The sequence below is a fragment of the Indicator indicator genome, chromosome 11 (assembly GCF_027791375.1).
Source record: "Indicator indicator isolate 239-I01 chromosome 11, UM_Iind_1.1, whole genome shotgun sequence".
In the NCBI taxonomy this organism is placed as follows: domain Eukaryota; kingdom Metazoa; phylum Chordata; class Aves; order Piciformes; family Indicatoridae; genus Indicator; species Indicator indicator.
Genome location: NC_072020.1, coordinates 17839227 through 17963310, shown reverse-complemented (window position 1 = coordinate 17963310; position 124084 = coordinate 17839227). Strand labels below are relative to the sequence as shown.

At 44.0% G+C, this 124084-nt stretch overlaps 2 protein-coding genes across 4 annotated transcripts; one reads left to right on the top strand and one right to left on the bottom strand.

Moving 5' to 3' along the window:
- Nucleotides 1-8565: 8565 nt before the first annotated feature.
- Nucleotides 8566-61968, bottom strand: VPS50 (VPS50 subunit of EARP/GARPII complex). Of its 3 annotated transcripts, XM_054384747.1 has the most exons (29): nucleotides 61936-61968; nucleotides 59739-59807; nucleotides 54529-54651; nucleotides 53497-53568; nucleotides 52602-52655; nucleotides 51582-51652; nucleotides 50575-50692; nucleotides 50456-50491; nucleotides 48419-48501; nucleotides 47892-47934; nucleotides 46562-46660; nucleotides 43947-44087; nucleotides 42353-42488; nucleotides 39532-39626; nucleotides 38433-38527; nucleotides 37642-37740; nucleotides 35270-35360; nucleotides 34093-34269; nucleotides 32703-32821; nucleotides 30730-30836; nucleotides 27405-27526; nucleotides 26369-26425; nucleotides 24417-24497; nucleotides 18969-19117; nucleotides 16971-17067; nucleotides 16673-16831; nucleotides 15555-15676; nucleotides 10323-10512; nucleotides 8566-8951 (listed from the first exon to the last, which is right to left on the bottom strand). In XM_054384747.1, the coding sequence occupies exons 1-29, from the start codon at nucleotides 61966-61968 to the stop codon at nucleotides 8832-8834; spliced, it is 2958 nt and encodes a 985-aa protein (XP_054240722.1). In that variant the 3' UTR covers nucleotides 8566-8831. The 3 variants fall into 3 exon arrangements, with proteins under 3 accessions (XP_054240722.1, XP_054240723.1, XP_054240725.1); XM_054384748.1 differs by lacking the exon at nucleotides 26369-26425; XM_054384750.1 differs by lacking the exon at nucleotides 26369-26425 and having other exon boundaries at nucleotides 39532-39620.
- Nucleotides 61969-66838: 4870 nt separating this feature from the next.
- HEPACAM2 (HEPACAM family member 2) lies at nucleotides 66839-80160 on the top strand. The gene is made up of 9 exons (XM_054384978.1): nucleotides 66839-66908; nucleotides 70991-71341; nucleotides 72073-72357; nucleotides 75782-76078; nucleotides 77223-77348; nucleotides 77435-77459; nucleotides 77581-77618; nucleotides 78999-79072; nucleotides 80044-80160. Exons 1-9 carry the CDS (start codon nucleotides 66839-66841, stop codon nucleotides 80158-80160), a joined length of 1383 nt encoding a protein of 460 aa, XP_054240953.1.
- Nucleotides 80161-124084: the final 43924 nt, after the last annotated feature.

The following is a 124084-nucleotide window of genomic DNA, read 5'->3' as shown; positions in this document are numbered from 1 at the left end:
ATGGGCCTGCCCACCAGGCTGTGTTATCTCCATACCTCCTGATACCAACTGTGTGAAGGGACCACAGTGCCAGGAAGCAAACAGCAAAGGAAGAACCAGGAAGTGGCAACTGGAAACTTCCAGCAAGTTTTGCTTTTGGTTCTTTTCTTCAACAGTAGATTTTTGACCTATCAGCTTTCAGAAGATGTAACTGGCTTGGAGTCCTTACTTGTCCCCTTTTAATGAGCTTGGTAACACCTCAAAAGATTTTGCACACTGCAAGACAAATCAAAGAGGAAAGTCACTCCTAAGTACTCAAATCTTGATGGTCTCCAAAGGACAGAACAAAAATTTACTATCCCCAAAGGATATCCCAAAACATTGCAGTCCCCAAAGGATATCACAAAACATTGCAACCCCCAAAGGATATCCCAAAATGTTGCCATCCCATTAGCAAGCACATAAAGAAATCAAGGTGAAGAGGTCATTGCATACCAAGATCACAGCACCCCCAGAGAAACAAGTTGGATCTTTAGGCTGTTTCACACAAGTCCTGAAGGCATCTCAGAAGAGTTTTTAACAATATTGGTGGCTCCAGAACATTTGTAGGGAAAATTGTCACCCTGTTGCTCTACCCAGAAGCTCATCATCAAGGCACAATTCTTTCACTCTGAATGAACTGGGATATTAGTTTGGAAATGGTGATTTTTCATTCCTGGCCATTCTGAGATGGATGCTGGGATAAAATTATGATCAAGGCAGTAAAGAATCCCAGGTAAGAAGTGAGAAGCTGATGTCTGAGCACAGGAAGCAGCTATCTTTAGAGTCTGATTGCTGCTCTCAGTCCCTGGTTTTTGAAGGTGATGATCTCATGTGTGAGGTTGCCATCAGCAAAACATGATGCAGAGTTTTGTGAGTAATAAGCACCTTAGAGCACACATTCAACGCATCATTAGAGTCTGTGATTACTGAGGGATAAATCAGGTCAGAGAGAAGCTAATCTGCAGTGAGAAGTTACAAAGCTGTCCCTGCAGAGGTTCTGCAGATCACAGAAGAAATAGAATATCTGGCTTGGCCCACAGGAAGCTAAACGCAAAAACCTGCAACACCAAGGAGGCTTTGGAAGGGCTGTGACTCCTATGGAGTTTGATGCATAAGCTGCCTGATGAAGTAAAGGCCATTCCTGCCTGCGTCCCTTTAAATAAAATCCCTGCAGCTTTCCCACTCCAGCCCTTGGCTGAGATGTGTGTTGACCATTTCAAGTGCTAACAGCTTCAAGATCCTCATCACAGTCTTTCACTTTGAAGGAAGCTGGAAAGTTATCAGTCCCCATGTGGTTTTCCTGCCCCTGATCACAGAATCAGGGAAAGACAGGGGTTGGAAAGGACCTCTGGAAATGAGGGACAGTTGTAAACCCAGCTTTACAAGAGGGGATTGAATTCCCAGCATCTGTCCACGCAGCCAAGGCTAAGCTGCTGGTGCTGCAACTGTAGAAGAAGAAGGGATCTGAGGAACAAGAACTAACTGTCCCCAACAGCACAGATCACAGCATGGTTACTCCAGTGGAACACTGCTAAGAAGACAGGATGCTGTGCATTTGTTGAAGCCACCCAGCTGTTTTTCAGCCTCCAAGGAACACAGGCAGGTATTTTTTCAGACAACAGCACTACTTATCCCTTATCTGCACTATCCTATTTCTGCTTTTGCCAGCGAACAATGGGCAGAGGAATATTCAATCACTGGTGGCTCTGCTGTGAATGCTGTGTTGTGAAGAGCTTTGGGGCACACCACACTTCCCTGAAGAGCTCCAGAAGGCATTCTAAGTGTCTAAAGACACAAATGAGCTGATCGTAGAAGAAGGGGGCACAGTAGAGACAGTTCCATAAGGAACATGTTGATTTAACATCTACATGGTTACAACATGTCAGTCCAAGCTCCTTTCCAGTCTGTTCTATTAATGTGGATGTACCAAATGGAAATGCTTTGCCCTTCCAGTGGTGGTTTGCTTTTTTCACTGAGGAGATTTTCTAGCTCTGGTCAGTAGAATTCTTCTGAAAAGCCACATTTGGATGTGGGATTTAGGATCTTGCTTTGAACTAAAGGTGGTGGTAATGCTGTCACTGCATCAGTCCTGCTAGCAGCTTTGGCTTCAGGACAGTGGTGGTGGTTTGTGGCCATGAAAAATTTGGTTTAACACACATGGAATCACAGAATGGTGGCAGTTGGAAGTGACCTCTGGAGATCATCGAGTCCAACCCCCCCTGCTAAAGCAGGGTCATCCAGGGCAGGCTGCACAGGAATGTGTCCAGGCAGATTTTGAAAGTCTTCAGAGAAGGAGACTCCACAACCTCTCTGTGCAGCCTGCTCCAGGGCTCTGTCACTGTCAAGAAGATTTTCCTTAAGTTCAAGTGAAACCTCCTGTGTTCCAGTTTGTCCCCACTGCCCCTTGTCCTATCTTTGAGCACAACTGCAAAGAGCCCAGTTCCATCCTCATGGCCTCCACCCTTTAGATATTGGTAAGAATTCAGAAGATCCCCTCTTACGCTGCTCTTTTGCAGGCTAAACAGCCCCAGGGCTCTCAGCTGCTTCTCACCAGACCTATTCTCCAGACCCCTCACCAGCTTCATTGCCTCCTCTAGTAAGGTCTAGAAGCCCTTTGTGCCACCTAGCCAAATGCTTAAATCTGAGGTTTCAAGAAATAACTGAATTAATTGAGTCAACTAAAAAGAACAGTTAACTCTTTCCAGTCCTGTCCTGCTGTTGCAGTTCTTTGTAGCTGTGTTCAAGATGCCAAACACATACCAGGTGGCATCTGACAGCAGATAAGAGACATCTGAGAGCTGTAGGGTCCCCATGGGATCCCAGTGCTTTCACTTGAAGGCTCCAGAGACCTCTTGGATACCTCTTGAACAAATATCTTCTCATAAGCCTGACAGGGCTTTTGGAGTCAGCCACACAGAAGGTGCTCGATGCAGCAGCAGGAGCAGACAACCAGATGGATGAGATGATCACACTGTCAGCACCAGTTTCTGTTTTAGACATGGCAAGAACATCCCCACATGGATGCTGCTGTGGAGCAGGTGCTGCCCTGCCTGCAGCAGAACAGCTTTAAAGCTGATTGCAGAAACACAGAATTGGTTCAGTTGGAAAAGCCCTCCAAGATCATTGAGTCCAACCATCAACCCACCACCACCACAGCCATTAAACCATGTCCCCAAGTGCCATGGCCACACATTTCTGGAACACCTCCAGGGATGTGACTCCACCACCTCCCTGGGCAGCCTGTTCCAATGCCTGACCACTCTTGAAACAAAGAACTTCTTCCTGATATCCAACCTACCCTCCCCTGGCACAATTTCAGGCCACTTCCTCTTGTTCCATCACCTGATACTAGGGAGAAGAGCCCAACCCCCACCTCACCTGATCTCATCGAAGAGAAACCCCACATCTGCACCAGTACAGTAATCTTCTGAGGCTACCTAAGGTTGCTGCAGGAGCTCACTTAGCCTTTTCCCCCCTGCTTTCAAGAGCAATGAACAAGTAAAGGAACAAGCTGCTCTCCAGCAGGCTTACCCCTAACCTGTACTGGTGCAGGGGGTTGTTCTTCCCCATGTCCAGGACTTTGCACTTGCCCTTGTTGATCTTCATGAGGTTACTCTCTGCCCAGCTCTCCAGACTGCCCAGGTCATGCTGGATGGGAGCACAGCCTGGTAGGATGTCAGCCACTGCTCCCAGTTCTATGCCATCAGCAAACTGGCTGAGTGTCCTCTCTGTCCCTTCAATAAGCAAATGAAGGAAGCCAGAAGGGCATTTTAGGACAAGTTCTGGTTTTCTCTGAAGCTTTGCAAATTTGAGGCACTGCAGAGAAGTTACAAAGAGCAGAGTAAGTTTAGCTGTCTTAGATCATTTGTAGATAAACTCAGTGGCAAGATGTAGGAAAAATGTTTTGGTTTTCTGACTCTGCTGTCAGCCAGGTGGACAAACCCTTAGGACTCAAACACTGCAAGAGCAGCATCACGTTGCTTCTGGATCTAACACCTCCTTAGGCCAAAATCAGCTGTCCATGTTCCCACTGCCTTCAAAGGACATCTCAACAGGCAGAATGTGGCAGTTCTAATTAATGAGGTGAGGAGAAGAAACCGTTGGGTTCGTCTCCAAGTGATGTTCCCAAATGGCTCCATTACTCAATCAGTGAAGAAATTCAGTGGTGCAAAGGCCTGGTGTCTTTGCCAGCTCAGATCGAGAGCGATGGCTCTTCCAGCAAACTGGAAAAGCAGACACCTTCCAGCTTCTTGAGCTCTTCACACAAAAATAGAATCATTTTGGTCAGAAAAGCCCTTTAAGGTCATCCAGTCCAACCCAGGTCCACAGCAATAAGAAGCAGAGGACAAGAGAGGCTGGCCCTTGGGTTTACCATCTGAGTCCAGCCCTTTTCCAGGACATTTCCCTCCTGCTCGGCCAAGCCCTGTGGGCTTCTGAGGCATCCTGTGTGTGCCATGTGGCATTCAAATCCACAGAGCAGGACTGGTGAAGCAGCTTTGCCCAGCAGTGCCCATGACATTCAGCCATTGGAACAGGCTGCCCAGGGAGGTGGTGGAATCACAACCCATGGAGGTGTTCAAGAAGGTGTGGACATGGCATTTTGGGACACAGTTTAATGGCCATGATGGTGTTGGGTTGATGGTTGAACTCAATGATCTTAGAGGTCTCTTCCAACTGAAACAATTCCATGATTCTATGACCTGGGCCACCACTGCTGTCCTTGCTCAGTTTTGCCTTCTGCCTCAGCATCGACAGATTTTTGCAATGAAGCCTTCTGAAGACCAATCACTAGGTAACTTTTCCTCACTTAAACCATACCCTGTTTCAGCCAAGTCCCTGAACAAACACCTGTAGTCAATTGCTTACATCTTTAATGGTCCCATGTCTTTCATCATAATGCCAAAAGATCTGAAGCAGGAGCTCCAGCACTCCCCAGCAAGGTGCAAATGAATTTCACATGTGCTCTTTCTCAGCTGGTGGACGTTGGAGCTGCTCCTTTCCACACCAAACATTTTTCTTCTCATCAGATGGAAAGAAAGAGAGGAGAAAGTATACTCCTCTAATAGCATAACGAGGGAAGCTATAATGTGGCTTGAGGACACTGGAGCAAGAACACTTACCAAAGAGCATGGAACATTCTTCTCTTCCACAGTGATGGTTGCAGGGCTCTGTGAGTTCCTCATGACCCCTCCTTAGGTTCATACGCTGACTCTTGGCCTGCCACCTAGAGGAGCATTGCAAGGGGGACATAACAAACCTAGCAGTAAGGGGATTTTCTTTTAGAATGGTTTAGACTTTATTGTCAAGGATTTCCTGTATTCATTTGTATTAAACATATGGAACATTGATAGAGAATCACAGAATCATTAAGGCATTGTTGCAAAAGGTCCAGAGGAGGCCTTAAAAATGATCAGAGGGCTGGAGCACCTCTGCTGTAGGAACAGCAGAGAGTTGGAGTGGTTCAGCCTGGAGAAGAGAAGGCTCCAGGCAGACCTAACAGCAGCCTGCCAGTACCTGAAGGGGCTACAAGAAGGCTGCAGAGGGACTGTTTGCAAAGGCCTGCAGGAATAGGATGAGGGGCAATGGCTTTAAACTGAATAATCTTTAAAGTCCCTCCCCAACCCCAACCACTATCATAACTGAGTCTAGTCATTAGCCTAACATTGTTAAGTCCTTAAGTAAACCAAATCCAGCAGAGAAGGACTCTGGATTCTGCTTTCAGTCCTGATCCATGAGTTCCTGAATCCAGCTCCTGAATCCAATTCCCATCTGTTGCTTAGTGCAGTCTGGGACTTCTGCCACAGCATCAGTGGTGACAGTGACTAACTGCCATCAGGGTCCAGTATTGAGTTTGTATCTACTCATATTTAGTTCATAGAATCACAGAATGGTTTGGGTTGGAAGAGGCCTTCAACCTCTCCAGTTCCAATGCCCCTGCCATGGGCAGGGATACCTCCCACCAGCACAGCTTGCTCAAGGCCCCATCCAGCCTGGGCTTGAACACTATCTCCCTGGGCAACCTGTTCCATTGTGTCACCACCCTCACTGTAAAGCATTTCTTCCTAATCTCCAGTCTCAATCTTCCCTCCTTAAGCTTCAATCCATTGCCTCTGATTCTATCACTCCATGCCCATGTCAAAAGACCCTTCCTGGCTTTCTTGTAGGCCTTTTCATTTTCAATAAAGCTGGTTTAGTCTTTTTGCCCATCCCATCAGCCTCTCTCCCTTAGTCCCTTTCTCTTCCCTTTGGAAAGGCAGAGGGGTTCTTGGAGAGCCTCTACCACTTATTTAGTGGCCAGCCCAGCCCTGAGCCTTGACAACAATGACATTGCCACTTCAGTCATCTGGGGGCTGGGGGAAGGCAGCTGAGTCAGAAATGAGAATTCTGTGACACAGTGGATGGAAAACCCAATCTGGCTTCTGTCCTGAGTTACTGCAGGAAGTGAAATAACAGGGATTTGCCAATCCCAATCAAATGCCTTGATTATTTCCCCAAAACACTTTTTCCTTTACCTAGAAATCATGTTGAACATCACACTAAAGATGAGATCTCATCTGCAAGTGTCTTGCCTCCTTACAGCTTGTGGCTCTTCAGAAGTCTGTCTCCCAATAAAGCATCTCTCATTTTCTAAACTATCGTAGATAGCATCACCTCTTCTATAGCTGGGGAGTGAAGCACCGGAAAATCCCTACAGAGATGTTTTTCCCTATAAGAAGATCCTGTCTAACCCAAACCATGCTGTGATTCTATGATTTTCCCCATTGTTTTACCTCAGTGTTTACATGTTTCCTTCTGAAAGCTCAGTGAGCACTAGCAAAAGGGGAATAAAAAATCAAACATACTGAAAAACAAAGGAAGCCTGAAGGCTTCAGGGGAGTGAGAGATGCTCTGTCAAACCCACTTCTAGGACAAACAGGCAGGCAAGCAATTCTGCTTTGCTCAGCATCATTCCATGCTCAGGTACATTCCATGGACCAGTATAGGTTAGGGACTGCCCTCTTGGACAGCAGCTCTGGGGAGAGGGGCCTGGGGATCCTGATATAGAGAATGATGACCAAGAGCCAACAATGTGCCCTTGTGGCCAAGAAGGTCAAGGGCATCCTGGGGTGTATGAGAAGGGGTGTAGTTAGTAGGTCAGAGAGGTGCTCCCTCTCTACTTTGCTCTGGTGATGCCAAATCTGGAGTATTTGGTCCAGTTCTGGGCCCCTCAGTTCAAGAAGGACCTCGGGGAACTGCTTGAGAGAGTCCAGCACAGCGCCACAAAGATGCTGAAGGCAGTGGAACATCTTCCTGTGAGGACAGGCTGAGGGAGCTGAGGCTCTCTAGCTTGGAGCAGAGGAGCCTGAGGGGTGACCTCATTAATGTTGATAAAGATGTGCAGGGCAGGAGTCAGGCTCTGCTCAGTGATGTCAAGGGATAGAACAAAGGGCAATGGGGGCAAGCTGGAGCAGAGGAGGTTCCATGGGAACAAAAGGGGAAACCTTTTCACTGTGAGGGTCCTGGAGCCCTGGAGCAGGCTGACCAGAGAGATTGTGGAGTCTTCTTCTCTGGAGACATTCAAAACCCACCTGGATGCCTTCCTTTATGACCTTCTTCAGGTGATCCTGCTCTGGCAGGGGAGTTGGACTGGATGATCTTTGGAGGTCCCTTCTAACCCTTACCATCCTATAAATAGTAAAATGATCTTAGTATCAGTTCAAAACTTCAGCCCAAACCCATTATTCCTGTTCCGTGGCATTATTGCTTGAGAAGAGGGAAGACTTGGCAGAGGAACCAAAGGGAAGTGATACTAGAGGACCAGGACTAATTTCTCTTGTTAATGACATTTTTGCATTGGTGAATTAGTAAAATAAAGTCTCACCAAGAAACTACATTAGTGTACAATATTTATTACCTTCTATTCATCTGAAGTTGATGAGTTTTGATATGACGGAATTAATTCTGAAATAGACATTTTTAAATACAGATGGAGGGGCTTTAAGATGAGCTGGTCTGCACTCTTGACCAGATGAAGATGAGAGGCTTTAAGATAAGTTGGCCTGCACTCTTAAACCACATGCAAAGCAGACATTGATCGAAGACTGGACATTGACTTCTGGCTCACACAGGTCCATCATAAAGCACAATTTCTGAGGGTGGAAGCCAGGAGGCAAGAAATCAACTAGCCCTCTTAATTTAAAAAAAAGAGCATCAACTGTATATTGAGCCAATGTGTTTCTGCTTTGGATTTTACTTACAGGATACAGCTTTGCAAAATATACAGCTCATCACCCACACACGGAGCATCCCTCTGCTGAGGGCAAGGGGAAAATGGAAGAAGAAGAAGAAATACAATGGACAAGAATTAGAAAAGTCATGGTTTAGAACATCATGCCCATATGGTAGAACATTATGCCCACATTTTACAACATGATGCCCATGTTTTAGAACATTTTGTCTATGCTTTAGAACATGATGCCCATATTTATGAACATGATGCCCGTGTTTCAGAACATTTTGCCTATGTTTATGAACATTTTGCCCATATTCCAGAGCATTTTCCCCATATTTTAGAACAGTATGCTCATATAGAACATTTTACCCATATTTCAGAACATTTTGCCCATATTTATGAACATTATGCCATGTTTTAGAACATTTTGCCCATGTTTTAGAACATTACACCATTTCAGAGTGTCTCCAATACTGGTAAGAAAGGTCATGCACAATGTTTTCGAAGAGAGTATTGTCATTAGTCTATGAGAGATCCATCTGCATGCTTCACATCAACAGAAGAAGGTACAAGTCACAAGGAAAGCAGCTGTCTCCAGTTATCTTTTAGGTCTGTCTATGTCATCAATAGCAGCCAGCAGCTTCTGTCTTGACTTTTTGTTGATGTGGGAACCCAGACAAACATTCACCAGGTTGGTCAACTGCTTAGTGGAATATTCCTGGCAAATGAAAGCAGATCATGTTATGCTAGAACAAAACAGCAAGCAAAGATAGAAAATGATTCAGCCCAGAAAGGTCCACACTGGGGACTTTTCAACTGACAGAAGCAGTCAGCACACCAGGGAGATTTAAAGTGGTACTGAAGTCAGGTCTGGAGAGTTTCCATAGTTGAAGCAGAGGACAAAAGTGTGTTTTGCTACATGGCAGATCCAAATGGAAAATGTTTGTGACTTAAGGAGTGTTGGACTCAGTTGACAGAAAGTAATTCTGGGAATATCTGGGAATATAAATCAATTTTTAATGCATTTTCCATTCTTGGGAAGGTGTGATGGGAAATACAAATGCAAATGGGATAAGCCTTTAACAGAGAGCCTTTTCCTAAATGCTAGGTCAGATGACGATGAGCTTTTTTAGTTTGACTTCTCATTCCCAATAAGCTACAAGATGCTTCTGAATACAGGGTCTCCAAACAAAGGGAGCTGAACACATGGTCTCTAAACAAAGGGAGATAAAGTATGATAAAGAAGGAGAAAATGGCAAAAACGTTAAGAATTCTTAACACCTGTCAAAACACCACGTTTGCCAGTACTACCTTTAGACCTAACACCAGCCAAACACAAATGAAGACTTCTGCTGGAGGACAAGGTTGATCATGATTCACTACTGTGAAATGAAGGAAGAAAAAGTAATGGATCTTATCCATGGAGCGTTAAAACTTAGCTTAAGCTACTCCTAAAGGCACAGTAAAACTTCATGGTGTGATTTCAAAATGTACTTCTTGATGTTGTAATAGAAAAAAGGTAGCAGTGAGGTGGGGGCTGGTCTCTTCTCCCTAGTATCAGGTGATAGAATGAGAGGCAATGGCCTGAAATTGTGCCATGGGAGGTTTAGGTTGGAGATCAGGAAAAACTTCTTTGCTGCAAGAGTGGTCAGGGGTTGGAAGAGGCTGCCCAGGCAGGTGGTGGAGTCACCATCGCTGGAGGTGTTCAAGAACTGTGAGGACATGGCATGTGGGGACATGATTTAGTGGCCATGGTGGTATTGGGTTGATGGTTGGACTCTGATCCTAGAGGTCTTTCCAACCAAAACAATTCTCTTGAGACTTTCAAGACCCATCTGGTTGTGTTCCTGTGTGACCTGTGCTAGATTCTATGGTCCTGCTCTGGCAAGGGGGTTGGACTTGATGATCTTTGAAGGTCCTTTCCATCCCCTAACATCCTACAATCCTATGATCAGGAACATTTTCTTCACTGAAAGGGTTCTCAAAGCTTGGCAGAGACTGTGCAGGGGAAGTGGTTGCATGGCCATCCCTGGAGGTGTTTAAGAGATGTGCAGACGTGGTGCTTTGGGCCATGGTTTAGGACTCTTACCCTGTGCTCTTTGATCCAGCATTCCATGTCATTCTCTGTCAGGTAGTAAGCTTTAATGTAGGTCTCCACAAATTCCTTATCTGGAATTGGCCTGATATCTGTTAACTTCTCCAGTTTCATCAGGAATTGTTGGAAGTCCAGCTGCATCAAGGCACGTCCTTCATTGCTGCACTTTTTCACATTGGCATAACTGCAAAGGGAAAGTAAAAATGAGAAGGGAATAAAAATTCATCTGCTCACAGTTGTTTCACTTCAGCCCTTCACACCTTAAGGAGGAATGTGATTATGGTTTTAAGTTAAAAACAGACAAGAACTCCTCTTAGGATATCAGAGGCAGAATTTTATTTGCATTAGTATAATGAGTTTTAGCCCCACTCACAGAAGAGAATCACAGAATGGTAGGGGTTGGAAGGGATCCCTGGAGATCAAGTCCAACCCCACTGCCAAGGCAGGGTCACCTAGAGAAGGTCACACAGGAACATGTCCAGGTGGGTTTGGAGTGTCTCCAGAGATGGAGACTCCACCACCTCTCTGGGCAGCCTGTTCCAGTGCTCTGTCACCCTTGAAGTAAAGAAGCTCCTCCTAATCTTTAGATGTAACTTCTTATGTTTAAGTTTCTGCCCATTACCTCTTGTCCTGTCACTGGGCACCACTGAACAAAGCCTGATCCTTTCTCCTGACACCCACCCTTTAAGTATTGCTCAGCATCGATGAAATCTCCCCTCAGTCTTCTCCAAGCTAAAAAGCCCAAAATTCTCTCAGACTTTGCTCATAAGAGATGTTCCAGTCCCCTCAGCATCCTTGTAGCTCTTTGCCATACCATCTCCTGTCCTTCTTGAACTGCACAGCCCAGAACTGGACACAGAACTCCAGATGTGGCCTCACCAGGGCAGAGTAGAGGGGGAGGAGAAACTTTGTTGACCTGCTGGCCACAGACTTCATGATGCACCTCAGGAGGCCATCTGCCTTCTTGGCCACAAGGGCATATTCCCAGCTTATGATCATCCTGTTGTCCACCAGGACTCCCAGATCCTTTTCCCTGCAGCTGCTCTCCAACACATCATCCCCATGGATCAGTACAGGTTGGGGGCTGTTCTTCCCCAGATGCAGCACAGAACCTCATTTTACCCAGTAATACTTAAAACCCCACTATGCCCCTGCCAAAAAAAACCACTAAATGTCATACACTGAATAGCTTAATAGAAGTGGGCTAAAGGCAATTCAGTCAGTGCTGACCAGCACATTAGACAATGGCTTTTGTCAAGTGATGATGACCACTGAGGTCTGAAAGGAAACCTGGCAGCTTTAGGAATGGTCAGCAGGAGCTCAGCCAACAGTGGAAGGCACAAAGCCGTTTGTTATAAACAGCCAGATGACAAAGGGTGGCAGCTCTGGTTAATCCCTGTGAGAGGTTAATGTTTTAATGAGAGGGCTTTGACAGAAATCTAGTGTGAAGCTTGAGTTCAAAGAAGAAAAGACAGGATGAGCTTAGGGCAGGGTAATACCAGGAAGGCTTGCAGCAGGGTGATAGATCACAAATGAGGACAATGATCTGTGGAGTTTTTCAAATAGGTAAGAAATTGCATTTGTCAAGATCCAAAGGAAAGGATACTGCAGTGCCCCTCACAGTGCCAACTCCAGCTGTGTACAGGGAATAAAAAAGCTTTGGTCTGGGACACAGTGTCTATCAGTGATAGACTCAATTCAGCCCACCCACAGGCTGCTGCCACAAGCAACAATCCTGTCCCACTGTTTCCACTCTTGCTCCAAATTTAAAGCAAGCTTGGTCTGCCACTGGCTCATGATGATGTTGATCCTAATTATTATACATGCCCCAGATCACTGAAGGTCCCTTCCAACTCAAACCATTCAACGACTCTATGTTGCAGGTAGTGTGCAGAAAGAATGCGTAGAATGCAGGAAAAAACACAGAGGGAGGGGCCCAAGGCATGAGCACTCTGGAGCTGAGTTGAATCATAGAATGGTTTGGGTTGGAAGGGGCTTTAAAGGATTGGGTGGTGATTCTCAATAGGATCTACTGAAGTTCTCCAAGAAGTCAGATAGGAAACAGGAAAGAACATGGAACTAGGGCAAAATGTAAAGAAAGATACAACTGACTGCACTGGAGATGAGTCTTCACTCAAAAAAGAGCCTGATGAGAGCAATTTCTGGCTAACTGGAGGAGAAACACCTCCTTCATGGCTTTTAACTCCATACCTTCATAGAATTCAGAGATCCAAGAAGTTATGAAGGTATGCTGGTTTGAGGCCAGCCAGAACATCTCTTGCCCCGAAAGGGACAAAAGAATGACACACGCAAACGGATTGGAGAGTGATGGAAAAGTTTAAATGGAAAAACGAATTGGTGAAGCTACAGAACACTACAAACTACAAAGCATAGTGGAAAAGAACATCCTAAAGCATACAGAATCCCCTCACAGGATTCCCAAAAGCTTCCCAGTCCTCCCTTCCTCCCACCTGAGGGTGTACCCAACCCCTCAGGGCTCTTCCTTCCCCCCCCTCCTACTGCTAGGCAAGTCTCAGGCTGGCCAGGTCTGAGACTGCCTCCCCCTCCATTCTCCTCCTGGCATTAGGCCTAGTCAGGCCTAAGAGGCCTTGAGGATACTCCCCCGGCATTACCCGATAAGAGAGGACATCTCCCATGGGAGCAGAGAGGGAAGAAAGAGGAAGAGAATGACTCTGCAGATGGCCTTATAGGGCGCAGGATTTATGGGTAGAAATACGCCATTTCCTGTGTCCACCCCTCTGGGTGGGCACCCAGGACACCAGAGGTGTATCTCATGTAGCAGTGGCAGGGGGCACCCAGCCTAAACTGCCACAGAAGGGATTCAGAGTCAGCTGTTCAGAACACCTTCACAGAATCATAGAATGGTAGGGGTTGGAAGGGACCTCTAGAGATCATCCAGTCCAACCCCCCTGCCAAAGCAGGATCACCTAGGGGAGGTCACACAGGAAGGCATCAAGGCAGGTCTTGAAAGTCTCTAGAGAAGGAGACTCTACCACTTCTCTGGGCAGCCTGCTCCAGTGCCCCATCACCCTCACGGTAAGTAAGTTTCTCCTCATGTTGAGGTGCAACTTCCTTCCCTTTCCCTGGTGGAAAAAGAAATTACAAGAAAAATAAAAGAATTGAGCAAGAATGAGAAATTACTTGGCAGATACTTGGAAGGAGATGATAATGAGCACTCTTTACATGCTTAAGAAAGGGCACAGGACACATCATAAGGGCAATGTATTCCCAGTCCATTCTGACCAGTCAGTGAAATGCTTAGGTCCAAGTAATGGTGAAGGTTTATGGTAAGTCACAAGTGGAAACCAAAACTGCAGCAGGGAGCAAGGCAGATAAATGATGATCTTCAGTGCTAGGAGTTAAGTGTTTCATGAACACTGAAGTCACCAAAGATGGAAAATGAAACAAGTCCAGAAGAGGCACAAGGACTGAGGCAGAGAAGGATGACAGTGTTATCCATTTGAACGGAAAAGGGGACAGGGGGAGAAGAAAAATGCTTTTGTTCCACTTCTTTTGAACTGAGCTATGATAAGGGGAAAATAAACTTTCAGAAAGAAGAGACAACTGTATAGGTCATGTGTCCTATGAAGGAATTGGGAAGCCACAGGGAGATCATAGCTGGTTTTAGCCTCCCTAAAGATGAAATTGATCCCTCAGGAGACTGTAAAGATGGCACAGAAAGAAATGGGCATGAGTTTTAAAATGAGGACTTGAGGGAAGCAGTGGAAGCTGATGATCCTCAAGAGACAGCTAACACTTAAAGAAGAAGGATATTGTTGAGGTCCTAAATTAGAGCAGACAGCAGGAGAGTGGGATGGGAAGGAGTAAAATAGGTAGTAGGGAGTACATAGTAAATATAACCAGGAAATAAATATGGAAACATAAGCAGAAGGAGTGGGAGACAGTACATATTCTGTGATGCAGAAAAAGTTGTGATGAGACCCCAGAGACATATCAAAGGGACAAGAACAGAAGAAGAAATGCAGTAGAAGAAAAGCCTACAACAGGCTACATACAATACTGCCTCTGAAACCACTGTGACACAGAGAGAGGGTGAAGGATGAGTAAGGTTTAGCAGCTCCTGACTCAGGTGCTTGAGCCTCTTTTGACTAAGCCAACTAAGAAATGTCTGTTTCTGAGCAGCTGGGAAAAATCCTGCTTCATGGCTCCTCTAACAGGAGGAGGTTGACAACCCCATCTTTCTGTCTTGTAAAGACAAATGCATCACCATAGAGATGCTGACAATTACACTGCAGCTTGCTGCTTTACTCTGACAGGAAATGATCCTTTTCAGACGGAAGGTGCTTTGAAAGAGAACAACTTTGATTTGAATGCTTCAATAAAACAATGTCATTTTAGGGATGTGGTTTGGTGGCAGTGGCTTAGCACCAGTGGTGGGTTTGTGAGCTCTAGGTCAGCAGTTGGACTTGGTGATCTCAAAGGTCTCTTCCAACCTCTACAGTTCTATGAATCTTCAGCAGTATCTTGGGTACAAGACCATCCCCTTTAGGTTTAATGCTGTACCTGACTCTGTGAAACAACTGCTAAGGACTGCTACTCTCATGAGATGCCACCTGGAGCACTGCATCCAGTTCCAGTGCCCCCAACACAAGAAGGACATGGAACTGCTGGAACATCTCCAGAAGAGGTCATGAAGATGATCAGAGGGCTGGAGAACCTCCTCTATGGGGACAGGCTGAGAGAGTTGGGGTTGTTCAATCTGGAGAAGAGCAGCCTCCCAGTATCCAAAGACAGCTGGGGAGGGACATTTGACAAGGGCTTGTAGTGATAGGATGAGAGGGAGTGGATTGAAGCTTGAGGAGGACAGATTTAGATTGGAGATTAGGAAGAAATTCTTGACACTGAGGGTAGGAAGACACTGCAGCAGGTTGCCCAGGGAGGTTGTGGATGCCCCCTCCCTGGAATGTTCAAGACCAGGTTGGATGAGGCCTTTAGCAAGCTGGGCTGGTGGGAGGTGTCCCTGCCCATGGCAGGAGGTTGGAACTGGATGATCGTTAAGGTCCTTTCCAACCCAAATCATTCTGTGTATCTATGAATCTCTGTTAAGTCTTAGTATTTTTTAAGCTCCTCAAACACATAAGACCTTACCAGTGCACTACAAAATTAGAACTTTCAGCTCCACAAAATCAACATTCTCCTTATAGAGGTATTTACCCCAAAGCAAAGCTTTCCTGAACTCCTTACCCTTCCACAAGAGTTCTGTTGGCCAAACGTATGCAGTGTTCCCAAAGGATGTTGGAGACTGGCAGTGGAATGCGGACTCGCTTGGACACCTCGGTCAACCTTCTGTTAAATTCTTCAAATTCCTGAGGAAACACAAAGGATCATCATTCCCTTTGCACAAAAGGGATCATTCTCTACACATCTCTGGCAACAACAGGAAATTAGAAGTGGGCATGAAAGAGAATAATGAAATATAAGAGCCAAGTAGAGAAGCCTAATAGGCACAGACTGTAGAGAGAAGCTTAAAGTGTAAATCAGAAAGCATTTCACTGCCTTGTGTGTAGAACCACAGAATCACTTTGGTTGGAAAAGACCTTTATGATCAAGTTCAACCATTCTCTAGCTCTACTTACTCTACTTACTATATGTTTAGCTACCATTCAAGGTTTAGACATGAAATTCACTAAAATTGTATGGTATCTTCCATCACCTCCATGTAGACAAAAAATCCTCACTGAAAACAATCTGATGGCAGCAAGAATAGTGAAACTTGGGGCAGAGCTTCTTGTAAGAACTCAGCATTTGTCAGGATGTTGCACTGCTCTGACCATGCTACTGCAACAGCTTTAGTCAAATATTATAGGAACTTAATCATAGAATGGTTTGGGTTGGAAGGGAACTACAAGATCACCTACTTCCAACTCCCTTGCCATGGGCAGGGACACCTTCTACTAGTCCAGGTAGCTCAAGGTCCTGTCCCTCCTGGTCTTAAAAGACCTCTAGGGAGGGGTCATCCATGGCTTCCCTGGGCAACCTGTTCCTGTCACTACAAGCTCTTGTAAAATGTTTATATAAAACTTGTAATGTTTGTAGCACACCATTTCCCAGAAAATACCTGAAGGGAGCCCACAGAAAGGCTGCAGAGGAACTTTTCACAAAGGCGTCTAGCAACAGGACTAGGAGGAATGGTTTTAAGCTGAGGGAGAGTAGGTTTAGACTGGATCTTAGGAAGAAATTCTTCAGTATGAGGGTGCTGAGACTCTGGAATAGGTTTCCCAAAGTGGTTGTGGATGTCCCCTCCCTGAAAGTGTTCAAGGCCAGACTGGATGATGTCTAGTTGAGAGGCTTACTGCCCTCACCTTTAAAAGAGCATCTACATAGATGTTGTGTTGTGACATGATTTCCTTCACATCCCATTTCACATTAGCCATGAGCAGCAGCATTTGTTCATAGTCAATGGCTTTAGCAGCAACAATCCAATAAACTGGCTTACGAAGTTCGCTGGCAGTTGACACGGTCTGAAACAGAACAGAAATAAAACTGAGCTCAGTAGATGTCTGGCTAATAAGAGCAATATCTAACTGTGCTGTACAGGTATGGGCACCATATTGTACAAGTTTCTGTTTGAAAATCAGCTGGGAATGATGCAATCCTGACCTGAGAGTAGAACTGTTGAAGAAAAGGCTTCTTAGCAGCTGGCATCACTGCATCGAGATGAGGCTGAAGAAACTCAAACTGCTCAGCCAGAAATACCCTTTGAAAGCAAAAAATCTGAGTGTGAACCAAATGCAACATTTGGCAGATCTCTGTACAACTTTTACACTTTGGCAATAACAATATGGAACCTTGGAAAATTCAGTTGAGAAGGACCAAGAACCCTATCAAGTTCTGTGCCAGAACATCAATAAGTGGTCTGCATTCTGACAATTTTAAAATATGACTGCAAACAAGAAAATGCTTGAATAAAGAGACTTGATTATCAACAATGAGTCTTGAACATCCACAATTCTTATTCCTGTTTTACTCAGGAAGCACTGCAAAAGTCTGAGCCCATGGCTAGTAAAAATCAGTGGAGAAGTGTGCACTTATTTCCATACTGCTGAGCAGTCAGCACTGATATTAATAAACCCATGGCAGAATTCCAAACTAAAATTCCTGATTACTTATATAGAAGTGAATCTTTGAAAGACGTCATAGAATGGTTTGGGTCGGAAAGGACCTCCAAAGGTCATCCAGTTCAACCTCCTCGCAGTCAGCAGGGACAACCTTCATTCAGAGTGTTGGCCAGCCTCACCTTGAATATCTCCAGGGATGGTGCCTCAACTCTCCCTGGGCAACCTGTTGCAGTGTTCCAGCACCCTCATGGTGCAGAACTTGTTCCTCACATCCAATTTAAATCTGCTCTGCTCTCATTTCAAACCATTGCCCCTCATCCTGTCCCTGCAGGCCTTTGCAAACAGTCCCTCTGCAGCCTTCTTGTAGCCCCTTTCAGGCACTGTCAGGCTGCTGTTAGGTGTTCCTGGAGCCTTCTCTTCTGCAGGCTGAACACCCCCAGCTCCCTCAGCTTGTCCTCTCAGCAGAGCTGCTCCAGCCTCCTGATCATTTTCTTGACCTCCTCTGGACTCACTCCATCAGGTCCATGTCCTTCCTGTGTTGAGGGCTCCAGAGCTGGACACAGCACTGCAGGTGAGGTCTCCCCAGAGCAGAGGGGCAGGATCCCCTCTCTCCATCTCTGGCCATGCTGCTTTTGATGCAGCCCAGGCTGCCATTTGCCATTGCTGGCTCATGTCCAGCTTCTCATCCACCAGCACCGCCAAGTTCTTTTCTGCAGGGCTGCTCTCAATCTCATCACCCCTCAGCCTGTTTTGATATCTAGGATTGCCCTGATCTAGGTGCAGGACCTTGCACTTTGCTTTGTTGAACCTCATGAGATTCTCCTCAGCCCACCTCTCCAGCCTGACCAGCTCCCTCTGGATGACGTTCCAGCCTTCATATGAGATCAATTTTTTTCCCATTGGTAGGATTTGTTAATAACAATTTTACAAGTAAATAAATTTCTAACTAAGCATATGTGAAGGCAAAAAAAAAAAAAGCTCCTTTCAGATAAATTTTTATTGACACTTGAATCTCTAAGTGCCAACTTATGTGGACAAAAAGCCCATCTCCTACTATTATTTAGACCAGTAAAACCACTTTGTAAATTTGGGGTTATTGTCTTGGTACAATCTCTTCTTCACAGGTACACAAAGAACATCACAACCCAAGCCATCCCAACATGAACTAAGCTGTTTTGAGTCTCAGCCATCACCCTTTGAGTGCTTAATAGAAGGTTTAAATGAACCATACAGATTAAATACTCCCAGCAGCCCCTTTAAAATTAAACTTTTTTTCCTGTTAGATTTGGCCTTGTCCTGCTACAAATTACTGGGCCAGCTGCAGTCAATTTTCACTGCTTGTGCTTGCAGGTGCTTTGACCAGATGGTTAAGCTCCACTACCTTTAATTAAGAAATTATTTCTTATATTCCTATTTAAAATCACATTGAGAATTAGAATTATTTGATCTCTCAAGAAGGTCTTTGGCTTGTAAACACAATCTCTTAAACAATCCATAGCTTGCAGTGACCACAAAATGCAGTGTACAGCAAATAACCTACAACGATTCTGTGGCTACCACTCTCTCAGCCAAACCATAGAGTGAGTTGCCAGACGTCAAGACTACGAGATGACTGAGATGTGGGCTTGGCACCTTCTCCTTTCTCTCTTCAGCAGCTGTGAGAGTTCCTGTGGGATCAGCAGAGACCTCCTGAAACAAAGAATGAAACAAGTGAAAAACCACAGCAAGAGCAAGAACGGCTCCAGCTGAGCAGTTTCTGGTGGCAAATAAGATGAAAGAATGTTTCTAATTCTGAAGTGTAATTTAAATCAAGCCTGAATCAAAAGAGAACCACAGAGTTTTCTGTTTGAACAGGGTAGTGGTCAAATAGGTGAAAAAGAAAATAGATCACATCATGTAAGATCAGTATCTACCTCAGGAAAGCCAAAATGTCAGAGAACAGACTTCTTACTACACGTTGACAACAAACTGCCTACTGGGAGACCAAGTTCTCACCCTGGGAATATTATCTGCAACCTGGCAGCAACCAAATAAGGAGGCAAGGCAAGGGAATATTATTTGTGCATGGGGTTTACGGCTTCTGTGAGCTGTGACTGACTGAAGTAAAATACAAATTATGTTTTTAAATGAGTTATCATTCCAGTTGCAAAAATGAAATGAGAAAGAAAGAAAAGAGAACAACCAAGAAAACCCAAAAAACCAAAATCAAACCAACCAAACAACAAAAAAGCCACAGAAAACCCAAACCAAACCAACAACAATAAAATAACAAACAAAAAACCCCCCCAACGAACCAAAAAAGTTAAAAAACACCGAACAACAAAAACCTGAGCAAAATGGGAAAAAAAAGAAAAAGAAAACAAGAGGAAAACGGGGAAAAAAGAGGGGAAAAAGTTAAAAAATAAAAATGGAGAGAGGATCTCTCCACCTCTACACTCAAGTAATGCAAATGCAAGTTCCAGCTAGAAGAGGAGTACCAGAAAGAAGACACTCCCAAAGCTATCATACTGGACTAAGCAGGTACATGAGTGGACAGCCTCTGAAGGTTACTTAGGTGGCTGTCAGAACCACATCAGGATGTGAAAACATCACAGAATCATAGAATGGGTTGGGTTGGAAGTTCCAACCCCTCTGCCATGGGCAGGAACACCTCCTACCAGCCCAGCTTCCTCAAGACCCCAGCCAACCTGCCTTTGAACACTGCCAGGCTTGCAGCTTCCACGACTCCTCTGGTCAACCTGTTCCAGTGCCTTACCACCCTCATGGGCAGGAATTGCTTCCTGTCTCATCTCAATCAAGCTTCTTCCAGTTTGAAGCCATCACCCCTCATCCTGCCACTCCATGCTTTTGTCAAAAGTCCCTCTCCAGGTCTCCTGCAGGCCTCTTTCAAATCCTAGAAGGCTGCTCTAAGGTCTCCCCAGAGCCTTCTCTTCTCCAGGCTGAACAGCCCCGACTCTCTCAGCCTGGAGGTGCACCAGCCCTCTGATCATCTTCATGGCCTTCTCTGAACCCACTCTAGCAGTTCCATGTCCTTCTTGTGTTGGGGACTCCAGAGCTGGCCCCAGCACTGCAGGTGGGGTCTCAGCAGAGCAGAGGGGCAGAATCACCTCCCTCTACCTGCTGCCCACACTGCTTTGGATGCAGTCCTCTTGTCCTTTCACTGGGCACCACTTAAACATGCTTAATGCTTAAACATGACATCTGTGGCTGGACTCAAAAAAGAAATTGGCATAATTTTCAGGCTGTTGTAAATTTGGGCGAAGATGAAGCTAAAAACATGATAATAAATAAAGCAGCTTTGCCGTTTGCAGGGATTTTGTTGGGGTTTTTTCCCCAAGTTAAGAAAAGGCACTGCAGGGATGGATCAGGTGAAAAAGAAGACAGACAGGGAGGTTTATTCTGATAGGAAACCATCTGACAGGGCCAGCGTGGAGATAATGCAGCAATTAAAGGCAGGACAGGTGAAAATGGTTTATGTCCAAATGTGTGAGGTCTTGGTGAGAATTTAAGTGACACAGAATGATCAAAACTTCCCTGCTACAGGCAGAGCAGCACCAGAATGTTTTCACTGCTTGGCTGAAAGCCAAGACTAAAGTGACACTAAGAATACAAGACAACTGGGAAGGTAATAGTGTCCAAGCTGTTAAAAATGGTGTGAGGTGTGGAGGAATAAAAAGATCACAAGTTCCACTTTAACTATTTTGGATTTTAGTTGACAGTTGCCTCCTGTGATGTGACAGCCCAAGGCAACAGGGAGGTGGAATTGTTAAATCAGAAAGGCTCACTAAGTTCTGCAGCTCCCAAAGACATCAAACACGAACAGAAAAATTGGTTACAGCAGATGGAATGAAGTGAAGTCTAAGAAAGAGAAGTTCTTACTACCAAGAGTGAGGGAATCTTCAGCCTTCTGGAAAAAAAAATGTAATAGGTTACAGATTAGAAAGTGGATTGAGTAGGGAGCCTTGAAGGATCCTCAGGGAGCCTTGAAAGATCCTCAGTGTGCGAGAGTTGGGGCTGTTCACCCTGGAGAAAAGAAGGCTCTGGGGAGACTTTGGAGTGGCCTTCCAGTACCTGGAGGGGGCTACAAGAAAGCCAGGAAGGGACTTTTTACAAGGGCTTGTAGTGAGAGGACCAGGGGGGGATAGATTGAGACTTGAAGAGGGCAGTTTTAGACTGGAGATTTGGAAGAAATTATTTCCAGTGAGGGTGGTGAGACACTGCAACAGGTTGCACAGGGAGGTTGTGGATGTCCCCTCTCTGGAGGTGTTCAAGGCCAGGATGGATGAGACCTTGAGCAACCTGGTCTAGTGGAAAGGTGTCCCTGTCCATGGCAGGTGGGTTGCAAGCAGTTGATCTTTAAGGTCCCTTCCAACCCAAACCATTCTATGAATGGGATTTTCAGCAAGACCTGCTGTTGCTTCCCAGGTGCTCAGTTGTGACCCTGTGGACACTTGCACACCTCTGGGATTACAAATCAGCCCAACTGTTGAGTGCCCAGCAAGAAGAGCCTGAAGTGAGTAAAAGGAGATGGCTCAGTGACTGCCAAAGAGAGGCAAAGCAATTGCCAAAGCCCAGTAAATGTTTCAACTAAATAAGCCAGAAAACATCAGGAAATCATACCAATCTCCTGGGGTCATACAGTCAAACAACAAAAAAAAAAGAAATGGTGTGAAGAGCTCCACATGAATAATGGAAGGAAAACAGCTGCAGAAGTCCTAGCAGGTTTTCAAAGTGTTTGTCATATCCCAAGTTTCTTTTGCATACCCGAAGTTCTCTTCCACCACCAAGCAGTTCACACAACACTGCAAACATCACTGCTATGGATGTTGTACAAAGTTTGCAGAGAGAGGAAGAAAAAAACCGACAAATTCTTTTTTTTTTTTTTTTTGAGGATTTTTTTTCCCCTGAACAAGTATTCCCAAGGTTATTTGCTCCAAAAATCTCATTTTTGGAAGAAGCAGCAGCATCACTTAAGGCAGCTATTTGCCTACATTTCTTCCTCCTTTCAAATCTTAGCTGGAACACAGCTATTAATTTCAACTGATGCTAACATTATCTATAACAGCATTGTTAAATAACGGAGGAAGGAATTCCAATTTACTCCTAGAAATTACTTTTTGAATATTATTTTGACTGATTAAAAAAAAAAAAAATCAAGGCTACGAAGCACTGCCAGGAACTGTGAGTACAGAGTAAAGTTTAAAAAAAATCAATTCCATCACTTACCATTTTTCCATAACCTTTAACTGATTCATTTGTAAGATCTTCCTGGAATTAATATTTATTTCTGAGTACCCTGCTTTTGAGATGAATATCAATATGACTGTTTTCTCTGCTTCCCAGAGGCCTGGGGTTATTAGTTATATCATGCTCCCTCTACTGACTTTATAAGAAATGTCCCCAAAACCCTTCAAGAAGCTCCTCTGAAAGTTTAGGATTCCATATAATACCTGAAGGAATTAAAAAGGCATTAAAATACAATTCTGTGGAAGGCCAAACCCTTATGAAAGTCAGAGTAAAGGTTATGTCTTCTAATTCTAAGGGAGAAGTCTTTAAAACAAATTCTGCCTGCAACATCCATGGGGAATTAATTATTACACAAGCCATTTATGATACTCTGAAACTGAAGCAGGGGAGATGTAGGTTGGACACCAGGAGGAGGTTCTTCACAATGGGAGTGGGGAACTACTGGAACAGGTTCCCCAGGGATATGTTTGAGGCCTCATGCCTGGAGACATTCAAGATCAGACTGTGTGGCTCTGGGCAGCCTGATCTAGTTGGAGGTGTCCCTGCTGACTGCAAGGGGGTTGGACAAGATGAACTTTGAGGGTCCCTTCCAACCCAATGCAATCTGTGACTCTGGAAATTTCTTCAAAATGTTTCAAGGGGTTTATATTTAAGTGGGAAAAAAAAAAAAAACAGGCATTGCCATTTTAGCACAGTTCTTAGGAATCTTTCTTTATAAGCTCTCCTGCTCAGTTGAACCCACAAAATCTATCAATGATGTGATATGAAGGACAGTTATCTACTAGTAGTGTGGCACAAGCACCGTATTTACTTTTCACAGTTTGAAAATAACTCAAGAAGTGGTCAACAGAATATAAGTTATCATGTAAGTGAAGGAATGTTCCCCATAGTTCAGAAATGACTTAGCAAAGGACTTGGTAAATTACTTCTATTACCTTGTAAGACCTACATGATCAAGGCTCCCTGCAACCTGCCTTTCAACGCTTCCAGGCTTGGAGCCTCCACAACTTCTCTGGGCAACCTGTTTCAGTGCCTCACCACCCTCATGAGGAAGAATTGCTTCCTAATGTCTCACCTCAGTAGAGCTTCTTCCAGTTTGAAGCCATTACCCCTCCTCCTATCACTCCATACCTTTGTCAAAGGTCCCTCCCCCTCTCCTGGTGGTCCCCTTCCAATGCTGGAAGGCTGCTGTATTGTTTTGCTTTGGGTTACTTTAACAAAACACCTTCTTTAATAAGGACAATATTGGATAACAAAATGGCCCTATTACATGAACCAGATTCACAGATTGCATTGGGTTGGAAAGGACCCTCAAAGGTCATGTCCAACCCCCTTGCAGTCAGCAGGGACACCTCCAACTAGATCAGGCTGCCCAGAGCCACATTGAGTCTGATCCTGAATGTCTCCAGGGACAGGGCCTCAACCACATCCCTGGGCAACCTGTTCCAGTATTTCACCACCCTCATTGTGAAGAAATTCCTCCTGGTGTCCAACCTAAATCTGATTTAAACGCATCATTCTGTTGTCACATCTAGCAAAACCCAATGAAGCAGTTTTGTTGTACGCTAGAAACTACTGATTTCCAACAGTAATATCTATGTCATGATGCACTATGAAGCTAAACCTTTGTCCTTCTGCTGTATATAAAGATAAAAATCAGAAAGCCGTGATGAAATACAATTCCTGGATGTCCTCCCCAGAACTCTGTCCCACTGAGCATTAACAATATCCAGGTACTCACCAGATCAATCAGACTCTCCTGGATTCTGTTCAGTGTGGTACGTAATCTGCTGCTACTGAGGCCCAGACCTGTTGATTCAAACTGGAAGAAAGAGGTTCTATTTGGGAAGGGAAAACCCATTGGTTTAAAACTTTACAGTGATGCAGCAACACCTTGAGTTTGTAAACATGAGCTACATTTTCCTTACATTAAAATTTTAGCAGATAAACACAACCATACAAAATCAACAGTGGTCACGGCACTCAACACTGCACTGGTGTGAACAATGACCCATGTACCTTGCATGAAGATGACAGCTTACCATTCACACCAATAAACAACCAGTATCCAGGGTTTTCAAACACTGGAGGCGGTTGAATCCCTGTCTCTGGAGGTGTTTCCAAGAGGCAGAGATGTGGTGCTGAGGGACATGGTTTAGCACCAGCCCTGGTAGTTCGAGGTTGGACTCTTAAAGGTCTTGATCTTAAAGGTCTCTTCCAACCAAAATCAGTCTATGATTGTTATAAAACTGTATTTGGGTGTAGGACTCCAGAAGTTCTCATCTGGGTGATGAGCCCAGAGTGGTGTACCACGATGTCCCCACCAGGGCTTGCATGCACACCACAAGCAAGCCAAATGGTCTTGACTCCTCTCTCAAGCTGTACTAGTCTTTATTAACTAACTTGAATAAGCAAAGTTATATCCATTGATCTTTACAAAACAGTCATTTTTAGTACTGCTTAGAAAGATCTCCTTGAGAAATGTGTCATCATCATGTTCACAGCAGAAAGTATTATGGGGTGGATGCTCAGCTAGAATAAATCAATACAGCTCCACTGATGTCCTGGTAAATGCAATGAATTATACCAGCTGAGGGGCGGATTCCACATGCATCATTATTGTGGCTACTTACCTTCCACTTTCAGTTTTAAGAAAAGCACAGAACAAGTAAGACAAAAAAAGCAGTGGAAATGGGACAGCTAAAAAACACACATTTATGTCAAGAATCTGAGAGTGTTTGAACAGAGTTCTGGTATGTGATTCACACCAAAAGGCAATTTACTGAAGAATATTTAGAGTATTGTTGCGCACTGTCTCTCTGGACTTCCTTCAGTGCACTAAATCAGGGAGGCCATGTCATCTCCTCCACTCCTTTTCAATATGAAGTGGTTATCATTTAAATTCCCATTTACTGCAACTAACCTTTCTGACTTTAGATGTCCATCTCCCCAGTCCTCCTACAAATTCAATGAAAATTTTCATCTGAGCTGAATTCCCACTGGATGTACACTCACTGGATCCAAGTGTTGGTGATAGCATTTTCCTCTTACTCCTTAACTCTCCCTCTCTCTCTCTGTTTTTCCCACTCCTTTTTCTTCCCTTTTTCCCTCTGCTCTGGTTCATTATCAAGAGTTTTCATTGGCTCCAAAAAACCAAACTCATCAGTTGTTTGGTGTCAGTTCACCTTTATTTACTCTAAGGGAATTTTTGAATAGTAACGTGATCTTCCCTGCTGCCCAGGGTTGCCTCAAGACAAGTTGCTCCATAATTTGAGAGGAGGAAAAGCAGCCTTAACTGAACTGGCAATGAGCTCTTCATAATTAATCACCCTTTTTATGTGTGTCCTAATTTACATATACAACATAAGCACAACATTCATAAAGAATTTTAACCACTTAAGGAAGTTATATTACCAATATATTTTTTCAGGCTCCCATTCGATGTTATTTTGTACATAAAAATCAACCAGAAACACTCTCAGTGGTCTAAATCACATACCATCACCCATCTCTACTTTCTAAAAGTTCAGAACCACTATGGAGAGTGAGGATGTTTCAGCAGCATTACAAGAGGGTGTATTGCATTCATATACCCTTTGTAAGCATCAGTGTTTCCCATGGAAAATCATCTGCTGAAACAAAAATTAGACACAAACATCACAACTTTGACTACCCATCTGCTGTAAAATTTACCTGCCTAGCACTGGGCTGTTCTCTGTTAGAAGCAGAGAGGGAGGAACTCAGGATGGGCTTTAAAAAACACAAAATGGGAGGTGGAAAATAAATAAATAAATGAAGAAATGCAACATGATGTGAATACCAGAGCAGCAAATTAAGCCAATGGAAATCAATTATCTTAAGAAGAAACAAAACAACAAACCCCAAACCTGCCCATCTTCTAAACACAAATTGCAAATACATTTGTTCTGCCAAAGAGGACAGCTCAAACCCATTTAGAACCATGTGTTGAGCCTGAAAATCCATTAAAATTTGCCAACAGATGATGAGGAATTTAGAATCCCACAATATTATTACTTGTGGAGTAATTTCAGGGCCAAGAGAAGAGTAAATTGGTTTCACACACAGCTTTTCCTAAATGCTTTAAGACAATTCTGTTGGAAGCTGATCTATGTACAGACATTGCCAACAAGAATAGATTTCAATTACAAGATCAATCCCAACCCCCTTGTTTTCATTAATGTAATTAGTTGGATAGCAAAATACTAGACCTGAAAAACAGTATTTCAGACCTCTTAAACTTGAGTTACTACTTAGCCTTTGTGCCCTGCCTGTCCTCTTCCTTTCTGCTATTCTTGTCTGAGTTAGAGAAATGCACACAGGAAAATTCAATCACCTCATATTCCCTTGGCTTCAAACCACCACCCTCCTCCTGCAGACTGTTCCTTTGCTCTCCACTTTCTGCCACTACTTCCAGGTATTTCAGGTTGTCTTTCCTCCCTTTCAAAACACTGCCAGAAAGAGAGGACAGAATCTATTCAAGAAAACATGATAGGATTCATGTCCCAATGATAATGATGCTGCCAGTAGTTATTCCCCTTAGAGCTGATTTAATCAGCCTTTTGTTCCTCCTGCATTCAAATCTAACCCATTGCCACTAATTTTTCTGGGGATTACCTATCAGGTAGCAAATTTTAAGTGAAATGATCTCATCTGTGCTCTCATTCTGAGTGTGCAGTGGTATTTGGAAATGGAGAATGTTTCTACCTACCGTGTCATTGCGGCCAAAAAACGTATAGACTGCGTACAGGTAGTAATCAAAGAGCTGGGACATGAAGTGGATCACATCAAATGCAATTGGCTTAAGAATATTCATCATCTGCATGTACTTCCCTGAAAAATCAAATAGACAACATTAGTTTCCTCAGCACAAGTGCTGCAAAGGGAAGAATGAGTCTGACAAACTCCAAACCAGTTTTACAAAGTTTATTCTTTAGTCTGGAATATTGCTTAACAACAACTTTGTAACCTCTCAGAGATGGGGAGGTTTGGAAATAAAGCTAAACGTGATGAAGGGGAATTGAAGGGGACCTACAGTAAGGCTGGGGAGAGACTGTCTAGAAGGGCTTGTAGGGACAGGATGAGGGGCAATGGTTTGAAATTGGAGCAGGGGAGATTTAGGCTGGACATTAGGAGGAAGTTCTGCATAGTGAGGGTGGTGGAACACTGGAACAGGTTGCCCAGGGATGTGCTTGAGGCCTCAGCCCTGGAAACATTCAAGATCAGACTCAATGTGGCCCTAGGCAACCTGATCTTGCTGGAGTTGTCCCTGCTGACTGCAGGGGGGTTGGTCAAGATGACTTTGAGAGTCCCTTCTAACCCAGTGCAATCTGTGAATGACTAAGACACCACAAATGCCTCAAGACTTCTCCCTAATGTGGATGTTAGTCTGTATCAAAGTGTCTTCAATCATTTGCCTTCTGGTATCAAATTAAAAATACACAACTTTCTGGATCCTCTACAGATTTCTGCTTCATTAAAAAAAAAAAAAAAAACAACTCTCCCTGGAGTTGTTCAAGGCCAGCAGCCTGGAATCTATGAACATAGGGCACAGCTCTTTTCACAGGGTCATACCAAAAGTGTACTTCATGCAAACCCTGCTCAAACTTGACACACTGCTGGTGCTATTAGCATCTCTAAAAGCACAAAGAATAGCTAATAGTATCAGCCAGCAATTTTGGAACCAAAATGTAAATGCAGTTCACCCAGCACATAGGAGATACCAGATCATTTAACAAATTGCCATATTCTAGGCATGTTTTGATGTGATAGGTTGGAAAAAAAATGACAGGAGGGTGCTAAAATAATTCCTTTTTCCTGTAGTCAGCAACAGTGTTTTTCAAGTTAATGCTGTGCCCAGCAAAGTCTTTACCTAATCGATACAGAAAATGTTGGTTTAAGCAAAGAAACTGGATGACGAAAGAAACAAAATTAGCTTTTGGTATCAGAGGGAGTTATTTGGATTTTTTTTTTTTAAGCAGTTGTGTAGGTCAGTAAAAATAACTTTAATTTATGAAATAAATGCTACAGCTGCATACCTGGGAAGATGATAGAGCATTATTATGGTAACAATCAAGCAATAACCTGACATTGCTCCTTTCCAGGTTTCCATCTAGCTTAGACTCCCTGCTTGGCTATCATGCATCTGTGCCCCAGTTTCCTGACACACAGAAGCATCTGTTTTATTATTTTGGGAGATTTGACACAGGTTGCAACACTTCATCTTTGTACTTAAGCCCAATTGCTAATTCTAGGCTTAATTATTAATGTTTTGACCCACAGCATTACAAACAAACTGAAAAGCAGGCTTGAAAATTTCAATTTGTCTTCCAAAAAGGGAAAGCCAAATGAAGCCAATTCCAATGCAGCCCAAGGTGGATATTTTCAGATGTTTGGGAAGGGACGGTGCCCAAATCAGAGCAGCTGTCACCTTCCTATGTGCTATCTGAATATTCTCTATTGCCACAAGCTGAATTTTTCCACTTACTTGTGTGGTAAACACATTTTTAAGCTTGCCTGCAACCCATGCATGATACAAGGGTGATCTGTCACATTCTGGACTGCTAGATTTCCAAATATCTGTGCAGCTGGTAGGAATATTCAAGGTAATCCCTCAGGCAGTATTTTATGTTTTTCCAAAGGGCTACATGCTCTACACTGCCCAAGTATTGTCCCTACAAAGATCTTCTGATGCCAAGAACATTTCTCTATTGCTACATCACTCAGCATCTTGACACAACACAACACATGTTCCAAGAACATTTCCTCCTTGTTGCACTAGCAGGATGCCAACTTCTAGCTTCTAAACATTGCTGCCTAGATGCACTAAAGCTCCTATTTTGGGTGAAAAAGGGAGATATGAGAACATTTCCAAACAGCAACAACAGCCCAAATCCACACTGTGCTAGAAACTTTTGAAAACACCACTTAAAAGATTTTCAGCAACTCAAAACAGTTTGACTTGCTAGAAGCTCTTTGTTAATAGCTAAAATTGCTGAAAATTTGCCAGGTTCTTTTTGAGAATTTCCAGCATTTTTTTTGTCCTTAAAGACAGTAAGTTGAGAGCATTCTCTATCAGATTAATCCACATCAAACTTATTCACATAATTAATAAATTACTAATAAATAAGGAATTAATCCACATAAAACAAGCCAGGTAAATAAATACATAACCTGCTGAATAATCTATAGTTGAGTTTTAGTGTCTCTGTGGTCATTAGTAAAACCATTTCCTAAATTCCAAACATACAGCTTCCTACAACAGGCAGTAGGAGCTAAACCACCACTTACAGGGAAAAAGTGAAAAGCTCATTGTAATTAGACCATTTTGAAAGATTTTTGGTTTATTCTTGAAGCCCATAAGGCAGAGGGGTTGGAACTAGATATCTTTAAGGTCCCTTCTAACCCAAACCATTCTATGATTCTGTGCTATGTAACCAATCATTTAATTCAGCTACAAGATTTCTGCTGGGAGATTCGTCATCACCATTATAATTTTTTTTTTTTAAGTTCATGGGGTTGAAAGCAAGCAAAAGCTTAGAAGTTTCTTCCTGCTTTGGCAAGTGGGTCGGACTTGATGAAGGCTCAGGGAAGACCTTATAGCAGCCTTCCAGGACCTGAATGGGACCTACAAGAAAGCTGAGGAGAGACTTGGTACAAGAGTTTGTAGTCACAGAATGAGAGGGAATGGCTTTAAAATGGAAGAGGGGAGATTGAGACTGGAGATTTGGAAGAAATTCTTTACAGTGAGGGTGAGGAGACACTGGAACAGGTTGCCCAGGAAGGTTATGGACAACTCCATCCCTGAGAGTGTTCAAGGGCAGGTTGGATGGAGCCTTGAGCAGCCTGGTCTAGTGGAAGGTGTCCCTGCCCAGGGCAGGGGGGTTGGAACTAGCTGATCTTGAAGGTCCCTTCCAATCCAAAGCACCCTATGAATCTCTGGATTCCAACCCCTACCGTTCTACGATTCTATGATACCCCAAAAAAATCCACAGCAAATTCACTAAAATAAAAGAAAGTGCAACTGTTCTACATACCAACAAGCCTGATTACATTCAGTGTAGTGTTTGTTAAGATGGGCGCATTGACTTTGTTGAGGTTATAATCTGATCTCTTTCTGCTCCTCAGAGTTTCTCGAGAAATACTGAAGAAAACAAAACAAAACACAGCAGAAGTGACAACCTCTCACATTCCAGGACATAAAAATAAAATGTAGCAGCAAAGAAATTCTTCCTCCCCAACTGCTTTCACACAGAAGTATGACTTCCAGCACAGTACTGTACTTATGCCAGAACATAATTAGGTTAGGATTCTAACATTTAAAGAAAGAAGCCTGGACTAATCTACATAAAATTGTGCTAGGGAAAGGAGCTTCTGAGTTGTAGCCTGCAGGCCTCTGTCTGGCTTCAGTAATCACTTTAACCACTCTGACTCAAGTTCATAGTTTAGGAAGTAAAGAAAATTAAACCAGGAGCAGACTCCCAAAATACAGCTGGAAAAGGCTATCTGGAAATGGAAACAACTTAAGGAAGATAAAACTAAAAAGGCATTTGAGTTTTCATTAATTGCAGTCCTGTGAGAAGCAAGGAACTGGACTCAATGATTCTTACAGTTCCGTTCAAAACCTGCCTGGATGTGTTCCTGTGTGACCTTCCTTAGCTGATCCTGCTCTGGCAGGGGGGTGGGACTGGATGATCTTTTGAGGTCCCTTCCAACCCCTAATATTTTGTGATTCTATGATTCCAACCTAAGATAGTCTATAATTCTAGAAGAGAACCTTTCCAGGTGCCACCCTTCCAAATGATACTCTTGCCAAAAATTCAGAATGCTTCCATTTCACAGCACAAAGCTTTGGACAGTGACTGTGGTTTGTTCTGTTAATTTTTGTCACTTGTTTTAAATGAAGTAGTTGCCCAGGGAGGTTGTGGATGTCCCCTCCTTGGAGGTGTTCAAGGCCAGGTTGGATCACACCTCGAGCAAGCTGGGCTAGTGGAAAGTGTCCCTGCCCATGAGGGGCATTGGAACTAGATGATCTTTATGCTCCCTTCCAACCCAAACCATTCAATGAATCTATGTCTTATGAATACATGCTAACAATATTTTATTCCCCCCCCCAAAAGAATTATTTTTAATTCAAAACCATACACAGATCATAGAATTATTTGGGTTGGAAAAGACCTCCAAGATTGCTGAGTCCAACCATTGACCTAACTCCACCATGGCCATTAAACCAGCAGCTCCCTCAGTACCCTTGAGTGTTTGCCTCAGAGACTTGTGTGTAAGTTCCTCTGCTCTGAGGCCAGTGATGGCTTCCTAATCCTCTAGGTGCAAGTAATGCCAACCTGCTTCACAAAATCTGAATGCACATCTAGGCACCACGGTGCCATAGACAGAAATTGGTACTTCAGATCCTTTTACAGGCTACAGAGTTGGCTTTTGTTTACAAAATTATATATAAATAAAATATTTACCTTTGTATTCATCAAAACAGAGCATGTATATTCATGTGAATCTCTCTTTGTGTGTACTGTATGTATACACTAGTAAAGAAAAGAGGATTTAAAATTCAAATAACTGCTTTCAGTCTATGGAATAATTCAATTCTTTGTTAATCTGCAGAAGTTTCCTGTTCTGCTAAAGCTTTTGTCTGCAAACAACTGCATTTGACACAACAGAAATTATGTATGTGCACAACAGCACTTGTAGAAGAACCTTTAGTTACTGTCTAATGCTTGCTGATCATTTTCGCACTACCTGCTTCAGGCAGCCTTCATCCTCCTTCAAATTCATGCTTTCCAAAGTTTCTGTCTGCAGTAATGATGACCAATTTATCCTCCCTCTCTATTCTGGTGGTCTAAGTGCTGAGCATTTCTGACTGTGCAGGTAGCACAAAGACCATTTGGTTATTATCCCATTGTCACAGAGCACAGACTAAGCAGAAAATGAACTAATTAGAATACTGAGATGAAAAGCATGTCAATGAGACCAAGGGCTCACACAGTCTGGGTACCTTTTCACAGGGGCATCTCCTGTCTGCTCATCCACATAATCTCTTTTCAGCTCTTCAGGAACATCACTGTCACTGTCATACTCTTGATAAGCACTTTTTTCTTGTTCATCTGATTCATACTGTTAAAAAGCAAAAAACCAAAAATTCAACAAAAAGAAAATTAAACTAATCCTTACTATGAGAAAAAAAGCTGAAGAAAGAATTATTCATCAAAAGAATAAACAAAAAATATTCTAATACAACTTTTAAGAGAATGGTACAAAGTTTTACATTAAAACATAACTGACCAGTACTAAAGTTTGACAGAATTCTGAAAACAAAAATAAAGTTCTTGTTCACTTTCATTGCAGATCTCACCACAAAGAAAGAGTCCTCAGAATCTAAATTACAATTAAAAGCTGCCTTACAAACATTAGATAATCTAGGTGTGAACAAATACAACAGAATCATAGAATCATAGAATTGTTTGGGATGGAAATGACCTCCAAAAGTCATCTAATCCAACCCCCCTGCACTCAGCAGGGACATCCTCCACTAAAGCAGCTTGCTCAGAGCCTTGGCCACACCTTGAATATCTCCAGGCATGGAACCTCCCTGGGCAACCTGTTGCAGTGTTGCAGCACCCTCATGGTGCAGAACTTGTTCCTCACATCCAATCTAAATCTGCTCTGCTCTCATTTCAAACCATTGCCCTTTGTCCTGTCCCTGCAGGCCTTTGCAAACAGTCCCTCTGCAGCCTTCTTGTAGCCCCCTTCAGGTACTGGCAGGCTGCTGTTAGGTCTGCCTGGAGCCTTCTCTTCTGCAGGCTGAACAGCCCCAGCTCGCTCAGCCTGTCCTCCTAGCAGAGCTGCTCCAGCCCCTGACCATTTTCATGATCAAAGAACCAAAGAATGCACTGGTTTGGAAGGCACCTCTAAAGGTCACCTAGTCTAACCCCCTTGCATAAGCAGGGACATCCCCAGCTATAGATCCACAGGTTTTGTCTGCTCTGTTCTGCTGCTCCAAACACTTCTGCTGTCATTGTGGGGCCATTCTCTGTGGACATGCAACTATTTTGGTTCAGACCTAAAGCCATTTGATTAACAAAATGAGAAATCTAAGGGCTCGTGCTACTGGAGCTGAAGATCTTGGAATGAAAGTTACATTGAGATTTGGGTTATGTTTGCAGATCTGTGTGTCATAGAATCATAGAATGGTCTGGATTAGAAGGGACCTCCAAGGGTCATCTAGTCTTTGAAGGCTGTTATGTGATGATTATGAAACTAGTGAAGGCTGGAAGAAACAACTTGACAATGCAGTCAATGATCTTAGAGGTCTTCTCCTAAGAAAACAATTTTATGATTCAATGATTCTATTTACTGAGAGTAAGATTTCCTGAAGCACTCCATACCCCATTGGATGCCAAGACATCTTCTGTCTCATCATCTTTGCTGTCAGCCTGAATTTCAAAGGGGTTTCCTCCATTACAGTACTGCTCAAACAACGTTACTGTGGTTGAAGCTGCAGAAGCAGGCTGCTTACTAGGTGACACAGAAGGGGAACGTGACTGCTCCATGAATTTAAACTCCTATTAATATGAAGAGAGGACAATTTTAATCACCAACAAGGCAGCTTCAGTGTTATCATAACTCTAGTTACATAATTAACAGAACACAACCACAAACTTGTAGACAACTAACTCCACATGAAAACTTTAGCCAAAGCTTGCTGCTTATTTTCAAGCTTATTTAAAGGTGCTTTTCGTGGTCAGGTTACCCTTCAAATTGGCAATCTCACAGTGCTTATCTTGCTAATATTAGCACAGGCAACACATCTCCTGCATTCTAAGTATTCACTGTCTAAAAGTAGGTGAAAAACAAGTGGGGGTTTTTATTTATAAAAATTAGGAGACAAAACAAGAGCTAAATTCTATCAAAACCTGTTGCTTTGGGTTTTTTCACACAAAGTTGTGTGAAGTAATTTATAAAGCTGAATTTTTTGTCTCCATTTTATTTTTTAAAAGTTCTTTTCAAAATTTATTACTTTCCAAATCCTTTGCACAGGAAGTTTCTGATGACTGGGTGATAGCACAAATTTTTTTGCAAATACATGGTCTAAGTAGGGCACATAAGGGTATGATTTTGGACATTTTTACCTAAAAATATTGACTTATTTCATTTTTATCTATTTAACTCTTGCTATTGCTCTTCAGAAGTAGCTAAATGGCTGTTATTATTAATCTAAAGGTTCGAAGATCAAAATGTATGCAGCTTGTTAGACTTCTATTTGTTTAAACAGTGTTAGACTGCCGCTTGTTTAAATGAATTGGTTACTTTCTGCCTTTTTCTGCTGCTCCAGTTCCCTTGTGCAGTATCTTTGGATTTATAATCCCATTTCTCTACTAAGACTACGATTTCTTTAGCTATGAAATGCTACTGAGGGTTCTCCTCCCTTTTCCCTCTCTGCTATTAGTAGCCCAGTAGCCTCTTGTTAGAGCAGAAGAGTAGTTTATGGATCTTACTACTTTTTCAGAAGACCTGGGCTCCTAAAACATGAATACATCTCTGTGTGTTATTCATAGAACTTACATGAAGCTGCAGAATGCTAAAGCTTGATTTAACAGGACAAAGCTCCCAGGTCTCATTCTCCAGAAACATTCTTAATTCTTCAAGGCGGGTTCTGAAATATAAGCAACAGATCCTCTTAACTGGCAGCAAGAGTAAAGCAAACACAGCCAGTTATTTAACTTAGGCAGTGAAAAACAGCTTGAACAACTGGATCAAAAGTCAGGCTTGAAAGCAGATATTTAACTCAAAGTATCAACTGACAGACCACTTTGAAGTTACTAACAGAATATGTTAGGACACCTCTGCAGTAATTTTCAGAGAATGCCAGTCTCCAAACTTATGAAACAAAGGGTTTTGACAAAATCATTAGAAAATATAGAGGAGTATCTTATGATTCTGCAGCAATCCTGGGTTTTCTTTCCTCTATAATCTATAGAAAAGCTTCCATTCAGCCATAAGCAGAAATATCTCAAAGAAAATCTTTGGCCACTTTAGGAGGAACTCATTGGAAAAGACAGCAGTGAACATTTTTTCCTCACCAGGTTTGTTGTAACTTCCCTTCTTAATCAGACAATCAGAATGGTTTGGGTTGGAAGGGACCTTAAAGATCATCTAGTTCCAAACCCCCAACCACAGGCAGGGACACCTCCTACCAGCCCAGCTTGCTCAAGGCTCCATCCAACCTGCCTTTGAACACTGCCAGCCTTGAAGCCTCCACAATTGCTCGGGGCAACCTGTTCCAGTGCCTCACCACCCTCATGGGGAAGAATTTCCTCCTAATGTCTCATCTCATTCCAGTTTCTTCCAGTGTCAAGCCATCACCCCTCAGCCTGTCACTCCATGCCTTTGTAAAAAGCCCTTCTCCAGCTCTCCTGGAGGCCACCTTCAGATACTGGAAGGCTGCTAGAAGTTCTCCCTGGAGCCTTGTCTTCTCCAGACTCAACAAGCCCAACTCTCTCAGCCTTTCTTCATAGCACATCATCTTTGTGGCCTCCCCTGGATCCACTTTATTAGTTCCACATCCTTCTTGTGTAGGAAGCTCCAGAGGTGGACACAGTACTTCAAGTGGAGTTTCATGAGAGAAAGAATCACTTGCTTTGGCCTGTTGTCCTCAGGAACTGCCATTCATGAAGGAATGAACAGGACAGAGTCATATTACTGCTATTGTTCAATAAAAATCCATGCAGTGTTCTCTCTGGTCCTTCTTGGACAACACACAACAAAGTACAAAAGATCAAGACTGGCAAAGTAAGAACTTCTCAGAGCAAGGAATGTTGTATTTCCTCTCCTATCTTCATAGCTGTTTACACTCAGAAAGATAACTACAGTGAAAGAGTTGTCAATCACCCCAGCTCAAACAGTTAGGAAATAAGACAACTAAAACAAACAGACAAGTCTTGAAGCTGTCATAAGCATGCATCACATCGGAGCCTGCACATGACAGCACATATGATTGGCCTCAGATACAACAGCAGACTGAAATGTAATTATGAATTACCAATGAAAAACCTATGAGAACATGACTCAGAAGTATGAGTTCAGTTCTAAACATCTCATTTGGTACAAGACAAAACTGCATATGAATAAAGCTTTTCATAGCCACAGATAATCAGCTTTTTTATATAATGGCATAGAAAAAGAAGAAACAATTTTGCTACAAGTATGGACTACAAGGCATTTGTCCTCAGGATCCCAGAGGACAGCTTAAGAGGGACCCTGAAAACCCAGTCAAGTTCTATAGCTTGCCTGCTGCAGAACTCTGCACCTCTGCTATGAGAATAGACTGAGGGAGCTGGGGTTGTTCAGTGTGGAGAAAAAAGATTCTGGGGGCACCTTAGAGCTCCCTTCCGATACCTGAAGGGATCCTACAGGAAGGCTGCAGAGGGACTTTTCATAAGGGTGTTGAACAACAGGACAAGGGGGAATGGTTTGAAGCTGAGGGAGAGTACATTTAGATCGGATCTTAGGAAAAAGTTCTTCAGTATGAGGGTGAAGAGACTCTGGAATGGGTTGCCCAGAGTGCTTGTGGCTGCCTCCTCCCTGCAGGTGTTCAAGGCCAGGCTGGATGAAGCCTTGAGCAGCCAAGTCTAGCTGAGAGGTGGCCCTGCCCACAGCAGGGAGGTTGGAGTAGATGATCTCTGAGGTCCCTTCTGACTTCAGCCATTTTGTGAACTAGAGCTTTCCACAACTGCAACAGAAGGAAAAGCTTCTCCACTCCCCTTCTCCAAGGTTCAGAGCCTTGTTCTCACCGCAGAACATACTCCACCCCCTGTTAACCTGAATGCAGGAACAACCTGCAGTGGAATTCCTTTGGAAAGCATCAGAAGTTAAATGCTATTAGAGTCACCCCCTGCACACAGAGCAGTCACCCCCTGCACACAGAGCAATCTCACCTGTGGTATGTTTTGAAGTAGTTAACACTTTGTTTTCTGATGGATTCTTGCAAAACTTCAGACTTACTGCCACAAAATTCCTCTCCAACCTGCATTAGCCTGTAGGAATGAAACATGTATAAATATTGCTTGCTTTATTAACACTGCTGTTCCAACCTGAATGACAAATTCTTTATCATTACCATGAGCATCCATTGTCTCCATAAAAGCAGAGCACCAAAGTTAAGGTGCAAAACTTCACTCACTCCACAATTTCCTTGTCTCAGTTCCCTCCAAATCCTACCATAATGTCCCATACACATAGAGACAACAAGTCATAAGCAAAATAAATGTCTTTTTGAGATCCCTTTGCACAGGGCAAGCTGTATCACAATCAGAATCTGACATTTTATTCCCCAGACAGAAAGACATCATATTGAACAGGTTAGCAGCACTGCAAGGTTTTACTGCTCTGGACTGAGAGTTCCTTTAAAAACTTTTAGAAATATCAAAATTGTGAAATCTGCAGATTTCAAATCTTAATATACACTTAAGTACTACTTATATTACACTTAAGTACTACTTAAGTAGCAAAGCCTCTTATTCCACCTCTCCCACTTGGAGAAGGTAACAAGAAAGAGAGATTGGCACTCACTCAGACTCCCACATAAAGAAGTGCTCTTCAAAGTATAAGTAGATAGGAACAAAGTTGGCATCAGAATGTAAATATGAGCCTTAAATAACTTTGCTGTCTTATCTGAATCCAGGTTTGTGAATATGTATCAAGTGGTCTTATGACCACATCAGCATACCTGCTGGTAACATCAAGTACAAATATGAAGTCATCATATTTGAAGCTAGACAGATCTGTTCCCAGAAGATAGGTTTTCACTTTCAGTTGAACATCCTACAAAACACAAAGAGGTTTTGGGTACTTAACAGACCAAAGACAAAAAGCTTCATTTGTACTTCAGGTTTGTGCCTCTAACTTCATAGAATCACGGACTGATTTGGAGTCCTGGTGGACAACACAATGACCACAAGCCAGCAATGTGCCCTCGTTGCCAAGAAGGCCAGTAGCATCCTGGAGTGCACCAAGAAGAGTGTGGCCAGCAGGTCAAGGGAGGTTCTCCTCCCCCTCTATTCTGCCCTGGTGAGGCCACACCTGGAGTATTGTTTCCAGTTCTGGGCTGCCCAGTTCCAGAATGGCAGGGAACGGCTGGAGAGGGTACAGCAAAGGGTTACAAAGATGCTGAGGGGAGCGAAACATCTCTCTTAGGAGGAAAGACTGAGACAATTGGGGCTTTTTAGCTTGGAGAAGAGAAGACTGAGGGGAGATTTCATCGATGTTGATCAAAACTTAAAGGGTGGGTGTCAGGAGGATGGGACCAGGCTCTTTTCAGTGGTGCTGAGTGACAGGACAAGGGATAATGGGCACAAACTTGAACATAAGAAGTTCCATCTAAAGATGAGGAGGAACTTCTTTAATTTAAGGGTGCTGGAGCACTGGAACACGTTGCCCAGAGAGGTGGTGGAGTCTCCATCTCTGGAGACATTCAAAACCTGCCTGGATATGTTCCTGTGTGATCTCCTCTAGGTGACCCCGCCTTGTCAAGGGGCTTGAACTCTATGATCTCCAGAGGTCCCTTCCAACCCCTACCATTCTGTGATTCTGTGGTAAGCATAGTGACCAAGGAGTAACTGAGGAAGTGAGTAGCAGCTGATGTCTTGATATATTTAGCTTCAAACAAATCACTTCAATTAAAAAAAAGTCTCCAGAGAGACTGTAATGGTTTGACTCAATGATCTTCAAGTTCTTTTCCAACCAAGATGAAACAACTACCAGTAAAACTGTAATTAAAACTGGGCAAAGGGAGAGAAATATTTGGCAAAACCGTTAAAAAACCCTACCTGCCATATCCTTGAAAGCCCATGCTCCAGTTTCTTTTTTACATAGCTGAGGTCAAAACTGTTCTCTTCAGTTCCAATCACATTGCCATCTGAAGCTGAAGGTGAAAAGTATCACAGATTATCTCCAAATGCATCCAAGTTTTCTACCCATAATAATCTCACATTATCCATTCTACAAACTGCAGAAGAGCTCAATAGCTCACAACTTTTGAAAGGAGATAAATAAAACACACATAAACATTAGATGCTAACACAGACCAGGAAGGCTTCTGATTGCCACGATGTAATCAAGGTACCACATTCAATAAAAACTAAAAGATAAAAGTAACAGAGGCAGATATTTCAAATAGAAAAGAAATAAAGAGCACTTCAATGCACAGCAAAGTGCTCTTCTGTGTGGTCTGCTCTTGTCCCTCACTCCAAGGACAGTGAGGTGCTGGAGCATGTCCAGAGAAAGGCAATGAAGATGGTGAAGGGTCTGGAGAACAGGACTGGTGAGGAGCAGCTGAGGGAACTGGGGCTGTTTAGCCTGGAGAAAAGGAGGCTGGGGGAGACCTTGGTGCTCTCTGCAACTCTGTGAAAGGAGGCTGGAGCCAGGTGAGGGTTGGTCTCTTCTCCTTTGGAACAACTGATAGGATGAGAGCCCTGCTCTAACAATTCCATGTCCTTCTTGTGCTGGGGGCTCCAGAGCTGGACATAAGACTCCAGGTGGAGTCTCAGCAGATCAGAGTAGAGGGGGAGAACACCTCTCTCAACCTGCTGCCCTCAGGAGCTGCCACTTATGAAGGAATGGTTGGACAAAGTCATATGGATGCTGTTGTTCAATAGAAATCCATGAAATATTTTCTCTGGCAATCTCCTAGTCCTCCTGGGCTATGGCCAGTCATGCTTAGAGGCCTTGTTTCCAATCTTCTCATGAAGTGTACTGCAGATACTTCCACACATGCAAACAGGATAATTTCCTGGAAAACCAAGGACTGGACAAAGGTCCACAGGAATTTACACTCTTTGCTTTGAAAAATTTGGAACAGGTAGCAGAATACCTAAACATTCAGAATTTCACATAAAAATAGGCATCAGAAGCAGCCAGGAGTTATTCTTCGAGATACCTGATTCAAAGACAATAATTTTCTGGTTTCTCAGTATTTCTCTGAAATTTATAAAGGCAGCTTCTAGGATTGAAAAAAAAGGCTTTTGTTTAATCCTCACTAGGTAGATGAAACAACAACAAAACCTATTAAATCACTGTCCTCTAGCTTCAGTCTTTGAATACCAGGCAGGGCTTGCACCGAATTTGAGCAGAAATAAGAACTGGGGTATTTTGAAAATTCAAATGGTGGAAATCAAATTGACATCTTACAGAGTTTTCTTCTTGCTTTTCATTGAATCTCTTACAGTAGTTACCAGATTTTTGCTACCAGTATTACTGTAGTGAAATCAAGAGTTTAAATGCTGGAGTGATTGTTTTAGTGCCCAGTTTCCTTTGTTCCTCGATTAAATTAGTGCCTCAGGAATACATCCGAATTACAGCAACATCACAGGGGATTTTATGGGATGTGAAAATCCAGCTGAACCAGACAGGGCCTCGCACAAGCCAATGTGACTTTGAAGTTCACTTTGCTTTGAGCAGGGAAGACAAAATGTCCTGCACAAGTCTCTTGAAAACTCATCTCATCTTTGATTCTATGCTACGAACACAAACAATGCTTTGATCATGACCAGCAGTGCATTGGACAATTTTCCAGTAAACAGTTTATTTTCAGGGATGAAAACCTGCATCTCAGCAATTTGCTGTTGCCTACATGAAAAACAAAACCACAGAGTAAGAAGTTCATTAAATGTGACACAGATAGCTTTAGTTCACTCATTTTATCCTCATTATGATTAATCAAGTTCTACATACGAACATTTTATTCTGGCTGCCCAACAGTTCTCTCTAACATCTTTATCAATGATCTGGACGAGGGGATGGAGTGCAACCTCAGTAAGTCTGCAGATGACACTAAGCTGGGAGACTGTTGATCTGCTGGAAGGCTCTAAAGAGGGATTTGGACAGGCTGGACTGATGGGCTGATGCTAACTGTATGAGGTTCAACGAGGCCAAATGTGGGTCCTGCACCTGGGTCACAACAACCCCATGAACAATCTAGGCTTGGGGCAGAGTGGATGGAAGGTGCTCAGCAGAGAAAGACCTGGGGAAGTTGGTCAACAGCCAGCTGATGATGAGCCAGCGTGTGCCCATGTGGCCAAGAAGCCCACCAGCATCCTGGCATGGATCAGCAATGGTGTGACCAGCACAAGTAGGGAACTGATTGTCACCCTGGATTCTGCAATGGTGAGGCCACACCCTGAGTCCTGGGTTTGGGTCCCTCAATCAAGAAAGACATTGAGGGGCTGGAGCAGGTCCAGAGAAGGGCAAGGAAGCTGGGGAAGGGTCTGGAGAATAGGTCTGGTGAGGAGCAGTTGAGGGACCTGGGGTTGTTTAGTCTGGAGAAAAGAAGGAGGAGGGGAGGCCTGGCTCTCTAGAACTCCCTGTCTGCAACCTACCCCAGCCCACTTCCAACACAGCAGTAAGCTCTGTTTAAAATCACACTGCTTCTGTCTAAACTAACAGCACATTCAGATATTCATTACAAAGTGAACTTTATTCTGAAGACTCCAAAAATTCAGTGAGTACTTAAGACCTTACTGCACACTGGCAGCAAATTGCTGAAGGCACTGATCCAGGAGCACAGAGATTCAAAGACACAAATTAACAATTTGAATAGAAGAAAAGGTATTTCCAAATATCAGGAGCTTTGTTCCCAGAATGGTTTCTTACCAGAAGAAACAGCTGCCTTCTCATCTTGGTCGTGATTCTCATGCCACTGCATGGTTCTGTAGTAACTGAGCATGACTTCCCAGAGGGCTTTGCAGAGATCAGCAAGGCATGGAATGTAGCTGTCTGATGTAATATGCTGCAGAAAAAAAAAAAACAACACATTGTGAGACTCAACAGTTGTGTTCATTTTTGGCAGAGGCAAAACAAACCATCCAAACCCCTCCATATTCATGCAGCTCATGGACTTGACATTTATTCCAAGAGGTGACAAATGCCTGATTTTAGTCACCTAAGTATTGCTGTCTTGAAGTGCCAAGTGAGAAATAAACTGAGGGATGTGCTGCAGTATAAAGGAAAAAAAACCCCAACAACCTCAGAAGTAAAAACAACTTCAGAAGTCAATTAGGAACTAAGAAATTAATACAGACCCACTCCTTGAAGACTTAAAGCAGAAAGATGACAAGGGCTGCTGTCTAGAGAACAGAGATCAGGCTTTGCTGGCTTTCTTCAACTCAAATTTGTCTCATTGCAGTGCAAATAGATGGTATTTCATTCTCTTCATTAATCCTTATGTCAATTACTCCCAACAAATTAGTTTCTCACACTCCACTTTCACTCATATAAAGGCTGTTGGGTTATGTCAGCCCTTTAAATCAAAGGGGCCCCTCTTTAAAATGAAGCTGTTTTCAATGCAGATGCTGTTTCCTAGTTGATGCTACATGAGCCCAGGAGATATGAGAAGTGGAAGAGCACAAATGGGTCAGACCACAAACTAGAATCATAGAATTGTTGAGAGTGGAAGAGACCTTTGAGATCATCAAGTCAAACTGCTGGCAGTGAAACTGGTGAAGGGTCTGGAGAGGAGCAGCTGAGGGACCTGGGGTTGTTCAGTCTAAAGAAAAGGAGACAGAGGGGAGACCTCCTGGCTCTCTACAAGTCCCTGAAAAGAGATTGGAGCCAGGTGAGGGTTGGTCTCTTCTCCCTTGGAACAAGTGATAGGATGAGAGGAAATGACCTCAAGTTGCACCAGGGGAGGCTTAAGTTGGACATTAGAAAAAACATCTTGACTGAAAGGGTTCTCAATGCCTGGCACAGGCTGCCCAGGAAGGTGGCTGAATCCCCATCCCTGGAGCCATTTCAAAGAGGCAGAGATGTGGTGCTGAAGAACATTGTTTAGCCCCAGCCTTGGTAGAGTTAGAGAATGCTTGAGCTCGATGATTTTACAAGTTTTTTCCAACCCTAACCATTCAGACTCTATGAAATGTTTGTCTCCTGCTTATATCCTACAAATTCCTTCTTTATGCTTATTTAGATGGTGTATACACTAACCCCACAGTGCTAAAGTTCAGTGCAGTCAGAACCCACATTAAGTTGTGAATAAAACCCAGCGTTAAGTTGTGAATGAATAAACAGCATTAAGTTGTGAATAAAAAGCCAGCATTAAGTTGTAGCTAACCAATCTCTCCATCAGCCTATAAATTAAGAAACCACAGTAGCTGCAGAGTTACTTTGATTATCTTATTTAGATAAGGTACACTTAAAAGAGTGGGAAAGTTCAGTTTCAAATGTAGAGATATAAGCAAGAATTCCATACTGTGCAGAGGTCTTTGTACTGTAACTTCTGAAACTTGGTGTCTGTGTTCCCTGCACACAGCTCCACATATCCCAGCACGACTTGAAACACAGTGTTGTGGATGGCTTGAGTGAAGTGCATATGTAACTGGTCCATTGCTGTCTGAAATAAAAGGAGTAACATAAAATCAAACACTAAATCCAATTTGTCCTATGTCACCTTTTAATCTTAGTTTTATTCAGTACCAGGCACAGGAGACTGTGAGCAAGGCCTCCAATCTTTGACACAAGAATCTCCAGCACAGGAGTTGTCAGTATTACAATATGGTAATGTTAAAGGGTTCAGGTATTACCAGTAAAATCAGCTTCTCTACCATCTTCCTTCTATAACTCACCAGTTTTTTTACATTATCAGAAATAAATATTCATTGCAAATGTTATCATAAAATTACAGGATTTACATTCATTCATTCACCCTCCCAATCATTGATCAAAGTGTCAAAAAGAAATTAGTTGAGGCCAGTGTTGCTCTAAATGGAAACACTTCCATCTAATTTAAAAATAGCTCTTCTGCAATTCATAGAGTCATAGAATGGTTTGGGTTGGAAGGGACCTCCACAGGTCATCCAGTCCAACCCCTCTGTAGTCAGCAGGGACATCCTCCACTACAGCAGCTTGCTCAGAGCCTTAGCCAGCCACACCTTGAATATCTCCAGGCATGGGGCCTCAACCACCTCCCTGGGCAACCTGTTGCAGTGTTGCAGCACCCTCATGGTGCAGAACTTGTTCCTCACATCCAATCTAAATCTGCTCTGCTCTCATTTCAAACCATTGCCCCTTGTCCTGTCCCTGCAGACCTTTGCAAACAGTCCCTCTGCAGCCTTCTTGTAGCTGGCATCAGACACTGGCAGGCTGCTGTTAGGTCTCCCTGGAGCCTTCTCTTCTCCAGGCTGAACACCCCCAGCTCCCTCACCCTGTCTTCCTAGCAGAGCTGCTCCAGCCCCTTGATCATTTTCATAGCCCTCCTCTGGACCTGATCCATCAGGTCCATGTCCTTCCTGTGTTGAGGGCTCCAGATGCAGTAAATTAATAGACTTTAACAGCATTTAATTAATAGAATTCAGTACAATTTAATTAATAGAACTAGACCCACAATTCCAAAGCCTTCATCCACTTTGACACTCTGAGCTCTTCCTTGGAGAATATCAAGTAGGATTCAGTGTCATAGAAAGGCACACACATCACATCAATAAATCTCTTACAAAACCCCTCTGTACAATAAAAACAAAATAGATATTTCTTTAACAAAACTCCCTTTTTCCAGAAAAAAACAAGTATAAGTATGGGTACTAAATGCTAGTGACTATAGAATTTTTTGCCAGAACCATGCCTGAGTTTCAGGCCAGGCTGATTATCCTATTGATCCTTTGTCATTAAACTGTAGATAAGTTCAGTTCATTTCAGAAATTGGATTTTCTCACTGTTTCAAGATATGCTAATGATTGGATTATGTGGTACACAAGAGCTGATAAAAAATTATTTGTTATGCCACAATGAAGTCATCAGATCCTGAGGTGTGATAATGCTCAGTTTCACTGCTTGCTCTTTGACATGCTTAAAGCCTGAGAGCTGAGGACTCTATCAACCCCGTAAGAAATGAACAAAAAATCCTGCTTGAATCCTATCACCCAGAAGCCATCTTCTGCAGCTAACCCTAACTTGGATTAGTCAAAGAAAAGAGAATGACAAGTGGAAATGTGAAAAGTACTGAAGATACTGAAGGATCTTCATATTTTCTTTAATGCAGCCCAGAAGCAAACCATATCCTAGGCTGCATCTAGAGGAGTGTGGCCAGCAGGGCAAGAGAGGGGATTCTGCCCCTTGACTCTGCTCTGCTGAGACCCCACCTCCAACACTGTGGCCAGCTCTGGTGTCCCCAGCATAAGAAGGACACAGAGCTGTTGGAGTGAGTCCAGATGAGGGCCACAAAAATGATCCAAGGGCTGGAGCACCTCTGTTATGAGGATAGGCTGAGGGAGCTGGGGTTGTTCAGCCTGGAAAGGAGAAGACTCTGGGGGGACCTTAGAGTTCAATACCCGAAGGTAACCTGCAGGAAGGCTGCAGAGGGACTTTTCGTAAGGGTGCCTAGCAATAAGACTAGGGAGAATGGTTAAAAGTTGAGGAAGAGTAGAGTTAGACTGGAGCTTAGGAAGAAGTTCTTCAGTACAAAGGTGGTGAAACTCTGGAATAGGCTGCCCAGGGAGACTGTGGACGCCTTCTCCGTGGGGGTCTTCAGGGCCAGGTTGGATGAGGTTTTGGGGAACCAAGTCTAGTTGAGAGGCATTCCTGCCCACAGCAGGGAGGTTAGAGTAGATGATCTCTGAGGTCCTTTCTAACATGAGCCATTCTATGATTCTGCAAAGAAAATGGAAGACATCTCAACAATCACACAGAACCACAGAATGGTTTGGCTTGGAAGGGACATTAAAGATCATCTGGTTCCAAATTCTTGCCTTGGGCAGGGGCACCTGGGGTAAACCACAACAATAAGGAAAAGACATTTCCTTCAGAGCACTCAAAGCTTTTAATCCGTTACCCCACTGTTTGTTGGGACTTCCTCAGAAGATGAGCACCAACCTGTGTTTTCCCAAGCAGCCTGTAAGCCTGCTGAACCTTTGTGTAATGGCTAATATCAAAGTTCTTGCATATTTTGGAGAGCGCCACGTCCAACTGCTCCTAAATAAATGAAGAAAAAAAACATCTTCAACACTAAATAAAAACAGGCTAAGGAACACATTAAACAACAGCAAGTGAGGAGAAGATGTTTATTTAAACAATCTGATAACTATGCTTGTAAAATAGCCAAGAGTGGAAATTACCCAGCTACTCTGAGGTGCTCAAAGCTTACTTCTTGCTGCCTAAAGTACTTGAGCCTAAACTTTTTGTCAGCCAAAGAGTGCCACCATTTCTAAGAACAAGCCCAGTACTTCACTGAGGTTGAATCCAAAGTGATGTTTACTTTGAGAAGCAGCCCAATATTCCCATTCCTAAGAGAAACACAGATCTGGGGGAAGATAAAGATGCTCCACAGCTGTTTCAGCTCAAACAACTCAATTCTAGACTTCTTCATGCTCTGATTGCCATCTATTAACTGGAACTAACATTACCTGACTTAAAGTTCATGCTGAAATAAATCAATAGATAGTAGGAACAATTTCTTCCCTGCAAGAGTGGCCAGGGGTTGGAAGAGGCTCACCAAGGAGGTGATGAAGTCACCATCTCTGGAGGAGTTCAAAAAACAAGTAGATGTGGCACTTCAGGTCATGGAGATGTTTGGTAGAAGGTTGGACTTGATCTTAAAGGGCTTTTCCAACCTTAATGATTCTACAATTCATGAATACTGTACCAGCACAATGATCAGTAATGTAGGAGAAAAAAGAAGAAAGTCTACCTACATCCACAGAATCATTGAATCATTTTGGTTGGAAAAGACCATCAAGTCCAACCATTCTCTAACTCCACCAAGGCTGAGGCTAAACCATGTCCATCAGCACCATATCTCTGCCTCTTGGAAACACCTCCACTTCCCTGGGGAGCCTGCTCCAGGCTCTGAGAGCCCTTTCACTCAAGAAGTTTCTTCTAATATTCAACCTAAAACTCTCCTGGTGCAGGTTGAGGGTATTTCCCTTCTCCTATCACTTGTTCCAAAGTTGAAGAGACCAACCCCCACCTGGCTCCAGCCTCCTTTCAGAAGGTTTTAGAGATCCAGGAGGTTCCCCCTCAGCCTCCTTTCCTCCAGGCTACACAACCCCAGTTCTCTCAGCCTCTCAGTGACTGGAGCGTTGCATAGACAGCATGTGACAGAAATGTGCAGGTTCTGTGATTGCTAATAACACTGTTTTAGAAAGCTCCTGCACCTTGAGGTTAAATACCAACATCTACTAAACATCAACACATTCATTTTTACCTCTATTTGTTCCAAGGTGTCTTGCAGTTTTGAATTCAATTCACTATTAATGAAAGAAAGGAAAAGATTAAAACTAGAGATTGTATTAACATCCCATACCAAGGTGGTTCTTTGCAAAAAAACACATTTTCCTGCTGCAGAAGTACAAACAGGAGAGGTGGGCCCAGGTGAACCTCATGAGCTTCAACACCACCAAGTGCAAGGCCCTGCACCTGGGTTGGAACAATCCTCATTATCAATACAGCCTGGGGGATGAAGGTGATAGAAAGAAGCCCTGAAGAAAAGGACTTGGGAATTCTAGTGGATGAGAAGCTGGACATGAGGCAGTAGCAGGCACTTGCAGCCCAGAAGGCCAATGGCAGCCTGGGCTGCATCAAAAGCAGCATGGCCAGAGATGGAGAAAGGGGATTCTTCTCTTATAAATGCCTCAATTTTACTTTTCTAAGCAGGTAACTAATGTTCTAGTCAAAGCTGCTTTGCGTAAATCGAGACATAGAGAAGCTGAAGTCCCCACAGTGTCACCTTACCTTATACAGCTGTAGTGTTTGAAAGTGCTGGCAGCTTTCTGGCATTCCAAGCACAGCTGAATAGCTCCTGGATAGTCCTCTTCCTTAGGATAAAATACAATGGAAAGCTAGTTTGGCTTTTTTTGAAGCAAACACTGCAACACCCATTTTTGCTTGCACATTCATGGATAAACATTAAGAACCAAAACATTTTGCCTCTTACAGCTATAAAGTTAAAGGAAGTGAGTGAGGGTCTGCTGCAGAATTTAATGTACAAATAGTTTAGAATTAGGAAAGGACACATTAGCAACATCTGAAAACAACAAAGGACTTGCTGGTTTGCATTCTTATGCACTCATACAAAACACACCAGAAAGTTATTACTACAAAACTCACAACTTCCCAATCATCTTTCAAATCTTGGTTAATAACTGCCCTGGTCTGCGTTAGAACAGATCTAATTCTGGTCAATTATTTGATTTTTCAGCTCAGTACAACATGACCTGCTCATGAGCTGGCAATGTGTATTTGGAGCCCACAAAGCCAACCAAATCCTGGGCTGCATCCAAAGCAGTGTGGCCAGCAGGTCAAGGGAAGTGGTTCTGCCCCTCCACACTGCTCTGGTGAGACCCCACCTGGAGTACTGCATCCAGCTCTGGAGCCTCCAACACAAGAAGGGCATGGACCTGATGGAGAGAGTTCAGAGGAGGCCACAAAGATGATCAGAGGGCTGGAGCACCTCTGCTATGGAAACAAGGTGACAGAAGTACATGAGAATGCCAGGACAAAATCAAAACAAAGCATACATACAAAAATGTAAAACCTCAGGACCTTGCCAACAGAAGATGGGCAGTGCCTTTGGTATAATTACTCCTTTTGCATTCTATTAGTTATGAGGTCAGAAATGCTCTTGGAGGAAGGAAAACCCACTCTGAAGCTAAGAGCTTCCCTGTTTTGTCCTAATTACCCCTGCTACATTACATGCTCCAGAGAGCTCAAACACAAAGTTGTTACTGGAATTTCAAAGTCATGGATTGAAGCAAAAATGCCAAGAGCAATTTGTATGCAGCTATTACCACAAAATAGTTTCTGAAATGAAATTGGATTGAAGAGCAGCATTCTAATGCAGATCAAGTTCAGCTAAGAACACAAAAAGCCCCCACATCCATTATCCATTGGATGAAAACAGGACAGTCCATTGCTCTCAAATGATTGCTGCATTTACAGCTCTCTGCATCTTTCATAGACTCATAGATTCATAGAATGGTTTGGGTTGAAAGGGAACTTGAAGATCATCTAGTTCCAACCCCTCTGGCATGGGCAGGGACACCTCCTACTAGACCAGTTTGCTCAAAGCGCCATCCAGGGTTGGAGCCTGGCTTGGAGCTTCCACAACTCTGGGCATCATGTTCCAGTGCCTCACCAGCCTCATGAGGAAGAATTGCTTCTAGTGCCTCATCTTAATTCAGTTTCTTCCATTTTGAAACCACTACCCCACATCCTGTCACTCCATGCCTTTGTCAAAAGTGCTTACCCAGCCTTCCTGGAGGCCCCCTTCAAAACATGGAGACTCCAACCAAGATGGCTTTCAACACTTCCAGACTTGGGGCCTCCACAACTTCTCTGTTGTGGAGGCACTGTTCCAGTGTCTCACCATCCCTGTGGGTAAGAATTGCTTCCTAATGTTTTCCTAATGTCTCATCTCAATTGAGCTTCTTCCAGTTTGAAGCCATCACCCCTCCTCCAATCACTGGAGAGTAGGGAAGGGAGTGAACACCCCATTGCACTCTTACTGAACTAACTCAAGGCTCAGTCCCCAGATCCATGGCAGGACTGAGGTTTTGACAGAAAATACTCCACCCTCCCCCAGCACAGGGACTACTGAATTTGATGTGAATTATTTTTCACAACATTAAAAAAACTAATAAAGATAGCATTTCACCACATGCACACACCCATCGTGTTTGCAAGAGAAAGGAAAGAAGGAACACAATTAAGATGAGCGACAGCAGCTGACATAGAAAAGCTTCAGGTTATAATAGTCTGGTAGGGCCTTACCTCCAACATCTCACTCAAACGCACATCAGTTCTTTGCTAAAAAGGAAAGAAAAACAGTGATAAACTACACAGAAATGAAGAAAAATCTCTTGGCACTGAACAAAGCCAACTGGACATACCAGTGTCTTTATTGTTCTCAGAGACTTCAGCAGCCCAATAAGCAGCTGTCGCTTCCTTTGATTGGCAAGAAGCCCCAAACTCATCTGGGTGAAGCCTTCCTTTGCTATGTTCAGGTGTCTGCAAAAGAGAAAAATGACCACAATCTTCAGTGCTATGAACAATAAAACCTCCTGCTACAACATTCTAACTTGTCCATCAAAACAGAATCACAGAATGTGTTAGCTTGGAAAGGATCTTGAAGATCATCTAGTTCTAAACCCCTGCCATGGGCAGGGACACTTCCCACCAGACCAACTTGCTCAAGGCCCCAGCCAGCCTGCCTTTGACCATGGCCTGGCTTGGAGCCTCCACAACTTCTCTAGGCAACCTGTTCCAGCACCTCATCACTCTCATGAAGAAGAATTGCTTCCTGATGCCTCATCTCAGTTTGAAGCCATCACCTCTCATCTTGTCAGTCCATGCCTTTGTCAAAAGTCCCTCACCAGCTTTCCTGAAGGCCCCCTTCAGATACTGCAAGGCTGCTCTAAGGTCTCCCCACAGCCTTCTCCAGGCTCAACAACCCCAACTCTCTCAGCCTGACTCCATAGCAAAGGTACTCCAGCCCTCTGATCATCTTCATGGCCTCCTCTAGACCTGCTCTAACAGTTCCATGTCCCTCTTGTGCTGAGGGCTCCCAATAAGTTCACGCTAGAAAATAAGGTTGTTAGCATCATTAGGGAAACCCAGAAATTGGGATGACCCCAACAGACTACACTAAGATGTTTTGCCTTCTGCAGCACCTGTCTGTTAATCAGTGATGTATCCCAAGAGGTTCTTGTTTTAAAGAGAATTCCCAAATGACAAAGTGAGAGCTGCAAGACAGAAAGCAGGTGGCATTTGTTTCAGTATCTTTACCTACAATGGCTAATTCCATTCCGCACATCAACAGAAAGTATCAACAGTAAGCAAACTCCTGGGGTTTCTTCTTACACGCTTTCACCCCCCTGCCACTATTTAAGCAAGATACCTTCTTCCATTTGTGCAGATAACAGCTGCCATCTGAAGGCCAGTCTGCAATGATGTCACACGTTCAAGTTCCTACAGAGAGATAACAGGTTACACAAATGTCAGAGATGATGGAATGGGTTAGGTTGGAAGGGACCTTAAAGATCATCCAGCCCCAAGCCCCTCCCGTGGGCAGGGACACCTCCCACCAGCCCAGCTTGCTCAAGGCCTCATCCAACCTGGCCTTGAACACCTCCAGGGAGGGGGCATCCACAACCTCCCCGAGCAGCCTGTTCCAGGGTTTGAGAACCCTTCCAGTGAAGACGTTTCTTCTCCTATCCCACCTAAACCTGCCCTAGTGCAACTTGAAGCCATTTCCTCTCGTCCTATTTCTTGGTACTATGGAGACAAGACCAACACCCCCTGAGCTCCAACCTCCTTTCTGGGAGTTGTAGAGAGCCAGAAGGTCTCCCCTCAGCCTCCTTTTGAGACACATTATTGCAGCTGTTCCAGTGAAAACAAGGAGAGAAGCCATGCCAATGTTCTACTGCAAACAGCTAAAACAGTTCTGCTTTGTTTTGCTCTTGGAGATCTTTGACATGTTGAGGCTCTTCCAGCTTACTCTTCTCTTAGAGCTTTTCTTCTCACAACTGCCTGAGATAAGTGGCAGGTTTCTGATTAAGTGCTCTTAAGAAAGGCCATTGCTGCTTTCTCTTATGGAATGAGATCTGAAACCACTCCTAAAGACAGGCACCAAAGAAACTCCTCTTCAGGTCCATTACAGCTATTAGTCAATCCTGTGAATCCATGTTTTCAGGAAGCCTTCTTAAAACGGTCATATGGCTAAAGGTCTCTAGCTCAATATGCCCTTGGTTCTTTTCATCCTATGGATACAGGCTTAGCATTCAGAGACAGTAAGTTCAAATAAGGCACTAACAAATGACTACATTTAATCCCCATTGAAGCAAGTGGGACAGCACTTGTGCTTAACAGCATGAAATGGACTGGTTTACTCTTAGAAAATGACTGTTAGTTGTCTTACCTGAACATATGCAGGCTGTTTTTCTAGAATCAAATCTGCAACTTTCTTAGATACCTTTAAAAGGAGGATATTCCGTGTGATACAGAGCAATTTCAATTAAGTAGGCCATCCCCATAAAAAATTCTACAGCATGTTTGTGGTTCTGTATCATTTAGTTCTGTAGCTCTCAAATTGATGAATAGACGTTCCACCACTACGTAAAAATTGCTAAAATGACAAGTAGCTTTCACAGGAACAAGGGAAGAGAAATGTTTAGAGTTCTATCTAGGAATTAGTGAGCTTATTGTAATTAATTCCTTACCTCCCTGCTCGTAAGGAACATGTCACAACAGAAAATAGAAATAATCCTAGATTCACAGAATGGTTTAGGTTTGAAAGGACCTTAAAGATCATCCAGTTCCAACCCCCTGCCATGGGCAGGGACACCTTCCACTAGTGCAGCTTGCTCAAGGTCTCATCCAACTTGGCCTTGAACACCTCCAGGGAGCGGGCATCCATAACCTCCCTGGGCAACCTGTTCCAGTGTCTCCCCACCCTCACTGTAAATAATTTCTTCTCAATATCCAGTCTAATTCTCCCCTCTTCCAGCTCAAATCCATTCCCCCTCATCGTATCACTACAAGCCCTTGAAAAAAGTCCCTTCCCAGCTTTCTTTTAGCCCTCTTCAGTTACTGGAAGGCTGCACTAAGGTCTCCCCAGAACCTTCTTTTCTCCAGGCTGAACGGCCCCAGCCACAGCCCTCTGATCATCTTTATGATTGTTCACTATAAAAACACATTACACACAATTAAGAGAAAAAATGCTTCCTATCTCATGTGTCTAAGAGATCAGATCTTTTTCAGTTACATTTCTGACCAGAATTGCTGAAGGGTGAAGAGGAAAGCACTTTACTTACAGCAGCTTGCTGTTGTTTTAATTTGTCTCTGTACTCTTCCAGTTCTTGAAGACTAAGTACTGGAGGGAGCCTCTGCATGTAAACAACAAATTAAATTCAGTGAGAAAAAAGCAGTGTTAACTAACTAATCAACTCCTTCAGAGAAACATTCTTATTGCTTCTGCAATCTAAGCTGCAGAATGAATCCATTCTTTCAAATGGTGGATAGGAAAATCAGTATTAAGATAAACAATGTATTATCATCATCACATCACATCGTATCATCATTACATCCAAGCTGCCTTAATTTTAAGTCATATATATATGCACACAATCCCCCCAATATGTGAAATTATTGTGTCTCATTCCATTTGCTATAAAAATACCTAAAATATAGAAAGGCTTTTTTTGTTTCCAGCTATTTTGGCTTTTTCAATCTAGTTTAAATTATAAACTGCCTGCTAGCAAAACTCATTTTCTTGTTATATTCACAGAAGCACAGAATGTGAGGGGTTGAAGATCGAGTCCAACCCTGCTGCCAGAGCAGGATCACCTAGGGCAGGTCACACAGGAAGGCATCCAGGCAGGTTTTGAATGTCTCCAGAGAAGGAGACTCCTCTCTGGACAGCCTGCTCCAAGGCTCTGGCAATCTCACAGTGAAAAAGTTTTTCCTTTGTTTCTGTGGCACCTCCTCTGCTCCAGCCTGCACCCATTGCTCCTTGTCCTATCACTGGACATCACTGAGCAGAGCCTGGCTCCATCCTCCCAACACTGCTCTGCACATCTTTATCAACCTGAATGAGGGCATCTCTCAGGCTCCTCTGCTCCAAGCTAAAGAGCCTCAGCTCCCTCAGCCTGTCCTCAGCAGGAAGATGTTCCACTGCCTTCAGCATTTTTGTGGCTCTGCACTGGACTCTCTCAAGCAGTTCCCTGAGGTCCTTCGTGAACTGAGGGGCCCAGAACTGGACACAACATTCCAGATGTGGCCTTACCAGGGCAGAGGAGAACCTCTCTTGGTCTACTATTGTCTTTTCTTTTAAGAAGTAAGCTCACCTCTAACTCATACTTCACAATATCAAAGGAATCATTGGAGAAATAGACTTCTTCAATGCTGTTAATTATTGCTTGCTGAGCTTGAGGATCAGTTGGTTCTTCATGTAGTTCTCTCAGCTCCTCCTTCACAAAACAAAACAAAAATTATTTCTATGATGTAGTATCACATTATAATAAGAATGTTTCACCAAAAATATGTATTTTTCAAAAGCCATTTACAACATTAGTTGTAAACAACAAAAACAATGGCAGTGAACAGAAAGATCAGTACATTACAGCTTCTTCTGCCCACTACAAGATATTAAAACCTTTTCCAAGAACCAGAACTGGACCAACACTAATATTTTTGTCCACACACTTCTCACATCATTTTTCCTTCCTGTTCTATGGAACTAGAAGTTTACAGGTCTAGAAGCCTGTGGCAACTCTGAAAGAAATATATTTCAGAAGAGTCATTTCCTTGCAGACTCGTCTGAAATGCAGTTCAGCAAGTCTGCAATGACTTCCCCAGCTACTTCCCAAGTGAGTCACACTCAATGTGTTCTACACTGCCTGTAACACCAACACCAGCACTGCATTCTTGCATGAAGCATTACTACTGGAGAGTTGAAGCAAACACCTTCTGCATTCCAGTCACTATCAAACAAAAGGTTGTAGTGGATGAGTGAGAATGTAGTGACGTGCGGGTTGGTCTCTTCTCCCTAGTACTATGTGATATGAGAGGAAATGGCCTGAAATTGTGCCAGGGAAGGTTTAGGTTGGAGATTAGGAAAAATTTCTTTCCTGAAAGAGCAGTCAGGGATTGGAACAGGCTGCCCAGGGAAGCGGTGAAGGCACCATCCCTGGAGGTGTTCCAGAAACATGTGGCCATGGCACTTTGGGACATGGTTCAATGACCATGGTGGTCTTGGGTTGACAGTTGACTTGAAGCCTTTTCCAACCAAAATAATTCTATGATTCTATGAAAAATCTTGGGAAGCAAAGACATCGCAAAAAGTTAACTGATAGCAGTCAGTCTCTAATCTAATTCAAAGCTGCAGGTCAGCAATACCCTCTGCACCTCTGCCTAGAGAGTGCCAGGGGCCAAGCCTCTGCTGAACATATTTGGACATAGCCTCCTTCTCTTCGTAATGAGCCAAAACACACAAGGGAACACACTGCTAATCTGTGTCCCTCCATTCTGAGCCTGAATAACATCTATGTTAAAAGCTGAGGGCTGAGGGCCCTGCTCAGCAGATTCGATCAGCAGTTCCATTGCAGCATCCTGCCTCCACAAAATGGATTCACAGAATGGTTTGGGTTGTAAGGGTCATCTAGTTCCAACCCCACTGCCATGGGCAGGGACACCATCTATTAGACCAGGTTGTTAAGACCTCATCCAGCCTGGCCTTAAAACACCTCCAGGGAGGGGGCATCCACAACCTCCCTGGGCAACCTGTTCCAGTGTCTCCCCACCACACTGGAAAGAATTTCTTCCTAATCTCCAGTCTAAATCTCCCCTTATTAAACTTATTATTAACTTATTATTTTTTACATCTGCACACACACAATCTTTTCATTTTATCAATATAAAAATATTTCTATGTATAACCACATCTATAATCTCACCTCAACACTTTCTTTTCCTCTTTTCCCCTTCCCCCCCCCTCCCCCCAGTTAATCTATGGCTAGGGAAGACAGCCAATCCCACAGATAACTTTGTGGGATTCCCTTATCTCTCACATGAAACACACAGAACCTTCTTTTGATCTTTCCTCCTTCAGTATGCATACAAAGTGCTTATATAAAAACCCTCATTCTACCAAAACAAACAAGGCACTGGGAAAATAATTCTCCTGGTGGAGAGAACAATAAACTGTGATCCGCGGAAGAAATTACCAGTCACATCCCCTCTTAATGCACTCCTCAAAAGCACTCAGCTATTGTTGGGGAAACAGAAACCCACACAAACTAAGAAAGCCACACAGCTATATCTTTACATTGTATATGATTACCACCACAAGTCACAGTCAACTAATATATCGTGTGCGAACTGACTACCATCAAGATAAACATCATCTAATTTGAGATCAACTCATTATTAATGCCACACACTGGAATTCAAGTATACAAAATTCCTCTCTGGCCCTTTTGTGACAGAATGTACTAAAAACTGTTACCAGCTAGGGAAACAACAAAGCTGGCAACAACAGAATGCTTGAAAAAGGATCACAGTTGCCTAGGGCAATCAGAGCAAGGAGATGAGGTATCACAGTCAAAAAAAAAGACATAAACCCCATCTGCAGACAGCGTCTTCTTTTAGAAAGTCATACAGTCACAGAATGGTTTAGGTTGGAAGGGACTTAAAGGTCATCCAGTTCCAACCTGCTGCCATGGGCTGGAATACCTCCCACCAGCCCAGCTTGCTCAAGGCCTCATCCAACTTGGCCTTGAACACCTCCAGGGAGGGGGCATCCACAACCTCCCTGGGCAACCTGTGTCTCACCACTCTCACTGTAAAGAATTTCTCCCTCATCTCCAGTCTAAATCTGCCCTCCCTGAGCTTAAAGCCACTTCCTCTCATCCTACCACTTGCAGTTCAGATTTGCCTCGTCCAGATTCTATCACAGACTTCAGCTATTCTACACTTTTTTCTCTGTGTGATCAAGTTGGAGGCATGAGTCTGTACTGCAATAGAAAGTTCCAAGAAGTTCACTGCTCATTTGCCTTCATGTGACAAAAGGAAATGGAATTTTTACGTGAGAGTTACAGAATTTATTGGAGTTCTTCTTCATATAAATGCATGCACTTGGAGGTGTTCACCAAAATATTCAGGAACCAAATCATCTCATTGCTTAAAAATCAATAAAATGCAGGAGCACAAGGATATAAACTGGAACCCAGAAGTTCCACCTCAACATGAGTTAAAACTTCTTTGGTGTGAGGGTGCTGGAGCCCTGGAGGAAGCTACCCAAAGAGGTTGTGGAGTCTCCTTCTCTGGAGACTTTCAAAACCTATCTGGACATGTGCAACCTGCTTTAGGTGATCCTGCTTTCGCAGGGGGGTTGAACTTGATTTCTGGAGGTCTCTTCCAACCCCCTACCATTCTATGATTCTATGAAAAACAGTTATGAGAACAGCAGAGAGCAATGTACGCTTCGAAAGAAGAGCTTGTAACAGTCTGATGTTTTTACTCATTACCTTTAAAAACCTGTCCCTTTTCCTTAGTCTTTCCTTTTGTATTCAAAAGTGAATTCCCTTCACAAAGCCAGCCCATCAGTAAATAATTCTTGAGGGGCATTAGCTTATATCCAGCAAAGCTGCTTGATCCTATCATTAGAATGCAATTCTGACTTGTGACATCAGTAGGTTTCCATGGCAGTGAACATAGCTCCAGTTCAAGACAAACACCAATATCCAAGAGCTCAATGACTTCTAACTTCTGTGCAGTACTTAAAACTTTCATTTCCTTCATGGTTTTCATATCACTAACAAACAATCTTTCGCCCTTCCTACTCCAAAACCTTCTGTTTTCAACAAAGATTATCTGAAATCTATGCTTACAGTGTCTCATCTGATATCATGAGGAAAATGCAATCCTACAATTAAGGTTTTAGCAAAGTTAAGGAGGCATGACAGTATAAATCCTTTTTCCAAAATAAAAGGGCTGGAAGTGAAGTTACTGTGACAAATGGCTTGGGACAGGAGCCAAGAGTAAAACTGATCAAAACACAGTAATTTCCCTCAAGATTCTATGATCCCTCAAGATCCCTCAATGATCTAAAGCTTTTATTTAATCACAGTCATGCAACTTGAGAGATTCACTTGATAGATCTGGTTGAAAAAACCACAAGTTAATGTAAGCACCTCATAACTTTGAGAAGTAGCCACCTAAAACATTTTGGAAGGAAAAATCCCCTATTTAAGTTACACTCAGTCTTATCTTATTCTGTGGCTCAGGAGTGAGCAAAACTCTAACTGTATCAGTTTAAAAAAACATAACCAGGTGAGAAGTTCTAATATTAATTCAATCTTTTCAGGCAGAGAATTCTGTGAGTATTCTCACTGAGAACAGCGAGAGTCTGTTTGCAGAGCAGCTGCAGATATTTTTTGCACATTATGAATATTTGGCATAAATGCATGCAAAAGTACAACTTTTTTACAGGGATTTGTTCTCTCACTGTTATTCATACAAGCTGTAGGCCTACCAGACACATAACATCCAACTGTTAAAGAAAGGAAATACAGCCAAGAGACCCTCCATACACATCATAGAATAATGGAATGGCTTGGAAGGGACCTTAAAGATCATCTTGTTCCAAACCCCTGCCACAGTCAGGGACACCTCCTACCAGACCAGCTTGCTCAGGGTCTCAGCCAACCTGCCTTTGAGCACTACCAGGTTTGGAGCCTCCACAACTCCCCTGGGCAACTTGTTCCAGTGCCTCACCACCCTCATGGGCAAGAATTGCTTTCCTGAGGTCTCATCTCAATCAAGCTGCTTCCACTTTGAAGCCATTGCCCCTCACTCTGTAACTCCATGCCTCTGTCAAAGTACCTTTCCCGCTCTCCTGGAGGCCCCTTTGAATCCTGGAAGGCCACTAGAAGTTCTCCCAGAAGCCTTTTCTTCTACAGGCTGAAAAACCCCAGCTTGCTCAGCCTGTCCTCACAGAGATGGTCCCATACCCAGATCATATTCATGGTCTCCTCTGGACCTGCCCTAACAGTTCCACGAGTCATGAAGAACATAAAGACTATTGTATGGTCAAAATATACTCAAGGCACCATAAGCAGAAGTCTAAAAGACTAGAACTATACAGGACACTCATAGAGTATCTCATTTTTAAAGGAAGAAAAAAACCCAAAATCAACAAACCAAACAAACAAAAAAATACCACACACACACAAAAAAAAAAAAAACCACAGCATTTTTTATTTCCTTTTTTAAAATTTTCAGCAGGAAACCCAGATAATATTAAGAACAGCTTCCAGTGGCTACTCAAAATTTGCAAGAAATAAATTTTACTACAAGTTCAGTCTGAGCAGGTGAACTGTTTTGCCTCACAGCTCTTAATTCTTTCATTAAAATATTTCAAAAGATTTTCAGCATGAAATAAAACTGTTGTTAAAAACCTCATGCTAGAAACCCTCAAACACCTAAAACTAAACAACTGAATGTCATGAAAACCTAAGAATGAAGGGGGTGGGAATGTAGGGACTGTGTCTCTTACCTTACAAGGAATCCGAAAGCTTTCAATAGGACTGAGGTCATGAACACTCTCCTGAGGACTTCTTAGACCCTTTAAAAGAATCTTAAGTCAGTTAAGATTGATGCTTTAGCTTGCACTCAAACTGAACAAGTGTTACCTGGTGACCTATAAGTCACAGAATGGTTTTAGTTGGAAGGGACCTTAAAGATCATCCAGTTTCAACCCCTGCCACAGCCAGGGTCACCTCCTCCTAGACTACCTTGCTCAAAGCCACATCCAAACTGCCTTTGAACATTTTCAAGGTTGAAGCCTCCACAGCTTTTCTGGGCGACCTGTTCCAGTGTCTCACCACCCTCATGGGAAGAATTTCCACCTAACATCTAATTTTAATCTAGTTTTTAGAATGAGAAGGAACTCATTCTACTTCAGGTATCAATTTGTGCTGGAAAACTCAGGCATTCCTTGTAAAGTTACAATTCCTTGTGCAATTGAACTTGTCAAAGTTCTGGGTAGTTAAACATCACAGATAAACCACACTCATTCCTTTGAAATCACAGTATCACAGTATATCAGAGGTGGGAAGGGACCTCAAGAGATCATCAAGTCCAACCCCCCTGCCAAAGCTTAGGGTAGCCCACACAGGAATGCATCCAGGTAGGTTTTGAAGGTCTCCAGAGAAGGAGACTCTACAATCCCCCTGGGCAGCCTGTTCCAGTGCTCTGTCACCCTCACTGTAAAGAAGTTTCTCCTCATGTTGAGGTGAAATCTTCTATGTTCAAATTTGAACCCATTGTTCCTTGTCCTATCACTGTGAACCACCCAAAAGAGCCTGGCCCCCTCCACTTGACACCCACCCCTCAGATATTTATACACATTGATAAGATCCCCTCTCAGTCTTCTCAAGACTAAATAGCCCCAGGGATCTCAGTCTCTCTTTATAGGGGAGATGCTCAAGTCCCCTAATCATCGTCCTGGCTCTCCGCTGGATTCTCTCCAGCAGGTCTCCAATGAATGATAGGACACCCTGATATTTGTCTTTTACAGTTTCTAGCATCATGCAGCATTGTACTGAAGTGCAAGCAGAGTTTTTAGCTTCCTGCACTGCTAAGTTAAGTTTCTAGCAATGGGAAATCTATTCTGAAAACATCAGTGAGATGTCACATGCATGCTACCTGATGACAAGGGGCAATGGGTGCACGCTGGAGCAGAGAAGGTGCCACAGAAACAGAAGGAAAAAAATTTCACTGTGAGGGTGACAGAGCCCTGGAGAGCAGGCTGCCCAGAGATATTGTGGAGTCGTCTTCTCTGGAGACTTTCAAAACCCACCTGAATGCCTTCCTGTGTGACCTGCCCTACGTGATCCTGCTCTGACAAGGATGTTGGACTGGATGATCTCTGGATGTCCCTTCCAACCCCTAACATTCTGTAATTCTGTGTATGATTCTAGTTCTCACACTCAGTACTCCGGCAGACATTCACTATGTCCCCACCCAAACACTTCTGATTCAAAGTGCCTACTATCACAGCCCAGCAACCCGAAATTATACATGATAAAATGACACAGACACAGTCCAGTGGTGTCATAGAATCACAGAACGGATTTGGTTGGAAAAGCCCTTTAAGACCATTGAGTCCAACCATTCTCTAACTCTGCCAAGGCTGGGGCTAAGCCATGGCCCTCAGCACCACATTGCTGCCTCTTTGAAACACCTCCAGGGATGGGGATTCAACCACCTCCCTAGGCAGCCTTTGCCAGGCTTTGACAACCCTTTCAGTCAAGAAGTTTCTTCTCATATCCAGTCTAAATCCCCCCTAGCACAATTTCAGGCTATTTCTTTTTGTCCTACCACTTGCTACTAGGGAGAAGAGGCCAACCCCCAGCTGGCTCCAGCCTCCTTTCAGGTAGTTGTAGAAAGCAATGAGCCATCTTTAACTGCAATTCGTCCCTTATCGCACAAGATCTGTGCTGGCATCTCTGCACGCTTCCATTTCTTGACTTAAAGGGAATGCAAAGCCGGATCCATGCGCAGCAAGAACTAAGGTAACGACTTCCCTCTTCCTACACGCAGGTCCGAAGGCGATGCCTAGCCTCAGAGGCCCGACAGTGTGCCCGGGCATTTGCCCCTACTCGCCGACACCACCCTCACCACGGGCCCAGACACAGTGACAGCCAGAGACGTCCCACAGCGGGACTCTTCTCCTGAACCCAGCCGCTCACCTGACGGGTCATCAGCGACTTGATCTTCTGCATGGTGCCGATGCCACCGCCGCCCCGAGAGCATTCAGCAGCCCAGCGCAGCCGCGGGCTCCGGCTGATGCCCCGATCCGCTCGGGGAAGCCATGTTGGACGCCACCTGACAGAGCACTCCCGCTGCTCGCTGGGACCGGTAGTTCTCGGGAGCCGCAGCTCAACTACAACTCCCGGCAGCACGGCCGAGCGGGCGAGCACCCGGTAACGGGGCGTGGAGAGGCGGCTCCTTTAGCCGCGGCCCGGCTGGCGACGGCTGGCAGCTCTCCGCTGCCTCCTCGCTGCGAGTGGCGGCGGCGGCTCGGCCTGAGGAAGCGGGATGTGGGAAGCGGGGGAACTGTGAAGGGAAATGGAGTGCGGGCTGGGGTGCCGTGAGGGGAAGCGGGGTGCGGCCGTGACTGGGGGAGCTGTGAAGGGAAATGGAGTGCGGGCTAGGGGTGCCGTGAGGGGAAGCGGGGTGCGGCCGTGACTGGGGGAGCTGTGAAGGGAAGCGGGGTGCGGGCTGGGGTGCCGTGAGGGGAAGCGGGGTGCGGCCATGAGCGGGGGAGCTGTGAAGGGAAATAGAGTGCGGGCTGGGGGTGCCGTGAGGGGAAGCGGGGTGCGGCCGTGACTGGGGGAGGTGTGAAGGGAAGCGGGGTGCGGGCTGGGGGTGCCGTGAGGGGAAGCGGGGTGCGGTCATGACCGGGGGAGCTGTGAAGGGAACTGGAGTGCGGGCTGGGGTGCCGTGGAGGGAAGCGGGGTGCGGCCATGACCGGGGGAGCTGTGAAGGGAACTGGAGTGCGGGCCGGGGGTGCCGTGAGGGGAAGCGGGGTGCGGCCATGACCGGGGGAGCTGTGAAGGGAAATAGAGTGCGGGCTGGGGGTTCCGTGAGGGGAGGCAGAATGCGGGCAGGATCGGCGGAGCTGTGAAGGGAACTGGAGTGCGGGCTGGGGGTGCCGTGAGGGGAAGCGGGGTGCGGGCTGGGGGTTCCGTGAGGGGAAGAGGGGTGCGGCCGTGACTGGGGAAGCTGTGAAGGGAACTGGAGTGCGGGCTGGGGGTGCCGTGAGGGGAAGCGGGGTGCGGGCTGGGGGTTCCGTGAGGGGAAGCGGGGTGCGGCCGTGACTGGGGGAGCTGTGAAGGGAACTGGAGTGCGGGCTGGGGGTGCCGTGAGGGGAAGCGGGGTGCGGCCGTGACTGGGGGAGCTGTGAAGGGAAGCGGGGTGAGGGCTGGGGGTGCCGTGAGGGGAAGCGGGGTGCGGCCGTGACTGGGGGAGCTGTGAGGGGAACTGGAGTGCGGGCTGGGGGTTCCGTGAGGGGAGGCAGAATGCGGGCAGGATCGGCGGAGCTGTGAAGGGAAGCGGGGTGTGAGCTGGCGCAGCCGTGAGGGGAAGCTGTTGATGTCCACGAAGGCCTCGACTGGCACTGGTGGCCGAGCAGCCCCAGTGCCTCTGGAGTTTGGGAGATGTTTATAGGGTATTGACCATTGAGGTCCCCTTCTTGAGAAGCAATTGTCTGAGGAGACAAAACGAAGCTCTGTCTAAAGAAGATGCATTTAGATAATGACGATTTTCTGTGTGCCTCAGGTTATTTTGGGTGTTAGACGCAAGCAGATGGGGCCGTTCACAGATCACAGAGACAAGCTTGCCTCACCAAAACAGGCTCCTATGTCTCTATTTTGTTTGTTTAGATGTCAAGGAGGGAAAAAAAATCATATTTCCTATAATCTTTGCTTAGCTAGAAATGACAAGATGACATTCAATGATAAAGTCACTAACACAGCCAAAGCAGCATAGTAATACTTCAGAGAGATTGTCTTTCCTTTTGACATTCTTGGAGTCTGCATATAGGTCACCTCAGCACGTTTTCTAATCTAACTCTTCTTTAGCTCCCCATAACTTGTTGGAGTAACTTGTTGCAGGGTATGACAGGTAAAAGTAGGCATGCTGCTCTCTGAACCAACACAGTGATGAAGGGAAGCCAGGATCACACAAGGTACTGGGTTGGAAGGGACCCTTGAAGGTCATCTTGTCCAACCCCCCTGCAGTGAGCAGATACCTCAAACTAAAGCAGGTTGCTCAGGACCCCATCAAGTTTGACCTTGAATGACTCCAGTGTTGGAGCCTCAACCACATCCCTGGGCAACCTGTTCCGGTATTTCACCATTCTCATTGTGAAGAACTTCCTCCTTATGTCCAACCTGAATGTACCCTGCTCCAGTTTGAAACAGTTTCCCCTCATTCTATCACCACAGGTCCTTCTAAAGAGTCCTTCCCCAGCATTCCTTTAGGTCCCATTCAGATACTGAAATGAAGCTCTGGAGTTCAGTCATCACCTCTTTGTATTCTTTAGCAAGAATTCTTTAGCTACCCTTGTCCATAGTTATTTCTGTGGAAAACCTCTAACAAGTTTAGCACATAACAAAGTTCACAGAATCACGGAGTGGTAGGGGTTGGAAAGGACCTCTGGAGATCATCTAGTCCAATCCCCCTGCTAAAGTAGGATTACTCAGAGTAAATCCCACAGGTAACATCCAGGTGGGGTTTGAATACCTCCAGAGATGGAGACTCCACAGCCTCTCTGGGCAGCCTGCTCCAGTGCTCTGCCAGCCTCAAAATGAATCTTTTTTCCCCTTAATGCTCCTATGTTAATTGTTAGTAATAACAAGTATTTACAGAAATAAAGTAATCCAAATATTACTGCTGCAGATAAAGTTGCTTTAATGAACTTGCTTTTATTAAACTAGTGAGGTTTGATTATGTACAAATGCCATTTTACAGCCAGCACAAGCTACAATTCTATAGAAAGACAAACTACCTTTTTAGCATCCGCTTCATAGAATCATAGAATGGTTTTGGTTGGAAAAGATCTTTAAGATCATCAAGTCCAACCATTCTCTAATTCCACCAAGTCTGGTGCTAAACCATATCCTTCAGCACCAGATTTGCACTTTAACTTTCTAAGTTATTCAGTGTAAGAAATTGCAGCATCCAAATGCTGGAAATAACAGGAAGCACTCAAAAAAAAAAAAATGGAGCTTGGCTAACATTATTTTTATTTTCTTTGCTCTCTTCTGGTATTTAAAATACCAAAACAGGCTGATCCCTGTGCGAAAAACTTCTTCATTTCAGTTAGAAATTAATAGGAAGCTGTGACCATGATGTGTTGAAACCAATCTGATGATCATTTCTGTCTCAGACTTTGTCAAAGGTTGCTAGTTGATATATTGGCCCTAACGCTAAGTGGATTAAGCAGGTTATAAAGAGCAGTATTCAGGAGAGTCAGGACAATAAACCCAGAAAGCCTTTGGGAATACACAAAATTCCCTCTTCACCTCCTGGCCTGTGTCAGATGGTGGTATTATTTCTGCTGGGATCACTGTATTGATATTTTTATTCATCTGGAGTCAAACTCATGTTTCTTACATTGGATTGTAAGGAGCTGCTCAGAGTTCTGGAACAATCTGAACATTTTAGGGCTATGAGGATGATGAAGGGACTGGAACATCTGTTTGATGAGGAAAGGCTGAGAGAGCTGGGGCTGTTTAGTCTGGAGAAGAGAAGACTGAGAAGAGATCTTACTAATGTTTATAAATATATGAAAGGTGGATGTCCAGAAGAAGGGGCCAGGCTCTTTTCAGTGGTCTCCTGTGACAGTCAATGGACACAAACTGGAACCCAGGAAGTTCCACCTCAACACGAGGGAAAAATTCATTGTGAGGGTGCTGGAGCCCTGGAGCAGTCTGCCCAGAGAGGGTGTGGAGTCTTCTCTGGAGATTTTCAAAACCTGCCTGGACACGTTCCTGCCCTAGATGATCCTGCCTCTGCAGCGGAGTTGGACTCGATGATCTCCATAGGTCCCTTCCAACCCCTACCATTCTCTGACTTTGTGTTAACCACCCTTAAGTAAAAAATAATGTTCAGCCCTTCTGGTGGTGGTTTAGTAGCTCTCAGGACCCTTGCAGTGATGGGGATGCTACTCATTGCTGCCAGCCCCTCCTGCACAGGGCAGGACACGGTGTAGCCTAATCTTTGTTAATCCATAGTAGTCTGTGGAGTGAAAATTTGGTGTGTTTTTCTCTGGATGCACTGTCCCTGTCTATGCAAATATTTACTGTTGCAAACTGTTAACTGGGAGGTTGCCTGGTTTGCTGATGATGATTAAGTTTGTACAATGAGTGATAGCCTTGGACAGAATCCAAATCATACATTCATGCTAATATTAATTAGATCAATATGAGTTAATGGAAAATAAACTAATCAGCAGCTAACTCAACAACTGCAGTAAGCAGTCTGCTCTAGCCACAGGATTTTTTATTAGAAGCTGTGTGATGGACAATAAATGTTAGATGTTTAGAGAGAGGGAACAAAATCCATGCCTTATGTTAAGGAAAAAAGTAGACAAAAGCTGTGGGCTTGAAAACGCTAGAGAAAAACAAAGCAAGGCTTTTGCTGTTGATATTTTTTATAACAGCAAAGAAGTGGAAAAGATCCAAAAGAAAAATTTTCTGAATATTCCTCTGAAAAAAGCAGCACCACCTAACAGCAGAGGGTTTGCTACAAAAGGGTAACTCAGGCTGTTAACACCTCTGCAACCTGTGCATTTTTATTAATTGATTGTACTTTGTATTCTGCACCTCATTTATTACATTCTGTGTCATATTTGCTGTGGCTGCCGGGGAAGGGTTACAATAAAGTCAGAGGCAATGGAGATGGGTGCTCATCTACCAGGTGCTCCACTCCCTTTGTTCCTTGTATACACATATTCAAATCACACAAGGCAGGGGACAGGATAGAGCCTGGGAACTTAGGGCTGATTTCCCTAGCAAGTAAACCCGCAGCTGCAGGATCCAGCCCTGGCTTTGCACTGAGGAGAAGGCAGGATTGGTGTGGGGAAGGATGTTGTCATGGAGCCCTTTAGCCAACTTCTTTTGGGACTTGCAGTGCAAAATGTATTTTCTGCTTGTAGGTAAGAAATTATATGAGTTCTGTTTGATTGTCATTGTGGAAATGTGAAGTAGTTTTAGAGCTCTAAATGTAAAGATATTTTTGTTGTGCTGTCAGATGTTTTCTCTTCAGGTATCCTGAAAGTTTTAATCAGGTAATATCACCTTGGGTTAGGAGTGGAGCTAGAAACGTGTAGCAACTGGCAAAATTTAGTGCTCTTCATAATTCGTAACTCAACTCTGGGTTGATTGCATATCTAATGTCACATTTTCTGAAGTGATGTACACTTTGAATGTTCTTAAGTAAGGCTGAGCAGATTTTTAACCAAGTTGATTCAGCAGCTGTGACACATCTCTCTAAAAATCCATCAGACAGCCCTGCTGCATTATTTGTCACTTTATTGTGATGCCTGACAATTAACAGACAACATTTATATGTAATATGTACTTGTTATTAAAACTAAGGTAAGCTTTCAATCAACTGCAGAATGTCTTCCCATTAACAGTACATGTGCTTGGCATTATATGCTGTCAGAAATATACATTTGTTAACCATGCAGCTGATAAAAAAAAGATGTTCTGGGTGCATTGGCAGGAATATTCTGTGATCAAGTGTTAGATGAACTTCTGATTCTACAGACTCTGCTTGTTCACTTTTCCTGTATTAATTTGGGTTTGTATCAACAAAGGGAATAGATTTTAATGCTAATGTACTATCTCCTTTTTGAACTTCAGATACTGTCACCTAGTTTCCTTGATGTCAAGCTAAATGCTTTGCCAAGAGTTAGTTTCATCTTCATACCATTTTCAGTTTTATATGAAGTTTATCAGATTACTTCTTTAAAAATGAAATCACTCTTTGATAAAAAAAAAAAAACTTAAACAGTGAATATTCCCTTGATCTAATTTCAGCTTTCATAGAATTGTAGAATGGTTTTGGTTGGAAAAGATCTTTAAGATCAAGTACAACCATTCTCTATCTCTAAACCATGTCCCTCAGCACCACATCTAACTTTGTTCAACATTTTTCATTAAAACCCTGCAGGAGATACTGGTGTGCAAGCAGAGAGTTTTACAGTGCACAGTTGTTCACCAGGAAATCTCCTCACTCTTACTCAGAGACATTTCCTAGTATGGGAAATGTGCAGCTTGAACTTCATATTATGACAAGAATGGGATGCACTGAGGTATAACATGAAGCCCACTGAAGATATTAACCTCAGAGGCAAGAATCAAGTCAAATGACAAAGCTTTGTGACACTTGTTCTTAGGCAAAAATCCCCAAATGGGAAAGAGTATGACACTCCGTGCTGCTTTAACTCCAGGAATTAGGAATCACAGGTTTTCTGGTCCATTATAGATATTTCTTTTTTTCATAATTGAACATATTTGCCAGAAGCGTCAAAACTGTTATCAGTGATCTAAGGACATTTTACTCCAAGTTCAGGGGTTTTAGGGAGCAGAAGAGCTAAATGAACACATGGGTGAAAAGCAGTTGAGAATCCAAACTCACTTTGACAAGGAGATGTGCACGTTAAACCCAGAGGATGACAAAATCTCACTGAACAGGTTTCAGTTTATGCCATAAACTCCAAAGTTATGTCAGAGTTTTTTCTTTAAACTAAAGCTGCAGCCCTTGTTTTATGTCAACAATGACTCTGTTGTTCTTGCTAATACTGGTGATGATAACAAAGTGAGATGGAAGCAAAGCGCAGATCACTGGAGGTCGTTTTGGTGAAACCCTTATGGCCATTATAAAAAAAAAAAATAGTTTGGGGAAATCCATTCTATTGGAGAAGCGTATATTTTATTTAGAAAGGTACAGAGATAAGCTTAAATTACATGGAAGTTGTACCTGGTGAGAATTAAGTAAAAGTCTGGCTCATTGATTTGATTTCACCATTAACAATAATTCAAGGGTTATTCATAACAGTCTTCAGTTTTAATTAAAAAATCAAAATTAGTCTAATAGAAAAGAACAGGACAAGGGCTAATGCCTTCAAACTGGCAGAAGCTGGACTGAGATGAGACATTAGGAAGCAATTCTTGCCCATGAGGGTGGTGAGGCACTGGAAAAAGTTGCCCAGAGCAGTTGTGGAGGCTCCAAACCTGGCAGTGTTCAAAGGCAGGTTGGCTGGGGACTTGAGCAAGCTGGGCTAGTAGGAGGTGTCCTTGCCCATGGTAGGGGGGTTGGAAGCAGATAATGTTGAAGGTCCCTTCCAACCCAAACCACTCAATGATTCTATGATTTAGGGTGGAAAAGATCTTTTAAGATCATCGATTCCAACTGTAAATCCAACACTGCCAAGTCCACCATTAAACCATGTCTCGAAATACCACATCTACCCACCTTTCAAACACCTGCAGTGATGATGACTCGACCAGTTCCTTCAGCAGCCTGTTCCAGGGCATGACAATCCTTTTGGTGAAGAAGATAATCCTTTTGATAAAGAATACATCCTTTGTTGAAGAATATCCCAGACTGCAAAAGATTTGGCCTCTGTTAAAGCCAGAAGTCTCCCAGCATTGCTCCTGTAAAACCCTTGCCTTTGCCAGAGCACCATTATCTAATAATTTCTCCAAGCCTCAGCCTGCTCTGCCTCTTGACCCAGGAGCTCCACATGCTGGCAGCACTCCACAAAATTGCCACAGCAGACCCGGAGAGAACAGTGAGTTGGGTCACTGTCCCTAGAGGCCTTAATGAAACATGTGAACATGGCACTTCAGAATGTGGTTTAATGGCCATGGTTGAAGGTTGGACTCAACAATCTTAGAGGCTTTTTCTATGATTCTAAAAACTGCAGTTGGCCAAATGCACTCCTGAGGGGACTCCAGGAGAAAATGGGAATTCTGCCCTCACCACCTCTGCTCTTTGCTAAAAGAATTTCCTTAACGGCAGATAAAAATGTCTTCCTAAGCTCCTATGTGGAGCTGCTTTTCCTTGTGAATCAAGTAGAACAAAGTCAGTTTACAGTTTCTATTCCCATGTTTTCTAACTAAGAAGAAATTCCATTTTTCAGCCATAATTCTCTTTATCTTATTGTATTGTGGTGGTAGCTTCTCCACTGGTGGTTCCAGTTATCCTAGTGCTCACTAGACTCGCTTGGTTTCTGCTCATTTTCTGTTCAAACAGATCTGTGAGAAACAGTTTTTGTTATCCATATTTTATGGTTACCCTGCAGCTGTCACCAGCTTCTTGTCCTACAGCACAACCACTTATTGACAGCTAAATAAACTGAGATACTGAGTGATGTCATGCCCAAAGAACGAGGAAGGGTAGGAGCACATCTTTTAATTGATCCTTTACAGATCTCCCCAGGGTCTGACAGATGTCTTCGACTTCAGTCAAGGTTGTTTAAAAATTGAGAGCTGGGGCCTGTTCAACCTGGAGAAGAGAAGGCTCCAGGGAGACCTGAAGGGGGCTACAAGAAAGCTGTGGAGGGACTTTTTACAAGGACTTGTAGTGATAGGAGGAAAAGTAATGGATTGAAGCTGAAAGAGGAGGAGTTTAGACTGGAGATGAGGGTGGTGAGACACTGGAACAAGTTGTAGATGCCCCTTCCCTGGAGGTATTCAAAGGCAGATTAGATGAGGACTTCAGAAGCCTGGTCTAGTGGAAGGTGTCCCTGCCCATGGCAGGAAGATCAGAATTGGATGATCTTGAAGGTCTGTTCCGATCCAAACCATTCAGCAGAGTAAGAAATTTCTCCCTTTCTAAACCCAGGAGAAAAACATCTAAAAAACGGAGTTTGCAGTCCAAGACTGTCAGAAATTGGAACTCTTTTAAAGGCAAAATGTAAACATGAAGGTAAAGGCAAACCTTTGACTTTCAACCATATAAGATCCTATGCCCACAAATCTCAAATATCCTTCCTTTGACTCTTGATATATTTTGAAGCTGGAGGTGTATGGCTAGATGTACCACCCCCTGAGGTCAATGAGATTTTGCACCTTTCTCACTTGAAATCTTACTGAAATCTTACTAGTGTCAGGTCTAGCTCAGAGATTTTGTTCTTTGTGAGAATTTCTCACAATTTAATTTTCTTAGTGTTTCCATTTATGGTTTGGTTTTGACAATTTATTTCTTCTTCCATTTTTGCTGCAGGTATTTGTTCTGCCTTAAAGCTGACAGTGCCATCTCATACCATCCATGGTATTGAGGGGCAGCCACTGCATCTTACTGTTGACTATGATTTCAATGCTACAGCATCAGAAATCCAGATAATTTGGCTTTTTGAGAGGCCTCAAAGCAACCCAAAATACCTGCTTGGCTCCGTAAATCAAACAGTAGTTCCAGACTTGGAATATCAGCACAAGTTTGCCCTCATACCTCCGAGTGCATCTCTGACAATCAACCCATTGCATGCCAGCGATGAGGGCAATTACATTGTCAAAGTCAATGTTCGTGGAAATGGAACAATAGCTGCAAGTCAAAAGATTCAAGTTGCTGTTGACGGTGAGTTGGTAAAATGGAGGATCTTTATTTTGAAAACAAAGTGGCAATAGTTTTTAAGAGCTTTCTGCCTTCACACTCTTTTCAGACTGGAAGAAACCAGAGTGAGATGAGACATTTGGAAGCAGTATTCCCCATGAGGGTGGTGAGGCACTGGAACAGGTTGCTCAGAGCAGTTGTGGAGGCTTCAAGCCTGGCAGTGTTCAAAGGCAGGCTGGGGCCTTGAGCAAGCTGGTCTAGTAGGAGGTGTCCTTGCCCATGGTAGGGGGTTGGAAGCAGATGATCTTGAAGGTCCCTTCCAACCCAAACCATTTTAAGATTCTATGATTTCCCTGGCCACAAGGATCTGTTCACAAGGCAGGAGCTGGAAGCCATGGTATACCTGACTGCAGCCTTTGTTGCATTACCAGTCACATTTCAGTACTAGAACCATTCTTAGTCACCAGCTGAGTATGTGGCTTTCCTTTTTTTTTCAACCTTTATCCACATTTAATGAATTAAATTTGCAGTCTGAGTATTTTCTAGAGAGGTTGATCCCTATTTGCATCATTTGGCAATGAACACATCACAGAAATATGGTGCTGAGGCACATGATGTAGCACCAGATTTGGCAGAGTTACAGAATGGTTGGACTTGATAATCTTGAAGGGCTATTACAACCAAAAGCATTCTATGAAGACCGTAATACATTAGTTCATCACTCTTATAACTCTTTGTATCTCCTTATTTTGCAGTTCCTGTCACAAAGCCAGTTGTACATACTGAACCATCTTCAGGGGTGGTGGAGTTTGTAGGCAATATTTCACTAAAATGTACTGTGGAGAAAGGAACGAGGGTAGTTTACCAGTGGATGAAAAATGGGAAGCCTCTCCATGCTGGTCCTAATTACACTTTTTCATCAAACAATGCAACAGTTTTGATTGTTCCTGTGGTAAAAGAAGACATTGGGAACTACAGCTGTCTGGTATCTAACCCTGTCAGTGCAATGGAAAGTGAGATGATTGCACCAACCATATATTGTGAGTATATAAAATATTCATAATGAGCTTTGTATAAAGGGTCTATCTGGAAAGAGTCCCTCTAACAATGACAGGAGGCAGAACTGTTGAGTTAACATTAGATGTGAGCTTGCATTCAAAATGAGCTGGTTTCTAACAGCTCTAACTTACAGCAGTGTAATAAAAAGTTACTCAGAATTATGTAGTTGGGAAGATGAGTCTGAACTGCAGAATTCAGATAGGAACTTCACGTTTTCCATCTTCAGATCTGGAGCCCAGGAGGCCAGCTGCATCCTGGGCTGCATCAAAAGCAGCATGGCCAGCAAATGGAGAGAGGTGATTCTGTCCCTCTGCTCTACTCTGGTGACACCTCACCTGGCGTGCTGTGTGGCAGGCCCTCAACACAGGAAGGGCATGGACCTGATAGAGAGGGTCCAGAGAAGGGCCCCAAAAATGATCACAGGGCTGGAACACCTCTCCTACAAACACAGGCTGAGAGAATTGGGGTTATTCAGCCTGGAGAAGAGAAGGCTCCAGGGAGACATTATAGTGGCCTTACAGTAGCTGAACAGGGCCTTCAAGAAGGTTTGGGAGGCACTACTTACAAGGGGCACTGTTTACTGTGTAACACTGGGACAAGGAACAATGGCTTTAAACTAGAGCAGGGTAGATTTAGATTGGACATTAGGAAGAAGTTCTTTGCTATGAGGGTGGTGAAACACTGGAACAGGTTGCCCAGTGTGGGAGACCACATATCCCAGGAGACATTCAGAGTTAGGCTTGATGGGACTTTGAGCAACCTAATCTAGGTGGGGATGTCCCTGCTTCCTGCAGGTAGATTGGACTAGATGACTTTAGAGCTCCCTTCCAACCCAGTGCATTCTATGACTCTGTATGACTCAAAGAGAAAAAATAATCAAATGGGTATACACGAAAATATTGTTTAAAATGGAGACAGCAAAGAGGTTCAAAAAGCTAAATATAGGAATTAGCAGGCTGGAGGTTGTATTCCTTCATTTTGAGTTCAGTCCTGTTTAATATTTCCATCAATGATATCACCATAAAGACGGGGTGTATGTCACTGGAGTTTACCTGTGGCATTAAACCAAGAAGACAGAACAACTTCAACAAAGTATGGACCTGCACTTGTAGAGAACAAAAACCATCACCTGCTGGTAAGATGGAGATTGGTTTGGAAATAATTGAGGCAGTGAGCCCAGGTGACTGAGATCTCACAAGATGTCTGTAATCTGGAACTGTTATTCAGGCCTGAGAAAGATCTAGGTTGTTCTAGGGTGTGTTGACCAAGTGTTTCCACTAAGGATGTAAGGGGAATGCTAACAGCACACAGAAGATGAGACCATGTGTAGAATACTTGTGCAGTTGCTGTGAGCACCTCCCAGAACCATGATATCAAAACAGAATGGAGAGAAAAGGAGAAGATACCCCAGTCTGGTTTAGGTAAATCAGAAGTGAAAGGAGTCTGCTTTCCACATCAAGTGGGAAACGTGAGGTATCAAGAAGAGTTACACAAAGACCAGCATTGGCAGCAGACCTAAGCAAACTACATAGTTTGACTGGAAATGATAGTGGAAGGAAACTAACTGGGAGCATAGATTGAGTTCATAAATGAAACAAAAGATCAGTTTAGTCAACATTTGACAATTCTACCTTAAATCTTAGAAAGGACATTGTCATTTTGTTCCTTATCCCTCCTGCAACATCAGCTCCCAGTGCCTCTGAAATCTGCAAGCAGAACGTTATATACATGACCTTGACAGGCTCTGATCCTCTTATTCCTGGGGGTAGAAGTGTACTTTTCAGACAGGTTAGGATCTCCTTTGCCACCAGTCCTGTTCAGACATAACCAGTTTACCCAGCAGTGCAGTGCAAGGACTGGAACTGGATTCATGTCCAGCCAAGGGCTGGTACTCACTCTTGCTTTCCTGGGCTCTGTAATCTTGGTAACCAGCCCATGTCCTAGACCTTGTATGATTGCACTACCAGCACGTTCAGAACCTATGTCTTACTTTCCTCCTTCTCCTTCCATCTCTGAGTACAGAATCATAGAGTTGTTCCAGACAGAAAAGACCTTTAAGCTCATCAAGCCAAATCATTGTATAACTGGTGATGAAACACTGGAACAGGTTGCCTTAAAAAGTTGTGGATGCCCCATCCCTGGAGACATTCAAGGTCAGGTTGGATGGTGCTTTGAGCAACCAGATCTAGTTAAACATGTCCCTACTTACTGCAGAGAGGTTGGACTAGATGACCTTAAAAGGTCTCTTACAACCCAAAATATTCTATGATTCTATGATTCCATGATTCCCTGAGCTGTCCAAAGTCACATCATTTGGTCCAACCTGTGCCTGCAGGGATAGTTTGTATCCCAGCTCCCAGTTGCCAACAACAATCCAAAGCAGGTCCCAGGATCTCTGTGTGCCATATGTTAGTGCTGTGGGGGAGTTACTGGAAGTGATAAAGAAAAGGTCACTCAGAGCAAATACCTGCCATCTGCTTGGAAACTGTAACAGCCTCCTGGAGACAGGAGCAATTGGAAATATTCCCACAGAGCAGTAAATTGTTGCTCAGAACAGGTGATTTATTACTTTACAAGTCATTTAGTTAACTGGCTTCACTGAGACGAGTGGCAGGCTTCTGTTTGAGAACGATACTGGAAAGAAGAAGTAGAATGGAGTGATCCATGAAGATTATCATGGTGGGGTTTTTTACTGACAATCAAATGTGTTTTGTTCTTCATTTCTCATTAATATTACCCTGCTTGTCAGTTCCCTGTGATGATAATGCACCCCAGAATGTGGTTGTTGCAGTAGTGTGACCCAGAAACCAATTATTTCAAGACTGGAAGAAGCTGCTGTCATGGAGGCTGCAGCAGAAACTGTTGTGCTGTGGTGATGGAGTTGAATTTAACAGGCTAAGTGGAATCATAGAATCATAGAATGCATTGGGTTGGATGGGTCCTCTAAAGGTCTGCAGTAAGCAGGGACATCCCCAACTAGACCAGGTTGCTCAGAGCCCCATCAAGCCTGACCTTGAATATCTCCAAGGATGGGGCCATTTCCTGCGGCAACCTGTTGCAATATTCCACCACCTACTCCTTCACAGCTTTTCCAGTCATTCCAGTTTTCTTTCTTTTTCTCATACTGGACAATGCACAGAGCTGTGCTTTTTCCCTAAACAGTGATTAGATCAGCATTGGGTGGGGGACAGTCTGAGATAAACTCAGATAAGCCTCCATAAACTTAGCAAACCATTCAACTGAAAGCCTTGTAATTGAAATTACTGACCCAATGCTGGCATTCTAATGGCTAGTCAATCTTCAAAATTCTGAGTTGAGGGATATGCTTCTCTTTCAAGTTTAATTAATCATTTGATTGTAATTTTTCTGCTGGTTTTGATGGTTTTGTTTTTTTTTTCAATGCAGATGGACCTTATGGACTTAGAGTTAAGTCAGATAAAGGTGCGAACATAGGGGCAGTCTTTACCGTGGACATAGGGGAAGTTATACTGTTTGACTGCTCAGCGGATTCAAACCCACCAAACATTTACTCCTGGATTCAAAGGGCTGACAACACCACTCAGTTCATCAAACATGGGCCCCACCTGCAAGTTGTGTGTGATGGAGTGGCCCAGAAGACAATTGATTACGTTTGCTGCGCTTTCAACAACGCGACTGGAAAGCGAGATGAAACTCACTTCACAGTGGTCGTTACCTCTGTAGGTAAGGATGTGAAGTCATTCCTGTATTGACTGAGCAGTTGTCAGCTCTAAGAGAAGAAGTAATTCTTACAAGGAAAATATGTATCGGAAATGAAGTCCTGCTGTTAAAGGGCACTTTGGCCATTCGGTGGAATCCAGGTTTTATTTGCAGTGAGACAAGACTGTGAGACAAGACCCATTAAGAAAAGACACAGAGGTGTGGTACTGAGGAACATGATTTAGCACCAAGCTTGGTAGAGTTAGAGAGGTTGGGGTCAATATTTGAATGTTTGGACCACTGCATCCAGGACATCAAAATGTTGGAGAGCATCCAGAGAAGGCCATGAAGATGATCAGGGGGCTGGAGGACCTGCCTTGTGGGGGCAGGCTGGGAGACTTGGGACTGTTCAGCCTGGAGAAGAGAAGGCTGTGGGGAGACCTTAGAGCAGCCTGCCAGTACCTGAAGGGGGCTACAGGAGAGCTGAGGAGGGACTTTTTACAAGGGCTTACAGTGAATAGGATGAAGGACAATGGCTTTAAGCTACAACAGGGCAGATTGAGACTGGACACTAGGAAGAAATTTTTTCCAGTGTGGGTGGTGAGACACTGGAACAGGTTGCCCAGAGGAGACTCCGCAACCTCTCTGGGTAGCCTGCTCCAGGGCTGTGTCACCCTCACAGCAAAACAGTTTTCCCTCTGCTCCAGCTTGTACCCATTGTCCCTTGTCTTGTCGTTGGACATCACTGAGCAGAGCCTGACTCCTGCCCTTCACATCTTTATAAACATGAACGAGGTCACCCCTCAGGCTCCTCTGTTCCAAGCTAAAGATACGCAGCTCCCTCAGCCTTTCCTCACAAGGGGGATGTTCCACTCTCTCACCTTCATTTAGATCTAGGTACCAATCTGTTCTGGACTCATTTCTGATACAAAGAGCATTGCTCTTCCAGTTCAGGAGATTTGGAGGGGGGAGGAAGGATAAATAAATTACCAGTTATGGGGGAAAAATAAAGTAATCAAATATTACCGATTCTCAAGAACCAAAATTTTGTATCTCTTTTGTATCTCTCTGCTTCAGGTGACTTTCCAAAGATTTATTGTTTAGTATCATAATAGCACAGAATAGAGATCAAGAGGCTAACTTACAATACTCATCTTCTTCGTCACAGGACTGGAAAAGCTGGCCCAGAAGGGAAAATCTTTGTCATCTCTTGCTGTAATAACAGGAATTTCATTATTTCTGATCCTAGCTATGGCATTTTTATTCATATGGAAAAGGTATCAGCCGCATAAAGGTAGGTAAATTTAAGTACATCCCAGCTCTTCTTTTTGACCATCAGAGCAAAAATAATGATTTGTCATTTTTTTAAATTCTTTTCAGTGATACAACAGAAGCTGCAGACCAGGTATAAAAATAAATAATTCTTAAGTCTTGAAGCCCTTCCCATCAAGAGAACTGCATTTTATCATTAATTTTCTTTTCTTGGCTTACAACATCAAAGTGACAGACATGTTTCTGTTTCATAGGCCAGAGGCTGATTACAGGAAGGCACAAACATTTTCAGGTAATGCTAATGAAAGAAATTCAGAAGCTGAAGAAGGTAAGAAATACTTCAGCACAGAGGGTCCTTTACCCCAGCAAGTCGTATCAGAAGAGACAATCTCATCAGGTCCATATCTGTTTCTGAAGACAAACCAAAACTGTAAAAAGAAAGAAGGAAAGGGTGGGAAGAGTGTTGTTCACTTCAGTCACAGACCTACCTCTACGTTAGCTTACTTAAGATAAAGCCAAACTGACAACAGCTCAGCATGGATTTAGCTCATGGTTGGAGTGCCCAGCAGTGTGCACCTTCTTGGCTTGACTTCTGGCTGCTAATTCCAGGTAGCATCACATGCATTCTGCTCTTCTCACCTATATGAAATGAATCAGTGTTATTATGGGATAGCAGTGAGAGGTGACACACCATGGCAGGATCACACTTCTGTATGTCCACAGCACCAATCAGTACCAAAAGTGTGAGATGTTAATAGGACATTACAGACATTTTAACCTCCACCACATTCTGTACTGTCTTTCTCTGTGCCATCAGTACCCAGTGTGCTTTTGCCACTGCCCCTTTTCCCTCCACAATCCTTCCCACATCATCTTGGTCAGAAGAGCCTGGAGAGTGGCCATCCTTTGAAAAGACAGCAGTTTTATTCCCATCTCTTTCTAGCAAAGCACCAGAGCAAGCCATAAGCTGCTACATTTGAGATAACAGATAAGTATATCAAGCTGAAGAATGTAAGAAATTCACTTCAGCACAGAGGGTCCTTCACCCCAGAAAGTGGTATTGGAGCAGAGAATCTCAGCACTGTCTCTTGGGCTGCAGCCTTTGCTGTGGAGTAATGCCCAAAGGACAAGCAAGAGTCTCAGATCTCCTGGACAGTGGGAGAGTAGAGAAACAGACTCACACTCTAACTACAAGTTATATCTCAAGTCCCAGACACAATCTGTCAACTGGTTTACTAACATGGCACCTATTAGTGTTGTGTTCCCTTTCTTTATTCTCAGCAGTATAAAAAAGCCTCAGGTATTGCTGCCTCACTACAGTGCAGGTGTGCTGGGCTTATGCTGGGCTTCCATTTCCTGTGGGAACTGGAAGTCAACCAGTCTGTCTAGCTTTCCAGCAAAGAGAGTCTCCATGGCTCTACCAAAACTGTCACTGAGGATAGCAAGAAACTCTGAACTTGGTGGAAGGTGTTGGAAGTAGCCAAGCACTGAGAAACTTCCCTGCCTCGCTCAATACCAGCTTGGGAGCTTGGCAGGGAAGTGGTTCAAAGCCAATCAACCAAGCAATATTCAGTTGTCTTAAAAACTGGGCCAAACTACTTTGTCAGTCATTATTTTCCATCTTCTAGTTGCACCTCAATACTTTTCTCATGTTTGTCTCTTCTCCCTGTAGGACACGAAAGTGCTCTGGATGATTTTGGGATATATGAATTTGTCACTATTCCTGATCTTGCTGGTGGTCCCAGGGTACGTGATTTCACATTATCAACTGATGATATCTCCTCTATTTCTTCAGGTGCACTAAATATCTGTACTGAGACCCTTCTGTCAGTTTGCTTCTGTTGCTGTTTACAGCTCTCTCTATGACACTGTAACCATGGCTGTTGTTCAGCAGGACTTGTGTCAATATGGAGCAGTAAAGACCTAACCAAGCTCTGAAGACACCAATCTTAGTTCAGCACCCCATATTAAAAGAATATGGGGTAGATGAATAGCACTGAACCACTTGTGTCACACAACCAAATTAATTATTGTGGCCCTTATCCCTAATATTGCCATGCAACACAACTTTGGCAGCACAGACAAGCCTCAGAGAGACACTTAAATTTTTCATTGTAAAAATAATCAAACTAAATCTCATCTCTTTCACAAGAATTATTTTATCTTCATGTGTTGCAAAGGAGGACTTAAGCACAGGAATTCTCTTAGCAGAAAAAATTCTACTATATAGACCAAGTACCAAGTCCCTTCATCACCGTCATAGCCTCCACTGGACACCTAGTTTATCCCTGTCCCTCTTGAACTGGAGCCCGGAACTGGACCTCATACTCCAGATGTGGTTTCACTAAGGCAGGGTAAAAGGAGAGGAGAACCTCCCTTGCTGGTCACACTATTCTAAATACACCTCATGATATCATTGGCCTTGTTGGCACAAGGGCACATTGCTGCCCTGTGAATAAGCAGGACTCCAAGATCCTTCTCCAACCACTCATCTGTACTGGTGCATGGTGTTGTTCCTCCCCAGGTGCAGGACCCTTCACTTACTCTTGTTGAACCTCGTTAGGTTCTCCTTTGCCCAGTTCTCTAATCTGTCCAGAAGATGACCTGTTGCACCCACACACAAATCACTGAGAGGAAGAAGTTACATTCTCAGCTTCATTTCTGTTGAACCCTTTCCCAGTTGCACTTACAGTGGGAATACTCTTTGCATCTTTTAGGTTTCAAGTCAGTCTGCTCCTGGCTCTGACTTTGTCCCAAGCCAGGATGTGCTTACTACAATTTATGAAGTTATTCATCATATCCCTGAGCAACCACAACAAGACCATCAACAGTAAGTCAAAGGCTGTGTATTCTCACATATGAGCTCAAAGACACTTTTGCATCCAGGATAATTTACATTTGGGAACTGATGTTTGATTCCAATGAATCACAGAGCACAGAATTTCCTGGTTGGAAAGAGACCTTAAGATCATGGAGTCCAACCGTAACCTACCATGTCCCTATACACAACTCTCAGACCATGTCCCTAAACCTACTCATCCAAACGTTTTTTTAATACCTCCAGGGATGGTGACTCCACCACTTCCCTGGGCAGCCTGCTCCAATGCCTGATGACCCTTTTGGTGATGAAATTTTTCCTAATATCCAACCTGAAGACCCCCCAGTACAACTTGAGGCCATTTCCTCTCATCCTATCACTTGTTACCTGGGTGAAGAGGTAGTTGTAGAGAGAAAGGAAGAAAAAACAGGGATATGCTGCATCACTTCCTCCACCCATTCCCACCCAATCCCTCACTTTTTCTCAAGACTCCAGCCTGTTGTTCCATCATGCCAGGGTGAAGAGTGAAAAACAAAAGCTAAGATCTTCAAACATGATTTCAATGGAAAATTCCTCAAAGTTTTAAGAAGGTGGTTACTGTTTCATGGCACTGAGACACCAGTACTTTCCACTGAGCAGTCTGGGTGCTCCAAATTACCCATTTTCTAATTAATTTTTCTTCTTTTAAATGAATAGTTTCTTGGAAAATGTGGCGTTTTCCATTCCTTCCACCTTTCCCCTCCCCCCCCGACCCTTATTTATGAATCCAAAAGACAAAGGGGCAGCTTAAAAATGGCATTGTATGTTTTACATGGATGGGAGACTCTCAAGGTTTAGGGCTGGAATGGTCACTAAATAAGTGACAGATACCTTCTATGAACCCCTCTGCCTTCCCAAAGGGAAGAGAAGGGGAATAAGGGAGAGACACTGATGGGTTGGGAAAGAAAACTGCTTTAGTTAAAATAATAATAACAAAATGGAATAGATACAAAGCAATGATGGCAGTTGGTCACCATCACCACTGATGCTGTGGCAGAAGTCCCAGACTGGACTCAGCAGCAGATGGGAATTGAATTCAGGAGCTGGATTCTGGAACTGGATTCAGGAACTCATGGACTGGGATCAGAGGCAGAATGGACAGAGTCCTCCTTGGACACCAGCCATGGAAGAAGAGGCTTGACCTTGGTGATCCCTCAGCTTTATACCAAATGTGAAATCCATAGGATGGAATCCCTTATTGGTCAGTTTAGGGTCCCCTGAGCTGTCCTCTCCTCCTCATAGGTGCCACCTCTGATTTACTGCACCCCCAACATCATACGCAAGATTTAGCAGTGACCTTGGTCTGCACCCCAATCCTAACCAACCTAACCAACCATCAGCACTCTCACTGCCAGAAGCAGCCACTGGCTGTGCAAACCTGCCCTGAGCTGCAGAAAGCGCCTCAGTGAGCAGAGACTGAGCTGGGAAGTCACTATTGACCAGAATTAGTCCTGGTTCAACTCAGCCAGGACAGAGGCATGGGGAGAAGTCAGGTCCAGGATGCCTCCCACTCTTGTTTTATTTACAAAATGGCAATAAAATGTATACGGGAGTTTTTCACTGGGTTGGCTTTTACAGAAGGCCTCCATACTGGCGTGAAAAGTAATCAATGCAAAATGTCAGACTGCAAAATACATTTGGGGTTTAATAGAAAGTATTTTTTCATTTTGCAAACAGTTTCATTTTGCAAACCCAGAAAGTGATCTACCAGGCAGTTACAGTTTAGAAGTGTACATATGTGTATTAGTGCAAATAATGTGTTCTCATTAAATTCTCTTCTCCCTTTGCATTTGAACTAGTTTTCTGTTTGCCACCAAAGAGCCTGTTTCTTGATGAATGGAAGAGCAAGTCAGTGTTAAAGTAATTTCTGCAAGCTACAGGATGTTCAGGCCACTTATACACCAAACTTCTAATTCTCCTCTGCAAATGAAACCAATCTTACTCTGGATAAACAGACAGGAGGCTACAAGTCCTTTGTCAAATAGAGGAGTCCTCTTCCAAAAGCTACTCTTAGCAGGTGTCCTATCTTATTTAAAACATCTCAGTGCCGCCTCCTTTCAAAGATGAGGAAACCAAATGTATTCTGATGTTGTGATGCTGAAAAAAAGGGGAAAGGACAACTTCAGTGTTGTGCGTGAGGAAAAGAGAGCTTGGCACTTCACAGAGGCAGCTGGTGCTGCCCACCTTAGAGAGAAGTGCTGGGGTGATCTCAAAGATAATGTAGTCACCAGATTTGCTCCCTAAGAAACAACCCTCTGACATGAAAGCATCAGGCAGAAGCTGTAAGTAGAAAACTTTGAGTAGAACTCTGAAGTACTGAAGTTGTCCTGAAGGATCAAGAGTTCAGGGGCCATCCTCACAAATGCCTCTCATCATTCATAGAATCACAGAATTGTTTCAGTTGAAAAAGCCCTCTAAGATCATCGAGTTCCACCATCAACCCAACACCACCATGGCCATTAAAACATGTCCCAAAGAGCAATGTCCACACATTTCTGGAACACCTCCAGGGATGGTGACTCCACCCCCTCCCTGGGCATCCTGTTCCAATGCCTGACCACTCTTGCAGCAAAGAAATTTTTCCTGGTGTCCAACCTAAACGCCACCTGGAGCAATCTGAGGCCACTTCTTGTTCTAGCACCTGGTACTAGGGAGAATAGACCCCCACATACCTCATTCAACCCTCTTTTCAGGGAGTTGTAGAGAGCAATGACGTCTCCCCTCAGCCTCTTCTTCTCTAGGCTGAGCAGCCCCAGTTTCCTCAGCCATTCTTCATAAGACTCTCCAGATCCTTCAGCAGCTTCATTGCCTTAAGCTGACTTTTGTTGTCAGAGCTGGCTTCATGCATGTGTTTCAAACTGAGACAGCCATTTGGGATGTGCAGTGCAGGATTTTCACTCTCTTTCCTCCTCCTCTTCTTCCTGGAGTGGAAATTTTAATATCTCTGAAATGAGCAGGCAGGTTTCTGAAGTGCTCAACACCATTTTCCATCTTACCACACGATGACACTGCAGGGCCACAGGACACAAAATGCAGGTGGATTTAGAGAACTGCTTCTCTACCTCTTGAGCCTCTACTTCAAACTGCCAGGAGTCTTCATCGTTCTCAGTATTTTTGTGACAACAATAAATCAGTTCAATATCAGTTCCATTCCTCGTTCTTTGAAGCTCACTGTAGGCACTTTTGGCCTGTGCCCAAGTGCATTATGTGATCACTGCTAATGTGAGAAATCCTCCGTTTTATACTTTCTTACAGCTTGTGAATCAGAGTCATAGAATGATGTGGGTTTGACCTTCAAGATCATCCAGTTCCAACCCCTGTGTCATGGGCAGGGACATCTTCCTCTAGCCCAGCTTGCTCAAGGCCCCATCCAGCCTGGCCTTGAACACCTCTGGGCACCGGGCATCCACAACCTCCCTGGGCAACCTGTTCCAGTGTCTTACTACTCTCACTGTAAAGAATTTCTTTGTAACATCCCATCTATCTCCCCTCTTCCAACTCAAAGCCATTGCCCCTCATCCTAACACTACAAGCCCTTATAAAAAGCCCCTCCCCAGCTTTTTTATAGTCCCCTTCAGGTACTGGAAGCCTGCTCTAAGGTCTCCCTGGAATACCTGAAAGATGGAGCCAGACTCTTTCCAGTGGTGCCCAGTGACAGGACAAGAGGCAATGGGCACAAACTGGAAGACAATAAATTCTGTATGAATGTAAGAAAAATCTTTTTTCCTGTCAAGGAGGTCACACACTGGAACTGCCTGCCCAGAGAGGCTGTGGAATCTCCATCCCTGGAGATATTGTAAACTCAAATGGATGCAGGCCTAAGCAACCTGCTGTAGCTGTCCTCTGTTATGAGAATTCACAACTGGCCTATGCTGCGGACTAAGGAGAGAAGCTTGGAATTGCAAGAGTAATTCTTTTATTGATGGGCATGAGGTGTCCCTCGAACTGGGACACCTCAGAAGTAGCTTCACAAATGTTTGAAGCTTTCTGGTGGAACACAGCAGGACTAATTGCTACTGACCAAACACACACTGCCATTTACTAATCAGAAAACAACTCTGCAAAGCAACTGCATTTGTGTGGTGTCATCATGCACCTGCTCCTCTGCTGATCAGATGGCCATGGAGATGGTCTTGCTGTGGTTATCTATGGTGACACACAATGGGAGGGTTTCAAAGATGTGTCAGAGGAGCTAGGGTGCTGGCCTTATCTTGGTTAGCCAGGGATATCTTTTACCCTTCATGGACAGCTTTCAAGATTCCAAGAAGCAAAGTCCTTATCTTGGAGGCTAGGCTGTTCTTCTCCTCCTTATGATGTCTTTTAGTTTGCTTGGTTTGGGTTGGAAGGGAGTAAAGTCATCCTTTGGTTTCTTCCTAACACGTGAAAAACTGGAGAATGTTGTTCATAATTTTTTGAGAAGACCAAGTGCAGGATCCAACCTTTATCACTGGCTGACAATTCCACAGTCCATATTAGTCTAAAGAGATGTTTACTCAATGAGTAATTGATCAGAAAGACTCCTGAGTGTATGAAATGAGCCCAGCTCCTGCAGAGCAGAAGCCCTCGTCCCTCACTGCCTTTCTGTAGAGGCCTTCAGGCTTTCCTAGAGAGCAGCAGAAGTTTCCAAACACTTCACAGAGACATCCAAAGGGATCACAATGTAAGCAAGGGGATGGAAAGTGACAGTGCAGTTCTGTTAAAACCACAAGGAATAAAGCAAATAATCATTTATTAGAATAAACAACAGACAAGGAGTGTAGAAGACAAATAAAAGATTAGACATCTAAGAAGTCCGTTGAAGTATAGATTTGCATCCCAGTTCAGTTAAGCAATGCAAATAGCAGCGTGGTGGAAATCCTGCTCCACCTACAAAGATAACATGTGTGGATCTCTGCAGGCGATGTTCTACATTCCAGGGCAAAGTGCAGAGCTGCTGGCCACAGAGCGTCTCACAACTCTGACACAGTTTAACACAGGGCTTCCAAACTGCAGCACTTCTATACCATAGCATGCCCTGACCAAAACCGAGCACATGTTCTTGTAAGGAAAAGTACTGCCTGATGTCAACACTGAGATTAGCAGCTGAGGGGCCTGGAGTTGTTCAGTCTGGAGGAAGGGAACCTGAGGGGAGACCTTCTGGCTCTCTACAGCTCCCTGGAAGGTTGCTGGAGCCAGGTGGATGTTGGTCTCTTCTCCCTACTAAAAAGTGATAGGAAATGGCATCAAGATACACAAGAGGAGGTTTAGGTTGGGGATTGTAAAGAACTTCTTGACCAAAAGGGTTCTCAAAGCCTGGAACAGGCTGCTCAGGGAGTTGGTTGAATCCCCATCCCTGGAGGTGTTTCAAAGAGGCAGACGTGGTGCTGAGGGACATGGTTTAGCTGAGGGTCTATGATTCTGTGATTCTGCGATTTAATTTTAAAGGGCCAAATATGCACTTGAAGAAGACCTACTCCTTCACAGCTTTTCCAGTTATTTCCAGTTTTCATTCTTTTTTATTATATTGGACCGTGCCCACACCTGTGCTTTCTGCTTGTTGTGATAGGACAAGAGGGAATGGATTGAAACTTGAGCAGGGCAGATTTAGACTGGAGACTGAGAACAAATTCTTTACAGTGAGGGTGATGAGACACTGGAGCAGGTTGCCCAAGGAGGCCCTCTCCTTGGAAGTGTTCAAGACCAGGTTGGGTGAGGCCTTGAGCAACCTGCTCTAGTGGAAGGTGTCTCTGCCCACAGCGTTAAGGTTCAGAACTGGATGATCTTGAAGGTGCCTACCAACCCAGACCAATCTATGAATCTGTGTTTTTATGATAGACGCTGCACTGCCTGTGTGAGTTTACACAAATACAGATTTTATTGTTTGCATATCTTAAGCTGTTTGTTTGATAAAATTGCATTTTCATCAGCAGTAGCTCATTAATAAATGGAGATCTTTGATAACATCTTTAACTGCATAGTGTGGAACTGTATTTGATGGTACACATCAGACACAAAAGCTGTCAGAAATGCTTTTTACAAGTATTTCCTACCTTCTGTTACTTTGCAGGACCATTATTTTTTTCACGGCTCATAACTTTGTTACTCTTTGTATTCTGAAAACCAAGCTCTCCCATACCAAATAGCTGCCTCAGATGTATTTTGTGTTAGTTAAAACCAAAGGGCTCAGTAGCTTCCCAGTGTGAGGTCAAGAAAAAATTACACAGCGTTGCCTGTGTTAAACAACTCCACTAGCTGTTTTCCAGCACACTCAGGAATTCTTTGGAGTAGTGTTTAATAAAGGGTTTACTCCGGTAGGAGAAAAAAAGGTGGATGTGAGGGGAAACTTGATACACAGGTCTTGTTTTATCAAGGGGCAAAGCCTGACAAGACTCCCATTTGTACATGGGTGATGCAAAGTTGGTTGTTCACTGCACTCTATACACAGATGACAGCCTCAGAAGTTGCAGGTCTGAGTTGTGACGGACCTGCTGCTCCTCACCAAACCTATGCTCCAGACACTTCACCAGCTTTGTCGCCTGTCCCTGGACTTGCTCCACCACCTTAGTACCTTTCTTGGGGTGAGTGCCCCAAAACAGAACACAGCACTCAAAGCTTGTGGCCTTACCAGTGCTGAATCCAGGGGGACAATCCTTGCCCTGATCCTGCTGGCTTCAATATTGTTGAATCCAGGGGGACAGTCCTTGCCCTGATCCTGCTGGCCTCACTATTGTTGATCCAGGCCATAATACTGGTGGGCTTCTTGGCCACCCAAGCACACGCTGGCTCATCTAAAGCTGCGGTCAGCCAATACCCCAAGGTTCTTCTCTGCTGGGCAGCTTTCCAACCACTCTGCCCCAAGCTGGTAGCATTGCATGGGGTTGTGAGCCAAGAGCAAGACCCAGCCCTTGGACTTGTTGGAACCTCACACAATTGGCTTTGACTCCAGCCTTTGATCCAGCCTGGCCAGATTCCTCTGTAGTGTCTGATGAACCCAGAATCACAGAAGGACCTAAGTTGGAAGGGACCCTAAGAGATCATTTCCTCCAACCTCCCTACCATGGGCAGGGATGCCTCTCTACTAGAGTCTCATCCAGCCTGGCCTTGAACATCGTCAGGGAGGAGGCAGGAATCTGCAACGACCCCGTTTCCTCCATAGCAAACAGGGACACAGATCCTTCTCAATCACAGAAGAGGCAAAGCAAAGGAGGCGGAGCTGCCGCCCGTGCCAGCTCCGCACACAAAATGGCAGCGGCAGGACCCACGGGGGAGCTCAGGAGAGTCTGAGGCGGCGCGGGCGGCGGGCAGCAGGCGGCGCTGTTGCTCTGCCAGAGCTCGGGCTGGGTCGCGCTGAGGCCCCGCGAACTGTGGGGAGGGACTCCAGAAGCTGTGGCCACGGGCCTGTGGCGAGTGGCGGTTCCCTGCGGTCAGCTTTGGCTCCAGTCATGCTCAACTTATTTGTCAACGGCCTGGATGAAGGGGCAGAGCGGACCCTCAGCCAGTTTCTGCTGATAATCCCAAACTGGGAGCAGTGGCTGACACCCTGTCAGGCCGTGCTGCCGTTCAGCCAGACCTGGCCAGGCTGAGAGCTGAGCGAGGAGAAACCTCGTGCAGTTCAGCAAGGACAAGTGTAGGGTCCTGCATCTGGGGAAGAGCCACCCCCTGCCCCAGGACAGGTAGGGGGCTGACCTGCTGGAGAGCAGTTCTGTAGAGAAGGGCCTGGGAGTGCTGGAGGACAACAGGCTGCTCATGAGCCAGCAACGGGCCCTCGTGGCCAGGTCAGGGCTTCCTGGTTAAAGAAAGACAGGGAACTACTGGAGAAGGTCCAAGAGACGGCTACAAAGATGATGGGGAACTGGAACACTGACCTTACAAGGAGAGGCTGAGAGACCTGGGCCTACTTACCCTGCAAATGAGAGGGGACATTCTCCATGCTGATCAATAACTGAAGGGTGGAGGTCAAGAGTTTGGGGCTGGGCTCTTCTCAGTGGTGCCCAGTGATAGGACAAGGGGCAATAGGCCCAAACTAGAACACAGGAGGTTTCACTTAAACATAATAAAAATCTTTGTGCTGGAGTCTTGGAGCAGGCTGCCCAGAGAGGTTGTGGAGTTTTCTTCTCTCAAGACTTTTAAAACCCTCTGGACATGTTCCTGTGCAACCTGACCTAGGTGACCCTGCTTTAGCAGTGGGGTTGGACTAGATGATCTCCAGAGGTTCTTTCCAACCCCTACTGTTCTGTGTTTCTATGATTCTGTGAACCCATGCAAGGGTAACCACCAGTGGTGTCATGAGGAGACTGAGCGTGCACCTGTGTGAGGGTGTCACCTGTGCCAGGGCATTGGCAGGCTCTCACTTTCACTGCCACCATTTTGGCAGATGCGAACTGAAGGACCAGAGACTGATGTGGCGGCGATGAGCAATCTGGATTTTGTCTGACCACAGAGCACCCGAGCTGGGATGCCTCACACAGGGCACAACCCAGGCAGCAGTGTGTCAAGAGTTAATGCATCCTGAGTGAAAAACATGGGAGGAGAGTGACCAGGCTCAGCTGGAGGCACTTGAAAGGGGATTGAGGGAAGCCAGCACCATGGGCAGTTTCTCACTTTGGGTTGATCCCATCTGGAAGAACAACCCACCCTCCAGTGAGGGGAGTGTTGGCTACAACAAATCTGTATTGCTTTAATTAGAGGGCTCTTTGCTGCAAAAAGCGTTTTCATTTTCTGACTTTCCTTTGCCTCTTGGAACCACAAACCTTCAGTTTATGTAGCTTGTCATAAGACAACTTCTGACTTCCTCTTCATAGGCACTTACTTGTTCCTGGCTGTTGCTTAAAAGCTCAAATGAAAAACATATTCCTTGCTGCTCAGGAACTGGAAGGAGTTTAGGTCTTCATGGCTTGTTGCTGAGCCTAACTCTAGCATTGGGAGGAGTCTGGCTTTGCAGCAGATGGGAGACTGAAGGAGACAGTTGCAATAGCAAAGAATGTAGTATCAGTTATGAATGAATAATGAGAATGTCTGGTACCTCAGGGAAATGAGAAAAGAGAACAAACTGACTGTTCTAGTTCAAGCAGTCAAGGTGGATCCAGTTTATTCATATGATGGGATGCGTGGAAGTTGCAAAAAACACCTCAGACATGTTCAAAACTATAAATGCAATGTTGCGGGAGTTACCGCCTTGTGATGGACTGAGCAGTAGACTGCACACCAGAGGAGCACAAGAAAACAAGAGCCGAGATCCTTGGTAAGACTCCTGTTGGCAGCAGCGTATAGACGATCTCAAGGTAACCATGATCAGAGTGGAGTGATGTGTGGGGTCTATGGGTGTGCTATCCAGCCAGGCCAAGTAGAAGGCAAAGACAGACTTTGATGGCAGTGGTGGTGTTGGGTTGATGATTGGACTCAATGATCTTGGAAGTCTTTTCCCACCAAAACAATTATGTGGTTCTATAGAGCTGAAATGAGAGTCTTGTTGAAAGGAGAAACAAAATAGTGTTTTAAAGTCCTGCCTGGTTAAGCTGTTTGCAGTGAGTCTTGCAATCAGGGTTTCTACAGAAGAACTAGAAAATGCAACTAATTTTCATGCTTCTATTTCTTCAGCTTGCTCTTGTCATGAAAATGCAAATATATATATTAAAAAAAATAGTGTAATAGCAAAGAAAAAAATCATGTTTTGTGAGAATGAGCTTAAAAGTCGAGGACTTAGGGTCTACAGTGTGCTGCTAAGACACACTGATGTGTGAACTTTCCCTCCCAGAGCCATCCATCTCTATTATCACAGCCTGGGGATGGTTCTATGTCAGCTTTGCATCTGCATCAGTAACTCATTCTCTTCAGCCATCTGTTCCACAGACATCAAACTGTTAAGAAGCCCCAGTACAGCACAATCTAGTCCAGTAACACAGCAAGAGAAAAGAAAAGCTCTCATTACCATTTGAATTCACCATCTCTTCGGTGATACACAGGCAATATTTTTTATATTGACAGGAAGGAGGTAAGTTGGTGAGTAAATTCCTAGTTACAACAAAGGGATTAAAATCAAACGCTTGATATGCAGCAAGCTATGTTCAGAGGCAAAATAATTAAACTGGGAGTTGAGGTGGTTGTTTCCCATTTTGTAGCTTTTAACTGAGTTAAGAAAACATTCCATTTCACTGGGCTGACTGTTACGTCTTGCCATTTTAACTGCTGAGGAGTTCACCACTAATTTATAGTCTGAATGAGGTAGGCATTTCAAAGCCAAGATCTCAGAGGCAAATGATGAGAATAGATTGTTGACAGGTTTCTGGTGCAATTTGAGGTTTCTTGTTCTGTTTTGGTTGGGGGTTTTTTGTTGGTGGTGTTGGGTTTTTTGTTTGTTTTTGTTGTTTAGGTTGGTTTGGGGTTTTTGTTTGTTAGTTGTTGTTTTTAGTTTTTATTCAAGTCCACATATGCTACAAACTTAGGAAATTTTGTTTCACCTGGCCACATTATCTTTCTCAATTAATATGCCCCAAGAACTTGTAAAGTTGTACCTGTCTAATTCAGTGGATTTTGATATCATTTGGTCTTTTTTCCTCCAAGTTTTTAAGCACTATAGAGCTAGGATAATTAAAAGGCCAGAGAGCTGTATTCCATTCTGGCCAGTAAATCTTCAACAGTGCTGGGTGCTGAAGTTTCAGTAACAAAATCATTATTGTGAGTGATTACTGAGCCAGAGAAAACCATTGATTGACATTGAGATCCTTAACTGAATTTGCAGATGCTGCAAAGTGAGAAGATTTGGCAGGAGGTCTGTGGGAGCTTTGAGGTGGGCTCTTGCCCTCACATTTTCAGAGGGCTCTCTTCAGAGGAGAGTTGCACTCCAGCATTGCTTTGAAGCTTGGGGAAATGGACTGAAGAAACATCCAGGACCAATGTGCTCAAGCCTGGTTCAAAGGAAAATGAACGCTGTGTTTAAAGCAATCATTGCTCTGGCTAATTTAGAGGGTTTGATTGGTAAATTAGCTGATAGGATGCTCTTGCTCCCACAGCTCAAGTATTTTGAGCACGGAAGGGCTCTTCTTTTGTAAAGGTAAATCTGCCAGGTGGGAGGCAAAGATTCAGCTTATACATTGACCCTGTATGCTCTAAACACATTCCTACATGCAGTCATCTGCTGTGACAGAATCTCCACTAAGAGAGATGCATTTTAGGCTGAGAGACCTGGGGCTGTTTAGCCTGCAAAAGAGAAGACTGAGGGGGGAATCTTATCAATGACAATCAGTATCTAAAGGGTGGAGGTCAAGAGAATGGGGCTGGACTCTTCTCAGTGGTGCCCAGTGATAGGACAAGGAGCAACAGGCACAAACTACTACACAGGAGGTTTCACTTAAACATAATAAAAATCTTCTTCACTGTGGGGGTGCTGGAGCCCTGGAGCAAGCTGCCCAGAGAGGTTGTTGAGTCTCCTCTGGAAACTTTCAAAACCCTCCTGGACACATTCCTGTGCAACCTGCTCTAGCAGAGGGGCTGGACTTGATGATCTTCAGAGGTCCCTTCCAACCCCTACCATTGTATGATTCTGTGATATGCAGCCTGACACAGCTTGTGACTGTGTGGCATGCACCCATTAGATATCCTGTGCTCCAAGCCATGTATTCAGTTCTGTTCTATTCTGAAGCTTTAACACAACTTGCTGTGGATGCCCTGACCTCCCTCCCACATTCACAGTGCACAAAGCCCGTCTTTGGAGCTGAAACTTGCTCAGCCTTGTTGCATATCTTTCATTTCACCTCTATCTTTGTTTTATATAACTCTCCCCACACTGTCTCTTGGAAAGAAATACACCAGGCTTGTGTCCCCAACAGAACTGTGGTCTCTAAGGAAACTTGTGCATTAATTAAGGAATAGTCTAATGGGGCTGCTTTTGTTTTGTTAAGCAGTGCCCCAAGGAGCATGGCTTCACTTATGTAAGGGGTTTACCCCTCCCCCCACCAGCAAATATCAGCATTTTTCTCTTAACTGTCATGTGGGTATGTTCAAAACAATGCTTAGGAGATAAAATTTTGTCCTTTGAAATAGCAAGCAAATTGGCAAATGAATGTAATTTCTGCAGTAACTTGGCCCTGTCTTCTGTGGTTGCTGGTTGTCAGCCTCCTCCTTCAAAATGTTCTAATATTGAAGCCAACACCCACGGCCACACACTGGGTGTGCTTGGCAGCTGCAGGCTCCAGATGCCAACCACTGGAATGCATTTTATGTACCAGTGTCTCTCCCTGTGGGTTGGCTCCTGGTCAGCCTTTAGCAAAGTCTCTTCTCTGGCTCCAGCGCTTGCTGCTCTTGCAGCTGTGGAACTGAGGCACAAACGATTTACAGATGAGCTGTCTCACTGTTCCAGGAACTGCTTCCCTGCACCAGCTCCTGGCAAGATGCATACTCTGAAACCTCTTAGCACATGAAAAGGAGGTGTCCCACTTGCCTGTATTGACTGGGGAGGAGCAGGAGCGTGGGTTGAGTCATAGAATCACGGAATTGTGTCAGTTGGGAAAGACCTCCAAGAACATCGAGATCATTGAGGCTGACAGGGGTCTGAAATAGCACAGCACCCTGCTAAGCAGATGCCACCGAAAGATGTGGTGTCATACATGGAACCCACCATCCACTGAACTCTTGAGAGGGACAAATTCCAGTTCCCTTTGGAAAACTCCAGTTTCATTATCAAGTGTGTACTTCAAGCTCCTTTCAGCTAAGGCCCCTGAAAAGTGCAATGCAGATGTTTTGCATGTATGGACTTGCAGTTAGTGTGATGATTTAAGTATGGATTTATCTCTGCAATTCCACGAGATTGCAACAACAAGGAAAATGCATCTGGCAAGTAAGCTGTCTCATTGTCTGGAGAGATTTAACATGTGTGACAGAAGCCTCTGTTTCCACAGAAGGTCACTTAGTGTAGCATGCAAAAATACAGCTGATTACAATATGATCTTTACGTTTTGTAGCATAATTGTTAATGGTTTCTATTTTATAGGGCTTCTGATCTTAACTTTTTCATTGTAGCATTCATAGAGTCTGGAGGTGTTCAATATTCAATATCCTATTCAATATCTTTATTGATGATGTAGATGAAGAAATTGAGTCCATCATCAGTAAGTTTGCAGATGACACTAAGCTAGGAGCAGGTGTTGATCTGTTGGAGGGTAGAAGGGCCCTGCAGAGGGAACTGGACAGGCTGGATGGGTGGGCAGAGGCCAATGGGATGAGGTTTAACAAGGCTAAGCGCAAGGTTCTACACTTTGGCCACAACAACCCCATGCAGCATTACAGGCTGGGGACAGAGTGGCTGGAGAGCAGCCAGGCAGAAAGGGACATGGGGGTGCTGGTTGATAGTAGGCTGAACATGAGCCAGCAGTGTGCCCAGGTGGTCAGGAGAGCCAGTGACATCCTGGCCTGGATCAGGAATAGTGTAGCCAGCAGGACAAGGAAGGTTATTCTTCCCCTGTACTCAGCCCTGGTCAGGCCACACCTTGAGTACTGTGTCCAGTTCTGGGCTCCTCAATTTAAGAGAGATGTTGAGGTACTGGAACGTGTCCAGAGAAGGGCAACGAAGCTGGTGAGGGGCCTGGAACACAAACCCTATGAGGAGAGGCTGAGGGAGCTGGGACTGTTTAGCCTGGAGAAGAGGAGGCTCAGGGGTGACCTCATTGCTGTCTACAACTACGTGAGGGGAGGTTGTAGCCAGGAGGGGGTTGGTCTCTTCTCTCAGGCAGCCAGCACCAGAACAAGAGGACACAGTCTCAAGTTGTACCAGGGGAGGTATAGGCTGGATGTTAGGAGGAAGTTCTTCACAGAGAGGGTGATTGCCCATTGGAATGTGCTGCCCAGGGAGGTGGTGGAGTCACCATCGCTGGAGATGTTCAAGAGAAGACTGGATGAGGCACTTAGTGCCATGGTCTGGTTGATTGGATGGGGCTGGGTGATCGGTTGGACTGGATGATCTTGGAGGTCTCTTCCAACCTGGTTTATTCTATGATTCTAAGAAACATGTGGACATGGCACCTTTGAACATGATTTGATGGCCATGGTGGTGTTGGGTTGAGGGTCAGACACAATGATCTTAAAGATCTCTTCCAACTGAAACAATTCTATGATTCTATGATAAACATAGAATCATTTTGGTTGGAAAGGACCTTTGGAGTCCAGTTCCACAGTGGTTTCCCTGCTGTAGTACCCTCTAGACCTTCCCATTCGTCTGGAAAGCTGGCATCTCTACTAAAGACAGCCAAGCAGAACTTTGGAGGTGTGTTTTGCTGCACGCCCACAATACTGCAGTTGGCACAACTGCACTTACATGCATCTAACTGTGCTACAGAAACAGAGCCAGAGAATCAGAATGGTTTGGATTGGAAAGAGTCTTGGACTTGGCAGTGTTAGATTTACATTAGGAATCCATGATCTTAACGATCTTTTCCATCCTAAATCATAGAATGGTTTGGATTAGAAGGGACCTTAAAGATAATCTGCTAACAACCCCCTATCATGGGCAAGGATACCTCCTACTACACCAGCTTGCCCAAGGCCCCATCCAGCCTGCCTTTGAATGTTTCCAGGCTTGGAGCCTCCACAGCTTCTCTGGGCAACCTATTCCAGTGCCTCATATTTGTTACATTATTGAACCACTGAGATAAAACTGCTGTTAAAAAGAAGGGGCCTCAGCTAAGTGCAGTCTTTTAGAGCCCAGCATGGGTTTTACAGGTCACCAGAAACATGAGGGCTGCCTGTATCTTCTTTCTCTTGTGGCAAAATATTGCACAGCCGTTGGTGTTTGTGTTTATTGAAATAAGCAGTTTGAAAGGTGCCTACAAGAAAGCCAGGAAGGGATTTTTTTTTTTCACAAGTGCTTGTAGTGGTAGAAGGTGAGGGAATGGATTGAAGCTTGGGGAAGGCAGATTTAGACTGGAGACTAGGAAGAAATTCTTTACAGTGAGGATGGTGAGACACTGGAACAGGTTGCCCAGGGAGGCTGTGGATGCCCCCTCCCTGGAGATGTTCAAGGCCAGGCTGGATGCAGCCTTGAGCAAGCTGGGCTGGAGGGAGCAAGCTGTCCCTGCCCATGGCAGGGGGGTTGTAACTGGATGGTCTGTAAGGTCCCTTCCAACCTGAACCATTCTATGATTCTATGAATTTGTGAGATAGAATGCAAAGGAAACTATTGCATTAGCAGGGAGAAAAATGTGGAGAAGTTAAATAGTTAATTTTTAGTAGGCACAAATCACATTTCCATCAAATGCAAGCAGTCAGCTGTTATTGTAGGTCACTAAGATACAATGAATTATTTTCTGCAGTTCGTGGAAAACATTAGGCAGCTGTAATAAAGTCAATGGTATTTCCTTCCTCACTGAAACATTACTTCAGCAAAAGCCCCTGTTTTGTTAAGAAGGGAGCACTTCAGTGGCCTTTATATAACATAGATACTCAGTCCATGGAACATACCACAACAAAAATGTCTTTCTAAGACATTAAACTCAGCTTAAACAAAAGCTAGAGCATTTCATACCATGGTTCATCACATTTATTCTCCCTTATATATCTACCCATAGTTATCTGTGACAGACAAAGTCACTGCCTTCAAATAGCTTGCTTTATAAACATCTATTTAAAGCCTTCATAAAGTGTCTTTAGTAAATCCATTTAGGCCAGGCAGGAATACATCTTCTGCTCTTGTTTTCTTTTAGGATCTGATGGGCATGAAGAATTTAAAGCTTGTTGGGAATTCTGAGTTAATGGATGGAGAGATGGTGAATTTTCTGATGGAGAGAGAGAAGGTGAATTTTCTGATGGAGAGATGGTGAATTTTCTGATGGAGAGATGATGAATTTTCTGCAAGGACACTGAGTGGTGAATCTCTCAGAACACTGCAAAGTGAAGAACAATAAACCTTGACTGTACACATGCAAAATCTGCTCAGCCAGCTGGTTGTGCCTTATCAGTGAAACACTTTCCACAGGCAAACAGCAGCCTCAGTGTTTCAAAAATATGCACAGGCCTATGGATTGGCTCACAAACAGTAGCAGCTGGATCTCAAGTTGGGTGCCCCCACTTCAGTAAGCAAACTAACATTACAGCAGAGGAATGAGAAAAATGTAGGAATTAGTAAGGGTTAGAGGGGCGTGTTTGGATGGGAGGCTACAGCATTTTCACTGGCTGGACAGACATGCAGCTTGGATCAAACCTGCAAAGGCTTTTGTGAATGTTGCATTAGCGGTTGGCACCCTCACTTTTTAAACATTGTTAGTGATGTGGTGATAGAGCTGTTAGAGCAGGTCCAGAGGTGGCCACAAAGAGGATCAGAGGGCTGGAACATCTCTGCTGTCGAGACAGGCTGAGAGAGTTGGTTGAGTTCAGCCTGGAGAAGGCTCCAGGGAAACCTCAAAGCAGCCCTCCAGTATTGGAAGGGGCCTCCGCGAGAGCTGGAGAGGGACTTTTGACAAAGACATGGAGTGACAGGACAAGGGGTAATGGGTTCAGGCTGGAAGAAGGCAGACTGAGATGAGACATTAGGAAGCATTTCTTGCCCATGAGAGTGATGAGACACTGGAACATGTTGCCCAGAGAAGTTGTGGAGGCTCCAAGCCTGGAAGTGTTGAAAGCCAGGTTGGCTGGGGCCTTGAGCAAGCTGGTCTGGTAGAAGGCATCCCTGCCCATCGGGGCTTGGAACCAGATGATCTTTAAGATTCTTTTCATCCCAGTCTATTCTATGACTCTGTGATCACACTCGGATACGTTTTCTGCTGATGTTTGTGCTCACTGATGAAATCTTCATTCCCTCTTCCCAGAGCTTGCTTTGTGTTCTAGAATTGATGGTGGTAAGTGGCTCACTCTGTGCTGATGCTTCTTTCCTGATGTGTTGCACACACATCATCTGTGTGTGATGAAGTTAAAGCCAAGTATACCTCTTCAGATCTTTTCTGCTCTTTTTTTCTACCCACTACACATTTCCTTACTACCTTAGTGAGCACTATGGATATGAATACAGCTAGCTGCAGTGTCTTAGAAAGAGCTGAGCCTTAGAAGATTCGTCTACCAGTAAAGCAACCAACTCAGTTGACCTGCTCCATTTTAAGGTTGGAAAACTAACAGGAGCAGTCTTCAGCATGGACATACACATACTGCCCTGCACCATGAGGAAGCCTGAAGAGGTATGGCACACTAGTCAAAGCTGTGCCTTGGTAACACTTTATTTGATGCATTAACAGTACAGAAGACTGCTTGTCTTTAACCAAATGTTTCCAGGATATAGGCAAGGGGTTACCAGTCATAACTATTTAGTTAAGACAAGCCAGCATGGGAGTTATCTACATTTTCTTATCACTTGTCTTCCACCTACATTCTAAAAACCTCATATAATCATTGTACTTTTCCTTCTGTATGGTCCCAGCCCCATAATAAAACCCTATTTGTTTCACAGCTTTAGCACCAAGCAGACTCACAAAAAGCTGTGAAACTTAACTCTCTGGGGGAAAAAACAACAGCTATTAACTAACACATAATAAACTTTAAATCACAGCTTTGCTTTGCAGCTTGTCTTAACTAACTTTATTTGCCAATAAACATGCCTCTGTGCTTCTATTGAGAGGATTTCTACATCAGCAGCTTATCTTTCCTGCAGTCAAACTGATCAGTTCTTTGTCTCATCAAGGTTAGGATCACAAGGGATCATTAGATCATCCAGTCTCATCACAGGCCATTGCTTGTCACTCATTCTCCACTCTTCTTGTCTTCAGCTAATCTATGTATTCTAAGAAGATATTGAGTTGTTCTTCAGACATATTTCTCCATCTCCCCTTACTAGTTTGCTCCTTGTTTAGCTGCCACCAGTGGCCTGATGGCACAGCTAGGCCTTCCTGGTGACAGTTCTTGCTTATGACAAGAAAAACATGGATCTGTGATAAGCAGAAGTCTGAGCACTGGCTTTGACAGGTTCATTGCTGGCCTGAAGGGGAGTCTGTCACAGCTCCACTTAGTCACATCAGTACACATCTGATACTGGCATAGCTGGGAATTAAGTGTCCTCCAGAAAGCTCCACAAAGTGGCAAATATGAGGGTTAGTGTTTGTGGTCAATACTCCTTCAGGCAGTTCATTATCAGCAATACAAGGTCCTTTACTCTAAAGGGTCATTGTGGTGGGTGTTTAATCCAAAAAAAGAGAATAGCACCTCCCTGGTTGGGGACAGGCCATGCAGACAAGGTGTTTTGTTAGAATCCATGCAGGCAAGCACAAGCACATTAGCCATGGCCCTCAGCACCACATCTCTGCCTCTTGGAAACACCTTCTGGGATGAGGATTCAACCACCTCCCTGGAAGTCTCTTCCAGGCTTTGAGAACCTTTTCAGTCAAGAAGTTTTTTCTCGTGTCCAACCTAAACCTCCCCTGGTGCAACTTGAGGCCATTTCCTCTCATCCTATCGCTTGTTATTAGGGAAAAGAGACCAACCCCCACCTGGTTCCAACTGCCTTTCAGGGAGTTGTAGAGAGCTGGAAGGTCTTTTGAGGGCTGTGAAGCAGGGGAGAATCCATTAGGTCCCTTCCAACCCAAAACTATTCTTTGATTCTAAGAGTGGTATGATTTTAGAGGTACATGACTTTAAGCCCATGCTCCTTGCTCAGCATGCCTGTTGTGTCCAGCTGATAGAAGTAGTTCATGCATTTATTTCTAAAATATAGTTCCTAAGGGTAACATTAAACTCACAAATCTGTCTGGAGGGAAATCTGTATCCTCATTACTCATCTGAGTGAGGCCAAAGAAGTGTCTTTAAATGTTCTTTTCATTTCTGATAGCAGTTTTTGGTTTTTGAAACGATGTGTGTGTTAGCTAGGGGAAGTTCCGCAAACTGAAGACAAGTTTAAATGCACCATGCAAGAGCCAACTAGAGCTGAAATCGTTTTATACCTAATGGCTGGAAATGAAGCAAACATAAACTGTGAGCAGCTTGTCATGTTCTGCACAGCAGACTTTGTGACATTCTGTGAATCAGAGGAGCTGAGCCTGGCTTTGGACCTCTGTGGCTCAGAAGAAAATCCACTAAGATCAGTGAAAAAACAAACGCAAAGTCTGTACAAAGTCTGCAGATGACACTGAGCTCAGGGAAAGTGTTCATCTCCTGGAGGATAGGAAGGCTCTGCAGAGGGACGTGGACAGGCTGGATCAGTGGGCTGTGGTTAGTTGTATGAGGTTCAACAAGGCCACGTGCTGGTGAAGGGTCTGGAGAGCAGGGCTGGTGAGAAGCCGCTGATGGAACTGGGGTTTGGTCTGGGAAAAAAGCAGGCTGAGGAGACCTTCCAGCTCTCTACAGCTCCCTGAAAGGAGGTTGGAGCCAGGTTGGTCTCCTCCCTAGTGACAAGTCCTAGAATGAGAGGAAATGGCCTGAAGTTGCACCAGGGGAGTTCTAGGTTGGATATGAGAAGAAACTTCTTGACTGAAAGGGTTTCCAGGCAGTGTAACAGGCTCCCCAGGTAGGTGATTGGTTCACCAACCCTGGATGTGTTTAAAGCTCATCTGGATGTGATGCTTGGGGATATGGTTTAGGGGTGAACCTTGTAGAGTAGGGCTATCAGTTGGACTTGGTGATCCTGAGGGTCATTTCCAACCTGAATGTTTCTGTGGTTCTGAGGTGGTTGAATCCCCATCTCTGCAGGTACGTATAAGCTGTATGGATGTGGTGCTGAAGGCCATGGGTTAGCGCCAGCCTGGTTAGAGTTACAGAAGGATGGACTCAATGGTCTCAAAGGGCTTTTCCAACCAAAATGATTCTGTGATTCTGTGTTTCAGATCCTCGCACAAAGCATAATCAGAGCTGTAAAGATAATGTGCAGTAGCTTAAGCTGAAGTTCTGCAGAGGTGGGTTTCCATAGCTTATACCTTCCCTGGACCAAATGGAAAGATTTCCATTGTCTCCTTACAGAAGCATTTAAGCAGCAAGAAACAAAGGACTCTTGCACACTCTTTTGCACAACTGTGATCTTAATTATGTGTGGGACACATCAGAGACTCAGAAGATGTAACTAAAAATTGGAGAATGGGTACATGTACAGAGATCACAGCTTCCTTCCTCCAATGAGAACACTTTATACCATCTGGCAGAAAATACAGGCTAAGCAGAGTCTCTTATGGCCAGTGCTGACACCAAACACTGATTCCTTTAACAGCCTGACCATGTTCTTTCACCATGGCCATTTAAAAGCTTCCTCATAAATATTTATCATCCTTCCAATCTGAATCTCTGAAATAACCACTGCAAACAAACTTGTTGGCCTTGCCTAGCAAGTCCACACTCTTTGGACTATTTTGCTTCTTTTGATGTCACCACCTGACTCCATATGGTGCATCAAAGATGCCAGCCTTTGTTTTCTGTTGATCTGCCTCTCTCAAATCTCTTTGCCATTCTTTCCTCTCTGATATTTCCTGCATGTAATCTTCATAAGCTTTATTGCTCAGCTGGGTCACAGGACCTGTATTTTCTGCTCTCTAACTCTGCAAGACTTGGTGTTTATCTGCAATAAAGTAAAGGATTGACAGTAGCAAACTTGAAGGACAATTTAGAAGTCTCTTTGCTTTTAGTTTTAGAAAAACGTTTTCAAAATTGGCATTGTCAAGGTGTGTTTGGCTGCTCTGTGACAACTTTACTTGGACTTCCTTTTCCTCCTTCAGTCTGCCCGGGCAGTCTTTACAATAGGACACTTTCTCTGGTGTTTGCGTAGTACCCATAAAAGAAAATGATGATTTATTTTTGTAAATAGCTGTGATAAATGGAGAAACACTCAGCTGTAATAACCCTAGAAAAAAATGCAAGCTCAGTCATTTCTGTGCAAGTCATAGAAAGAATAGTAATTGAAAGCCTTGAGTTCCAGCTGTGGTTTTACAGATTTCCTGTATTCCCATTTGTTCTGGAAGAGCCCTGAGCACCACACAGGATCTGAACTTGAAATCAATATGACAGCTTTATCTTTGGCCAGATTTTATAAGTGGAATTAGGCCACATACAGAGCTGGCTCTGTGTCTGTAGCCCTAGCCTGTCTGGAACAAAAGATAGAAGCCATAACAATCTCTGTTAAAGGTCTTGGATTTGTGTTAGACTTGTTCAGAAGCCTCCAAAGGCAGCTCTTTCCCTGAAATAACCAATAATCGAAGTCACCATTGATATTTCCTCCTTTCAAATATAGGCACAGTGTAAGGGTTTTGTGGATTTTATGCCAGGTAATTCTGTTGATTTCTGTAAATAACCTGACTTTAAAAATCATTAAATTACCACTGTGAAGTTCATCATAGAATCACAGAATGGCTCAGGTTGGAAGGGACCTCAAAGTAGATACTCCAACCTCCCTCCTGTGGGCAGGGACACCTCTCAACTAGTCTCAGCTGCTCAAGGCCTCATCCAACATGACCTTGAACATCCCCAGGGAGGAGGTATCCACAACCTCCCTGGGCAACCTGTTCCAGAGTCTTGCCACGCTCATACTGAAGAACTTCTTCCTAAGCTCCAGTATAACCCTGCTCTCCCTCATCTTCAAACCATTCCCCCTTGTCCTCTCTCTAGACATCCTCATAGAAAGTCCCTCTTCAGCCTTCCTGTAGGATCCCTTCAGGTATTGGAAGGCAGCTCTAAGGTCCTCCCTTCTCTAGTCTTCTCTAGGCTGAGCAACCTCTACTAAACACTCTATTATACAAAATTTCTTTGAGAAACATTTATTGATGGCTTTCTTATTCCATATGTTGTTTGTTGCCAGTTGTTGACTGATCAAACATGTAAGTATTAAAAAACCCCAAACATTCACAGATCTTAAAACCACAGAATTGTTTAGGCTGGAAAAGCCCTTTAAGATCATTGAGTCCAGCCATTATCCTAACACTTCCAAGTCTGGTGTGTCCCTCAGTACCACCTCTCTGCCTCTTTAACACACCTTCAGGGATGGTGATTCATTCTCCTGTTCCAGGCTTTGAGAACCCTTTCAGTGAAGAAGTTTCTTCTAATGTCTGACCCAAACCTCCCTGGTGAAACCTAGGACTGTTTCCTCTCATCTTGTCACTTGCTACTAGACCTGTCATAAAAGCACTTTGAAGGGTTTCTAATGGAAAGATTATGTGCTGCTTGTGGTCTTTTTGTTGGAAACACCTGAAATGTTCCTACTGCAACCTAGAATAACCAGACTGAGACAGAGGAGATGGATAATTTCATTCCAGAAATCATATTTTTATAAAATTATACACCAGTAGTTGTAGTTTTATAAAATATCAGAACCTTTCAGCTGTAGGGGATGTTACTGGTTTTACCTATAGTGCTGAGCAATCTTGCTGTATTTCTGTGCCCACTAAATACCAGCTAGGTCATGCTCTTGGTGTAGTGACAGTAAATACCAAAATGCTGCCTCAGAAACAGGACTTTTCAACTGCAATTAGGTGTTTATAGAGATGATGATAAGAGATCATAGAATTGTTTCAGTTGGAAAAGATCATCAAGTCCAAACTTCAGTGTAACACCACCATGGTCACTAAACCATGTCCCAAAGGGCCATGGCCACAGCTTTCTTGAACACCTCCAGGGATGGTGACTCCACTACCTCCCTGGGCAGCCTGTTACAATCCCTGACCACTCTTGCAGCAAAAAATTTTTCCTAATCTCCAACCTAAACCTCCCCTGGCATAACTCAGGCCATTTCCTCTTGTTCTATCACCTGAAACTAGTGAGAAGAGACCGACTCCCACCTCACTGCAACCTCCTTTCAGGTAGTTGTAGAAAGCAATGAAGTCTCCCCTCAGCCTCCTCCAGCCTAAACAATCTTGTTCTCTATCCCCTTCACCATCTGAGACTCGCCATCTCTGACAATTTTTATCTCATCCTTATTAACATGAAAGCTGAATTGCAAAATCAAGTAAGCTCCCGATGAAGGATTGAGGTCTGTAGGATGGCTTGTACCTGTCTATAACATCTGGTGCTGCACCTAAAACCAGGTGTAGCACACAGCTCTCAGGTCTGCAGCATATCTATAATAGCTATTAATCACTTGTGAGTCTTTCTAATCCCTTTGTGAATGTTCCCTTTTATGCAATGCATGAGCAAACTGAAGGCTGGATCCTGAGAAAGTTTTCCCTGCTGCTCTGTCATGGGTCATGGCTGAAGGATTGGATGTGACATGCAGTTTTCAAGATCTTTTTAGCAGAATTTTGCGCTTGTTTTGTCCACCTCTCTCTGCTGCTCTCTGCTTTTAGCTTATCCTTTCTGTATCCGTTTCACTTCCCTTCCTTTTCGTTCCTGTCTCCCTATCCCCTTCCGACTCAATTCTAAATGATAGTAGGCACAGGGACTTGGAAGGAGTCTGGAAAGGTTGATGGCAGTAGACAAGTGAGGTTTTGTTTAGATTTTGTAGTTCTTGGGCCATTCTTTACAGGCTGATTGTGCAGAATCTTAGACATTCCCTCCCAAATAGGAGTTACTATTCAATTGGAGAGTTAGGGAATGCTTGGACTTGTGGATCTTAAAGGTCTTTTCCAATTGAAACCATTCTATGATTCCATGATTCTATGGATTGGTTTTCAGTAGAAGCTAGAGGACAATTGCTTTTTCTACTCAAGTTAAACAGGACTTGGTTTTGTTCCCTGATAACAACAAACACCCTGGAGACAGGCAGCCAGGTGGAACTGAATGGGCACATGCCTGTCCTTTCTGCATTGGCCTCATCCCCTCCGTTCTCCTCTATTCACCTGTGTGCATCTGTGTTGTGGGTTAAGGCTAGATGCCTTTAAGAATCAGAGAGATGACAATCTGCATCACTCTCTGATCTTCAATCAGCTAAGTTAAGCAAAATCAGCCAGAAATGACTACCTCCTGCTACTTTCTTAGCAGAGAGCTCACTTTGGGACATGGTTTAATGGCTATGGTGGTGTTGGGTTGATGGTTGGAATTTATGACCTTAGAGGTCTTTTCCAAACCAAACAATTCCATGATGAAAACCAGCAGAGCATTCTCAGAACAGGCTCCTGTTTCCCTGTGAAAGAAAGTCAGATAATGTTCTTTGGTCTAAACATTCAAACTCAAAGAGTCATGCTCTGACTTTGCATTACGGCCAAAGTCAGAAGCAGGATTTTTTTTTTTTTTTTGCTGCCATCTTTGTTGTGATTATTGTCCTAGAATTGCCATCAGTTTCTGGTAGGAAGATCAACTTCCTCTGCAAAAACAATTCCTTCGGCAGTGACCTGCTCAGCTGCAGAGGGAGACCTGCCAGCTGAAGTTCACAGATTATACTCATCTGTGACACAGGAATTCTCAGCCCACTTGTGTGACTGTGGTTTAAAATTAGCAATAAATAGGATACGAGTCAGTTACCACTGAGATAGCAACTGGAGAGTGAAAAACAAACCACTAAGTGATAAAATTTCAATAGAACTGCAAGCTATGAAGTGGAAAGATGACACCTTTCTCCTCTCCCACAGACTCTGACATCTAGTTTTCAGATTCTGGCCTCTGAAACTTGTGGGTCTGATCCTTTGACTCATTTTTAATAGCAGGAAAAAAGAAAGAATTCAAGTTCATAACTTAGATTCAAATGCACATTTATTATTATTTGTGATGAGATTTTGAACCCCCCAAAAGCCCAAATGAACAAGTACTGCCACCATAGAATTCACAGAATCCTAGAATGGTTTGGGTTGGAAGGGACCTTAAAGATCATGGAGTTCCAACACCCCTGCCATGGGCAGGGACACCTTCCACTGGACCAGCCTGCTCAAAACCTCATCCAGCCTGGCCTTGAACACCTCCAAGGAGGGGACATCCACAGCCTCCTTGGGTGACCTATGCAATTGTGTTCACTGGATTCTTCTTAAATCATGGAGAGGAAAAATAAGTGGTTATTGTTGGATTCTCTGCAGTACAATGTGTCCAAAACTACCCTGAGATGATGTCAGAAATTGCTACATTTTTTCCCAGTTATGAAATGAGTTATGGGGAGCTAGCTGAGCATAGCCAGGACTGTTAGAGCAGCTATTTTGGCTGAAGCAGTGTTGTACAGCCAGAAAACACAGGTGCTTTGGTTTGAGGGTTTTTTTTGCCATATGCTGTGTTTCAGGGTTATGTTGGCCATCTCTTCCTCACTGTCTTCAGAGTTTAAGCATTGAAAGTTCCATATTTGAGAAAGTTCCATAGTTGAGAAACATCTGAAGAATTCAATCTTTTTGCTATTTTCCCTTCTAAAAGAGAACAAGCTGCCCACAGAGGTTGTGGATGCCCCTTCCCTGGAGGTGTTCAAGGCCAGGTTGGATGAGGCCTTGAGCAGGCTGGGCTAGTGGAAGGTGTCCCTGCCCATGGCATGGGTGTTGCAACTAGATGGTCTTTAAAGGTCCTTCCAACCTAAACCGCTGTGTGAAAAACAGATGAAAGGAAAAGCTACAATGCTCAAACAACTCACAGTATCCGTTCTGGCCAGGGTTCATTTCTGTCTGACTCTCCAGAAGAGAGTGCAGAGTCCTTTAACAGGTTTTAACAATTCAGCTCTTTTTAGTGGGAGAGCTGAGCTGTATTTCCTCCCTTCTGATTCAAATACCCCTTAAATCATAGATTCATAGAGTTGTAGAATGGTGTGGGTTGGAAGGGACCTTGAAGATCATGCAGTTCCAACCCGCTGCCATGGGCAGGGATGCCTTCCACTAGCACAGCTTGCTCAAGGCCTCATCCAACCTGGCTTTGACCATCTCCAGAGAGGGGACATTCACAGCCTCCCTGGGCAACCTGTTCCAGTGTCTCACTACCATTTCTGTAAAGCATTGTCTGAGCACCTTCAGCTGTGTTCAAAATGAGAGCTCAAGTTAAAGTTAAGGCAGGTGTGAACTATGAGCTCAGTGTTCCTTTGGATGCCTTCAGATCACCAACTTCAACCAGTTTCCTAAAAATTGTTGTGCATGCTCATTAAACTGCATGGGGTTGTTGTGACCCAAGTGAAGTATCCAACACTTTGCCTTGTTGAATCTCATACAGTTGGCCTCAGCCCATTGATCCAGCCTGTCCATGTCCTTCTGCAGAGCCTTCCTACCCTCCAGCAGATCAACACTCCTTCCCAACTTAGTGTCTTCTGCAAACTTACTGAGGGTGCCCTTGATTCCCTTGTCCAGATCATCAATAAAGATATTGAAGAGAAGCAGCCCCAGTGCTGAGCGCTGGGGAACACCACTGGTGACCAGCCACTGGATTGTCACAGTTAGTTTAAGGTTTTAAAAAATGCTATTTTCCTTAGCTTTAAATCATCCTTAAATGAGACAACTGGGGTAGGTTGATCCATTTTAGGAATCTGGTTACCTCATCCAGCTATGTCATCTGGAATCACATACTAGAATATTTGTTTTCAGAAGTGACCAAGTTATCATCCTCCTGGCTCCCTAAGTAAGGAGCACTGCTGGTGCTTCTGCTGGTATAAATCAGCACTGACCAGAATCTATTCTGTGTCTCTGAACTGTAGTGCCCTCTCCATTCATGGCATCATTAATCATGCCAGATATCAGTAGAAGAAGGCAGACAGGGAAGTGGTTGTCTCTACTAGCAGATGGTGACTGCTGAGGATGTAGGCTACAGTCTGAGATACCATTCTGCTGCTTCACAGGAACGGGACACTAATGCCTACAGGAAAGGCAAACCCTCCGGTTTCAGCACTTCTCCACCCTGTCTTTGTTCTCTAATGATGAAATGTGAAGATCTGTCAGAAAAAACTTCTGTGACCCCTAAGTGCTCCTCCAAGGAATAATCCTGCCCTTCTTGTTGAATAATGCAATTCAATTCCACTGCGCCTGGGGAGCAGATGGTGTCCTGGAGACACCAGTGTCACTTAGGAGATACTGGGCTTAGGTGAGGCTGCTTTTTGGTTGTTGTGTTCTGCAGCCTTGCTTAAAAAAAGTAGTTAATAGTCTGGTTGATAGAATCATGGAATGGCTTGAGTTGGAAAGGACCTTAAAGATCATCTAATTCTAAGCCCCTTGCCATGGGCAGGGACACCTCCTACTAGATCAGGTTGCTCAAAGCCTCATCCAGCCTGGCCTTAAACACTTCCAGAGTTGCCCACAACTTCTCTGGGTGACCTGTTCCAGTGTCTCACCACCTTCATAGTAAAGAACTTGTCCTAATGTCTGATCTCAATCTACTCTGCTCTAGCTTAAAACAATTGCCCTTGTCCTATCACCACAGGACAGTGTCCAGTCACCGCAGGTTTGGTTTTACCTTTCTTTTAATTTGATTTTTTAAATCTCCCAGTGCCTCCAGATGGGCTGTGTGTTTTCCTAACCCTGTGCCATTAAGAGAAATAACACATAAGCCTTCTGTCATGCCTTCTTCATCTACCCAAACCTTCTTGATTCCCATTTTACTCCATGTCAGTGGCAACCTCCATCGTACTTGCCCTGCCTCTTCCGTTCCATTAGAGGGAGAAATTTTTTGAGTCCAGCACCAGCCATGTAGCCAACAAAAAATATATTTGGAGAGGAGGGACCTTCCTATCTAAACTGCACACTAGCGCTGACCTCATTAACATCTGTGAGAGGTGAGGGCCTGAAATCTGGGCTGTGAAGCTGGGAATTTGCACAAGCAATGAACACAATTGATCTCAGTTTCTAGATACCTGCACAAAACAGAAAACCAGCAGACACCTTTTAAAATACAAGAAATCTGGGGAGGGACTTTTTACAGGGGCATGTAGTGATAGGAGAAGGGGGAATGGGTTGAAGCTTGTGGAGCGGAGGTGAGACACTGACAGAGGTTGCCCAGGGAGGTTATGGATACCCCCTCCCTGGAGGTGCTCAAGTTAGTCCAGTAGGAGGTGGCCCTGCCAGTGCCAGGGAGCTTGGAACTGGATGATCTTGAAGGTCCTTTCCAACCCAAACCATTCTATGAATCTATGAACAGAGACCTGAGTATCTGCATCTTACCTCCTTGTATTGTTCCTGTTTCAAAGAGGCTGTGTCTAACCAACTAACACTGCAGTCAGAAGTGAAATGAGATAAAATTGGAGATTTTTCAGATCCCTCCTTGAAAAGATGATGGCTGAAGTAGATAGTGATTGGCAAAGTTCCTCCAGAGGGCATTCTAGCACATTGTTTATACTGCTCAGGTAGAGTAAGAGGCATTTGGTCAGATAGTCACAACTCTGCTTTAAATTCTGTCAACAGTGTAAATTAGTGGGGAATTAGTGGGGGGGGGGAAGAAAAACATTAATCTTTTGATAAAATACATCTAATTCTGTACGAACTGTACAGTCAAAGCCTAAATAGTGAAAATGTGGTAGCAGAACTGGGCTCTTTCCAGGTTTTTGTCAAAACTGAGTTGTCTATAAATACACCCCTAATAAGGCTGAGTTGATCACAGATAAGAAAATAAATCAATATTCAGACATTATGTGTGGAGTCTACAGAATACTACAGTTGCTGTACTTTAATTTAGTTCAGTGTCCTTGTCTCAAAGGAGATTCAAAATACATTATCAATGAGAATATTGCAGAAAAAATAAGTGATTAAATTACTTTCGAGATGCTAGATTAAGATTAGACATCATGAAGCAATTCTTCCCCATGAGGGTGGTGAGGCACGGGAACAGGTTGTCCAAATAAGTTATGGAGACTCCAGACCTGGCAGTTCACAGGCAGATTGGATGGGGCTTGAGGAAGCTGGTCTGGTAGGAGGTGTCCCTGGCCATGGCAGAGGTTGGAACTTCCAACCCAAAGCATTCTGTGATTCTGTGAAAATCAGGAAAACTTCAGACTGTATGAGATCCCAGGGAAATTTTAATTAGGTTGCAAGAACAGCTAATGGCTGTTCTTAAATAAGCAAATCAGTGTTGGATGATGCACCTTTACAAGCTAAATTAAGAAAAGTCTTCTTAAAAGAATTCAAAGATACATTCAAGGTATTTGTTTAAGCAAATATTCAGTGTCATTAATAAATGCAGATTCTAATTTCATGGCAAATAATCTCACAGTTTTGAAATGATCCTCAGGCCCTTCATTCATCTCAGTTAAGCAGAATTCATAGAATCCTAGAATGGCTCAGGTTGGAAAGGACCTCAGAGATCATCTACTCCAACCTCTCCACCATGGGCAGGGACACCTCTCAGCTAGACTCAGGGACAACTCTCAGCTAGACTCAGCTGCTCAAGGTCTCATCCAGCCTGGCCTTGAACTCCCCCAGGCAGGAGGCATCCACACTTCCCTGGGCAACCTCTTCCAGAGTCTCACCACCCTTGTACTGAAGAACTTCTTCCTAAGATCCAGTCTAACCCTGCTCTCTCTCAGCTTCAAACCATTCCCTCTTGTCCTGTCTCTAGACACCCTCATGAAAAGTCCTGTAGGCTCCCTTCAGGTAGGCAGCTCTAAGGTCCCCCTGGAGTCTTCTCTTCTCTAGACTGAACAACCCCAGTTCCCTCAGCCTGTCCTCACAGCAGAGGTGCTCCAGCCCTTTGTGGCCTTCCTTGTTTGATAGTAGATTCTTCTGTAATAATGTGAAATACTTTTAAAAAAAGATAAAATGCAGAGCCCATAACTTTTGTCTCTTGAACCTGAAGAGGCATTTGAATGACTCAGCTTAAAGTTTGTCTTCGCACATTACAGTGGATCCAGCATCTTTTGGTGAGTAGTTCCTCACAAGAGCTTCTTTCATAGAACTGGACTTGTATATAACAAGCGTATTCATGTGTATTCTAACACTGAACCTTTTAGTCCCTGTAGAGGAAGATGCCAAAAATATCACTTCCTCATTATTTTATTTTATATAGCCAGCTTTTAGACAGGCATATAATTACTGACCACAGGAAATTAGCAATGCACATAGAATTGATACAAACCCAGTGGCTGTTAATTTAAAGGGTGAATACAGGTTACAACAGGTAGGAAAGTATCACAGAGTCATAGAATGGGTTGGATTGGAAGGGACCTTAGAGAGCATCTAGTTCCAACCCCCTTGCCATGGGCAGGGACACCTCCTGCCAGACCAGCTTGCTCAAGGCCCCAGCCAGCCCCAGCCATCCGTTCTGTGGTTGGAGCCTCCACAACTGCACTGAGCAACCTGTTCCAGTACCTCAGATCTTAAAAGTCTTTTCCAACCAAAACCAATTCCATAATTCTGAGAAAAAGAAATCAAAAACCTGCATGTGGTTAACTGCAAAAGTGTGTGGTTTAAGTTATTTACATCACTGTTGCTTTGGCATCCAATCAAATCGTTCTTCTTTGCGTAGCCAGCCACCTCTAATTTTGTTACAAATTAAAGGAAAATGCAAACGTTTCTTGAACACCTCCAGGGATGGTGACTCCATCACCTCCCTGGACAGCCTGTTCCAATCCCTGACCACTCCTGCAGCAAAGAAGTGTTTCCTGATCTCCAACCCAAACCTGCCCTGACACAATTTCAGGCCATTTTCTCTCCTTCTATCACCTGATACTAGGGAGAAGAGACCAACCCCCACCTCACTCCTGCTTCCTGTTAGGGACCTGTAGAGAATAAACCACACAGAAATGAGGCACTGAGAGTTTTAATCTGTATTTTCAGATTGAGCAAAAGAAATGTGCTTTGCCACATACAAAATACACTCTGCAGTAATTTAGGTTGTTGGAGAAACTGTTATCTTCCAAAAGAGTGAAGGAAGGTGACCCAGGCCAAATTTATTAATTGCACAGTGCCTTGAAACGATTTTGTTTTCTCAATCTTGATGGTCACAGATCTACTTTGCAATTCACCTCATTCCTTGTCCTTGCCTTATCCATGGCAAAACCATGGTTCAAACACTTTGTAGATGGTTGGAGAAAAATGGGGTGTTCTCAAGTGCTCTGTGAGCTTTGCTCTTCTTGGAGCAGCTGATGTAATATCTGCAGCTGCTGCTAGCAAACAGCACACCGGTCTCCTTTGTAACTTCCCTTTACGGTGTGTCAAACCCCAACTGCAAATACATATTTTATCTTTTTTACATAATCAAGTGCAATCTGATATGCTTGAACAGCAGCACTTTATTGCCACTTTATCAGCCAGAGTTCCTTTGAAGGGGTGATTGGGACCAAGCAAATGTGCCAGATCAAAATGGTTAAATAAGTGAACAATCGTTCACTTATTTAATCAAGTACTAAACCCATTCCTGTTATTGTGCTGCCAGTGATAGATTATTAACAAAACCTTTTGTTGCTATGCAGTTCTTCCTGCCTTATTGATGATTCTTCTCTAGCTTGGATTAGCAATTAGCCATCCAAGCAAGTCTTACTCGAGTGGATCAACAAATTTAAGAAGATAAGTTGCCTGGAGGTGTTCAAAGGCAGGTTGGATGGGGCCTTGAGTAGGCTGTGGAAGGTGTCCCTGCCCATGGCAGGGAGGTTGGAACTAGATGACCTTTAAAGTTCCTTCCAAGCCAAACCATTTTGTGATTGTATGATTCTGTTTGCTTTACTAAACTACTCAGCAGAGACATCTTCCTTGCTTTTATGTATTTCTTGTTGACAGCCTCCTCCAGTGCAGGACTTTCAGAGCTGTTGTGTTGTGTTGGATTGCAGAGAGTCTGTCACGGGCTTTTCCAAAAGGTTCCAGGCAGAAATGGGCATCGTGTTTTCACTTCCCTCTATGATTTGACTGTCACAGAATCATAGAATACAATCACAGAACCATTTTGGTTCAGAAAGACCTTTGAGATCATTGAGTTCAAACACTCTCTACCTGCACCAAGGCTAAACCACATCCCGCAGCACCATCTCTGCATCTTTACGCTTCCAGGGATGGGAATTCAACAACCTCCTTGGGCAGCCTGTTCCAGTGTTTGAGAATTCTTTCAGTCAAGAAGTTTCTTCTGATATACAACCTAAACTTTCCCCTGGTGGAACATGAGACCATTTCCTCTCCTCCTATCACTTGTTACTAGGGAAAGGAGACCAACCCCCACCTGGCTCCAGCCTCGGTTCAGGGAGTTGTAGACAGGGTCATCCTGCAGGGTTTCTGTTGTAACCATGGAAGGCTAAAAGTGTGGGGTTTTGCCTAAAATTTGGAACTCTTGGGACATTTGAAACAAAAATCCAACAACCGTGAGTGCAGTCAGAAACCCTCAAAGCACAGCTCAGTCAGCCTCACCTCCAGTACAGCTATCTAGGCTTCTTCTCTACATTTTCAAGTTACATTCCCCAGTACTTCAGAGAAGGGACAAGGAGCCCATCACAATATAAATGAAATATGTATTTTTCATTACTCCTCTCACTGGAAAGTGCCAACAATAACCAAGGGATCTACAGAGAAGAAAATCAGGTCCTTGTCTATAGCAGCCAGAAGCCTGGAGCAGGTGTTTATATATGCTGGAGATTACAGGCAAGCAAGGTAGTGAGCACTGGATCACCAAAAGAGGGAGAATTAAACAGCACAGCTCATTAATTCTGCAGCCTTTAGCTTTGCTTTGTTACACCTAACTGTTAGTTTAGTCTCATTTTTGGTTAACAAGTCTGTTTTGAGTAGCAGGCTGACATGTGTGATGGTTTGAAACTGTCTTTTTAATTTTTCCTTGCAAAGTTCAGAACAGAGAAAGTGAAAGAATGTAAATAAGTCACTATTGGGTGTAAGAAAGCAAAATACTGATTGTTCTAAACACTTCCATTGGATAGATAGAAATGTTTAAGAACTATTACCCAAAACAAAGTAGGCACTCTGCACATTCTGCGTTCGGCAGTGGGGGCAGTTGCTGGGCTGTCTGGCTGCTGTTTCTTCTTCTCTTCTGGCTGAAGATAACACACTGACCTTGGCAGCTAAGTTAACAACTTTCTGCTTAACTAACTCTGCTTCTCTGTCCAGGGGGGTCTGGGGGGAAGCTCCTGGGAGAGAGAGAGGCCGCTTTGGGAGGGTCCCCTTGGGGGAAAGCAAAGGGAGATCGGTTGTGCTTTTCTGTTGATTGTATATATTTGTAAATGTTGTGAATTTTGTATATTTGTACATATTCATTGCATTTCATCGTAGATTTTAGACTCTACTTGTAAATACAGCCTTCATTTGCTTCCAGACTGAGCTAGCCTGGTTATTGTTGGTGGGGGAGGGAATTTCAGCTCACACCGACACACTTTTTATTTTTGGCGCCCAACGTGGGGCTCGATTGCTTGTATGATTTATTTCTGCTCAGATTAGGAAGCAAAATGAAGCTGTTTTGGATTCTGAGTCATTCTATTTCATCTATTATCAGTGTGATTGTCTACAGATGGGCTGTTTCCTGCATGATAGACAAGATTGTGAGATATGTGGCATATAAGTCGTTTCTTTGGGTTAAGAACAAGTTACTGAATGTTGGTGAATTCTGTTGTGGTCTTATTGGGCTGAGAAGATATGGTAACTCAACTATGGATCTGCTAGCAGACACATTTGAGTTTGTTACTCCTCTTACAGCTACAGAGGCTCTTTGGTACCTTAGACATCTTGTGCTAATCTTAATTTTGCTGCTTCTTGGAATAATCGTATGGCTACTGATAGCACTGTGTCAAGAAAGACATAAGGCTACTTGCTCTTCCAACTCTGCTGTGAATGTGAAAACCAAGCCAGTAAATTTGGTGGCCACTGTAAGCAGAAAGCGTAAAGGAGCTGCAGGAGGAGATGCGGATGCTGCAGGAGATGGTGCAGATGGAGATGAGGGTCCTTCTACTCAGGGTCCCTCTGTTAAGAAAGATCCTTCTGGTGAGGAAGAGAAGGTTAGCCTTAAAACTCTGGTAGACCTCTTGAGACCCCACATGGATGATGGAGATGTAGGTCAGGATGTAGACCCTGGTAGATTAGCAACTGCTGGCAGAGCCTCTGAACTCAAGGAAATTCAGTGGAGGATTACAACAGGATTATGGGGACAGCAACCTCAGGATGATGATGATGATGATGATGATGATGATGATGATGATGATGATGATGATGATGATGACATACAGTCAGCTAATGCACCCAGACAGGAAATTAGACATGTGAGGAAGGATTACATCAGAGGAGATAATGAGCCAGTCCTGTCTTGGCTAGCCAGGTGTTTTGATATGGGAGCCCCAGCATTGGTGGTAGGCGACAAGTCGGCCTCTCAGTTGGGGATGCTCTCAAAGGATACAGGCATAGACAGGCACCTAGGCAAGTGCATTGGTAAAGTTTCTCTGTGGGCACGCCTCCTACTGGCAGTCTCGCTGAGGTACTCCAGCAGAGATGATTTACCATGGAACCCTAAGCCTTGGACCACAATAGCTGAGGGAATCAAGCGTCTGAGAGAGTTTGCTGTGAGAGAAATAATGTATGGAGATCATAAGACTCTGAATCCTGATGAAATTCCTGTTGGAACAGGCCTTGCCAAAAAGCTCATTAAGCTTGCTCCTCCTAATTATGCCACTATTCTGGCAAGCAGGATTGTGGCAAGAAATTATGGTGGAGTGCCTCCCACTGTTGGCCATTTCACTGACCAAATGAGGCAATTGGAGGATAGTCTTGCACGTACTTCTTTGGTTTCAGCCATTGAAACTCTGTCTGGAAAGATGGAGAATTGCATGAAAGAGCTGAAGGAGGAACTTAAAACCTCCATATCCAACTTGATGAAGGGGGATGATTCTGATTCCTCTTCCTCCAGATGGATACAAGTTTCAGCTGTTAGGAACAGACGTGCTCCAAGAAGGCCATTCCAGAATAGGTCAAACCAAAACAGACAGCAGAGGCAATCACGTGGCAGTATCTGGATAACTCTGCGTGATCAGTTTGGTGAGAACATGAACAGATGGGATGGTCAACCAACTTCTGATCTTTTCAAGAGGTTACGGGAGCTGCAGAGGGGCAGATCCCGAGGTAGCAATACCAGGAGGGTAGCTGTCACTTCCTCAGTTTCCCAGAACAACTCTGATAGCTCCAACAGTGATCCTAATTCTGGTGCTGGACGTTGTGCCAGCTGTACATGTGGAGGTAATCCCCACCATTAGGGGTGTCCTGCCTTCCGCCAGGGGGAGGTAAGGGATAATGGAGATAACAGAATCTATTGGGATGTGTACATCCAGTGGCCTGGCACTTCAAAATTTCAGAAGTACAGGGCCTTGGTTGACACAGGAGCTCAGTGCTAGCCTGGTTATTGTCGGTGGGGGGGGAATTTCAGCTCACACCGACACAGCATGGGGAGGACCTCTGCTAGGGCTGCGTTTTGAGGAACGTTTCAGTGTGGAGCCTCATGGCTTTATAGAATCATAGAACTGTTTGGGTTGGAAAAGCCCTTTAAGATCATTGAGTCCAACCATCAACCCAACACCACCACAGCCACTAAACCATGTCCCTAAGTGCCATGGCCACATGTTTCTTGAACACCTGAGGGATGGTGACTCCACCACCTCCCTAGGCAGCCAATTCCAATCCCTGACCATTCCTGCAGCAAAGAAATGTTTCCTAATCGCCATCCTAAACCTCTCCTGGCACAATTCCAAGCCATTTCCTCTCCTATCACCTGATACTAGAGAGAAGAGACCAACGTCCACCTCACTCCAACCTCCTTTCAGGGAGCTGTGGACCTCACAGCCTCTCACCTCAGCCTCTTCTTCTCTAGACTAAACAATCTGAGTTGCTTCATGAAGGATGTCTAAAGACAGAAGGGTAGAATGATGCCTAAAGGATGTCTAAATACAGATGGATGTCTTGAGACATAAGGATAGAAGTATGGCTAAAGACAAAAATGACAACAAGGGATTAAAGAATAATTTTCATATAGAGATCTGGGGGAAATCTGCCTTAAGGGAAGTGAAACAAAAAAAATGTAACTTAAGGGAAGTTAAAAAATTATGCATTTATGGAAGCACTAGTATGGATTGTCCTGGGAAAGAGAGGAATCACTGTTGTTGAATGAAATAACAGATTAGACAACGTCTGGTAGTGATGAGTCTCACTGATACTGCTTTGAGGATGGTTCTTTACTAAACAGTTTCACACGATGAAAGGGACTTGGATGTGGAGCTGTTTCTACTCTGGAACCATTTCAGTCCTATCTTTGTAATGGAAGAAATCAGTGAAAACTTTTGGTTTGTTTCATATAAAAATACTTGAGAGCCATCAAGTGTTGATTTTAAGAGCTCATCTGTAACTAACTAAGATAATTTTGGAGCTTCACAAATGCACAGAATCCAAGGGGCTGCCCACTCTAAAGCAAACATTTGCTTATATCCAGTTTGGAATCTGCTCAGACCTACCTCCATGTTCCTTTGGAAGAGGCATGAGTTAGAAAGGAGACAGAATATTTTTCTGACTTCTCTCTGGTCTTGGTTGGTTTTACCCTCACTAGAGAATGGCATCCACGTCTTGTCTAGAGCTCTGTGTGGTGTTGGGAAAATGGGAAGAATTGGTTCACTGTTGAGATTCATTCTGAAAGTTCATTCTGTGTGTTCAATTGTGCATGCTCATGACTGCCCCAAACCTGCATGTGATTTCAGCCCCCTGCTTCTGAGTGCTGCTCACTGCTGAATCCTGCAGCCTCTACAAAGACAACAGAGCAGGTTGTCAATTCTCATTATGATTCCTGTCATTCCAGCTGATTAATTCAGTGAAACATGGCATAATCACACCAGGCTAGACATATGTCAGCAAAACAATGTTTGGGAAAACACAGGACAACCTCAGCTTTACCCTCTTTGGACGAGTTTGTTTTTGAAGGAATCTGAAGGAGCTTTCCTACCTTCATTAGTTTCCTGTCCTTCTTTCCCCCAAGTAGGAAAAAATGAGATTCATCACTTGTAAGAGAGTGATGAGTTTCATGAAAAACAGTGGTTTGCTGCATAAAGCAAATTTGCTTTTTGCTGTCTTTACCTCCTTGAGGCAGGTACAGAACAATCCTTTTCTTAAAGCTAACTTGGAAGGTACAGGGCACTCCTTTTCTTAAAGCTGCCTTGGAAGAGGGATAAAAGCAAAGAGGACTCAGCAGCCTGCTAGACTCTTTTTCCACACTCTTGCCTTCCTGTCCACAGCTCACGCAGGGAAGCTGTCAAAGGTGACAGTTACTGGAGTTTTGCAGTTAAACGTTTGTAATGTGGGACCATATTGTTCATTTCCAGGTAGAAAATGCCATTTTGTTCCAAATTTGAGGACTCAAAAGGTGATGCTGTAGGAGAAGAATGTTGGTGCCTAATGTTTGGGGTTTTTTTAGAATTAATTTTATTTCTCTGCTGCACACAGGAAAATGTTTAATTATTTAATGTGTAGCTTTTATTATGAGCTGTGTCCTGTTGTCCTCTATGCTGGACATCCATCACAGCTAAACACAAGGGTTAAGCATTTGTTTCCTTTGAGAGAAGCTAAGTAAACTGTAGGCTTTACTGATAACAAAAATATCAACTCCTCAGCAGTTACTCTGTATCTTCTACCATGCCTTAAATGTATTTTTTGAGAAGATCCCCTCTCAGGCTGCTCTTTTGAAAGAGCAAAAGGTTGCTGTCCTAACACTAATGCTAAGAATTTAGAAAATGAGACTTGTAGCATATATGTTGAAATCTCTAAGTAAAAAATTGTCATTAATCCATACCCAAAGGTCATTGCCAGGCTGCCTGGCTGCTTTTACACCCTCTGCTTAAACAAGACTTGTATCTGTTCTTCACTGTTTCCTTTTGCAGCTGTATCAACTTCTCCTCTATCTTTCATCCAAGGATACAGGGCTTGATGACTGCCTATCTGGAGGATTCCAAAATCTACCTCACCTGCTAGCTTCCCTTCAAACTTAACAAATCTCCTCCTGACCTTTTCTATTTTTAGTGTTGGCAGCCTGATTCCATGTTGGTTTACATGAAGTTCATCCTTCCTGCTCTATTTATTCAAACATTCTCCCTCATAAATCAATCCCTTCTTTCCTTTATTACATGTACTGCAACTTCAGGTTTCTGTTTGTCCTGGTTGCTTTGACGGTGAGAGATCTACTGCCACAATGCAGAGTGTTGCAGCAGGAAGCACAAGGGATGTTTTCTGCATATTGTAAGGTTTGAAGTTCTTCCTCATGTTCAGAGGGAACCTTCTGTGTTCTGGTTTGTGTCTGTTGCCCCTTGTCCTGTCACTAGCACCCCTGAAAAGAGTCCAGCCTGATCCTCTTAAGACCTGCCCATTACCTATTGATCAGCATTGATCACATCCCCTCTCAGGCTGCTCTTCTCCAGGCTAAACAGCCCCAGGTTGCTCAGCCTTTCCTCATAAGAGTGATACTCCATACCACTCAACATCTTTGGGGCTTCTGATTCTCTCCAGTAGTTCCCTGTCTTTCTTGACCTGGGGAGCCCAGAACTGGCCCCAGGACTCCAGATGTGGCCTCACCATGGCAGAGTAGAGGGGAAGGAGAACCTCCCATGACCTGCAGGCCACACTCCTCTTAGTACACCCTAAGATAACATTGGCTTTCTTGTCTGAGGACACATTGCTGCCTCATGGTGAACATGTCCACATCACTCCCAAGTCCTTCTCTGCTGTGCCACCTTCCCTCAGGTCAGGCCCTCACCTGTACTAGTGGGGTACCCCTAACCAGACTTGGTAGAGTTAGAGATTGTTTGGACTTGATGATCTTAAAGGTCTTTTCCAATCAAAATGATTCTGTGATTCTGTGATTCTATGATTCTGTAACTATGAACCAGCTCTCCTGGGCCAGCTGAGTGCTGGGTTTTGTAGCTCTAACATCAGCTTTTCCTCTTTTCAACCAATCTAATCTGCCTCCAAGGGAGTGTATTACTCTGTTTTACTTTTGGCCTTCTTTTGCTGGCTGACCTGCCCCTAATTAAGCTAATCCATTGGAGTTCCAGCATCTCATAGCTTCTGAGACATGCACAGTCAGAAAGTCATGTGTCTTTTCTGCTTGATCTGACCTTAAAATGAGAAGAAAAGGATTAAAAACAAGCAAATGACTCTCTTAAGAGAGAAGGGAGAAAATCCAGCTGCTGGCAGGCACACAGCAGCAGCGGAGCAGGCGTACACTCCCCCTTGCCCTCATCCTGGGCCCCCGAGTGAATGCTTAGGGTGTTCCCCACGGAGCTTGCATGGACACCACAGTTCACTTAGCATGAGCTCACTGTCAGGTCCACAGAACTGGCTGCAGATGCACAGCAACCACCCTGTGATGTTTCCTGAATGAGTGACATGTTACATGATGGTGATTTTTATGACTGCACCAAGAAATAGCAGAAAGAAGCAGTTCAAATAATTTCATGAAGACTTTGCACCCTGAGAACAGCTGGAATTACAGGACACCAGGTTTTATTGGCACTGCTACCAACATGTGTTAGAGAGAAAGGATATCCAGCTACCCTCCCACAAAGAAAAACCCAAATATAGATGCAGGAATTTTGCTTTAAATCTGTCTTCTTTGACTGACTTGTTTAGCTCGAGGAAGTAACATTCAATCTATAAGCCAAGATACCTTTTTTACCAGAAGATTTCGCCAGTACTGTGGTCTGGGTATATCCATATTTAAGTGTAGATCCAGGCTGATTGCTTTCTGTCAAAGAGGTCATTGGTACTGTGATTTTCATCAGGTATAGAGTTGTAGAATGTTTTGGTTGGAATAAGATCATTGAGTCCAACCATTGTGTTCTTCCAGGAAAGACAGGCACAGAAACACACCCCCTGCCCGATTTCATGTAGATGCACCTGCTTCAATGAGTGATAACTTTGGTCCATTACTTTTACTCTACACATACCTTTATGTCAGATATTGGAACAAGCTGCCCAGGGAAGTGATGGACTTACCCTTCCTGGAGTGTTCAAAAAGCATGGCACTCTGGGCCATGGTGGTATTGAGTTGGTGGTTGCACTCGATGATTCGTAGATTCATAGAATGGTTTAGATTGGAAGGGACCTTAGAGATCATCTAATTTCAACCTCCCTGCCATGGGTATGGACACTTCCCACCAGCCCAGCTTGCTTAAGGCCTCATCCAACCTGGACTTGAACACCTCCAGGGACACTCACAGTCTCCCTGAACAATTTGTTCCAGCGTCTCACCACCCTTTTTTCCAATCTTAATGATTCTATGATTTATTGTAACAACAAAATGGGTTTTACAGAACAAAGTAAATTGTTGTCTTGACCATTTAGAGAACTTAAACCCATGGAGAAATTTCCCTGCTAATTATCCCAAGCACCTACTTCAATACTTCTCTAAACATAAGAGGCAAAGGCAGAATATACCTTTGATTTGCAATAAGACATCCAATGTTTCAGGCTGCTTCAAAGCTAGATTTCTTCTCCAACAACAACGTGCTTTTGTGCCAACTCCTAAATAACCATAAATTTTCTTATTTTTTTAAATAAACCTTAATGAATACTTGGCCAAGATGCTGTAACTATTGGCTTCTACCTTTGAGCAGCAATGGGAAAAAATAGAAAGTGTCTGCTGGGTAACATGGAAAAAAGATCCCAGCAAGCCCAATGATGTGTTTTGCATTGAATGTGAAGGCAGCCTTGTTTTTCTGGTGTTGCAGTTTGCAGTGTTTTTAATCTTAAAGTGGCTGATCAATTTAAGGTAAGTGGCAGGCGTTTGGCCTAGTTCCCAGGCTCTGCTTTCCTCCCAGAAAAGAAAGGATTCAGTCAGACACACAGAGAAGGGACATCATCGGTGGCTCCCACATTCCAAGCATTTTAGCACAGATTAAGTGGGAATGGTTTGACTGTTTACTGAAATCACCTAGGTGTTGCATTTTATCCCACTCTGGCTCTGGTTTATCCAGGTTGAGCTTCTCAGGGTCAGGACCTGACTAAAAAAATTACTTGTGGAGCCTTGAAGGGAAATACACAGCACAGGTCAAGACTCCTTATTAAAATGCAATTTCAGCAGCTCATTGCAAAATGTGAGTCCCCAGACAACAGGTAATTTAGCAGTGAGCTTGCAGCAAAGCAAGAGCTGGTTTACATGCATTCCAGAGGGAAAAGCGAAGATAATCTTCTTAACAAGGACAAAACCTCAGCACTTGGGGTGTCTGGAAATAACCAGCAGATAATTAAGTGTTATTTTTACCCTTTTAGGTGCAATAACATAGATTTCAGTGTCCAGTAACACTGGCTTTATACTGTAATTGTGTAAATTTCATTCCTCCTTTTAAGAGTGCATCTTCAAATGCTAAGTGTTTATAAAGAGAAGTTATCTATTTTAATACAATCATCCATTTTGCAGACACTCAAGGCTAGATTTTTTGAGATATTAGGGTGACAAATTAGCTCAGGCTTCCTGGAGTTGCCCAAGCACAAAGGGCCCTGTGGGGGAGAGTTTGCACTCTTCATGTTCATTTTGAGTCTGCAGGATGAGTGTGAGGATATGACAGTGGTTGGCTGTTTTCCTACTGATAACTTTCAAGTTTTCAATCCTTGTCTACTGCTCTTTTCCCACTTAGTTCAGGTGGGTTTGGGAATTTAAGCACAATCAGAATTAAAAGATATGGGGAAGGTGAGATTTTTTTTTTCTCACAGATGAAGACATTTCTTTAGCAGATTTAAAGTCTCCCCTGAAAATGTCACTCTTGCCAGAGCTTGGGTTCTAATGACCCCAAATAACACCTGAAGATATTCTGTTCCTTGAGCAATGATGTTGCAGATGTATACATCAGCATACACATGCATGTCAGGGATAGGGCTGAACTGAACTGACCCTGCCAGGTGCCTCTGTTGCACCACGGGAGGTTTAGGTTGAATATTAGCAGAAACTTCTTCACTGAAGGGGTTTCTCAAAAAGCAAAATTCAATGGGAAAAGCTGTTTTCTTAAACACCAGTTAAAATACAGGGAGTTACACTTGTAGTCTTTAGCTAGGAGATAGCAATGTGATCATAGAATCACAGAACCATAGAACTGTTGAGGTTGGAAGAGAGCTTTGAGATCTTCTAGTCCAGCCACTTGCCTAGAGCTCACAATTCCACCACTACTTCTAAGCCACTATCATTAATCCACGTCCCTCAGCACCATGTCCCAGAGTCTTTTACCTTCAGGGATGGTGACTCCGTTACCTCCCTGGACAGCCTGTGCCAGTGTCTGAGAACCCTTTATGTGAAGAAATTGTTCCTCATATCCAACCTGAACCTCCCCTGGCACAACTTGAGGCCATTTCTTTGTCCTGTCATTGTTCATGTGATGGTGCAGCAAGTGCCTGTGTATGTGCAGAGAGCTGTGAGCAGCTGGGTGATGCTGAGGATGAGAAACATGGTGACACTGAGGATGAGGATCAGGGTGATGCTGAGGATGAGGAGCTGGGCACAGCCCAGGCACCCAGAGAGGCAGTGAAGGAGTTAAGTGCAGCCCCACGGAGGGGCAGGAAGCTGACCAGCTGTATGCAATTGCAGCTGCCGCTATAAAAAGGGTTTGCCTTAGAGGATAGGGAGTCACACTAGAAGGGAAGGAAATTCTTGTTGTGAACTTAGTTCACATTAGAAGGGAAGGAAGTGGGTTCCTGGTGGTTGAGTTGGGGGTCTCTGAAATTTGGAAGATCTTGCAAATACGTGGTGGGTAGAGGGAATTTGTCCATTTGGCCAAGGGCTCTGCCTTGCTGTTAGAGTTGTCTAGTCTGTGTCTTAAGCTTTCTCCAATATTGCTGTTAAGCAGAAAATACATGGATACTGCAAAAGATAACACCGATCTCCTGGTTTTTCTGTCTATAGCTGTGGAAGCCGGGTGCTGATCCTTCTGCAAGGGGAGGTTGTTTTCCTATGGGACTGTTGTCATGAAGCCTGTGAAAGAGAACTAGGTGTAGCTTGGTCAGGAAGGGGTGTGAGATGTTGAGTGAGTAAATTTGTAGCAATATTCTCTTAGAACAAGGCCACCTTTGATAGAGGGTTCAGCTGTAAAGGGAAGGAAGCATCTTCCTCACAATCCTTGAGGAAATGACTTAACCCTTAAAGGGAAGAGAACAGAGGAAAAGGGCTGCTTTATATAGCCCAATAAATAACTCTCATGAATAGAGAGATGTTTGAAAACCAGGGGGTTCACTTGACATTGATTTATTCCATATGTTGCTGTCTTCTTCCTCCAAATATTTGGATAAATCCTCTGCAAGATAACCTCAGCTGGACATGTTCTAGTAGTACAAATAGGTTCTTTTTCTTTTAACCTTAATCAAATATAGTGGCATGCTACCAGAAACTAGGTGAGAGTCTTCCATCTCTGTTTTTCAGTTGAAGATGTGATGCAGGTCAAGCAAAAAGAACATCCACAGTTCATTTGGAACTCCGATGCCACAATTCAGGTGCTGGAAGTCTTCAGGTATAGAACATGCCACACAAACTCCTTGGCCATTTTTGGACACCAGCTCTCCTCTGCTGGCTCTCCAGGCTGGCTGGTTCTTACCTTCCTCTGGCTAGTCTGTGGAAAACAGAGAGGGTTTTATTAACCAAGATTGCACTGCTCAGGAATGGTTTGGAGCTTGCCAAACTAATCACATCAAAGTGTCGCAAGATTAAGTTTGTCCTGGCTGACTAATCCGAGCTCCTGTAACACTGAAGGCAAAAAAGGAAGGGCAAATAAGATCTAAATAGGAAGCAAGGCAAGTTGTACTGCAGGGTGCAAAAAGAAACAGTGACTCTGGTCACCATTTGGACTTGAGGTCCTCTAGTACCAGCAGAGAGTATAATGGAGTTCAACACAAATGAGACATTGATGTTCACCTCTCAAACTGCTTGGGTTGCAAGTGCTGGATTCAAACTCAGCTTCCCTCAGAGAGAGCTGAAGTCTGACCTGCTTTCTTTTCCACCACATACAACTGAGATCATCATTACTCAGTAATCTTAAAGATCTTTTCCCATTGAAACAATTCTATGATCATAGAATCAACTGGAGCAGGTTGCCCAGGGAGGTTGTGGATGCTCCATCCCTAGAGATGTTCAAGGTCAAGTTGAATGGGACTTTGAGCAACCTGGTCTAGTGGGAGGTGTTCCTGCCCATGCCGGGGGTTTGAACTGGATGATCTTTAAGGTTCTTTCCAGCCCAAACCATTCTATGATCAGCA

Excerpts from the sequence above, each read along its gene's own strand:
- VPS50 (XM_054384747.1), bottom strand. The coding sequence starts at position 61,968 with ATGCAGAAGATCAAGTCGCTGATGACCCGTCAG. Across the intron at positions 48,502-50,455 it reads GTTTGAGTGAGATGTTGGAG|GAAGAGGACTATCCAGGAGC; the intron begins GTAAGGCCCTAC and ends TTTTATCCTAAG. Across the intron at positions 15,677-16,672 it reads ATGTAGATGCTCTTTTAAAG|GAATTTGAAGAATTTAACAG; the intron begins GTGAGGGCAGTA and ends GTGTTTCCTCAG.
- HEPACAM2 (XM_054384978.1), top strand. The coding sequence starts at position 66,839 with ATGTTGTCATGGAGCCCTTTAGCCAACTTCTTTTGGGACTTGCAGTGC. Across the intron at positions 72,358-75,781 it reads GATTGCACCAACCATATATT|ATGGACCTTATGGACTTAGA; the intron begins GTGAGTATATAA and ends TTTTCAATGCAG. Across the intron at positions 76,079-77,222 it reads AGTGGTCGTTACCTCTGTAG|GACTGGAAAAGCTGGCCCAG; the intron begins GTAAGGATGTGA and ends TCTTCGTCACAG.